General features: G+C 36.8%; 1 protein-coding gene across 1 annotated transcript; it reads right to left on the reverse strand.

The window, feature by feature from the left end:
- Window positions 1-5,375: 5,375 nt before the first annotated feature.
- Window positions 5,376-83,400, reverse strand: LOC150103027 (transmembrane protein 94-like). Its single transcript, XM_090398055.1, has 6 exons — window positions 83,274-83,400; window positions 65,260-65,373; window positions 59,605-59,759; window positions 43,631-43,767; window positions 9,931-10,127; window positions 5,376-5,408 (listed from the first exon to the last, which is right to left on the reverse strand). The coding sequence occupies exons 2-6, from the start codon at window positions 65,356-65,358 to the stop codon at window positions 5,376-5,378; spliced, it is 621 nt and encodes a 206-aa protein (XP_090254181.1). The 5' UTR covers window positions 65,359-65,373; window positions 83,274-83,400.
- Window positions 83,401-125,725: the final 42,325 nt, after the last annotated feature.

Genomic DNA, 125,725 nt, shown 5'->3' on the forward strand with positions numbered 1-125,725 from the left:
AGAAATGCTAATGCTCTGAAGCATTTAATTTTCATGTTGAATTCAGCATCTATCTGACAGCATAACTTCAAACCAATGGCAACAATTTTGCGATAAAGATTTTGTGCCATATGAAATAAACAACCTGTTATAGTTGTTGATGTAAATATGTTAGAAAAATCGTTGATAGTTACTTTTTTGAAGTCAACCATTAATGTTTCGGGATCTAATGATGAACATAAGCCCATTAAGGAACTGAATAATCTGCTGTAAGTTAATTCTGATTTGCTAGGAAGAAAATCAAAAAGCCGACATGGAATCCTTAGGAGTTTCATGCCAGTCCCAAGCCTGGATAAAGGAGGAGGGTCAGTCAGATAAGTGTTGATGCTCTAACCGTAAAGAAAAAACACGATTGTTATCTGATGCCTATATGATGCAATCGAGGGGGGGGAAGAAAGTGGGATACCGAAAGGAAACAGAGGCTGAAACAGAACTATTATCAGTAAGAACATGGGATGTACAGAAACTTTGAATGGCAGGAAAAACTAGAATTACTTCGTGAGGAAATGAAGAGATATCGGTATGAAGAGATATCGGTGTGATATACTAGGTCTGGCAGAGTTGCGATGAACATTAGCAGGAAAGATAAATAGATGCGAAGTCATATGTCATGGCATGACACCAAGCATGAAGCAGGAGTTGGTTTCCTTCTTAACAAAAAAGCTAGAAAGGCACTCTTAGGCTACAAACCAGTCAATGAATGAATCACAGCAGCAAGATTTCAAGCAAATCCATTTATATCAATAGTCCAGATATATGCATGGAATTCTTAGGAGTTTCATGCCAGTCCCAAGCCTGGATAAAGGAGGAGGGTCAGTCAGATAAGTGTTGATGCTCTAACCATAAAGAAAAAACACGATTGTTATCTGATGCCTATATGATGCAATCGAGGGGGGGGGGAAGAAAGTGGGATACCGAAAGGAAACAGAGGCTGAAACAGAACTATTATCAGTAAGAACATGGGATGTACAGAAACTTTGAATGGCAGGAAAAACTAGAATTACTTCATGAGGAAATGAAGAGATATCGGTGTGATATACTAGGTCTGGCGGAGTTGCGATGAACATTAGCAGGAAAGATAAATAGATGCGAAGTCATATGTCATGGCATGACACCAAGCATGAAGCAGGAGTTGGTTTCCTTCTTAACAAAAAAGCTAGAAAGGCACTCTTAGGCTACAAACCAGTCAATGAATGAATCACAGCAGCAAGATTTCAAGCAAATCCATTTAATATATCAATAGTCCAGATATATGCACCCACATCTGACAGCACAGATGAAGATATTGACTTATTTTACAAATATCTGACAGAGACAATAGAAACAATACCAAAGCAAGATGTACTAATTATTGAAGGAGATTGGAATGCCAAAGTCAGAATACATAATGATGGTTGGGAAAGAGTCATGGGAAAATATGGTTTCGGAGAAAGAAATGAACGGGGTGAAAAAATGCTAGAATTTGCTGTGGACCATGAGATGATGATCTGAAACACAAGATTCCAACAAAATGAGTGTAGAAAATTGACATGGTGATCAAATGATTGGAAAACCAAGAACATGATTGATATGATTATGATTAAAAGAGATGGATAACATCAGTAGAGCAGTGTCAAACTTTTCAAGGAGCGGATACAGACTCGAATCATAGTTTAGTGATTGCAAACATCAAGTTGAAACTAAAAAGAAAATATTAACCCCTTCATCAGAAACAAAGAGAGCAAGAATAAGTGACGAAGAAATAGGAAGAAGGTACAGAATAATGTTAGAGAAAAAAATTAAAAGTGTGGACAAAGAAAAAAAATTCGAATCTAAGAGTGAAAGGAGTAATGAAGGTGATAGAAGATGCAGTTGAAGAAACAGTACCAGAAGAAAAGAAGATCAAAACATAGATTAGACAAGAAATACTGAAGTTAGTACAGGAGAAAAGAATGTTGAAGATAAGAAGCGATACATCAGAACAAATAGAGGAGCAATATAGATGAAAGTGTAATGAGGTGAAAAAAGCAGTCAGCCGGATAAGATGAAATGGTTAGAAGTCCAATGCAATAATATAGAACAGTACTATGGAGAGTATAAAACTAGAGAAATGTACAAAATGATTAGAACCATTAATAGAAGGTGGCAACCAAAACAGACCATAGTTAAAAATGAAAAAGGCAAAGTATTGATGAATAAACATAAAATTGTACAGTGATGAATAAGATGCTGTAGTGAGTTATGTGGAAAAAAAAAACTACATTTAGATAGCATTCGGAAAATGACTGAAGAACTGAAGCAGATATCACCACCAAGTAATGAGTATGATATGGGATCGCTCAATTGGTATCGCAAACCTTGTTGATCCAGTCGATATGATTGTAGCTGTTGATCATATAGGCATGTTGTAGCTGTTGATCATATAGGCATCCGATAACAATTGTGTTTTTTTCAACACTCATCTGACCGACCCTCCTCCTTTATCCAAGCTTGGGACTGGCATGAAACCCCCTAAGGATTCCATGGCAGCTTTTTAATTTTCTTCCTGGCAAATCAGAATTAACTTACAGCAGATTATTCAGTGCCTGAAAGGGCTTATGTTCATCATTAGATCCCAAAACATTAATGGTTGACTTCAAGAAAGTAACTATCAACGATTTTTCTAACATATTTACATCAACAACTATAACAGGATGTTTATTTCATATGGCACAAAATCTTTATCGCAAAATTGTTGTCATTGGTTTGAAGTTACACTATCAAACAGATGCTGAATTCAACACGAAAATTAAATGCTTCAACAGTATTAGCATTTCTTCCAATAAGTAATGTTACTGATGGATTTGTTAAATTGACGATCTGCAGCAAAAAGCTAATTATTTATGCAGAATCTCTTTTAATTTGCACATTTAAATGATTTCATTATGTTATGTATCACTGACATTCACCTTAATAAAGATTTGCCTTTTTAATGATTTTATAATACCCTTTATCTTTCAATAATCAATCAATAATTGATTATTTACTTTTGTAAATAATCAATGGAAATTGATTATTTACAAAAATTAATGCAAAATGTCTTATGGCAAAAATGTTTAACGGCGAAAATGTCAACGCTGAATTTTCCTATGCCGAAAATGTTTACGGTGAGTTTTCCTAGAACCGTATGCAACATAGAGCTCAATGCTACTTCTACACTGGATGAAGAAACCCTGAGGTATGAGGAAGTAATAGAGCTGCAACATAAATTGAATAAGAATTTGGCAATATGGACTGATGGGATATCAGCACAGATGCTAAAACAACGTTCAGCTGAACTGGCTGTTTCTTTGATCAGGCTATATAATTTGAGCCTGTGAAGAGGAAAGAATGTATGATAATCCCATTGCAAAAGGATGGTGCAATAAGTGTCAAACTATCAATATATTAGTATCTCTGGACTGGTGGTGAAGATTTTGGAAAAGGAATAAGAGATCGCATATAAAAATGGGATGACAGAGAATTTATACTTTGCAATGAGCAGCAAGGGTTTACTAAGGGAAGATCATCTTTGAGTAACTTGCCCATATTTTAAAATAATGTCACAGCTGAGTTAACAAGGGATATACCATGATAATTTTGAATTTTGCTAAAGCTTTTGACAAAATATAGTATGAAAAGCTGTTGCATGAGGTGGAGACTAATAGAATGGATTATAAACTATTAGTTTGCCTAATAGGATGACTGAGTAACAGATATCAAAAAAAGTAGTGTATGGGGGTTTTTGAGTCTGCAAGATTTATGGTGACCAGTGGTGTATTCCAGGGATCAGTAATTGGTTCACTGTTATTCAATCTTTAGATGAATATCACTGTGAAAGTTTTAAAAAGGAAACATACAACTATTTGCTGGCAATGCAAAGATAACCAGGGTAATATGGAATGGAACTAGCATGCAGTGCTTGCAAAATGATTTAAATAAGCTGATTCCAGCTAATTCACATCAGTGTTCCCCACATCATTCCATAATCCATTGTGCAATTTAAGCAATATGCAATGTATATTTTAGATCCTTATCCACTATTGCCCATGTATTCCTTTTCTCCTTCACCCTCTCTAAGATATCCATCCAGATAACCAACTGTATACCCTACATCCCATTTTTCCTTCCCAAATTTTAAAACCTTACACTTTCAAAACTCACTTTCCCATTCCCACATTCTATTCAAGTACTCTTGCAAAGCCACAACATTTGCTCTATTCCTCGCAGTTCGATACAACTCTGCATCATTTGAAATAACTGCATATCCTAATTCAAACCATTGCCAATATTATAAAACAAGTTCAAAAGCAATGGTCCAAAAGTAGACCTTTTGGATTTTCTCTTCCCTCCACTAGGTTTCCTCATCTTGCATCAGTTCTGTCAAGTAATGCAAAAGCAATGTTTTAAGTAATGTAAAGTTATGCACTTTGGTGTAATGAGATAGCCAATGGTGTATTATATTGGCAGGTTATGCAAGAAGCAACTAACCAGGCTGGAGGTCTTGGATTTTTAGTAGATAGAAAGATGAAGTTCAGGGGCCATATAACAAAGATTGCAAATACAGCTCAAAAAGAATAAGGAAATCGTTTTGGCTCTTTACAAGGCTTTGATATGATCTCATCTGGACCATGTGCAAAAATCTGGTTCCTGGTTTGAGGTGATGCAGATACAGTTGAGAGAGTATGCAATGAGAAGTTTTAAAGATGATATCAAGACTGTGGAATGCAGATTATGAAGAGAAATTGAGGATTTGTGGACTAGCAGACACTGGAAAATAGGAGAAAGAAATGATATGATAGAGACCTACAAACTTCTGAAAATCATACAGGATAAAAAAAAGGTGGAATTTTTCATTTTATAGAGGGCACGGAAAAGAAGGCATCCATGGAAATTTAGAATGAATACATTCTTGAGTGAGAGCTAGATTTTTTTCTCATTAATGGAATGGCTTGCCTTTAGAGATGGTGAACACAGACAGTGTGAATGAATTCAAGAAAAGGTAAGACGTTGTGTGAGTGATATGTGGCAACTCTTGATGAGTCCCTGACTCACTGGAGGTCTCTTGTAATAATAATAATGAATGTTTTCTGCATGTAAATTTATCAGCATTTTATGTTGCAACACTGTGTCAATAATGATTAGTTCACATCCTCGGAAGAAATCTATCATATACTCATCATTGTCTTAGATTCATTTTCTACTCTACTATTTATGTCTCCAAAAACTAGTAGCATTTGGAGGCATCTGTGGATAGGAACATCTTATACATTTGCATCAGCTATTTAAACCATATAAAAACTGTTTGTTAGCAATTTAAATGTTAATCTTAACCAGTTCTATGTGCAATTATAGTGCACTTCTTCAGGAGGCTGAAATACAAAAAAAAAAATAATAATAACTGACATAAACAATAACAATGATACAGAATATTTGAAATAGACTAACAGTGTTGTGCACACACACACATACACACGTGCAATTCACTCTGTATTATGATGACTACTTGCATTTCGTAGAAGTCTGAGATTTATATTTGTGAGGTTTTTGATAATAGACAGCCAAACCTGATTCAGGGTCATTCCTTGTTTCTTCTTACATTCATTAGTGTTTTTATCATTTCCAATGACTCGTTGAATACTCTGACACAGAAACTGTAACCAATGTAAGTTATTTCTGTGCACTTTTATAACACTTTAGCGCTGTTATATGCTGCTTACTGATTTATATTTGATTTTTCTCTGCATCTCTGACATGCCACAGATACATCAGGGATGTCCATGAGCTACTAATCCTGATTTATGTTTTCTTTCTTCTGAATGTCTCGGATATATTCTGACATGTATTCATTCCAAAAGCAACAGATTCCACATGAAAAGATGACCTTGTATATCCCCAGTTTTTTTTTTTCAGTATGAATAGGAAGTTTTGGAGGAAGAAGGAGACCTTATTTATTAGAAAAAAAAATTATATTATTATTATTAGATCCTCCATGAAGTTAACCAATTCACTGCGGGAGATTCACTCAACTGACACCATATTTATTATAATGAATTGTAAAATCCTTAACACTCTCTGCATTCACAGCATATTCTGGTAATGTATTCCATTCATCCATAATTCTTCATGTAAAAAAATCTACTCCTCAAACTTCTTCACCACACCCTGACACAAATTCCAGGGATGGTCTCTGGTTCTTTCCCTCTCACCTTCTACTCTTTTAATCACCTCTGTGCTAATCTGATAAAATCGCCTCACTAACTTGAACTTTCTACAGTGAAAAAAAAAAAAAACATCATAATAGACCCTTCTGATCTACTAACCACCCTGGACATCTTCAACTTGTTCAACACCACAGCTTGAATAGAAACTACAGGACTATTACAAGAACTATTTCCACCAGAATTATTTGGTGGAGCAGATAACAGATGTTATTTTTATGTAGTCTGTAAATGGTTGTAAGGATGTATTTCCTTAAGATTTTTGCTAATTTTTCAGATGTGCCCCAGACATATGGAATGGTGATAGATTTGTGTAATATCTTCTATGAAGGAGAGGAGCAGGGATTGCAGTTATAAGGTTTTAATATTTTTTGAGGATTGTAGTAGCTATTGGCTAAGAAAGTGTTGAGAATATGGTCTGATAGCAATAGTTAGGGCACTGAAATCAGAACTGATTAATTTTGCCCTGTTATATAGGGCTTTTATAATACCATATTGTTGGGGGGGGGGGGATTGATTGCTAATGAATGTATCTACCAGTATATGTAGTTTTTGTAAATGGAGAATGCCAGAGATCCATCAGGCTGGCATGTAATCAGACTGTCTAGGAAAGGAGATTGTTGTTTTTCTTTTCTAAGGTAAACTAGATCCTGGGTGTTAACTATTTAGATCCATGATTTAGGTCTCCAGGAAGAAGCTGGGCAAGGGGGAGAATCATGGCCATCCCCTCCATTTGTTTGTAGAATTTTCCTTCCCAAATGAAATAGCCCAAGTTCATGGTGAACTGAAACATGACTGAAATATCAGGAGGAAATATAGTTTGGATGGGGGGGGGGGGGAGAAAAGAAAAAAAAATTGACATCCCTTATCCACTCCAATAAAGATCAACCACATTCCCTAGACCTACCAGGTGTTTATCATGTTACTTGTAGTTGCAAACTGTTCTACTACATACTGAAATATGTAGTAGAACAATAGGCAGCATACTGGAATGTCTAGTGCTGATTGAAATTTTTATGTCAGAGAATTCAAAGAGTCATCAGAAGTATTGAAAAAAAAAACCTAACAGCCAAACAGTCAGGATAGCCAATATCAGAATTTCTGAACACAAAAACTACATCCAGTTCCACCATTACATGCTGACCATGCTTTGGACAGCCACCACAAGATATGCTGAAAGAAGGCAACTCTATTACACTGCAGCAAATAGAAATATCAGAAGCTATTCCTCAAATGTGCCTCAGCCCTCAGTAACTTTCCTAACCTCAACAAACTTGGACGAATGAGACTTCCCCAAATTTGGGAAGCACTCTTTGGATCTTCAGCCCAACAGTCAAGACCATCCAATTTAGCCCACTAGGGGGAAGCCATTTAGAACTCTAGGTCCAACTTTGGTTGCCATTCTTCAGCCTTGTTTTCCCAGTGTTAGTGCCTGCATGCTTTTGTTTTTGTGATCCCTGATGACCGATGGCAATGCAATGTTGCCAAAAAGGAAAGTATTAATTAAAGTTATTATAATTAATATTTTAGTATACTAAACTTTGCTGCATAAATGAATTCATCATATGGCCCCACAAAGCAACACAATTACAAGACTTTTCCAATCATCTTAACAGCATGCATCTCAGCATAAAGTTCACTGACAAGTTAGAAAACAGATCCCTGCATTTTTAAGAAATTCTATTTTGTTCTGTTATTCTGTTCAAACAGAACTGAATTTATTTATTGTCTACAGAAAACCAATACACACAAAGGAAGATACCCTGATGCAAAATCTCACCACCATCTCATCATCATCACAAAAAATTATTAAAAAAGCCCTATAAGAGGAGCGTACAGCATTAGCAGTAGTACTGAGACAAGAAGCCACCCAAATATATCATTCTTATCCTTCCAGAAAATGTTACAATGAAAAAAAAATTGTAGAGAACATTCTAAAAGAGTTCCCCCCCCCAAGACAAACAGATGCACAGGAAAGAATAATATTGAGTAGTTGTGTTACCATAATGACAAGATTTGAATTATATTACAACAAGAGATTACAGTGGGCTTCCTCCCCAATAAACAAGATCTCAAGTCTCCTTCACCCTCCAAAACTTCCCCATTCATTACTCAAAAAACTGGGAGTATACAATATCACCTGTTCATGTGGAATCTGTTATGAAGAACAAATGGGTTGGTCAGGTGGGATACACATCAAAACACAGGGCTTGAAGAAAAAGAAGAAAACATAAATTAGGACTAGCAGCATATACAACAGACAATGCATCAAGTCATGGTAGCATACTGAAACGTCTAGTGCTTATTACAATTTTCATGTCAGAGAATTCAAAGAGTCATCAGAAGTGTTGAAAAAAAAAAACAAAGACTGATCCTACATCAGGTTTGGTAGTATTATCAAAAACCTGGTGCACACAGACATTCTACACATTGTATCACAAGTCATCACAATACAACATCAATTGTACATGAGTAATACTGTTAGTCTATTTTGAATCATTGTTATAGTAAGTGCAAAACCCAGTAAATGTCATGTTGGTTTCGTTTTTTGCATTTCAACTTCCTGAAGAAGTGTACTATAATTGCACACGAAACAGTCTCCATGTGGTTTAGTTACCAGACAAACATTTAACAAGAACTAGTTTTACCATTTTCTATGTATCAGTTCTTTTCTTCAATGACCAAAAAAAACCATTCCTCTACTTTTCTACTAGAACCTTTTGTGAAATTTTCAAAGTGCAATAAAACGTAAGCAAATTTCAACCTATGAAATTAACCATATGTTTAATTTCACAGGGTGATGTGAATATTTTTCAAATGTCCACATCACTCTACCTGAAATTAACTTCCATTCAAGAAGCTCATCATCATTTGATATTAGCCATTCCTTCTTTTTTCTGGTACCTGTTCTTAAAGAAATAATATTATACAGAAAGATCTTGCCTTTTCAGTCTTAGTAGCATTAATTCCCAAAACTGGATGGTCATACTGATAGCATTTGTTTTCTCAAACCCACAGGTTATGTATTCAAATCCCATGTTTTCAAATGTCCTTAGGTAGCAGATGAATTTCAATACCCAGTGTGAGACCACTAATCTGCCTATCGAATACCAAGTAGTTAGAAAAATTGTGTTTTTCTAGAGCAGGGCTCCTGCATTATATAAACAATAAGCTAATTGTGTATATAATAAATGTAATGAAAATTGTTAGCTTACTAACAATACTAATGTGCAGTATATTTTTAACCTTTAACAAATGGGGAGCTGTAATATTTATTAAAAAAAATTATGCTGACAGAGTCTAAGTTTTCTGATAGTGTCACTTCTTTTTCTGTAGGTAGTTCTTATCCTGATGGTGTCTTTGATTCAGGTGAGGTCTTCTGTGCACCCTGGTTGCCAGATAAAAATGTGTTTTACCATCAAAATGTATACAGACTCAGGAAGTCTAGAATATAATTTGATTGGCTGAGTCCCAAACTGCTAGCTTGACTTCATTCATTCAGCATCATATGGATGTCAAGTAATGAGAGTGTACTCAGGAATATGAGAACTGGTGATTGGGTCAAAAAGTTTAAATCAGGCCACCTTTCTTCTAAGCTGTATAGATGTCCTCCATTTATCTAGAAGTGCCAAATAATATATATATATATATATATATATACTTATACACCTACCTCTTCAACAGAACGGCATTTACCAGGGGCATGATGGCCAGGTCGAAGCATAATTATATCACCCTCAACCAAAAGGTGGCATGGCAAGTTTATTAAGTAACCATCTCGGTGGGTCCACTGGACAGAAATACATGGTGATTGTGGCATGTGTAGATGGGGATACAAGCCAACCTCCCACTCACTATGAGTAACACAGTCTAAAATAAGAAATAAAAATAATGAGGTTAAATGTTAAAAAACATTAAGCAAAAATAATATTTCCATTACTTAATATTAAAGCTCATAAATCAGGCAAATTATGAAGTTTCTAATTTCAATTTTCTTCAATTTTTTGGATGCTAATTCTGTTTAAACAAATAAATTTGATTCTGTTTACAAAGAATTAGAAAGGGAATATTTTGTTATTTTAAATTTAAAATTAAATAATCTATCAAACTTTTATAAAATTTTGTTATTAAACAGAAAGGGAAGCTGCAATTATCTGATCTAATATTTTCCACCATTGATAATGGTTTATCATCATCATCTAATGTATCATATACTGATGTAGTGACGATGATGATGATTAGCCTGTCTTTTCCACCCACTACAGGGTGAAGGCCTCTTCCAATGCAGAAGGATTGGGTCTACTTCTCCCATGGTGACCCAGTCCATCTTGGGAGAGTGTATATACACTTGGGTGAATGAATGTATGAAGGTGGAAGATAATTACAAACATCCATGCCTAGGCGGGATTCGAACCCACAGACTGGGAAGTAGATACGCTAACCACTCAGCCAACCAGGCCGGCATTGATATAGCATATTGTCATAAATTATTATTATTGTTATGTGACACCTCCAGGGAGTCCATAGACTCATTGAGGGAGGGCACCTACTCGACAGATATCTGTCTCCACCCTCAGTCCACCAACTACAACGAACCACAACTACCATCATAATCATCTACACCAACACCATCTACCACCCACCACCACTAGTATTTTCACAGATAATCACAAACATCCATGCCCACGGCGGGATTCGAACCTGCAGCCTTTTGGCTGGAGAGCAGATAACCACTTGGACAACCAGCCTGGCATTATATTTAGGAGCATAAATATAATTTATGATATGAAGACATTATTTGCACATGAAGCTCTTAATATAATGGTAAATAAAAGTGGAATCTCCTAGGGAGAGGGATACAACCAACGTAAGCATTTACAAAACAATACAACAGGCAATAGAAATTGTAGTAACAGAATTTTAATGAGTTACAAAAAAGGATAAATGCATAGATTATAAGTACTAACATTATAAGCATGCCTTCCTAATTTAAGAATATGCCAACTAGATCAATAGCAGGAGATGACTTTCATCACCTGGTGAAACATTGTCACCCTGCTTAATGGACGTGATTATTGCTATGATTTCTAGAGTGGGGACTTACCTCTAGAGTGTCTCCCCCCCCCCCCCCAGGATAACAGATAATACTTATCATCCTTCCAAAATAAGACTATTTTTTAGACAGCTCTCCTCCTAAATGTACTACAGATATCAATCAGGTCTCCTCTTGATACCCACAACTGTACTGTGGTCTACAATTCCTTTTCTAGAAACTGACCATCAACCCAACAAATCTCAGTCTTATGTACTGTGGCATTATGAAATGACACCAAATTAGATGGGAGATAATGTTCATCACCCAGTGTGAGACCACCTATTTATTGGAGGCCTAAAGTGGTTGAAAACAGTTCCAGGTTGTCTGTAGAGTAAGGTTTCCAACATATACAACACTGGGAAACATAAAAAAATAGGATAGTCTCTAATTTCTATGTATTTCCATGGTTCGATTACTGAACGTAATCAAACATAATCAGGAGATTGGAAACCAAAGCGCAAACAAAGACATGCAGAAAAGTTGGAAGGTCTTTCATTATACACAATTTTTCTCAGTCCACTATCTAAGTACTAATTCTTCTTCAATGTGCAGAGAAAAGCTAGATAAAAATTCAGCCTATGTCAAATGGATCAAATCAAAACACAAGCTTTGCACTCAGCCTACACAACAGCCTGCAGTACCAGTTCATATGATTAGCACATCTTATAAGACTTCACATAGAGGAATTGTACAAAACTTGCCTCTTCCTCAGTGGTCAAAATATACTCTCGTTAAAGTTATTCAGAACAACTTGTCAAGTTTTATATTTCCACCTCTCTAAAAGGATAAGGCTAACCTCTTAGCATCATTTCCCACTATAACATTAAGCACCAAATGCATGTCTTCTGATATTTTACCAGAAAGCCATCAGAAAAATCTTCCTTGGTCTGGACAACAAGCCTCTTGAAGAAAACGGGAGCGATGGACTGCATTTGAGTGGTTATGGTGTGAGTCGCTTGGAGAGACTGCTGCTGGAAAGTGGAGAAGTGAATAGAGAGAATGAATCAGATCGAGAGGGGAGTGATTTGGAAGAGCAGAAGAGTAAGACGGGAGAGATTGAAGAAGTGGAAATGAATGGGGAAGTGAGTGGTATGAGTATAGAAAATGAGAGAATGGGTGTGCAAGAGGAGCAGGGAAACGGGGAGGCTCAGGGTGGACAGGGACACACAGCGTGAGAAAGGTGGATGCTCCAAGAGGAGGTGAGAGCATGTGTAGGCAGAAAAATAATGGGATGACCTGGGATCAAGAGGAAACAGATGGAATTGCAAAGGGTTCTATAATGAAGAAGCAGAAAGGGAAATGGCCCCAGTCCAGCATGGAGAGATCACATCGAGTGAGTATCAGTGGAACTAGCTGTAGATCCAGAAATGAGTTGTTGTGTTTGTATACCAATGCTAGAAGTATAAGAAACAAGGCAGATGAAATGGTTGCACTAATTGCGTCTGTGCACCCAGAAATTGTCGGAATAAGTGAGACATGGTTAGATGAGAATGACATCCTGACAGGAATAGAGATGGAAAGGTATGATGTGTTTCGTGAGGATAGAAGGGGTAAAAAGGGAGGGGGAGTGCTATTGATGATAGAGAAAGAGTTATGTCCATACAAGGTAGAGATGCAAGAGGGAAATGGGGCCAGTGGTTTTGAGGCAGTATGGTGTGAGACAGAGGTGAATAGAATCAAATACTTGGTCGGATGTTGTTATAGACCTGGTAATGTGGATGGTGGTGATAGTGAAAATGTAGAGTCAAATAAGCCAAGCAAATAAGAAAAGGGTGATCATTATGGGTGATTTTAATTATGGCAATATAGACTGGAATGAAGAGATAGCAACTGGAAGTAAAGAAAATGAGTTTCTTGAGTTTTTGAGGGATAACTACCTCAGACAGTATGTAACAGAGGGCACATGAGGATTGAGGGTCTTGGATTTGGTCATCTCATCTCAGAGGGTGTAATTATAAATGAGGTGTCAAATCATCCACCAATTGGTGAAAGTGACCATGAGGTGATTACTTGGGTGGTTGCCAGCAGTGCAAGGACCCCTGTGAAAAAAGGGTATATGTGGAACTACAAGGGGGGGGGGGGGGTGATTATGAAGAGCTCAGGAGACAGCTTGCAGGTGTAGCATGGAATGAGGAGTTAGCTGGAAAAGAAATCAATGCAGCTTGGGGGATTTTCAAAAACTACTTAGTAGAGGCAATGTCTAAATGTATACCATGGGTGAGAAGGTTAAATAAGGTAGGTGTGAGATGGATGAATAAAGAGATTAAGCATGCAATACAGAGAAAAAGGGCATTGTGGAGGCAGCATAAGAGAAGTGGAAGTAACTAATTCCATGAGGTCTACAAAGACCAGGCAAGGAGGGTGACTTGGTTGGTGAGAGTAGCTAAAGAGAGGTATGAACAGCAGTTAGCTAATGAAGCCAAAAAGAATCCTAGGGAGTTCTTTCGATATGTAGCCAGCAAAAGAAAGAATGATTATGGAAGGATGACATTGATTGGAGGAAATGGTATAAAGACAGCTGTTGCAGAATGTGTGGTGGAGATACTTAATGAGCAGTTCATAAAGATCTTTCAATCTTGTGAATGTGACTTCATGGAGAGATTAAGAGCAGTTGATGATGGGGAGGAGAGACTGACTGTAAGTGAGCAAGAGGTGTTTGGGGAGTTGAGTAAACTAGATGTAAATAAGGCTGTGGGACTTGATAATATATCACCACGTATTCTGAAGGAATGTGCCTGAGAGTTGACACCTGCCTTGACATATTTTTTTAATATGAGTCTTGCAATTGGTCAAGTCCCTAAAGAGTGGAAGGAGGGCAAGATTGTGCCACTTCATAAAGGAGGTGATCGAACTCAAGCATCAAACTATAGGCCTATCTGTGTGTCAGGTGTTGTGGTTAAGTTGTTGGAGAAGCTTGTGAGAACTAGGATCCAGAGTTGGGTTGACAACAATGGTATAATCTTTGATGGACAGCATGGATTTGCTAAAGGGAGGTCATGTTTTAGTAATCTACTTACTTATTACAATAAAGTGACTGCTTCCTTGGACAGAGGAGAAGGATACACAGTAATATACTTGGATTTCGCAAAAGCTTTTGATAGAGTACCTCATGATAAGTTGACAGTCAAACTAGAGCAGATGGGGTTGGATATTAGATTAGTGTATTGGATTGGAGACTGGCTATCTGATAGGTATCAACAAGTTGTGTATGGGGGTGCAATATCCAGGAAAAGGAAAGTCACTAGTGGAGTGCCTCAGGGATCTGTTTTAGGGCCATTACTATTTAACTTGCATATTAATGATATTGGCGAAGATTTGGATGGAGATATTCAGTAATTTGCAGATGATGCAAAGTTGGGACGAACCATAAACAGTAGTGAAGATGTTGTGGCCTTGCAAGAAGACTTGAATAAATTGAGTGATTGGGCAAGCAAATAGGGATGTGAGTTCAATGTTACAAAATGTAAGGTTTTAAAATTTGGAAAACAAAGATGGGATGCAGAATTTGTGCTTGGTGAGAATATATTGTTGGAAGTAGAGGAAATAAGAGATCTGGGGGTGATAGTGAATAAGGATCTAAAATTTAGGGGACACATCGCCAAAATTGTGAAGACAACACAAAGACTTCTGGGAATGATGCGGAGGACACTGACGTGTAGAAGTAGGGAGATTCTTGTTCCATTGTATAAGGCTGTGATTAGGCCACACATGGACTATTGTGCCCAGATTTGGTCACCTGGTTTTCAGAAGGATGAAGAGATGTTGGAAAGGGTCCAAAGGCGACTGACTAAGGTAGTTTCTGACCTCTGGAATGTTGAGTATGAGGAAAGATTGAAAAGATGTAATTTGCAGAGTCTAGTGGAGAGAAGGAAGAGGGGAGATATGATAGAGACCTACAAGTTGGTAAGGGGTTGTTATAGGATCAATGGTGGAGAAGTTCTACAGAGAATAGTGGGAGATCAGGGGAGAACCAGAGGTCATCCCTGGAAACTGTATAAAGAAGGTGTGAGTAGGGTAGTGAGAGGCAGGTTTTTTTCGTGCAGAGTTGTGAGTGAGTGGAATGCCTTGCCTGAGAGTGTGGTGTCTGCAAGGAGTTTGAATGTGTTTAAGACGCGGTATGATGAGATGTGTGTGAGATAAAAGGAACTCCTAGATGAGTCTTTGACTCCATGAGGTCTTGTTTAATAATAATAATAATAAAACAATATAGAGAAAGTTTGTCCAAAAAATTGGGATAAATCTCTTCCAGCTAAAATTATGCTCAAAATCTATACTTCAAAAACCCTACTGGCCAAAGTGGATCAAATACACAGCCTAACTTTGAATTTTTCAATTTTTCAATCAAAACATAAGCAGATTTCTGCCTTTTATCATTGTAATCATACTACTCCACCATTAATTCCTTAATAGCAACTGTAGAACTGATAACAGATTAACTATAATGCAGCAACGTTTGAGTCCTGTTGACTGAAAATATACCATTTTACTTGCAATTTCCTTTATCAGAAAATGTCTTTCAATATTTTAACCTTATAATTCATTTTATTTGTTTACAAGATATATAAAAATAAATTTCAAATGTATAGAAATAAAATAAATACATTACGTAATACAAATACAATACGTTTTATGACAAACAATCTATAAAGAATAAATAAATATTATCTAAACACAATAATATTGAAGTACGTTATATATCTCTTTTGTTTTTATACTTCAAGTGATAATCAAAGATGCCAATCAAGGGGCATTATTTTATAGTTCTATTTAGTTATATACGATTACGAAAAGTGAATTCTTATTTGTAAAATGGTGGTAACAGTAACTGTAATATTTTATTTAATAAAATCACTTTGTTAGGTTACCGTATGAGATTGTTGCTTAATATATTTCAAAAAAGTATGTTTTTTTTAAAAAAAAATAAAAAAGTAAAGAAGAAGAACAAGGAGCTTGCAAATTTGAGAAAAATTTAACAAAGGGCTCTGGCGAGCCCCTGCGACCCCCTTATAGCTCACCACTGGTTAAGGGTTTCAATTAGTGGTACATTTGTGAATAGCGAGGTGATATCAAAGCTCACCATTAAGTCTAAACTTTTTAAGGTATGGTGTTCTAAAATACTTTTTAGGTAGGCAGAATTTTTGACAAAGGAGGGAGAATTGTTTGAGAGTGTCTAGTAGCTGAGCTGAATGTCTAGCCAGTTTGTATGTAGCACTATTTATACTATCTACAATAGGGCGTAAGGGTTCACCTTGTTTGTGAATTTTTGGTGCTCCATATATCCTTGGTGTTTTAACATGGAAGGGATTGAGTTTGTTTACTGTTTCTTTAGACCAGGAAGTGACTTTTTTCAGTAATTTCCACACCTTATTCTTTTGTGTGTGTGTTGGTGAGATTGCAATCCATAATTTTGTAGGACTGCGTTGTTGGGGAATTTTCCAATTTTTTCTAGTGCTGGTTTTTGACTTTGATGAATTCTTTTCTAGCCATTGCGCCGGTGATGTTGTCTAGGATCTCCCACAGTTCCGTGTTTAAAATATTAAATAGTAGTTCACGTAGTGCGTTGATGGCTGAATTTAATTTTGATAACTCAAGGCGAGTGCTGTTAATCTGTTCTCGTAATAGCGCTATGCTGTGCTCGCTCATTTATAAATACGTTGGGCTTTGGCCGAGTGGAACTTGTTTTTAATTTTCACATAGTTAGGTATTAAATTGATGTCTTGGCACCTCTTTATAAATAGTCCTCTTTATAGATAGTATAGATAGTCCCACACACAAACTGGCTAGACATTCAACTATTTAAATTCACAATACATACAGGATATTTCAAATGGAAAGGGAAAATATACAAACAATTAGATGGGACAGCTATGGGCTCTCCCTTTCTTCCTCCTTAGCCAACTTCTACATAGAACACCTGGAAAAAGCTAGCTATCAATACAGCCACTCTCAAACCAATGTTTTGGCTATGCTATGTTGACGATGTGCTTACTATTTGGCCACATGGCCTAGGCATATTGGATACATTCTTAGCACATTTAAATAGCCAACATCCAAAAATCCACTTTACAATGGAACTGGATGCTAATAACTTCCTGGATACACTAATCACACGTCTTCCAGATGGTTCCTTATCATTCTCAGTTTTTAGAAAACCCACACATACAGGGAGATCTTTGCACAAACAATCACACCATCACCCTTCTCAACAGTATGGTATCTTAAAAATGCTAACCACAGAGCGAGAGCAACTTTTCCAATGACAATGATCTTGCTGCTGAACTGGCTCACTTCCGCCACACCTTCTTGGCTAATGGCTATAATCCCCATAAGATAAACAAAATATTAAATGCTCCTAAGAAACCCCCTCCCACTATCCACCACGGAGAACTACAACAATAGTCACCATCCCATACATTAAAGGCACATCAGAAAAGATATCTAGAATTCTCAATAAACATCAACTATACACTGTCTTCAGACCATGTATCAAATTAGCAATTCTCATCCGTTCACCCAAGGACTTTTCAAAGGCCTTTTGATAGATTGTCACAAATTATTATCCAATCAAACCAAGAAAAATCCTAGTGAGTTCTTTTGATATGTGGAACTTATCAGGAATCCATCCTTGTGAAGACAACATCATGAAAAGCTTCAGCATAGAAAGTATGGTAGAGGAGGGACTAATGATGATTATGAGATTGAGCAGGAGATATGAGTTATTAGTAAACTTGTTATTAATATTAATTAGGCAATAGGACTTCAATATATCACCACACATTTGGAAGGAATACACTAAAGAATTAATGTCATCCTTGGCACATGTGTTCAAATGAGTCTTGCAACAGGGTAAGTGCCAAAGGAGTAGAAAGTAGTAAAAAACTGTTCCATTTCACAAGGAATGGGGGAGGAGGGGGGGGTCCAAAACTGGGGCTACAAATTATAGGCCACCCTTTATGTCTAGAGTTGTTAAGGTGCTAAAGAGGTTGGTATGGATTAGGATTTACAATTGGGTTGATAATAGCAGTAATCTCTGAGATGGTCAGCATGTGTTTCTTGTGGAGAGATCACATTTTAGCAATCTGCTTATGTATTGATGCTACAACACAGCAACAAATTCACTGGATAAGGGAGATGCATATGTAGTGGTATACTTGGATTTTCAAAGGCCTTTTGATAGATTGTCACACAACAGCTGATAACTAAACAGAAAAGGATGGGACTGGATAAGAGGCTAGTGAATTATAAAGGTAATTTTCCAAGTTAGGTAGACTAGTGGACTGTATACGTAATTGATTGTAAGATGGGTATCAGCTGTGGTTACAAAGGGTGATATAAAAAAGGAAGGTCACTAGTGAAATAATAAAGGGACCATTGTCTTGGTGCCATTATTTTTTTAGTTTTATCTTAATGATATTGGGACAAGTTTAACTGGAAATATACAGTTGCTTGCCAATGATGCAAAGCTGTAAAGAACGATGAGAAGCAGATGTAGCATTACAGGAGGATCTCAGTAAGGAGATCCTCCTCCTGTAATGTGAGTGCAGCTGTCAGTTTTATGTTACAAAGTGCAAGGTCTTGAAATTTGGTAGACAAGGTTGGGATGCAGAGTATACAATTAATGGAAAAATTGTGAAGGAAGTCAAAGATAAGAGATCCTGGAGTGATAGTGGACAGAGACTTGAGGTTTAGGGGTCACAACTGCTAAAACTAAGAATATTACAATGGATTATGGCTATGATGAGGAGGACCTTGACACTTAGAAGCAAAGAGGTCATGGTTCCTTGTATAAAGCACTTTAAGCCACATGTGGACTTTTGTGCACAGATTTAGTAGCCTGGTTTTCAAGGCTTTCAAAAAAAGATTCATTAAGTCAGTTTCAGATATATTAAAGTGTGGAATATGAGTGTTAATCCTGTCAACTGTGACATTTATAAGATTAGTATTACTTCAAGGCCTACAAGGAGTCTGAATACTCACAGACCACAATAACATCAGTGTGTGGTGAGTGTTCCAGCATTGCATGTCTTCAATGCAGGAGTATTCACCATCCACTCTGGCAATGCATTCCATTCATTAACCATCCACCAAGCAAAAAATCTCCTTTTCACTTCCTCACTCAAATGACCTTTGTACAGTTTCAAGGGATGACCTCTTGTTCTTGCATCACCCATTATCCTATGCAATAATTCCTCTGTGTCTATTTGATAAGATCCTCTCATCATGTGATTGAGATATAACACTGTTATATCTTAATCGCATCGCTCCCTCCTGCTATTTGGCAAACTCTGAATCCCAGAGTCTGAGACATTAGTATGCAAACTGTCCTGTAACAACATATCAGAACTTTCAAACATAGTTCTTCTTAATTTAGCTTAATATATCTTCAGCAAATGCGACTCATGTTTCATCTCCAGCAACTAAAGTCAGTCTTCCATTTTCACTCTTTCTTCTACTAGCAACATAACTGTAAAACTCTAGAGTTTTGCTTGACTGCTTCAGCCAATCTCTTTTCATATGTCAATTTCTCTTTCTTTACTATACCTGTCACCATCCCAGCTTAGACCTTATACTCCTCATGCTGCTGAGGGTATCCTTTCCTTTATATCTCTTCCATAACATCCTCATTCTCAGACGCTCCTGCATAATTTTAATTTCATGATTATTCATTTTATCCTACTTTATTTATCCTCTTAACTTTAGAAACACAATCCGACATTGCCATAAGTAACTGATTTCGAACCAAGTCCTAGTTGTTGCTGATTTCTCTCCCCTTTAACTGATTAAGCCACTGTACGTCACCAGTCTGTTTCCTTAAATTAAAAATGACAAGAAATTATATTCTTGCTTAATCCTTATCCAAGTATCATGCAAACCGTGTTTGCTTACACTTGGATAAAGGATTAAACAAGAATATAATATATAATTTTTAATTTAATTCATAACCTCATCTGTCTTATCTGTCTGAAAATTTCTGAATCATCTCGCTCTCCATTCCTTAGCCCATAGCACCATCTCACTAAATATCTAAAATTTGTGCTTACCTCACACCAAATGTTCTCAAAGCTATTTTCATTACTGCTTTCTTTGTGTTCCATGGAAGGACACCACTCTTCTGAAATCATCAGTAATACTCCATCTCTTCTTTACCTTTTTAAAAAAATGCTATAACCATTGCATTCTATTCACATGAGTACATCATCCTCTGCTAACCACATCTAATACCAATGATGTGCAGACTGACTGACTGTATCAAGGCCATAAACTCTGAACCCTTATTCCTAATACTCCTTGCATTACAGTAGTTTCCCGATGATTTGAGTTCAAGTGATTTGACTTCGTTAATCCCATTGACACCGTCCCTATCTTCCTTTGTCCCTTATCTCACACCCATTCTAGTATCTTACACTCACAATCTTACAATCTAGATTTCATTTCCCTCAATGGCTACACTATCTGCTCCTCTCATCAATAACCTACCCACGGTTCACACTATCACTCTCACTCAAATGAAGACCATCTGCAGCAAACAGCTCTCTCCAACCTTCAAATTTATCCCATATATATCCACATATTCGAGTCCAGTCCTCTCTTCCTGAAATCTACATATTCTATTTATGTTAAAATGTCGACTGCACCAGTTATGTTATTCCCCACCTTATCATTATCCAATCTTTTAAATTAAAGTCAGTAATGGAGAGTAAAATAACATTTATATATAATTATTTAAATTAAGGGAGATATTAAATCCCACATTGTTTTAAAACCGAATAAGAAACTCAAAGATTGGAATCAGAGAGTTTCATGCCGAATATAGTATAATAAACTATCAAAGTATCGGCGACTACTAGCGTGAGCAAATGCACGTAGTCCTAGTACGTAGTACAAACTCTGGCAGCTCGTAGCAAAGGTGGCAAAGTTCTGATCGCTATTCTTGGTATTTTCCATAATGTAAAAACACATTTCCTGGGAAATGTATGCTGTTATTACATTATGGTGGGAGGTCACTACCCAGACTGGTTTCAGCCTTTATTGAGGCTTCATTAGTGAGTAGCTAGACCAAATTAATACCAAAGGGTATAGCAAAAAGAACTTATATACTCTGCTATACGAGTTGTCAAAAAGGTGCACCCATTAAGTTACTTAAATATAAAGAGCCAATCGGCTTCATTTCGGCAATATAAACATTATTTAAATTAAGGGACTAGGACTACGTGCATTTGCTCACGCTGGTAGTCGCCGATACTATTATAGTTTATTATACTATATTCGGCATGAAACTCTCCGATTCCAATCTTTGAGTTTCTTATTCGGTTTTAAAACAATGTGGGATTTAATATCTCCTTAATTTAAATAATGTTTATATTGCCGAAATGAAGCTGATTGGCTCTTGATATTTAAGTAATTTATATATAATTTTAGTAATTTTTCGTTTAGTGGTGTTGGTTAGAATGTTTCAGATTCATACTAACAACTTCAAAATCAGCATTTTGTTTATTCAAAGAATGAAGCTCGAATATATATATATATAAATTACTGTAAACAAATATTTATTATTATTATCATTATTATTTATATGAGCACTCCATAGTCAAAAGACTGATCATGAAAGACTCACTCTATCCATTAACACAATACCTATCATACATCTCCTTTAACCTATTCACTGTTGGGATGCTCACAACAACCTTTTGCAATCCATTCCACTCATTCACCACTCCACGTGAAGAACCTAGTCTGCACACCCTTACTAACCACAGTCTTAGATGACTTCCAAGTGTGACCCCTTGTTTTCACACTACTCCCCATGTATTGAAAAATTTCTTCTGTGTCAACCTTATAGAATCCCTTTAGTAACTTATAAGTTTCTATGATTTCCTCTCTCCTCTGCCTGTCAGCTAAACTTTGTAATCCATACACTCTCAATCTATTCTCATAGGCAACATTCCACAGACTTGTCACCAGCTTGGTCACTCATCTCTGAATCCTCTCCACCAGAACCACCCCGATCCCCAAAAAAAGCAGGTGACCAAATCAGTGCACAATAGTCAACATGTGGTCGAATCATAGCCTTAAAAAGAAGGATAATTACCTCCCTATCTTTACTTGTCCATCATCCAAGTAATCATCTGAGCTATTTTGCCACCTCTAGCAATATGTCCTCTGAATTTCAGATCTCTATACACCATCACCCACAGATCCCTAGCCTCATCAATTTCCCATAAACTAGTACCATCAATATAATATGAATTATGTAATCTTTTCATCCTGAAGTGCATAACCCTTACATTTGATAACACTGAATTGACAACGATTGTCCTTTGCTCACATTGCCAATTTATTTAAATCATTCTGTTGGCATTTATATCACCTTCTATTGCCCTCCGTAAATTTGCATCATCTGCAAACAACTGAATATCTCCTTTCAAATCTTTTGCTAGATCATTAATGTTCAAATTAAAGAGTCATGGTCCACCAGCCTCATATCCATTCCCAATTGTTCTAACTTATGCAATAATTTTCCATGTGGTATTCTGTCATAAGCCTTTGCAAAGTACAGTAGTATCATGGTGTAGCCATTTCCTTTCTCCAATTCTACTGTCACCTTATTATAAATGTGAATAAATTACTGAGACAAGACCTAACTTTTACAAAGCCATGCTTTCCCCACTAACTAGACTATCATATTCTTATCCATCCATTCCTGAATTTTACTTTTAACCAACTTTTCTGATACTTTAACCACCGCTTCAGAGATACTAATTGGTCTGTAATTTGCTACAGTCTTGGAGCCACCTTTATGTAATGGAACTATCTTACCCTCTTTTCACTCCCTTGGAACCTTCCCAAAGCTGAGACTTAGATTAAACAGCTTCATCAATGGCATTGCCACACTTGCACATTTCCATAGCTCACGAGCTGACATACTATCCAAGCCCACTGCTGTATTCACATTGATATTTTTAAATATACTGAGTCCCTCCAGTTCATCTATCTCAATGGTTACATCAGTCTTTGTCACCTCAGGCCCCTAAGTAGTGGAGGAGTTGGCTATAACATTTTCCATTATTTGGGAGAACAGAAATGATAGCAAATGGTCGATAGTTTGACAGCAGATTTCTATCATCCTTTTTTTTTAGTATAGGATGGATATGAAATTGCTTCCATGCATCTGGATAAGTACCAGATATGTATAATAAATTATAGAGACAATGCAGAATGAGTGTCAGCTTAGCACAATGTTTAAGAACAATTGGAATGATGCCATCAAGACCATACAACATTTTAGTATCCAAGTTAATTAGTAGTTTTCTGATGTTTTTCTGTCGAAAACTATAGAAGGTATAAAGTGCTTGGATGCTGGTATGGTAGGAGGTGATTTCCCTTGGTCATTCATGCAGGAGTTTGAGGCAAACAGTGATGCCAGGAGGTGAACTTTATCTTTAGGTGGGGTAAGTGCCATTAGGATGAGAGAGACAGATCGACGTGCTAGAAAGAAGAAGTTGTATTCAACTGCCTTGGCAAGAGACCAGAAGGCATGCCTTTTCGTTTGGATAGGAGGCAAGTTTCTTGTTCTTGACATTTATGAAATCAGATTTGGATCTGCTGATGATTGATTTGCATATGTTATGTGCTTTGGTATAGGCAAAGTATGAAGCTGGAGTTTTTGATGCAAGCCACATGTGGTAAGCTGAATTTTTTTTCCTTCGACTGCTTTGATGCATTTTCAGCTGACCCAGGAATTGGAAAGCAGATTAGGATTAAGGGTTGAATGGGAAGATGAAGGCCTTCATACCAGTGAGAATAATTTCTATGACTTGTTCGCAGCAAGTGTTAGGATCAGGTGAGTGGAAGCAATAGTCAGACCAAGGAAAAGAATAGAAATTCCAGATGTCATCTCAATTGGTTCCTTTTTTAATGCCAGAGGATGCAAGGTAGAAAGTGGTTGGAGGAGGGACATTCTGTGGTAGAGGAGACTTGTACAAGATTGCAATCTGAGTTGCTGAGAAGAGAGTTGACCTCTATGGTGTATCTGGAATCAGAACTGGTCAAAAGGAAATCCAGAGTATTTGGAAAGCAAAGAGGGTTATCAGGAATTCAAGTGGGTAGATGAACGACTGGTGTTCAGTCACTCAGAGCAAACACTTCTGCTTCTCGTCCAGCTGGGTTGGTGGTGTTGGAGTAGAAAAGTCAGTTGGAACTGTGGATATTGGAGTCACCGAAAATGACATCACTATTTCGATAGCTGGATTGCAGGTGGTTGAGTTTCATGGAAAGGGATGTGAAGAGATCTGAGTAGTTATGAGTGTCTGGAACTTAAATTAAGGGGATAAAAATCACTTATTATTTTACACGCAGTATGCGAAACTCTGAGATCGAAAACTACGATCTAAGAGTTCTATGTAGAAGAATTATCGGCGAATCCAAGCGTAAGTGAACACCTGGTAGTACAACACCAAGGCAACTCGAAGCAAAGGTGGAGCAAGATCCCTCACTATCCTTGATATTTTCTTATAATGTAAAACACAGCTCCTAGGAGATGTAATACTGCCTTACATTATGAGGAGAGGTCACTACCCAGACTGGTTTCAACCTTTTATTTTTTGAGGACTCATCAGTGAGTAGATAGACCTGGATGATATCAAAGTTTAAGTGAAAAGAACTTACATACCTTCACTATACGAATGCCAGAAAGGTGTGCCCATATATTATAACTAAGATAAAAAGCCAAACGGCTATTTTTTCTGGCAAAGTTAATTAAATTAAGGGGATAAAAATCCCTTATTATTTTACAGCCAGTATGCAAAACTCTGAGATTTTCTGGCATTCGTATAGTGAAGGTATGCAAGCTCTTTTTACTTAAACTTTGATATCATCCAGGTCTACCTACTCACTGATGAGACCTCAAAAAAAAAAAGGTTGAAAACGGTCTGGGTAGTGACCTCTCCTCATAATGTAAGGCAGTATTACATCTCCTAGGTGCTGTGTTTTACATTATGAGAAAATATCAAGGATAGTGAGGGAACTTGCTCTACCTTTACTTCGAGTTGCCTTGGTGTTGTACTACCAGGTGTTCACTTACGCTTGGATTCGCCAATAGTTCTTTGGCATGACACTCTTAGATCGTAGTTTTCGATCTCAGAGTTTCGCATACTGGCTGTAAAATAATAAGGGATTTTTATCCCCTTATTTTAATTAACTTCGTCAGAAAAAATAGCCGTTTGGCTTTTTATCTTAGTGTTCGGAACTGGCAAATGCAACAAATGAATGTAACTGAATGGAACAAGGAAGACTTGAAGCAGAGGAGGTCAGAAGCAGGGAATTCTAAATTAGCTATTCTCTGGATAATGTCAGATTTCACAAAGGAATAGGTGCCACCCTTGTGGTGAAAAGAATCACAAAGCGTGTAGTTTGAGCACTGGGGGTGGACAATAGTAGATGTAGTTGCAATCTGGGTTTCTGTCAGAAATAAGATGTCTGGTCTGGAAGACTGCAAGTGATGCCAAATGTCATTTATGTTTGTGTTAATGCCACAGATGTTAATAAAGTGGATGTGAGAGTGAGTTTTTAGTGAAGAAATTCTGTCATAGTTTGTATGTTGTCACTGGCTGTATTGCAGCCTCTTTGATCAGAGGAGTTAATGAGGAAGATTCACTTTTGTCGCTGTGTCACTGAAATTGTTTGTGAGAGTCTTCATAAGTTTGATTAGCCAGAAAGAATATGATGGGGATATGCAGTGAGAGAAGATACTCTTGAATATGACATCCACACAGAGAGAAACCAGTCTCTGCACCATGACAAAACCTCGACATTGCCCCCCCCACACACACACACACCACAACTCAGACTCTTCTCCAGACACGACCTACCAGAGTATGTGGCAATGGCATTATTCACCAGTTGATTGGGAAACCTCCTGACAAATGTCTGGGCCTGTGGCACCAAGATTTTGATGTACCCTCGAAATGGAAGAGGTTATGGGTCTCCAAGTATGTCTGTCATGGCCTTGAAGGGCATCACTCGCAATGATGGAGAAGAGAGGGGAGGGGAAGGGGATAGAAACCAGACTCCCTCTGGATACCAAACCTGCCATTTGCCACTTCAGATCTCTAATAAGCCAGGTGATGAAGAACTATCTACCATGTTGTGTTGTTATATTTAGTTTGGTATGCACCATTGTTATATTATTATTATTATTACGGGCAACTCCAGGGAGTCATTGGACTCATCGAGGGAGGCCCCAAATCATATTCATCACAACTATTTGACATTCATACAGTATCTATCATACCTCGCCTTAAACTCATTCACTGTCACAGCATCCACCACAGACTCAGGGAGCGCATTCCACTCATTCACTACTCTAAAAGTAAAGAACCCAGCTCTAACACCTTTACTAACCACACTTTTGCCCAGTTTCCATGGATGTCCCCTAGTCCTCCCACAACCAGCCCTGTTCTCAAAAATATCTTCTGAATCAATTTTATAGAAACCCTTCAGTAATTTGAATGTCTCAATCATATCTCCCCTCCTCCGCCTATCAACCAATTTTTGCAACCCACAAATCCTCAACCTGTTCTCATACGGTTCATTCCACAGACCTGCTATCATCTTGGTCACTCGCCTCTGGATCCTCTCCACCTCCTCCCCATCAAGAAGAAACCTAGGTGACCAAATCTGAGCACAGTAGTCTAGATGGGATCTTATCAAGGCTCGATACAGAGGAACAATAACCTGCTTGTCTCTGCTTGTCATCGTATTCTTCAGCAACCAAGTGATTTGATGAGCTGTTTTGGTCACTTTTGCAATGTGTCCCCTAAATTTCAATTCCTTATCTACCAACACTCCTAAATCTCGTGCCTCATCAATTTCCTGGAGCACGGTTCCACCAATGCAGTAAACTGCCACCAATCTTTTCACCCCAAAATGCATAACTTTACATTTTGCCACATTAAACTGACATCCATTCTCCTTAGCCCAGACCTCCAATCTATCCAAATCATCCTGCAAAATTTTGACGTCATCTGCATTCACTATTGCCCTACCCAACTTCGCATCATCCGCAAACAAATGAACTGTTCCTCTCAGATCATTTCCTATATCATTTATGAACAAATTAAACAGCAGTGGTCCAAGAACAGATCCTTGTGGCACACCACTAGTCACAGGCCGTCTTGTGGACTCTACCCCCGAGTAAACCACTCTCTGATATCTCTCCGTCAACCACCCTCCTACCCATCTCACCAACCCTATGTCCATTCCCATATGCTGCAATTTACTGATTAGAATTCCATGTGGAATCCTGTCAAAAGCCTTGGCAAGGTCCAGCAGAATCACCGTAAACCCATTACCCTTATCCAGTTCAGCCGTCACTGTGTTATAATACGTGAGCAAGTTACTGAGGCATGACCTACCCTTCACAAAACCATGCTGTCCCCGATACAGTATCCCATTTTCTTCTATCCAATCTTGTATTTTCCTCTTGACTATTTTCTCTAAAACCTTGACAATGATTCCTGATATGCTAATCGGTCGGTAATCTACTACAGCAGTCTTGGAACCACCTTTATGCAGTGGAACTATTTTCCCCTCTTTCCACCCGCTCGGGACTAACCCAGACCCGAGACTCAAATTAAACAAAATGGTCAAGGGTACTGACAATTCTTTAGCTGCTTCTCGTACAACACGAGCTGGTATACCATCCAATCCCACAGATGTATTGACATTGAGGTTATGCAATAGACTACTCACCTCCACTTCATTAACCACAATTCCCGTATAATCTACTGGTTTATTCGTTTCTGCAATGTCACCACCTGGATGATATACTTTTGCAAAGTGCTCACTCAGTAACACAACTATCTCAAATGATTCAGTTACCTCCCTACCATCGGCATTCTTTAAAATCAATCTGCCATGTACATATTTCCTTTTACTTGCTACATATCTAAAAAACTGTTTAGGATTCTCTTTAGCCTGCATGGCCAATGTTCTTTCGTAATCCTTTTTTGCTTTTCTTACCACACTCGTCACCCTTCTGGCCTGTGCTTTATACCTTTCATGTGCCTGCCGGTCACCCTTCTCCTTAAATTCCCTCCATAGTTGTTTCTTTTTTTGCAACTCAAGCTTAATGGTGTTATTCATCCATTTAACCCCTACTTGATTTATTATTCGGACTCTAGGTATACAGTCAGCCATTGCTTCTTGCAAGCACTTCTTAACTACCTCCCATGCACTATCAACTTCTAGTCCTTGCAGTTGTACATGCCATGGCACTGAACCAATCAAACTCCTAAGCTTGTCATACTTTCCAGCCCGATAATTCCACATGTACCCTGTCTTAATTGAAAATTCTACACCTTTAGCCACCTCCCAAGTTAAGACCCTATGATCACTCTCACCGATTGGTGGCAATGTGGTCATATTTGTTACAGCCAAATCCTCAGATGTAATTACTAGGTCAAGTACTCTCTGACCCCTAGTATTTTCCATTACATGCTGTCGCAGATAGTTATCCCTTAATAACCGCATAAAATCCAGTTCCTTCCTCCCGTGTGTCCTCTCCTCACTCCAATCAATGCGACCATAGTTGAAATCTCCCATAATAATCACCCTCCTTCCACCCATTTCTTCTATTTGCTTGTGCATACTGTCACCTGGTCTATAGCAGCACCCAATTGTATATTTAGTTCTGCTAGCCACAATCTCACACCAAATGGCCTCAAATGTGCTCTTTTCTCTATCCTGCAATTCAACTTCTATTCTCCTTGGCTGGAGCTCATCAGCTATCATCAACAATACTCCTCCCCCCATTTTATTCTCTCTGTCATTCCTGAACACACTATACCCATCACATTCAATCCCACTAGTTATATCATCTACAGTCAGCCATGTTTCACTAATACCTATAACCTGTGGTCTGGAAGTGCCAACCATGGCCAAAAACTCTTCCTTCTTGTTCCTAATACTCCTAGTATTAGTGTACATGAATTTAAGACCCCCATTAGCCCCAACCCTACCTTGATGCCTTATATTAACTATCCCACTCAGATTTGTTGTCCTTATTTGCTCTGGCATATTATATTCATTCTTACATTCAACTGCCTCCATAAGGACTGTATCTCTACTCCCCCCCCCTAACAAATCTAGTTTCCCTGAATTTGCACATCCACTACATTCAGCAACACTTTCTCAAGTCTTCTTACACCGTAACCATTCAAATGCAAGCCATCCATCTTATATAGATCCTTTCGCCCATCAAACTCACTCCACACATCCACAAATTCCACACCACTCGTCATACATAACCCACGCATAAAGTCATTTGCAATTATAGCCCTCCTTTTAAACAATTCACTGTCATATCGTGGCAAAAGACTAATCATTCTAACTCTCTCACTCTTTTCTTTTGCTACCTCAAACAATTCATTCAGGTCTTCTATCATTTCCATTTTATCTCCTTTCAAATCATTCGTACCTGTCACAACAATCATTTCTTTCACCCTTTCCTTTTGCTCTCTAATAGACGCAGTTACGTCCTTTATGGTCGCACCAGGTTGGTATGATTTTGTCAAATCCTCTACTAACACACCTCGTACTAACGAGTCTCCATACAGCACTCTATCCTTCATTTTGTTCATGTTCACATTCATACGTCTATTTTTCCTGTCATACCTTTTATTATTGGTTGGTTCATTCAGTCTACTTTTGTTCATGCACTCTAGCTGCTGTTTTGCTCTTTCTATCGCACTATTCAACAATGCGATCTCACTCAATGCATCTATCTCATCTTTTTTGTTCTCTGAGAAACCATTTATACTATCATTCACACTTTCTACATTCACACTCTCACAATTTTCATGTACAACCTTGCCGTTTCTTGTCATATCCCTGTTTCCTTCATTCTGAAGGTTGACAAAAATATCACACTCACGATCCGAAATACACTTCAATTCCACATTCTCCCTGCATTTTCTACACACATTCAATCCTTTATTATCTTCTAACCACACTCTGACCGCACTCCGCAAAGCGTACATTTCACAGCTAGTACACTGACTCATTTCTTTTATGCTACCGTTCTTTGATAACGATGGCGAACCTTCATTACTGGCCGCCATTTTCCTTCGCACAGGTGCCATTCTTATCTGTGACGTGTTTTGTCAAATTATACCCTAATCTTTAATAATTATTCAATTAATAAATAAGAGGAAAAAAAGTACAAACATCAGAACATTTAAGTACTAAATATAATTAAATAAAATGAAATATAACTAAATACAGTAACTTAGCTTCGTCTTGTCTTCCACCGTTACGCGTTCGATTCCGACGGTACCAAAATATATTATATCGCGACAGCAACTAACTTCCAAAAAACAACCACTGAAGTACACTCGTATTCAGAGAAACAATTTAGCACTCAAAAACGTTGAACCATATTCTACCAGCTTTATATTTTTTCTTTTATATGTTTGTTCTTGGTCTGCTTATATCACTTACCTTATTTATCTTATTCACAGTTAAATCTATCCACACAATTTTGGCTGATTCTTAGAATGATTACGTATATTAAATAAACTGACAAAGGATTGACTTCTGAATAGAGTCCGATCCTCAGCAATAAAGGACTGGAGTTACCTCCTAATCGGGTTCTGGCAATATTTTTTTGTTAAAGCTGCACCCGCCAGATCCCTAGGTTAGAAATTCCTTTTAACCAAAGAAGTAATCCTCAGAAAATATACAAAGTAAATCGATCTATTAATTACTCCTTATATCAATTCTATCTATCTCTCTTAAAACACTTTAGATTGCAGTCGTGATCTCTTTCTTATATTTCTCTCCCGCTCAGATTCAAATATTAGCAAGCGGTGCATTGGATTCAAATCAAGGCACAAAACAGGTTAAGATAATCAAGATACATTTATTAGATTCAAAACATTACACATTTACAATAAAAACACTCAATGGGATAGAGTTATCCCATGTTATAAGATTAGACATAACAACTGTAATTCACATATCACATCTAAGAATAGGCTCATTACACCACACAAAATTCTAGCTAGCATCCCTTAAATATCTTTACTATCTTACACATATTCTTAAAACATTCACATCAATAATTCTATAGATCATTACTTATAGCAAATTATCTACTACTTTTTCAGACAAATATTAAAGAAACAGCTATTTGGTTCTAAACACTGGTATCTAAAATCTCAATATAGTCCATCATACAAGTTTAGAGTTATATAACCTAACATCTCGTTTCTTCCATGACACATTATTCCATTCTTTGTTAACAAAGGAATTATAAAGGGTTTTATATTACCACATTCCTGTAACTTATTCCGTCTATCCTTTCTTTATAATTTCCCTCCAAATGATCAATCTCGTCCTTGGTGATTATAACTCACGGCTAGGTTTGACCTTCTTTGTTCTGTCCTTTCATTGCATTTTCAACTGGAAACAGCATGGATTGAATCGATTCACGTGGACGCATGTGGCAGCCAGTTTCTTCAGGTTTACTCGGAAAGGTACCCAACATTTCTTCGTCTATTCCTTCCCTCCCGACATCGCGAAACGACAGCAGAGAATAGCTGCCCGCTATCGACTAGACCTCGAACTGGAACTCTTCCCGACTCCACCGGAACTTTCCAGCAACTCCCGATGAAAAAAACCTACAAAGCCCTGAACGGGGGGGGGGGTGACAAACCCGTTTTATACCTCATATCTCTAGTGCCCTCTTTCACTCAAAACTTTCTGCCCGACTCCTGATTCGTTCCTATCTTCCTGGAATCTTCCGTACAATTGCCGTGTCTTCCCAGAAAAAACATTGTGCGCATGCTGTTCGCACGTAAGCAAATTGCCATGGGCTACAATTTATCCGAGGTTGTCGTTAATGGACTTTGATCCTTCTTTATTATGCTCTAACATATATCTTATAGAGAAACTTCTTACATGATAATCCTCTTACAATAAAATGACCTTTTTTTCACTTTTAATTAATATTACAAAAAATTTGTATTAGTACAATTCTTTAAACAAAATTGGTATCTTCACTTATTTACAAGCATTTCCCTTTTTAGTTTTTTTCTTTTTCTTGTTAAATTCTGAATGAGATATTTCTTAGTAAAAATATTTTCATTCAAAATTCAACAGTGCCTAATTGGCATTTCCTCCAACTAGGAAGGTATCCTTTTGTAGATGTGGGTAGTTAGCTGAATGACTGGTCTGAAAGTAGCATTGAGATCATATTTACAGAAAACTTTAGTTATTTTTTCTGATGCACCCTTAATATATGTAATGGAAATAGTTTCGTTGTGATCTTGTGTGTCGGTTGCAGGAGAGATGGGATTGCATGCAGTATATCAATTTTATAGGGGTTGTAGCTACTGGCTAAAGGGTTCTGCAAAAGCACACAAACTGAGTTTCAAAGGATGTGTCATTTTAACAAACTCTGACTCAGTAAGTGTCCTGAGAATGACATACTGTTGGGATGGGTTGTGGTGTTATTGATTTGGCAAATACCTTTCTGTGGTTTTCTGTAAATGGAAAAGGACAGCTTAACTTCTCCAAATTAACTTGAACATAGCTAATGTAACATAGCTAATATATCTTTCTCTAAGAATCCCACATAAACAATATATCTCTTTCTACAGTTTCTACCAACAATGTATCTATTGCCAGTTTTACTCACACTGCACTTTTTTCAGAACTGATTTGTCAAGCCAACCCGGATCACTCAGATGGGCATACAGATCTAGTTTATTTGCAGAGTCTTATCCTCAATACAAATGATCTTCTCACACTGACCACAAATCCTATCTGAAGCTTTCCTGATGAGAATATCATATGACAAACCTTACATTGTGCAATCATCCCAGCAACAAGATCTTTGCTAAACAAACTCTGACTGTCTTTGCCATTCTTCAGTGATCTGATAGCCTTCTGAAGCTCAACACTGCTTTTTTTGTTCGTGTTTTCTTGCAAGAAAGACGTAAAGAAGAAGACACTTTAATCAAAAATAAAAATATATCATTATCCTCAAGGCTGACTAGGGAGATGCAACAGTTGCTATAGACATTTCTGATTACACTTCTAAAATATCTCTCATGCTTATACACACCCCACCTACTTGTCTCTTAATCATGATCCTAATTAGACTACAAATTACTATAAATTAATCCAGAACATTCTTTCATGTTGTACCATTATTTTATATTGTGGTTTAAGCCAATAAGAATACAATTTGGTCGGCTAAATCCCAAATTGCCAACCCATCCTCGTTCATTCAGTATCCATGTAGATACCTAACAGGGTGCACCACAAGAAGGTGAGGATTGAACATTAGGTCAGAAGCTTGTCGGTTTTCTGCATTCCTTTAAAGGCTATGTGGAGGTCTCCTCTCAGTTATACAGCATTGACTCCTAAGACAAGTAAAACATTTCAGATACTTAGACACAATTTTAGTGAAGATGGTAAATTAAATATGGAAATAGACAACAGAATCAACAAAGCTGGTATGGTAGGAAGTCAATTACTAATTTGACTAATTTCTCACTTATATGGAATAAGAGAGAAATTAGTCAAAACACTAAATTAGCTGTATACAAGACAGTGTTCAAACCAATTTTAACTTATGGATCTGAGAGCTAGGTCAGAAGTAAAATACTTCACCAAAGACTAGAGACTGCAGATAAGCATGTCCTGAGAAAGATTAGGGGCATTAACAGATGGCATCAATGGCAATATCATATTAAAAATGAGGATATTAGGAAAGAACTTGACATTGTTAGCATCCAGGAATGTGTTAGCAGAGCTAATCTCAGGTGGTATGGTCAGTCACCTAAACAGAATGGGAGAGGAAAGATTAGCAACACAAGTGTTCTCTGCCAGGTTGGCAGGAAAACGACTCAGAGGAAGACCAAGATATAGGTGGATTGATACAGTAAAAAGTGTCTTAGAAGATAGAAATAAAAAATCTGATAATGTTGGAGTCTTGACAGGTAACAGATTGATTTGGAGGAAAATTAGATAGGAAGTTAGTAATGATGTAAATTTTTCATGTAGTATTATCATATCCTGTACATGTCAGGAATTTGATGATGATAATGATAATCCAGAACATGCCTAACTAGCCACCTGAGGAAATGGAAACTTATCTCTTTACCCCATAATTCAAGGATATCCTAAAACCTGCAAGAATGACATTCCACTAAGACCAATGCTGGTATTGGTATAGTCACCGACATAGTTACAAACCAAACATCTTGCTGATCTATTGTTAAGTCACATTTGAAACTCTGACTCAATGTCAAGAATTGACCCATTTTATTCAGAAACTGTGTGGTGTTGACATCTCCATCAAACATCCTTGCTAGCCTAGATATAGTTTCTCTTATCATCATCATTCCAGTTGATGAAGTGCTAGACCTAATTAAAGATCTCTCCTGACCAGACATCACTAGTAGAACAATAGTTGTCTTTATAGACAACAGTTTGGATTGGCAATGGGCTGTTTATCTCCCTCTGTCATTCTTAGGCTAATGGTGCCTATCATCGAATCCATTAAATTCACGGTTGTTCTAATAGATGACTTTTCACTATGTTGCCATGGTTTTCTGATGAGAAGAAATAGTGAGGACATTGTTTAAGAAAGTGATGTGATGCCATACCTTAGCAAGCATGACAATTTATCATGTTATATCATCATATTGTTCAGGTCATAAGCCAAAACAGAATACAGTCTGGTCAGATTAGTATTAAAAGCTTACCGATCCTTATTTCTTCAGTACCTTGGTAGACACATAACAATGGTATGTACTACAAGAAGGTAAGGACCAGGCTTTGAATCAGAAGGTTCAGTCAAGGTTAGTTCACTACGCTCCTTATAAGCTGCAGGAAGGTTTCCTTCCACCTTCTAGTAACTAGTTTTGGCTATAGAATATAATTTAGGAAGTAGAATATAATTTCTACTTCCTAAAACTCCTAAGTGTTGAGGGTGCAGAGAAACAATGATTGCAAATGCTTCAGCATCTCTACTAGCATGCCCCATGTGATTAGAAAAGGAATGCAGGAATTGGAATAGCAGGACAAGTCCAACAATGAAAGAAAGAAAATCAAAAAATTCAGAAGGGCAATAAGACAGCAATACTAATAACTTGGACAGAATGAGAGAAAGCTTTAGACAATGATGGGGAAAAAGAGGCAATGCTAAGCTGAACACTCTGAGATGAGATATTATAATTAAAATTTGTACAAATTCCAAACTTCTGCATCTACACTGTCAGGACATCATCTTCTGTCAATCACATTTCAATGATTTCAATAATCTCCGAGGTTATCAACGCCACCAATTTATTCCCTTTATTCATTCCCCGATACTCATAACATTTCCATAGAGAAACATCAGTGTTCCTATACCTATTATTATTATTCTTTTTCTTACCGATTCCATTTGATTCTGATATACCATAAATTCTTCCATCCTCCAAAGAGACTATCTCTGCTATCATTTACCCCTAGCAACTCTAGTTTCCCTGTCCTAGCATTCTCAATGGCACAGAGAACAATCTCTTCAGATGCCTGCATCATTCCATGCTCAAATGCAGTCCACTTCTTGCATACAACTATCTTCTATCATCAGATATGCCTAAAGTATCCATCTGTCCTGACAAATTCTGTACTATCATGTCATTCATTATTGCTACTCTTCTTCTCAACTCAGCATTATTATATCTAAGTAATCTATTTTATCACTATCTTCCCTTTCACTTTTCTGCTGCACTCTAACATCAGTCTGCCTCCACCTGATTCACACACTAATTCTGAAGTTATTCTTACCAACTATGACCTCATCCACATTCTTACCTGCTTCACTGCCATAGTCACATTACTGTTCCTCCAGGAAAGCACTCCTCTAACATTCCATGTTATTATATGATAGATTCAAGAGAGGTGTAACAAGTTTTACTGCAGGAAATAAAATAATTTACACCTCACAAGAAAATGTATTCTTGGCTTCAATATTGTTTTACTCTAGACTGAGCAAACAAAAGTTTATACATAAAATAACTTCACTAATAGGTTACTTGTATATACGGAACTGACTTCACGTCAACTTGTCCTGCATTACATAAAGCACAGCATACTTCCTTCTCAGACATGTATAATGCCATGGATTATGGCAAAAAGTCACTACTCACACTGTTTTCAACCCTTACTGAAGTCTCATCAGCAGGAACTAACTTGTAGTGATACTCAGAGCTAAGTGAATGTTTTATTTAAAGTGAACAAGTGAATGTTATATTCAGAGCTGGTCAACTTCATATCAAGTTTTACATGAAGTTGACCTCATAGGTCAACCTCGTGTAAGGTCAATTATTTTCTCTATATAAGTAACTTAGTCAAGAAGATATTTCAAGTGCAAACATTTGTTTACTCATGTTTGGGTAAAATAAAAGTGAAAAGAAGAATATAATTTCTACTTCCATATCACACTACTCCTTTGGTCCCCACAAATTTACTATAGTGAGAGTCACAAAATAAGATTTCATAGAAAAGCTTAATTTGACTTTTTTTTTTCTTTTTAAAATTCCCAATGCTGATCATTTTCTTCCCATCAAAAACTAAGAGAATGTTTAATGATAATATGTTAGGAATGAATGGACCATCTGACAAACAAATTATAAATGTAATTATGAGTTTGTTTTATTAGGTGCAGGACAGGTCACTCTTCCATATGTGATCCATATCATTTCTGGAAAATTTATAATGCCAAGGTCACATGCAGATACAGCTGAAAAATTATTTAATCAAGCCTGCTTAAATGACAAGCCTCTGTAACTCTGGTTTAGAAAAGCCTTTTGGGCGGAAAGACCCAAAGTTCAAATTTTGTTAATTATCTGAAAAATCGTTATCATGTGTCTCCAATCAAATGGGGAGGTAGCCAGCCTTATGGGTTTCCCCCCCACACACACTTGAACACACACACACACACACGTATCTACAGGCATAAAATAATTGCCCTTAAAGGATGTAGCAGAGGGGGTGGCATGCTGGCTGTATTACTTTATCACGACTTTTAATCAGAGGACTACCTATCCTAGAGGATGGAATGGTCGAAGAACAAGAAACTATAGATATTTCAATTCACATATCTCATGAACAATCATCACAGTATTACAGTTGGAAATTAAATATTAACCAATAATGAAAGTATATGAGAATGGAAATTTTCCTTACATGTAGTTGTGTGACAGCCAGTAAAAAACAAATAATATTAGAATCATATAAAGTGTATGATGCTTTAGAAAAAGCATTTTTTTTAAAAAAAAGCTTTTTTTTTATGCTTTAGAAAAAGCGACTGACACAATGAAAAAGGAAAAGTTGGTCTTTGTTGGGGATCTAAATAGCAGAGTAGGAAATGATTGTCAGACATACAAAAATATTTTGGGAAAATTTGGAGAAAACAGCAAAGCTAATAATAATGGCAAATACTTGTTGGATTTCTGCTCAGGACATGGACTAGTTATTAATAACACCATATCCCAACATAAAAATGTGCATAAATTCACATGGGGAGAAGAGGCAAGGAATAAGAAAAGTCTCATTGACTATGTTATTGTTGATAATGATGTTTTCTCCCTGGTGCAGGACACCAGAGTGTACAGAGGATTTGAAATTGGAAGTGATCACTATTTAGTCTTGGGCAGGATAAAATTGAATTTCATATTGAAAAGAATAACATGTAAGAAAGTTTTAAAGCAAATAAAAGTTGAGCAGCTCTCAGATGTGAACTGTAGACTAAAATACATAAAGATTAATGAAGAAAAAATCAAAGAGTTTGAGAACAGGAACCAAAGCTAGGAGATTCAGAGGAAAGCCTTGAAGAAAACCCTGATTGATTCAGCCAGAGAGGCATGTGGTGAGGTTGTCTGCAAGGATAGAAAAATCAGAACTCACTGCATGGTGGACACATGAAGGAAATGAAGAAAGCATATCAAACGTTCCTGGCAAATAAGTCAGCTTTTGCACTTAGAGAATACAGAGACAAAAGTAAGAAAGTGAAACACTGGGTAAAACTAGCTAAACAAAAATCATTGGTGGACTTTGGCAAGAACATAGAAAATAAATATCAAGAAGGTGGTAAGATATTCTGGAGGTTGTTGAAGAAGCATAGAAATGGAGGAAAGAGTGCTGTAAAAGGAGTCAGAGATGATAAAGGGGACATGAAAACGGGAGAAAAAGATATCCTTGAAGTATGGAGTAATCATTTTGATAAATTGTTAAATGAAACAAGCAGTGATAGCACAGTGATAAAAAACACTCAACAGGCATACAGTCAGGAATACATATCCATGTTTAAAGTAGAAAAAGCCATCAAACGCTTGAAATGTGGAAAGGCAGCAGGAGTAGATGATATTCGACCAGAAATGCTGAAGTATGGTGGTATAAAAGTCTTACAGTGGCTGCACTGCATAGTTCAGAAAAACTGGACAGAGGGACGAATTCCCGATGATTGGAGTAGAGCTCTAATAGTACCCATATAAAAAAAGGGAAATAAAACTGAATGTGAGAATTACAGAGGTATTTCCCTACTGAGTGTTCCTGGCAAGATCTATGCAAGTATACTTGAGAAACGGTTCAGAAGAATTGTGGAAGAAAAGCTTGGTGAAGAACAAGCTGGATTCAGGCCAAATAGAGGCTGTCAGGATCAGATCTTCACTTTACGACAAATAGTCGAGAAAGCATGGGAATATAACAAAGATCTGTATTTAAGTTTTGTCGATTTGGAAAAGGCATATGACAAGGTGCCAAGAGAGAAGCTATTCAATACGCTACAGTTATATGGTGTCAATGGGGCATTATATCAAGCAATACTTAGTTTTTATTTGAGTTGTAAGTCAGCAGTTAGAATTGAAGGAAGTACAGGAAGATGGTTTAATGTTAAATCTGCTGTGAGACAAGGCTGTACATTATCCCCTCTGTTATTCATTATCTATATGGATCACATTATGAAGGAAAGTGGTATTAAACATGATATCAAAATTGGAGATGTTAATGTCAGCTCTTTGCTTTATGCGGATGATGTTATACTTCTAAATAAATCCGCTACAAGTCTGCAAGATTCTCTGACTAAATTGAATAGCTGTTGTAATAGATATGGTATGAAGGTCAGCAATAAAAAGACAAAGACAATGAAAATAGGCAGAATCATTGAAAATGTCAACTGTGTTGTGAATGGAGAACCTGTGGAACAAGTAAAACATTTCAGCTACTTAGGCACGATTTTTATTGAAGATGGTAAATTAAATATAGAAATAGACAACAGAATCAGCAAAGCTGGTATGGTGGGAAGTCAACTGAATAAATTCATATGGAATAAGAGAGAAATTAGTCGGAACACTAAATTAGCTGTATACAAGACAGTGTTCAAACCAGTTTTAACTTATGGATCTGAGAGCTGGGTCAGAAGTAAAACACTTGACCAAAGACTAGAGAACGCAGATATGAGAGTCTTGAGAAAGATTAGAGGCATGAACAGATGGCATCAATGGCAATATCATATTAAAAATGAGGATATTAGGAAAGAACTTGACATTGTCAGCATCCAGGAATGCGTTAGCAGAGCTAATCTCAGGTGGTATGGTCACTTAAATAGAATGAGAGAGGAAAGATTAGCAAAACAAGTGTTCTCTGCCAGGTTGGCAGGAAAACGACCCAGAGGAAGAGCAAGATATAGGTGGATTGATATGGTACAAAGTGCCTTAGATGATAGAAATATAAGATCTGATAATGTTGGAGTCTTGACAAGTAACAGACTGATTTGGAGGAAAATTGTAGATAGGAAGTTAGTAATGATGTAATTTTTTTCATGTAGTACTGTCATATCCTGTACACCCCTTGAGGGTACATGGCAGGAATTTGATGATGATGATGATGAGTAGGATTTCTGGATTATTTAAAAATAAAATAAAAAATTACAAAAAATATATACATAATTGATAAAAATGGCAAAAACAAAAATTCTTAGCCCACCCATGGTACAAAATGCACTATAGGGTTATAATAATCTTTCATGGATGGGAACAACACACAAAAAAAAAAATGTGCACTTGATTTAAAAAACTTATTTATTTCTTAATAATAATTTCCCAGATTTTAGGAATTGAAAGACAATCATTAAGGCTGAACTAGAACAGTGTTCATGAAAAAATGAATTGGGGAGGATAAAAAGAAATAAAGATTTTCCACATCAAAAATCTGGGAAATTATTATTAAAATCTATATAGTTTAATATGTTTTTTTTTTAATCATACATACAAATACACTTCATTCGATCCTAATATTTTTATTATTACGGGCTACTCCATGGAGTCCTTAGACTCATCAAGGGACACCCTGAACACCATGCCAAGCACTACCCAACCTGACTACTTTCATTTACTATTTTCCAAGCAAAAAATCTTGTCCGACAATTTACACGCTTGCTCAGTTCCCAATGATAGCCCCTAGTTCTCCCACCACCAGACCTGTTCTGAAAAATTTCCTCTGTACTAATCTTGTAAAAACCCTTAATTAATCTGTATATCTCAAAATATTACTTATGCCCAGAGATGCGAGACCCTTCGACACCTCTGTGCATATCAAAAGAAGGAGAATGTATTCTTTTGACATGCACAGAAGTGTCGATATTAGGCTAATCAATGCATTTTGTGGGATGAGTGTTTATAATTATACTTTTGAAAATTAGCTTTTCTTCTATGAAATTCTAGTTCTCAAAGCAGTAACTATTTTGTTTGTACAACAGTTGGAAAATTTACGTATAAAGCATGTGATTTCACGTGTTGGTGACCAATTTGTACATCCTTTATTTCTTTCTCCCCTTCAGCATGAATTGACTATTCTTGGGACATTGCCGGACTCGGTTCTATGAAGTGTGGGTGTACAATACCCCCTATTCTGCCTGTCAACCAATTCTGTAACCCACAAATCTTCAGCCTGTCCTCATAAGGTTCATTCTATAGACCTGCTACCATCATGGTCACTTGCCTCTGGATTCTCTCCACCACATCCCCAAGAAACACAGGTGACCAGATCTGTACACAGTAGTCAAGATGGGGTCTTACTAAGGTTGTATAAAAAAGTATAATAAAGTGCTTGTCTCTGCTTGTCAAGGGATTCTTCAGTAACCAAGTAATCCAATTAGCTGCTTTAGCCAATTTTGCAATATGCTCTCTAAACTTTAACTCCCTATCCACTAACATTGCCAGACAGATCCTTGGCTTCATCAATTTCCTGGAGTACAGTTTCATCAATGCGGTATGCAGCTGGTAATCTTTTCACCCTAAAATGCATAACCTTACACTTTGCCACATTAAACTGACATCCATTCTCCTTTTCCCAGACTGCCAGTCTAATAATTTTAATAGCTTCTGTATTAAATACAAGGGGGTGTTTATCAAACAAAAATGTTTGATAAACACCTAGAACAAAAATGACATTAAAGCAACTGACATAACCATAAGAAAGAACATATCTTAAAACCCTTTAACCCTCATGTTTCACCAAATTGTCATAATTTGTTCTTTTTCTTTCAGAATATATAAGAAGACATGTCAGAGGTTTTGAAGAAATTCAAAGACACAGAGGTGGGTTTTCATGCTGCAAGAAAAATCCAAACTGAGATTCACCATATTTTGTGTGAAACTTTAGGGGACTGTGCCCCAAGCATATCCAACAGTTGGCAGATGAGTAGCCAAGTTTAAAACTGGGCATCCTGAGACAACAGATGTTCCAAGGTCAGGAAGACCTTCCATAGTGATCACACCTGAAACATCGATGCAGTGCATGCCATGATCCTTGATGACAGACAAATACCAGCCAAAAACATCACATAGACTCTGGAGATATCCAGGAATTGATTCAAGCAATCGCCTAAGTTTGTCATACTTACCAGCCCTGTAATTGCACACATATAACCACTCTTAACTGAAATTTAAATAAGTTTATGAAATTCAAAGATATATTTCATATGTCATAAAGGAAAAAGTTCTCGCCTTGGAAACTAATAGTATTAGTTTTTACTTGGCTATCATGTGACTGCATACAAGGAAAAATTCCATTCTCATTTACCTTCATTTTTATACCTGTGATCTCAGTATTATAACGAATAACACACAGTTATCCCTTCATCAATGTATTTTTGGATAAGAGAATTAACAAGTGATTCACAGTAGCTTTATATCACATTTACAATAATTCCATTATGCTGTTACTTTTTATCCATCTTAACTTATAGAGCAGAGACATGGAGATTAACAAAAAAAAAAAAAAAAGAGAAATAGAATATGAGCAATGGAAATGAAAGTTTAAGGACAGTATAGGCAAAAACAAGGAAATCTAGAATGAGAAATATGGACATTAGGAATGGTCTGGGACTAGAAAGTGCTGAAGAAGTGCTCATGAACTATCACTTGAAGTGGTCTGGACATATGAGAATGAATTCAGAAAAAATCCCAAGACTGCATGAAATGAAATTTCATGGGAAATGAGAAAGATCACAGAAAAGAAGTCTTAGGTAATAAAAGATCTAGAGGAGGAAAGAAAAAAAGTAACTGAACTGAACTTGAACAGTGTTCATGAAGAAAGAATTTGGGAAGACAGAAAAAAATGGAGATCTCTGATCTGCCTTAAAGTAAAATGTTGAAAAATAAAACAAGAAAGATGATTAATCAAATGGACTATAAATTTTGAAAGATTAAGAATTAAAAATATGAGAACTAAAAATTTGAAAAAATAAAACTTAAAAAACTCAACGAACAAACTCAAAAAACAAAAGTTAACTTAAAGGAAAATAACTAGTGAAGTATATTCAAGACAAGTAACACTACCGATCCTGTATATTTTATTTATATTTCACTTTTGACTATTGAATATCAATCAAGTGGCTTTGAATATCTTTTCATCTCTACCTTCTAAAAATATACAATCAGGTATGTCTTTTGAATTACTCTTTTAATATAAATTAATATATCAGTAATTTAGCTCAGCTTCTGGTTGGAGAAGTGAGTTAGCTCCAGTTTTGCTATTTATTATTTTAAATCAGGAGAAACATAAAACCTAGTTTTAAAAAAAAAATTTGTATTACACATTTAAATTTTACTGAGCGAAGTTAAAAAAAAAAATGAATCATTTTGTCAATAAGATGCTCTTGTGCCATCTCCCAGAAAACTTGTTTTTCAATGACTTAAATAGAAAGGAAACATGATCTTACATTTAATGGCCTCAAGCAAATTTTCAGCTTTGGTGTGCATTTCTCTATGTCGTAACATATTGTCCCATCCTACAAGATATATATTCAATATGAGAAATAATAAGATGAAGAAAATTTCTGCTGCCAATGACCTGGACCTAAAATAACAAAAAATAAAATAAATAAATAAAAAATTCTAGTGACTAAAATACAGCAACTCAACTATTATGAAACTATTGATTGCTGAACTAGTTCATTTATCTAAGTTTGGTCAGACAAAAGTAATAATTTTTGGAATTAGTCAAAATACAATGATCCAAACTGTTTTTCATCACTGCTCTCCTTTGTTTAGTGTGGAATTACTGTACCACTAAAAATTCAAACCCATTCCTTCTTTTTGTTAGCTCATGATAATGCAAAACTCTATCACACCAATACAAAGAACACAAAAGTTATATATTAATCTTAAGTCAATCAGTTATGTCAGTTATATATAACACTAATTAAATATAAGATTAAATCATGGGCTATCATATACAAGAGAGATAAACAAAGGGGTCCGACAGGGATGTTCCCTCTCAGCAACTCTTTTTAATATTTACCTAAATAAAATAATAATAAAATGGAATAAAAATTTCCATCAAGGAATTAAACTTTCTCCTACTGTGAACTTAAGCACTCTCCTTTTTGCCGATGACCAAATAATAATTACAAATTCTGAAGATAACTTACAGAAAGCTATTTTAGAATTAAATGAGATAGTCAAAGATTATGGTATGACAATATCAACAGAAAAATCAAAAACTATGGCCTTTAAAGGAGACAAGATCCAGCAAGAACTAAGATAGCAATAGATAACAAGATCTTAGAACAGGTGAATTCATTTAACTACTTAGGATGTATGATACATATGAAAATGAAAAAGATATAAACCTAAAAATTCCAAAATATTTAAAAATAACAGGTGTAATTAACTCTATATTTAAACCAAACCTAGTTCAAAAACAAACCCAGACTAAAAGTATACAAAACATTAGCCCTACCAGTCTTATTGTATGAAAGTGAAATCTGGACAATAAAACAAAAAGACAAACAAAGATTAATAACAGCAGAAATGACATTTATGAGAAAAACTGCAAAGTATACTCTATTGGATCGCAAAAGAAATGAAGAAATTATGAAAGAATTAAACAAAGAATTAGTAATTGAAAAAATTAAAATATATAAACATAAATGGATGGAACACGTTCAAAGAATGAAAATAGAAAGATTACCAAAACAAGCCTTAAAGTACAAGCCATTAGAAAAAAGAAAACCAGGACGCCCTCTTAAACGATGACTTCTAAGGCCGGAACAGGCCACACTAGGCCTAAATCCTTGATATGTATGATGATGATATAACATTAATATATGAAATTATAAAATAATTTTTATAAAATAAATAAAAAACAATAAAATAATTATATAAGAATACATAAGTAAAAATTCCATCCCTCAGTTAGTACCAAAAATATCCTTCACTTTCTAAGTGAAGGATATTTTAGAAATTTAAGTTTAAGGAATTTAAGTGAAGGAAAATATCTATTTCTTTAAGTGTCTTAAACATCGATCTACATACTTTTCGTCAATGAGATGAGAACAATCATTCTTAGTAAGGGAATACCATGAGTAGACATATGAATACAAAATTAATGACGGAAAATCTCACATAAAAAGATTTTTTTTTAATAGCATAATTTTCACCTGTGTGTCACAGGCATCTTCAGTACATGTTAAGCTCAAATTAAACAATAACTGACAATTCCAAAAAGCACCACCTAAGTAGCTAGTGTAAGATAACTAAAAAGATCAATAAAATTCCTTAACAAAAAAAAAAAAAAAACTATATATAAATAAAAAGTTAGAAAAGATGCTGATTTGTAAAGTACTATCTCCCATAAAGGGGATAGACGTAAACCATCGGATCTGTTTAAGTTAGGAGAGTGGAGTAAAGTTTCACATGTTCTTTATAAAGCCGTTCTATGAGGAACCGACTTTTGTGAAGGACTCTTGTCTTTTTCCAATAAACTCTATGTCTGGTTAAGATGGCATGTTCTGCAAGTACAGACTGTTCAGGTTTAAGGTACTGAATATAAGACTGGTGTTCTTCTAGTCGAATAGAGGCAGATCCTCCTGTTTGTCCGAAATAAGATAATCCACAAGAGCAAGGAATCTGGTAGACACCTGGATAATTAAGATGTGGAAGCTTGTCCTTAGGAAAAGTGAGAAAGGTGGAGATTTTTCTGACCGGTCGAAAGGCAACAAAAATATTCAGTGGTGTTCACTAATGCCGTGTACATAAGGGATAGGAATGCACGTTATTTCTTCTGCATTTGAAGAGGAAGATATATTAAAACTACTCAAAGCTCTTTTGATGAAGGAATTCTTGTATCCATTAGATAGAAAGGAAGTAATATATTGCAGTTCTTTCTGTAAGAGATCGTTCTGAAGAAAAAAAGGAGTTGACCCGATGTTCTTCAGACAATCTTTTACAGAAAGAACTGCAATATATTACTTCTTCCTTTCTATCTAATGCATACAAGAATTCCTTCATCAAATGAGCTTTGAGTAGTTTTGATATGTCTTCCTCTTCAAATACAGAAGAAATAATGCGCATTCCTATCTCTTATGTACATGGCATTAGTGAACGTATAGCAAAAGTTTTAAAACCACTGACTATTTTGTTGCCTTTCGACCAGTCAGAAAAATCTCCACCTTTCTCACTTTTCCTAAGGACAAGCTTCCACATCTTAATTATCCAGGTGTCTACCAGATTCCTTGCTCTTGTGGATTATCTTATTCCGGACAAACAGGAAGATCTGCCTGTATTTGACTAGAAGAACACCAGTCTTATATTCAGTACCTTAAACCTGAAATGTGGAAAGGCAGCAGGAGTAGATGATATTCGACCAGAAATGCTGAAGTATGGTGGTATAAGAGTCTTACAGTGGCTGCACTGCATAGTTCAGAAAGCCTGGACAGAGGGACGAATTCTCGATGATTGGAGTAGAGCTCTCATAGTACCCATATATAAAAAGGGAAATAAAACTGAATGTGAGAATTACAGAGGTATTTCCCTACTGAGTGTTCCTGGCAAGATCTATGCAAGTATACTTGAGAAACGGTTGAGAAGAATTGTGGAAGAAAAGCTTGGTGAAGAACAAGCTGGATTCAGGCCAAATAGAGGCTGTCAGGATCAGATCTTCACTTTACGACAAATAGTCGAGAAAGCATGGGAATATAACAAAGATCTGTATTTAAGTTTTGTCGATTTGGAAAAGGCATATGACAAGGTGCCAAGAGAGAAGCTATTCAATACGCTGCAGTTATATGGTGTCAATGGGGCATTATATCAACAATACTTAGTCTTTATTTGAGTTGTGAGTCAGCAGTTAGAATTGAAGGAAGTACAGGAAGATGGTTTAATGTTAAATCTGGTGTGAGACAAGGATGTACATTATCCCCTCTGTTATTCATTATCTATATGGATCACATTATGAAGGAATGTGGTATTAAACCTGATATGAAAATTGGAGATGTTAATGTCAGCTCTTTGCTTTATGCAGATGATGTTATACTTCTAAATAAATCCGCTACAAGTCTGCAAGATTCTCTGACTAAATTGAATAGCTGTTGTAATAGATATGGTATGAAGGTCAGCAATAAAAAGACAAAGACAATGAAAATAGGCAGAATCATTGAAAATGTCAACTGTGTTGTGAATGGAGAACTGTGGAACAAGTAAAACATTTCAGCTACTTAGGCACAATTTTTACTGAAGATGGTAAACTAAATATAGAAATAGACAACAGAATCAGCAAAGCTGGTATCGTGGGAAGTCAATTGAATAAATTCATATGGAATAAGAAAGAAATTAGTCGGAACACTAAATTAGCTGTATACAAGACTGTGTTCAAACCAATTTTAACTTATGGATCTGAGAGCTGGGTCAGAAGTAAAACACTTGACCAAAGACTAGAGACCGCAGATATGAGAGTCCTGAGAAAGATTAGAGGCATGAACAGATGGCATCAATGGCAATATCATATTAAAAATGAGGATATTAGGAAAGAACTTGACATTGTCAGCATCCAGGAATGCGTTAGCAGAGCTAATCTCAGATGGTATGGTCACTTAAATAGAATGGGAGAGGAAAGATTAGCAAAACAAGTGTTCTCTGCCGGGTTGGCAGGAAAACGACCCAGAGGAAGACCAAGATATAGGTGGATCGATACGGTACAAAGTGCCTTAGACGATAGAAATATAAGATCTGATAATGTTGGAGTCTTGACAAGTAACAGCCTGATTTGGAGGAAAATTGTAGATAGGAAGTTAGTAATGATGTAATTTTTTCATGTAGTACTGTCATATCCTGTACACCCCTTGAGGGTACATGGCATGAATTTGATGATGATGATGATGATAAACCTGAACAGTCTGTACTTGCAGAACATGCCATCTTAACCAGACATAGAGTTCATTGGAAAAAGACAAGAGTCCTTTACAAAAGTCGGTTCCTCATAGAACGGCTTTATAAAGAAACATGTGAAACTTTACTCCACGGTCTTAACTTAAACAGATCCGATAGTTTACGTCTATCCCCTTTATGGAAGATAGTACTTTACAAATCAGCTAATCCTTCCTAACTTTTTATTGTATATATAGTTTTTTTTTTTTTTTTTTTTTTTTTGTTAGGAAATTTTATTGACCTTTTTAGTTATCTTACAATAGCTACTTAGGTGGCGCTTTTTGGAATTGTCAGTTATTATTTAATTTGAGCTTAACATGTACTGAAGATGCCTGTGACACACAGGCGAAAATTATACTATTAAAAAAAAAATCTTTTTAAGTGAGAGAACAATCATGTCATGTTCAACATCACCAAAACAAAGTCTTGCCTTTTCTCCTACAAAAAAGATCTCAGTTCACCTATCCTTACCTTCAATAATACACAAATCACCAGAAAAGAACAGATCTCTCTGCCTGGACTAATGTTTCCCTCCAGTCTCTCCTGGTATAAACTCATCACATCAATACCGTCCAAACTCCAACGGTATCCAAAAACCTAGGCATTCTCTTTCATTCAAGATGTTATTTTACTACTAACCAACTCTTAATTATATAATCATCAAATTCCTGACATGTACCGTCAAGGGGTTTACAGGATATTATAATAGTACTACATGAAGAACTTACATCATTACTAACTTCCTATTAACAATTTTCCTCCAAATCAATCTGTTATCTGTCAAGACCCCAACATTATCAGACCTTATATTTCTATCTTCTAAGGAACTTTTTACTGTATCAATCCACCAATAACTTGGTCTTCCTCTGGGTCTTTTTCCTGCCAACCTGACAGAGAACGCTTGTTTTGCTAATCTTTCCTTTCCCATTCTGTTTAAGTGACCAAATCATCTGAGATTAGCTCTGTTAACACATTCCTGGATCAATGTTAAGTTCTTTCCTAATATCTTCATTTTTAATATGACATTGCCACTGACCATCTCACGCCTCTGATCTTTCTCAGGACTCTCATATCTGTGGTCTCTAGTCTTTGGTCAAGTGTTTTATTTCTAACCCAGCTCTCAAATCCATAAGTTAAAATTGGTTTGAACACTGTTTTGTATACAGCTACTTTAGTATTTTGATTAATTTCTCTCTTATTCCATATAAATTTATTCAGTTGACTTCCTACCATACCAGCTTTGTTGATTCAGTTGTCTATTTCCATATTTAATTTACTATCTTCACTGAACATTGTGTCTAAGTAGCTGAAATGTTTTACTTGTTCTATAGGTTCTCCATTCACAATACATTTGATATTGTCAATGTTTCTGCCCATTTCCCCTGTCTTTGTCTCGTCATTGCTGATTTACATGACAAATTTATTGCAACAGTTGCTCAATTTAGTCAGAGAATCTTACAGACTTGTACTGGATTTATTTAAAAGTATAACATCATCTGCACAAAGTAAAGAGCTGAGATTAACATCTCCAATTTTGATATCAGTATTTTGGTATTGCTTGGCATAATGCCCCATTGAAAACCATATACCTGTAGCATTTTGAATAGCTTTCTCTTGGCACCTTGTCATATTTGCAGGTCTACAAAACTTAAATACAGATCTTTGTTATATTCACACGATTTCTCAATTATTTGTCATAAAGTGAAAATCTGATCCTGACAGCATCTAATTGGCCTGAATCCAGTTTGTTCTTCAATAAGCTTCCCTTCCACAATCCTTCTCAATCATTTCTGAAGTATATTTGCATTAATCTTTCCAGGAACACTCGTAGGGAAATACCTCTGTAATTCTCACATTCAGTTTTATTTTCCTTTTTGTATATGGGCACTATGAGATCTCTACTCCAATCATCTGGAATTTGTTCCTCTGTCTAGACTTTCTGAGTTATGTAGTGCAGTCACTGAAAGACTTTTATATCTATAGTTGGCCATTTCTGGTCAAATATCATCTGCTCCTGCTGCCTTTCAACATTTCAAGCCTTTGATGGCTTTTTCTACTTCAAGTACGGATATGTATTCCTGAATGCATGACTGTTCAGTGTTTTTTTTACCACTGTGCTGTCACTGCTTGTTTCATTTAGCAATTTTTCAAAATAATTACTCCATACATCAAGGATATCTTTTTTCTCCAGTTTTCAGGTCACCTTATCATCTCTAAACTTTTACAGCGCTCTTTCCTCCATTTCTAAGCTTCATCAACATCCTCCAGAATATCTTACCACCTTCTTGATATTTATTTTCTATGTTCTTGCCAAAGTCCTCCCATGATTTTTTTGTTTAGCTAGGTTTACACAGTGTTTCGCTTTCTATTTGTCTCTGTATTCTATAAGCTGATTTTTGCCAGGAACTTTCAATATGCTTTCTTCTTTTCCTTCACTACCTCCTTAACTTCCTGTGTCCACCATGGAGTTCTATGGTGGACGGACACAGGACATATCAATGTTTTGTTCAAGGCTTACCAGTGAATCTCCAAGGTTTGGTTTCTGTTCTCAAACTCTTTCATTTTTTTTCTGAAATAACGTTGTTGTATTTTAGTCTACAGTTCACATCTGAGAGCTGTTCAACTTTTATTTGATTTAAAAATTTCTTACATGTTCTTCTTTTCAATATGACATTCAATTTTATCCTGCTCAAGACTAAATGGTAATCACTTCCAATTTCAAATCCATTGTACACTTTAGTGTCCTGCATCAGTGAGAAAATAGCACTATCAACAATAATATAGTCAAAGAGACTTTTCTTATTCCTTGCCTCTTCTCCCCATGTGAATTTATGCATCTTTTTATGTTGGAACATTGTGTTAACCAAGTCCATGTCCTGAGCAGAAATCCAACAGGAATTTGCCATTATTATTAGCGTTGTTCTTTTGTCCAAATTTTCCGAAAAATATTTCTGTATATCTGACAATCATTTCCTATTCTGCTATGTAGATCCCTAACAAGGACCAACTTTTCCTTTTTCATTCTGTCAGTTGCTTTTTCTAAAGCCTCAAAAAATTCCTCCACTTCTATCTTAGTAAAACCTTCTGTGGGACCATATGCACAAATAAGTCTCATTGACAAGTTTCCCATTCTGATATTTGCCCACATTGCTCTACTTGATATTGTCCACCATTCAAGAAGATTAGCCTCATATTTTGTGTTCAATACAATAGCTACTCCTCCTTTTCTCTGACTGTTATTGCTTGAATATAACATTTTGTATTTATTGCTTAGAAAGATCTGACCAGTTTCTGTCTTTTTTTTTTTCAGTCATCCCTATTATGTCGATTTGGTACCTATCTAATTCCTCCATCAGCTTCATTTCTTGGTCATTTAGGCTTCTTATGCTGACAGTACCAATCTTGGAAATCTGGTGATGCTGAGTTAAGGTGTGTTTTAGGACTTGTTCCAATAGCTGACTTTTCAATGTTCACTCTGGTTCCATGGCAAAAACAATGGGGCCTTGTTTTTAACTGGGCAATGCCTCACACAGTATGAAATTCTGTCATGTTGTTCCATCATTTCATTTGTGGTTTAAGCCAACAGGAATACAATTTGGTGGGCTAAATCCCAAATTGCCAGCCCATCCTCATTCATTTAGTATCCAGATAGATACCTAATAGTGTGCACCACATGAAGGTGAGGATTGGACATTAGGTCAGAAGCCCTGGTTGGTTCTCTGCATTCCTTTAAAGGCTATGTGGAGGTCTCATCTCAGTTATACAGCTTTGACCCTTGAGCACCCCAAATCCACTCATGCTTAAAACACTGCTCACATGTTTGAGCTGTGTTCTAAGCATTTTCCTTAAAATCCTTCATGCTATCCAGAGGTGAGGAAATGGGCTCACAGATGATCCCTCTTAGAGAGATTCACTTCATCCTCTATCTCACTCTCACAGATGCTGCATTTCAGCACTGTCTATTTGACAGGTACCCTCACGGTTATAGCTCCAGTTAATTGGCAACCATCATTTCTCCATGTTGAAAGTGTTTCCACTTGGTTATATTAGAAATTAAAGATGCAAGAAATTATATTCTTGGTTTCATCCTTTATCGAAGTGTCAACAAACAAAGTTTGCTCATGAAGTAACTTCATGATAGGGCAACTCATACATGGAGGCTAATGACTTCACATCAATTGCCTTAGTATCCCATAATGTAAATATATACATATCCTTACAGACATATATAATACTATGCATTACGAGAAGGTCACTACCAAGCCTAAGGCAACTGATGTGAAGTCACAGTAGCCTCTATATACAAGTTGCTCTAACATAAAGTTACTTCATGTGCAAACTTTACACTTGGATAAAGGATGACACCAAGAATATAATTTCTTGGCATCTTTAATTTAGAATATGTATAACCAAGTGGAAAAACTTTCAACATCGATCTCTAATCTAAAGTATTTTAATAAGGTAAGATACCTTTTGGCTACTTGTATATGGAAATATGACTTCTGCATTACTTCGACTTTGGTATCACTTCTGGGTCTGGTTCCCACTGATGAGACCTCAATAAAGGTTGAAAACAGTCATAATTCCCACAATGCATAGCATTATACATTTCTATAAGGATATGTGCATTGCATTATGGGATACTAAGGCAATTGATGTGAAGTCATTAGCCTCTATATACGAGTTGTGCAGTCGCAATGTTACTTCATGTGCAAACTTTGTTTGCTTACACTTGAATAAAGGATGAAACCAAGAATATAATTTCTTGGTATCTTAATTTACATCATTTCTATACTTTCTGTTGTGCCTGTTAATGCCAGAACAGCAGCTGCCTAGAATCCCTTTACTCTGCAACTGCAAGCACATCATACCTAATTCTCTACTTTCTCTTTTATTCCATCCACCTCTGTCCTCTGGAACAGCCTTCCTCAATAAGTATTCCAAAACGACACCCTGCAGCTCTTAAAAAAAATTTTTATCTCAGTCCTCATCTGCACCCACACATGGGTGCTGATGTGTTTATAGGTCTTGCAACCTTTCATGTATGGGATCAATACACACACAAACACATAGACCATATTTTGATAGATAACATGCGTGTTATCTATATAAAAAAGTCTAAATTCGTTAAAAATGAACATGCGTGGTATAATTTGAAAGGTATGAGAGGTAAATCAAATGTAATAACAAAACTAAGGTAGAAGTATTACTTAATATTTATTGAACATTACACTATTCAAATCCAAAAAATTCTTAATATTGAAAGAATCAATTGCATTAATTGATTCTTTCATTTAATGCAATTCAGCTTCATAATCATTGTCATCAGACACCAATGCATTCCCTTGTGCTTTAATGAAACCATTTCTAACAATTTTTCACAATGGGTATGCCTTGAAATCCTTTATATTATTGTTTTACGCACTTCTTTTCGATTCCTGCAGCACACAGACAGTAGATATTCTCATACCTTTAAAGGCTCTTTCACTAACAACCCAATCAGTTTTTTTTTTCCCTATGGTTGGCCACAAGCACCTTCTAAACCTCATAGCACGTTTCCTCGTATGTAAACATTTCAGGACTGTTTCAGCCTTTCGCCATTCACGAACACTACTTTCTCCAACACTGAACAATCTACTAGCTTCATGATTCCCTTTTTCCTTTGCTACTTCTACCACTTGAAGCTTGAACTGCGCTGTGTAGGATTTTCTCTGAGAAGTACTTCTGTCTTCCATGGGTGATTCAGATCTAATAACAAAATATAAACAAATAATGATTTACTTTATGAAATATTTTAAAACAGGATGTATGGAATAATTGACCATTGCTAGTAGCAGTGGTCAATTATTCCGTACGTGCTTTTAAAGAATTCCTCCATCCTCTTTCTGTACTTCCTAATTCTACCACTAGTTGGCGCATGAGCATTATCTATACATCAAAAGGAGTGATGAAAATGTTGGGGGTGCACATTATCTATCGAAAAATACGGTATATATATATATATAAATCCAGTTGGCCAAAATTAAGAACCACACTGGCTTGGTTGGCTAAGTTGTTAGAATATCTGCTCTCCAACCAACAGGTCACAAGTTCGAATCCTACTGCTGCAGGCATGGATGTTTGTGATGATCTTTAGGTGGTAGATTTTATATTTCACTGCTCAGTGTGAGACCTCCATCCTGTTTATTTGAGGTCTGAAGTGGCTTAAAAAATATCCATGTTTAGTCTCTAAAGCAGGATTTCTAGATTATGTAGAAAGAAATTTAAAAAATACATTCTGGAAAAAAAAAACATAGAAAATTAAAATCCTTAGCCCAAGTACAGTACTAATATATTCGAGGTTTACAGAAAAACTTTTCATGAGTGGGAGTCACAAAAAAAACTAGCAGTAAAGATAGCGACAGTTTCAATAATTGAAAAATTGTCTGAAAAAATATGCCGTAAAGCTCAATCATGATGAAAATACATATGCTGTCACATCAGTAAATGAATATCATCCAAGAGGCCCAACAATGAATCTTGTAAACAACTGGGGTATACGTTCCCATTAAGACACTCATTAAACACACACACATAGGGTCCAATTATTAGGTTACCGATAATTCTGCACCATAATTTACCAAAAAATGGTATTGAAAATTCATTTCAACTTTACCTAAGGAGTGTCACCAATCCATGAACACTCAAAGTAAGGAATTTAATATAAACCACTAATATTTCATGAGTATCTCACCACATCATCAGACATGTAACCTTTGTTCAGCTAGCTGGAGCAGCTGAACAGAGGTAATAGATTGCTTCTGATCTGCTGCTCCAGTCAGCCATGTACTACTATGAGAAAAACAAGCACAAAGATTGTTTAATGACAGGTTTAACAAGAAAAATTACTAAATTAAAAATAAAAAACAAATTAAATTAAAGTATCTGCATATAGACATATACAATAAAGCAATTATTCATGTACAGTGAATACAAGTTGTAATAAGACATGCCAAATAAATCAACTTGAGAATATATATTTATGTGTGTGTTTTTATTTATATATATATATATATATATATATATTAGGATAACCAAGCAATTTTATATGCTTGGTTATTTTATATATATATATATATATATATATATCAACGATTTTGAAGAAAAAGCCATTAACTCCTTCCCCCTTAAACCAAAATTTTGGTATCGTTATATTGATGATATTTTCCTCATCTGGGATGATGGTGTCAACAACCTCAATTTATTTTTAGACCACCTAAACAAGTGTCATGAAAAAATCTCTTTTACTTTCGAACTGGAATCCGATGACTTCCTCCCCTTTCTAGACCTGAAACTTACCAGATGTGCTGAGAGTATTAAAATCTCAATTTTTAGAAAACCTACTCATACTGATAGATACCTTCATGCTTCCTCCCATCACTACCCCCCCCCCACAAAAATTTGGTATTATTTCCACCTTAGCTCACCAAGCCAAATCTTTACTTATAGAAGAAGCAGAAATTGAAAATGAACTCCTTTTTCTTAAAAAAACTTTTATTAATAATGGTTTCTCTCCTAAGAAAATTGACAAATTTCTATCCCCAGTCACTCAACTACTTCTGAAGATCCCTCTTCCCCCAGAGCCTTCATCTCTTTGCCTTACATCAGCTCTCTTTCACCAAAACTGGCAAAAATTCTCAGGTTTAACTTCAGAACTTGCTTCACTATGCTCCCAAAACTTCGTTCAATACTTAGTAAACCTAAAGAGAAACATCTTCCAACTCAGTTTCCAGGCATGTATAAGATTTTATGTGATTGTGGAAAGCCATACCATAGCCAGACTGCTAAATCCATCCTTCTACGTTTGGAAGAACACTGTAGAGATATCTCCTATAACAGGACTACAGCCAGCGCTCTCTCTAGCCACGTTCTCTTTTCATTTAACTCAAAAGAAGGCCGCCAACACATTTTGAACTGGACTCACACTTCTAACATCCATGTGTGCTATGATGAGCTCGAGAGAAAGATTGTCGAATCTAGAGAAATTTCTCTAGATTCTTCCCATATCAACAACAGCCTAAGTTTCAATCTCTCTGACGCACACGTTGCCTCTATTCACTATTGGCACATAGTCTACAGAGCGTAGTCTACATTTATTTGGAACTCAAGCTTGCATTTTGTTTTCAAAACACGCTACTGTTTTTTTGTACTTGTTCTGCTAATGCAATTTTAAGTCTCTGTAATTCTTTATATATTTCTTTGATTGTGATACCTGAAGATGCTGATCAATTCAATGAAACTAGTAAACTAGTAGTATCTTTTTCAAATATACCATGTCATCTTTTTATCTCTCGGTATCAGTCATTAAAACTTTTTAATAATATTTCCCACCGAGTAAAAATGAATTATGATAATATATATATACAGTCATACCTCGACTTACGCGAATCTGGAGTTACGCAGTTTCTTATATGTACGTATTCCCGTCCCACATCACTCCTCACCACTAGTTGTATCTTTCTGCTGCTGGCTGCATTCCCCAGTGTCGCACATGCTGTGAACAAGCACTGATGTGTTTCGTGTGGTCTCCATTCATACACGATTTTTATAGTCTACAAACCTTGCGATTGTTTAATGTTATGTTCTTGATAAAAATTTTATCACACAAAAAATAATAATGTCATCCAAAAGAAGCAATCCGATTCTTCTGCAGCTAGCAAGAAAAGAAAAATACTGACTTTGGAAGCAAAACTTAACATCATTAAGGATTTTGAAGGCGAAATGAAAATTTGTGAGCTAGCAAAGAAGTTTGATCTACAGGAATCCACAGTAAGAACAATCATAAGAGAAAGGTTTACAGATTTTAGAGGACATAGATTCTAACGAGGAATGAATTGTAGCCACAAGGCAAGGAATAAAAAAATCATTAGCTTGCTATGAAGAAATTTTGCGTGACAAGAAAAAGACATTATGCCGTCAGACGAATCTATTAGATTTTATGAAACCATCGACATCGAAATAACTTTCTTTTTTTTTTTTTTTTTTTTATGTACGAAAAACTACAATTATGATTATATTTCTTAAAAAATATAGGTGTTTTTGTAAACTTTTGGTCCCAATTGTATGTTTGTATATAAAAATTACATGCAAAATTATACCCTGAGTTACGCAAATTCAACTTAAGCGCTTTTTGTTGGTCCCACCTACCGTATAACTTCGGGGTATGACTGTATATATATATAAAATTATAATGTATAAATATATATGTAATTATATATATAGAAAGAAGAATCCATTGCATCAAATAAAAAAATAAAAAGGAAGAATATATATATCTACATACATAAAAATAAATCAACAAACAGATTTTAAGTAAAAGCATAAATGTACACACACACATAAAAAAATTGTCTGGGTAAGCATTGCCAATACATACTACAACTGAATATTGAATTATTGGTGAGAGTTCAAAATCTCTATTCCCCAGAATTTAGAAATTTTCAGATCATTCTAATTAAGATTGGTGATTGTAAAGAGCTTCGTAAAGGTCTCTCAAATATGAAAGGACTCGTGTGAAGAATTTTTGTACTGTGTCACATGATTCTTTGGCTATTAGAAATGTCATGTTCTGCAAAACCAGATTTCTCAGACTGGAGACAACAGATTAAATCCACACATTCTGATTGTCAAATGTCTAACTCATTCTGACAACATGATGAGATACTTACCATGAAATATTAGTGGTTAAAATGAAACTTCTTATTTTCCTTGTGTAATTTAAGTGAGTAGTCATTTAATCAGATCTATGAATTACTTGTATAATTTCTTGTTAAGTATAATGTACATTATAGCTAAGCAGAAAAACATTTCGCACTCTTCAACTATTATTATTCCCAATATGCAAACATTCCTTAAACAACAGTAAATTTAAATGTAGTAAACTGTATTTTTTTGTTAATAGCATTGTTACACTTTTTTTTGTATATATATATACAGGGTGTTCGGGATAAATTTGACATATTTATAATTAATTATATTTTTCCGTAAGTTACATGTATTAACACACACTTCTCTTCATTTAAAAGTTTGGACCCTTCTTCATTCATATACAAGATGTCAGAAAGGATGGATAGCTGGAACCCACCTGAATCATGGAAGAGAATAACTTGTATCATGATGATTCGTGCCCGCCATCAAAATAAGGATATTACGACTGCTGCCCAATGCTCCCTGAATACAGTAAAAACAATCAGGCATGAACTAGAGACTTGCAATGGTGACTACGAGGATGTAGCAAGAAGAAAGATCCCTAGCAGACGATCTGATTGCGTTCGTACAGCAGAATTCCTCGCAAATCTGCAGGAACAGGTGTTGAAGAACCCTGGCATTGGAATTCGGGCTTTGTTCGTGGAGTTGCTAACTGTAGTCAAGCCCTGGATAACAAGGGTAGCCAATGGTAGGCCGTATGTATGGCAGCAGGATTCAGCCCCTTGCCACACCTCTAGGAAAAGTCAAAAATGGTTGTCTGAAAATTTCTACGACTTCACCAGTCCAAATGTTTGGCCTCCAAACTCCCCAGACCTTAACCCCATGGATTATTTTGTATGGGGCGCAGTTGAAAAAGACACCAATCGCACTTCCAGTAATACAAAAGCCCAGTTAATGGATAAAATTAAAACAGTTTTTGCGGCCCTTCCCAGGGAGACTGTAGCATCAGCTTGTTCGAGGTTCCGAAGCAGAATTGAAGCTGTGATCGATGCTAATGGTGGTTATTTTGAGTAAATCTTGTTGATAGTATTGTAATTAACTCTGCCTGTAATGTTTTTTTGTCAATTCATTAAATTTAATAGATACAAAGAAGATTTTCTTTTTCCTTACGAAACTGTCAAATTTATCCCGAACACCCTGTATATCATCTATTGAGATATCACAGTAGGCGATATATATATATATATACACACACGCACTGTTAAAAAAAGCCATACAGTTAACATGTTCGCTGCCACGCTACTTTGGCATAGTCTGTTCCCGTATGCCGAGCAATTTCACTTCTTCAAGGTCAGTACGGTAATCTCGTTGACAGCAGTAAGCATCATACGAGTATACTCATAGTTGGCTTGTGCAGAGCATGTACCATCTATGAGAATACACAGCTTTGATGCTAGCTCCACAAGCCAAGCATTTTCACTTCTTCAAGGTCAGTACAGTAATCTCGTTGCCGGCGGTAAGCATCATACGAGTATACTCGTAGCTGGCTTGTGTAGCTGGTTTACCAACTACGAGTATACAAATAGTTAGCAGTGAACGTGTTAACTCATTGAAACAACCTTGTAGGGACTAAGGAATAATTTGTTATAGCTGACAGTTTGCTACAGTGAGAGTTAACTGTATTGTGGTATATTCCTAAATATGCAATCATAATTAAATATGAAATCAGAAATAATTATAAAGAATATTCAAAATTATTAAAAAAAAAAAAAATAAAAAAAAAAAACTTTATATACATTACCTATCTGTATTTCCCAATCCATAATAAAACATAAAAGCAATGCCCTCCAGTGCAGTTAGTAAAGCACTAATCCAACGAAATGTAGAATGAGAACTATTATGATGATATGCATCCCACATCCAAGAACGAACGTTTCCAGTACTATATATATTACACTATACATAAAAAATACAAATTTCTTCAATTTCCAGCAAAAAAAAATTTTTTTCTTTAATCTAAGAGAGGAAAATATACTAAAGAATAACTTTTTTTTTCAAAGAAAAAAAAAAATTCATAAAACAGGAAAAATGCTTTGATATATAGTCAGAATTATAAAAACAACTAAGACTATGAAGTCAGAATATTATGTATGTTAACCCATGTGTTCTCCATCTAGTTATCCTTTTTGTTTACAGCTCTAACACAATCATCTTGTAAGACATGGAAAGAATTTAGGAGAATCATTGAACATATCTCCTTGTTAGTGCACCAAATAGGTTTTAAGGATGCAGAGAAGAAAGTCAAAGCAGCAAATTATTCTGGCCAGTACTAACAACCTAGCAGGTAACAAGTGTTATATGAAATATTTGCTAGTACAAGTAAATGAAGAGAGCGAGAAAGTAAAAATTATGATTCGGTTGACACATTATGAGAGAGGCAAGCTGAGAAGAAGAGGTATGATTTGCAAATGACGTAGAGTTTGTGGATATGTGGAGCGAGTTTGATGGATAGGACTTATGTAAGAGATAGTTTGCATATGAATGGATTTGGAATCAGATTTCTTGAGAAAGTGTTCTTCGGTGCAAAGCCCGAAAGGTTATTTGTAAACCTATACTACATTTTGTACCATGGGTGGGTTAAGGATATATATATATACGAGGTGGTATCAAAAAGTTTCGAGACTAGCTCTGTTTACGAGAAATTACTTCATTTATCTATGTTTGCACACTATCACCTTCAAAATAGTCCCCTTGCATATCAATACAGCGCTCCCAGCATTCTTGCCACTTCTGGAATGTGTCCTGGAATTCTTTTCGAAGCATGTCAAGCACCTCCTGCGATTTGCGCTGGATCTCCACAATGGTGTCAAAACGGTGACCTTTGAGCTGGATCTTCATCTTCGGGAAGAGGGCAAAGTCTGCAGGAGTCAAATCTGGCCAGTAGGGTGGATGTGGAAGTGAGATCATGTTGTTTCTGGCAAGAAACTCATGTGTGAGGAGAGCTTGGTGACAGGGTGCATTGTCGTCGTGGAGCAACCAGTTTTTTGCACGCCACAGATCTGGTCGCTTTCATCGAATGTCCTCCCTCAGATGCCTTAAAACCTGGTAGTAGAACTCGCTATTGACGGTCTGGCCCCTGAGGACGAATTCTTGATGCACAATGCTGCGAATGTTGAAAAAGACGATGAGCATGCACTTGGTCGAGCTGCAGACCTGCCTCGCCTTTTTCGGTCGTGGAGATGATGGGCTCTTCCACTGTGAAGACTGTTGCTTCGTCTCAGGGTTGTACCCATACACCCAAGTTTCATCACCGGTAATGATCCTTGAATTTCACATTTTTTCAAACGTGAATTTCATGTTTACTCTTTGTTCTAACTTGCTGTCCATGATGAAATCGCACATGTGGTAACGCAGGTGGTCAGAATAGCATCAGTTGCACAGCTCCCGATTTACACAAGACGATGTCTTTTGGCACACTGACTTTGAAGGTAGGTGCTCCCTGTGACTGTACATGCAGCCTTGTGCTGCCATCTGTTGGCGTGTTACAAACCTAGTCTCGAAACATTTTGATACCACCTCGTATATACATATTTTTTTTAATCAATTTTATATGCTTCTTATTTTTAATTTATTTTTTTACAGTTTGGAAACCCTGCTCTAGAGACCAAGCATGAAACTTTTTCAAGCCATTTCAGGCCTCCAAATAAGCAAAGTCGTGGTCTCACACCAGGTGATGAAATTCATCTTCCACCTAAAGACAATCACAAGCATCCATGCCCACAGTAGGATTACAACCCACAACCTGTTGGTTGGAGAGTGGGTATGCTAACCTCAGGTGCAAACTTTGTTTGCCCACACTTGGATAAAGGATTAAACTAATTTTATTATATGCTAACCACTTGGTTGGCCAAGTGGTTAGCATACCATAGTGGTAGCATGATGTGGAATGATGTAGTTCCTCAAGGTTATTAGCATCTGTGGAGTAATCACCACAAGGTGTAAATGTAAGGAAGATTGTGAGATATAGGTGTGTGTATATGGAGGAGAGGGATGGAGAAAGAAATACTGCAATTTATGTACACTAATGAATAAGGGTGAAGAGTTTTTGGAATTGGTTCGTTCAACTTGGCCAAAAGTTATAGACATTAGCGAGGCTTGGTTGATGGTAACCAGGTGACCAAACTTGTCTATATTAGTCCATGTGAAGGCTGATTATGGCCTTATACAATGGAACCGTAATTTCTTCAAGATGAGATCCTCCACATCATTACCATAATACAATGCGATGAGATTTTCACAACTTATGCAATGTGATCCCTGAACTTCAGGTTCTTATCCACTACCACCACTCCCAAATCTTTTGTCTCCTCAACCTTATTCAAAAGTTCTTGCCAAAGTATATTTTGCAATCACAATAAAGGAAAATAAGAAGTAGCTATAGTATCCAACACTAAATATGAGGATAATCTTCTTGAATGGCAGCCAGTATGAAGGAGATAACGTGGGCAAACATCAGAATGATGAACTGGACGATAAGCAGTTGTCTTTATGGTCACAAAGGTTCTACTAAGGAAAAGTAAAAGAACTTTTTGAGGTATCAGAGAAGGCAGATGACACAACGAAAAAGGAAGAGTTGGTCCTTGTTGGAAATCTAACAGCAGAGTAGGAAATGATTACAAGACATGCAGAAATATTTAGGGAAAATTTGGGGTAGAGAAAAAAGCTAATAATAATAATAACTGTAAGTGCCTACTAGGATATGGACTAGTTATTACTAACAGCATGTTACATGCATAAAGATGTGCACAAATTCACTAGTAGAGAAGATGCAAGATATAAGAAAGTCTTATTGATTATGTTACTGTCAATAGCAATGTCTTCATACCTCTTTCAGGACTCGAGTACACAGAGGATATGAAACTGGAAATGATCACCACTTAGTCTTGAGCAAGATAAAATTGAACATAATACTGAAAAGAAGAGTGTATAAGAAAGCTTTAAAAGTAATCAAAGTTGAGCAGCTTTTAGAGGAGAAATGTATACTCAACACAAACATTATTCAGTAAAAAAATTAACAATTCTGAAAACAAGAACCAAACTTCAGAGATTCAGTAGCAAACACTAGAGGAAACATTGCATGATTCAGCCAGAGAGGCAAGAAGAAAGGTGTCATCAAGGATAGCAAAATCAGAAATCCATGGTAAACTCAGAAAGATAAGAAAGGTAGTCAAGGTAAAAAAAAAATGTATTGAAAATTCCTGGCATAAGTCAGCTTGTGTTCTTAGAAAATGAAGTAGCAAAACAAAAGCCAATGGAAATTTTTGATAAGAACATAGAAAATCAGTATCAGGAAGGTGGCAAAATATGATGGAGGCTTTTTAAAAAACCTCCAGAAATGGAGAAGAGTACTGTAAGACAAATCAAATAATAAAAATGACATGAAAACTGAAAATAAAGATATTCTTGAGGTCAGAAGTGATTACTTAAAAAGAGTGCTAAATGAAACATATAGTAACAGGACAGTGATAGAAAACAAATCAACAGGAATATACATCAATACTTGAAGAAAATACATGAAAAACCTGAAATATGGAATGGCAGCTGTGGTAGATGATATCAGACCAGAAATGCTCAAATATGGAGGTATAACAGTGTTACAGTGGCTACACTGCATAATTCAGAAGGCCTGGTCACACAGTTAAATTCCATATGATTGTCACAGCACCCTCTATAAAATGGGAACTGAAATTGAATTTGAGAAATACAGAGGAATTTCTCTACTTACTGAGTGTTCCTGATAAGATTTATATTAGCATACTTAAGAAGAAAAAATTGTAGAAGGGAAACTTGGAGAACAAGCTGGATTCAAGCCAAACAGAGGTTGTGAGGATCAGGTCTTCACTTTAACACAAACAGCTAAGAAATCATGGAATTTATTATCATTATTGTATGGGCACCTTCATGGAGTCTGAAGATTCATCAAGGAAGACCCAAACTACCCACACAATCTATCATACCTCTCCTTGAATCCATTAACAACAAACAAAGCACTCACAATTGACTCTGGCAACCCATTCCACTCATTCACAACTCTATAAGCAAAAAATCTAGTCTTCACACCCCTGCTAACTAAACCTTATTCAATTTCCAAAAATGACCTCTTGTTGTGGCCCTCTAGCCAAGTGCTGAAACATTTCCCCTGCATCAATCCTATAAAACCATAGGTAACTTAAATATTTCTATCATATCCCCTCTTTTTCTCCTATCAACCATCTTCTGCAATCCACACACACACACTCAACCTATCCTCATAGGAAACATTACACAGACCATTCACCACCTTGGTCACTCACCTCTGTCTTCTCCACCATTTCTACATCCCCCTAGAAACCCACAAGACCAGACTTGAGCACAATAATACAGATGCGGATGTAACAAGGTCTTATAAAGAGGAATAACAACTTCCTTATCTCTACTTGTGTGTTCTTCAACAGCCAAGTAATCTTATGAGCTACCTTAGCAACTTTAACAATATGTCCTCTAAACTTGAACTCTCTGTCTACCACGATCCTTAATGTATAGCTTCATCTATTTCATGGAGTACAGTTCCATCAATGTGGTACACAGCTTGTAATCTATTTATCTCAAGATGCATAACTTTACATTTCTGACATCAAACTGACACCCATTATCTTTTGCCCATACTGACAGCCTATTTAAATCATCCTGCAAGCTTTCCACATTGCCTTGATTAACTATTACTCTATCTAATTTCGCATCATCAGCAAACAACTGAATATTTCCTCTCGGGTTATTTCAGATTAATATCATTTATGTACAAATTAAACAGGAGTGGTCCTAACACTGAACTTTGTGGTACCACTAGTCACCTGCTTTCACATGGATGCTGCTCCTCCATATACCATTTTTTGATATCTGTCCAGCAGCCATTCTCTTATCTACATAACCAGTGTAATATCCATTCCCATTTGTTCTAATCCAGAACAGAGTTCCATGTGGTATTCTGTCAAATGCCTCTGCAAAATCCAGCATAATCATCGTATAGCCATTTCCTTCATTCAACTCAGCTGTTACTCTATTACAAAAAAAGTTAGTAAATTACTAAGGCATGACCTACCTTCACAAAGTCATGTTGCCTCTCATACAGTATCATATTTTTATTCACCCATTCTTGAATTCTCTTTTTGACCAATTTTTCCAGTACTTTTACCACCATTCCTGAGATACTGATTGGTCTATATTTTGCTGCTGTGGTCATAGAACCACCCTTAAATAAAACAAAGATATGTATTTAAATCTTGTAAATCTGTTAAATGCATATGACAAGGTGCCAAGAGAAAAACTGTTCAAAACACAGCAATTATATGGTGTAAATGGGACATAATATCAGGCAATACATAATCTATGTTTAAGTTGATATTCATTTTTAACATACCTCACATTTATTTAACTCCTTCTTCACAGAATCATAAAGGACTGATAAAGCTTCTGATGTTGATAAACCACTTGGCAAAACAAGTTTATGATGAGCCATTTAAATATTTCTATGCTATTAAAAACAATATTAGTTAATAAATAAATAATTAAATGTGTGCATGCAGACACACATTTATAGTAACATTTAGAGGTATATTTTAAACAAGTGTGTAAATAACACTTTCATAAATTAAAAAGATATACTTGGAAATTCATTCTTGCATCGTGACATAATTCATTAAAACAACTGAACCACTAGGTCTTTTTCTTTCCCCTCTCTTCATGTATTGTAAAAAATCTATTTATAATAATTCCTAAACATACAATTCTGAAATGTATCCTGTATAATCCTTAAAATGTATAATATTAATTTGGTAAGAATATAGAAGATACATATCAGGAGGGTGGCAAAATGTTCTGAAGGCTACTGAAAAAGTTTAGAAATAGAGTAAAGAATGTTATAAAAGGAAGCAGAGGACAAAGGTGACATGAAAACTGAAGATATAGATATTCCAGATGTCTCAAGTAATTACTTTGAAAGACTGCTAAATGAAACAAGGTGTGCTGCAATAGGGGTAGAAAACATTAAAGAGAAATGCAATCAGAATATGTATCAATACTAGTTGGAAAAGCCAACCTAAAATCTACATATACAGCTGGAATAGATGATATCTGGCCAGAATTATGGTAAAAAAAAGTTTCACAGATGGCCAGAAGGTCAAATTCCAAATGACTGGTAGAACCTTTAGTGCCAGTGTATAAAAAGGAAAATAAAAGTAAATATGAGAATTACAGAGGAATTTTTTTATTAAATGTTCCAAGTAAGAATTATGAATTATGCAACTAGGGTTGAGAAGAAAAATTGCAGAACAAGTAGGATTCAGGCCAAATTGAGGTTGTGAGGATCATATTTTCACTTTAAAACCAAACAGGTGAGGAATCATGGGAATATAAGGATCTGTATTTGAGTCTTGTAAATACTTCATAGCACAATTGGAAGAACAATGGTATATTGCACACTTCGATTGGAAAAGGCAAAGTTAAATTCTCATCATTACGAGAAGAATCTTTATATGGGCTTTTTCATTTGAAGGTGAGTTAGTCGATCTTATACAGAGGTAGCAGAGTTTTTCTACAGGAAACTCGGGTTTTTCATCCTGCATACAGGCAAATTGGCATTCAAAAAACATGCAATTTACAGATAAAAAATACTGTTGTTGGTAGTATGGGCAGCAGATGGCACTGATGATAGTCGTGTATAGTAGAATAGTATCCTTGGACCCCTTGGAGGTGTCAAGTATAATAATATCATCGATTTCCTGACATATATACCCCCACAGGGTGTTCAGGTTACTATGACAGCACTACATGATTAAATTTACATTATTATTAATCTCCTATCAACAATTTTCCTCCAAATCAATCTATTACTTGTGAGCACCCCACTATTGTCATATGTAACATTCCGTGCTTCTAAGGCACTTCTGACTGAATCAATCCACCTAGACCTTGTTCTTCTTCTTCTGTGTCTCTTTCCTGCCATCTTGGAATCAAAAACACCTGTATTGCTAACCTTTCTTCACCTATTCAATTTAAGTGGTCATACCATCTTGGATTATTTCTGCTGACACATTCTTGAATTCTAATAATGTCAAGTTCTTTTCTAATACCTTCATCTTTAATATGATTCTGCCATTGATATCATCGGTTCACTCCCCTAATTTTTCTCAGAACTCTCATATCTGTAGTCTCTAGCCTTTGATCAAGTGCTTTTGTTTGAAACCCAACTTTCAGATAAATAACTTAAAATTGGTTTCAAGTTATGGATCTAAGAGTTTGGCTAATTTCACTCATATTCCATATAAATATTCAGCTGGCTACCCACCATACCAGATTTGCTTATTCTGTTGTCTATTTCCAGATTAAACCTGCCATCTTCACTAAAAACTGTGCTAAACAGCTGAAATATTTTACTTGTTCTACAGGATCTCCATTCAGAATTCACCTGAAGTTTTCTATACTCCTGCCTGTTTTCATAGTTTTGGTCTTTTTATTGCTGATTTAATAATAATAATAAATCTGGAAAAGACATACGACAAGGAGTCAAAAGAAACACTGTTCAAAATGCTGCAATTATACGGTGTAAATGGGACATTATATTGTGCAATACATAGTCTATATTTGAACTGTAAGTCAGCAGTCAAAACTGAAGGTAGTAGAGGAAGATATCCTGTACCTCCACTATTATTCATCATCTATGTGGATCATGTTGGAAAGGAGAGTAGGATTATGCCTGATATCCATTATTCACAAAATACCTATCATAGCTCTCCTTAAACTCATTCACTGAAGAAGCACTCACAACCATCTGTAGCAACTCATTCCACCCATTCACCATCCTCTAAGCAACAAATCTAATCCTAACATCCTTGATAACCACACTCTTACATAATTTCCATTCATGACCACCTCATTCTCTCCCTTCATGCTATGTACTGTAAAAAATCTTCAGCGTCAATCCTGTAAAATCCCTATAATAACTTATCTGCTTCTATCATGCCACCAGTAACAACTAGTTTTTGAAGCCCATTGACCATCTAATCTGGTAGGGGAGAGCATTCCATAGCCCTGCCACAATCTTTGTCACTCGCCTCTGGTTCCTTCTCCACCACTCCTTCATCCCTATGGAATCCAGGAGTCCATATCTGAGCACAGTAGCCCAGATGTGGCATTATTAAAGTCATATATATATATAGGTTGTTTCAAAAGGAGGTATACAACTTTGAATGACAATAGAAAGTAAATAGCGATAGATGAACAATTTTTACTACCATACAAATGTAGCATAACACTTGAAGTTTCAACACAGAGTTCAATATGACTGCCTGCAGTAATTCTGCAGATGTCCTCTGTAATCAATTTCCTGCCACAAGCGGCAAGGTATATCTGGCATAACTTCAGCAATGGTGGCAGTAATTCTGAAATACAGCTCATAAAAATTGGCTGGTAGTAGTAGTACAGACACCCTATCTTTTGCAAAGCTCACAAGAAAATATGTAAGCAAGCGTGGGGGAACGTGGTGCCTCTCTACCAAACCATCTGCCTGGAAAATGGGTATCAAGGTACTACCTTACATCTGTCAGGTAATGAGGAGCTACTCAGTCTTGCTGGAAATGTGTCCATTGTAGTCATCGCCATCTAATTCTGGTATTAGGTATCCTTGTAGCATGTCCAGATACACACCACCGGTAACAGCAGACTCCAAAAAAAAAAAGAAGAAATCCTGTACAGGATTTCTGTACAGAAATCTTGATGATATCTTGATATCGTCTGTACAGAAATCCTGACAATATCTTCATATCTTCTTTCTTCAAATGTTGAATGAGGGTAAAGTTGTAAGGCCTTAAATGAAGATGCTATCGCAAAACACACCACACAGTCACATGTGGAATTCCAATTTCAGGAGATGCCCATATGATTGACTTTCCAGGACTTCTCTGGAAACTTTCCCGAATTCTTCCACAACAGCATCGACAGCACGCAGCCTTCCCACTAACCTTGGATGACACATAGAACAGCGCGTTTTCACTAAATTCTTGTACCATGTGTAGATCGTGAACCTACTAGGAGGTTCTTTGCCATATTGCATGCAGAAATTCCTCTGAACTTGTGTTGCAGACTTCATTTTCTCAAACCAAAACATACAATGTGCTTGCTTTGTACCATCAAAAGTCGCCATTTTAAAAAAGGTGTGAAATATCATGCCATCTAGGGTTGTCATTTGGTAATAAAGTTAAGTGACCAAAAATTTGTGTGTTTTGCTACATTATGACACTCACTCATTCAGCTTTTGTACATCTTCCGAGTTATTCTCTGTTCTCCTTCGAAGTTGTATACACCCTTTTGAAACTGTGTGTGTGTGTGTGTGTGTGTGTGTGAGAGAGAGAGAGAGAGAGAGAGAGAGAGAGAGAGAGAGAGAGAGAGAGAGAGAGAGAGAGAGAGAGAGAGAGAGAGGGGGGGGGGGGGGGGGCTTTAATAATGGCTTATATATATACAGGCGGTCCCAGGGTTACAGTCAACCTGACTAACGCCATTCCGTACTTATGAACGAGCTCCCCATAAGGATAATTAAATCAATTCGAGAACTAGTTTCATTCGTGCATGTAAACAAACCTACACTTTGCTGCATTATTAAAGCAGCTCTTCCCATCATTTGAAAGTCAAATTTAAGGGCCTGGGTTACACCTGCCGTGTTTGAAGATTGGATCTCGATCTGTTTTATTCCTGATGTGGAACGTTATTATTCGTAAAATAAAATTCCCTTTAAAATTGTGCTTGTGCTGGACAATGCTCCTGGACATCCAACATCTTTGGATGACCTTCACCCTTAATGTAAAGGTCGTATTTTTACCACCCAACACTAGATCATTACTATAGCCAATAGACCAGGGAGTTTCTGCATTTATGGCTATTACTTATAGTGTGCACTCCTGCAAGCAGTCAGGGTTATGAAAGATGGATGACCTTGAGAGAGTTCTGAAATAATTGGAACAAACTGTGCCCTCAATTCTGTGATGATTTTCATGGCTTCACAGAAGACATCACCAAAGCCAGAAAAGCTGTGGTGGATAGTGGCAACGTAATACAATTGGACATCACTGAAAATGATGTCATTGACTAGAGTCCCATTCACAAGAATTAACCAATGAAGAACTTATGGAGATAGAGAAGCAGCTGATAGAAACACAAAAACATGAAGAATCAGAAGATCCAGAGCCAAGAAAGTTTACGACAAAAGAATTAGCTAAAGCCTTTCAACTCACTGAAGCAGGATTTTCAAAGCTTGAGGAGCAAGATCCTAACATTCAGCAATTAACAAAGGTTTACCGTGCCATTAATGAGAACATCAGTTGCTACAAGGCCATTTATGATGAACAAAAGAAAAAGGCTGTGCAAACAACTCTAGAAACCTATTTCAAGAAACTGACTTCAGTGGTAAGCTGCCCTCCTCCAAAACAGAATCAAATCCTGATTCTCCAGCACCAGGTCCATTCTCTCTAGCACCATCTCCATCATTATTTTCCGATTAATGTTACCTTCTTGCCTCACAAATGCTCCTTCCAGTAAGCAAGACATTGATGCAACTTTTAATATTCTTTTTTGAAATTTCTATCTCCTATCTAAACTTTTTATATGAGCTTGTTTTTATGTTCTGTTTGTTTGAATTAAAAGAAAGAGCGCAATATTTTCTATGACTTAGTATTACAATGTATTATTATTTCCACATATGAGCCATTTTAGTATTGTTATTATTATTATTACTGCACATGCGCTGTTATCAGGGATCTGAGTTACATACAAATCCGACTTAAAAACATTCTCAGGAAAGTATCTCATTCGTAACCCGGGGACTGCCTGTATATATATTATGGAGAACCCATCCATGAGAGGTGGGTCAACCTATAATACACCAGCAACATGGATAGGAAGGAGAATAATATAGGGAGATAACTATATTTATATTATTATTATTATATTCCCTCAGGCATACGGCTGGTGGGGGGGGGCTATATGCTACCGTACTATGGAAATGATTAAGAGCAAGGTGGTTTCCTTGTTCATAATCTTTATCTGGAAAAACCAAAGATAAACTGGTGGAAAAAAACTCTGCTATCCATGACCAAGATCGGCTAACTTGGCTATGGCTGAGGAAGATCCTTAAGCTCCTCACGTCGTCGACGGGAATCGAACCTAGGACAGTCCTTCCCCAGGCATATGGTTGTGAAGCACATAGCCAAAAGGCTAACTGAGTGGATTATATATTTATATAGGGGAACATATAGGTGAACAATAACTTCTCTATCACAGCTTGTTAGTGTGTAATTCAATAAACGTGTAATCTGATGTGCTGTTTTGGCTACCTTCACAAAATGCCCTCTAACTTAACTCTCTGTTCAAAATCACCCCAAAATCCCTAGCCTAATCAGTTTCCTAGTTCAGTTCTATCAATATAGCACATCTTGTGATTTCTTCTTCCCAAAGTGTATCACCTTACATTTGACTACATTAAACTTGCAGCTATCCTTTACCCATATGACAGGTCTATTTAAGTCATTCTTCATGATCTCTACAGTTTAGCATCAACAAACGGAATATTTCCTGTATCATTGATATACTTTGTATATCAATGATATAAGGAAGGATCAAATACTGAGCCCTGTGGTACACCATTGGTCACCTGGCTCCCCCTAGACTCAATTCCTACATAAACCACTTTCATCTGTCAATTAGCCAATCTCTAATATAAATCATCAGATTCATATCCATTCCCATTTGCTCCAATTTAACAACAGAGTTCTAAGTGGAATCCTGTCAAATGCCTTTGCAAAGTGTCTAGCAATATCACTGAGAATCCATTTTCTTTATCCAAATCAGTAATCTGTTTACTAATATAATACCTTCTGCCCTAGTAATTTTCTTACTAAACCAAGACCCACCCTACAGAAAACCATGTTGTTCCTTATACAGTATCATATTCCTACCCACCCAATCCTGAATTCTGTCTTTCACAATATCTCCAATACCATAACAACCACTCATGAAATGTTATAAATTAAAGATAGCAGAAATTATACACTTGGTTTAATCCTTTATATAAGTGTAAGCAAACAAAGTTTGCATCTCAAGTATTTTCAGGACTGAGGCAACTAGTATATAGAAGCTAATGACTGGACTGCAGTATTGATGAGGATAAGGATTTGGGGAATGATGGTGAACTAGGAGTTGGAGTTCAGAGGGCATATTTCAAATGTACGTAAAATAAGCTCAAAAGATCACTTAAAAGTCAAAAATCATAAAATAAACAAAGGAAGGTTTTTTTTTTCTTATACAGCTGCATCTTAATTAGTGTGTACAGGTTTGGTCACTTGGGTTAGATTGAAAGTTTATGGCTTGAAAAAATTATTATGTATTGAAAATCTTTCAATATATGATAAGCAGGGAGAGAACAAGGAGGGATCATCTCTGGAGATTGTGTAAGAGTGTGAAAACTGAATTCTTTGCTTGGAAAACAAATGAGTGAAATGAGTTGCCTGAGGTGATTATGTGTGCTTTCTCAGTGGAGTTTATGGAAAGGTATGATGGGATTGTATCAATAAACAACTTGAACGTGGGCCTCCTAACATGAGTGAGATTACATGGAAATACTCTTGCAACAATAATGCCTTCAAGTGTGGATAGCAGTCTCCAGAACAGGTGTTTTGAATTATTATTATTTTATCCACAGCTTACTTAGTGTACTAATATATTATAGGTGTACTACACATTGGTATAACACAGAGATTTTTATTAATAAGGTCAAGCACCTTTTGGCTATTTGCATATGAGATGTATATGACTTTTGAATTACTTCAACCTTGGTATCTCTCCGGGGTCTGGCTGCCACTGATGAGACCTCAATAAAGGTCGCAACCAGTCTGGATGGCGACCCTTCCCATTATGCATTGCATTATACACATCCGAAAGGGGGTGTGCTTTGCATTATGGGATACATACTAAGGCAAGTGATATATTTCACGTGCAAAACTTTGTTTTGCTTCCTTGGGAAAAGGATTAAAACCAAGCATCCCCTAGGGGCAAATATTCATGACTGTAGATCTGTGTGTGTTTACGGGGCCAGTTTGCCTGTTCTGAGGGACAAAAAAAACAGAGTTTCTGGGTGAAAAAAACCTCCACCTACATATCAGACTGGCTAGCTCATCTTTAGTCAAAAGAGATCAGATAAAGTTTCCTCACATCATGGACAGGAGTCAAACCCAGGTCTTTCCAATCTAAGGACTTCGTCTATACCGAATGAGTTACGGAGGCTCATATATACACTTGAATTCCTTTAAAGTAAGATAAGGAAATGCTACCAAAGATGTCAGCCAGCCTAGATGAGATGAAATAATTAGCATATAACTAGTGTATAACATCACAGCGGTTTTAATACAGTAAGGTAGTTATCTAAAGAATTATGAGAATTCAAATTGACATATACTGAGACTCCCATGGAGTCACAGACTCACTGTGGGAGATCCCTCTGTCCCACACACACACACATTTCATCATAACACACCCTAAAAATACTTGCATTCTCTGTATTCACCACATTACATGCAAAAATCTTGCTTTTCACTCCCTTGTTGATACACACTCCTTATATAGGGATGGCGTCCCATCTCCCATCAATCTATAAAATACTTCCTCCGTGTTAATCTAAAAAAAAAATCTCCCTCCTCCTATCCACTTAGACTCTACAAATTTCAGGTCTTCATTCAATCTTTCACAATCATCTCTTCAATCTCTGTACCCTTTTCAACATCTCTTCATTTTGAAAACCAGGTTACCAAATATGTACACAGTAATCCATATGCAACCTAATGAAGGTCATCTACAATTAAACCATAATCTCCTAAATGTCAATGTCCTCCACATCACTGCCATAATCCATTGCGCTAAATTTTAGGCCTTTATCTGCCATCATGCCCAGATCCCTTACCTTCTCTAAGATATCCTAATCAGTTGTACAATCTGCATTCCATCTTTGTTTAATAAATTTTGAAATCTTACACTTTGCAACACTGAACTGTTAAACCAGCTCACCTGCCTGTTCTTCTGGTCTACTGCAGAACTCTTGCAAAGAAGCTACAGCATCAGCTCTACTATTCATTGTTCTTCACAGTGCATCACATGCAAACAACTACATTTCACCATTCGAACCTCTCTAAATATCATTAACATATAAGTTACACAGTAACTGCTCCAAAGCAAATTCTTGGGACACAACACTAGACTTTCCAGGATATAGAAATATACTGTTGTGTCAGAAAATGTGATGAGTCATCTCCTTTTTCCGACCCAACATAGAGTTAGCTCAGAAGGAATGGATAAGGACATACTTATGCCTCCAAACAGAAAATGTGCTCATTAATGACCCATAAACATGTGTATATCCAGATAAGTAAATTCTAAGCAATGTTAAAGTATCCCCGAAACTAAATAGAGAAGGTTTATTAAAACTATTAAGGCAGAAAATCATGTATAAATTCTAAAAAGATGTGTACAAGCTAATAATAGTTTTAGGCCATGTCAAAGATAGTTCGTGGCCACGGTATCCAATCAGCAGTTGCCGTACATATGACGACACCACCAAGTGAGGGCGCTGTTTTGGAGTATATAGGTTTCGGCAGGGATTTGAATCGCTCTCTTTTTCTTCTCGTTTCGTTGGTACCTGGTTTCCTGTGCGGAAGGCTGTATAGCTGTGAAAAGCTGCAGGCCATGCGTAGCAAGAATCTCCCCTTGCTATGTGTGCTACGTGGATCAAAGCTGCAGCTATAGTGCGTCCAGATTCCTAAGAAGAAAGGGCCACTGATGAGTTAACGTCAGTGTATAATTCAGTGTAAGAGTGTTTCGTTTCGTGTGGAACAAAGGAATAGTGAAGCCGCCATTAAAGAAATTACAGTAAAGAGATCCGAATATCCAGATAAAGCAAGAACGGTGAGCAGAAATCTCTTCATATTAATATCGGAGTAACCGTGGAGTAAGGAGAACTGGTCTTTAAGAACACAGCCCATTTCCGTGAAGTGTTACAAGAACTGTCTGCAGTTTGGACATTTTGTCTATATCTAAGGAAAAAGCATTTTAGGCTTGAGCCAAGTAGGAGACCGAGGCTACGAACTGTTTGTGTCTAAAGAATAATAATGTTATACTGTTAAAATCTAATTGAATGTTAACTAAAATTTTGGGGGAGGATTAAATCTAAAATATAAGAAGGAGCACTGCCTCAAGAAATCTATGTCAGAGTTACTGAATTGACTTGTATATATATGTAATTAGCATGTGTGATAGTAGATTGGTTATTTAGTATATGTTGTCAGAGTCTGAGGATAGTTATATATACATAAGTGAGGGAATTTGTGTCAGTATAGAGGATTACAGTGTAGAAATTTTGGATGTGTTAAATTAAGAAAAGGGAGGGAACCCAGACTCTTTTAATTTAAGGATTAACTAACTTGTATCATTATGTTTTGTGCTAAATAAACGTATTTCTTTATGTGTAATCAAATGAGTTTGTCATGCTTTCTCTGGATTGAATTACCGCTTGGAAAATTACGAACCGTGCATAAAAGGGGAATCCACTAATAATATAAGAAATGGGACCACGAATGCATACTTCATGATCCCTGCATTTTCTTTCTAAGTAATCTTGGTTAGTGTATCAGAATTTAGTTGCCGGCTGACACAGGTCATTAAATAATATAAATTTGTCAGCAAACGAATTAACTGATAATAAGTACAAAAATTTAATGATAACAAAAGATAAAGTTTAAGATAGGAAAAATAAGAGATAAGACGCCAATAAGACCAACGCCACCAAGATATAACAATACTAAACTAAACTTACTGATACCTATCAGACAGCCAGTTTCTAATCTAGCACGCCCACTAATATAAATATTTATTCAACTCCATCCATTCTGATTTAATAACCAATTACTGTGACAACCAATCGATGGCCTTTGTAGAATCTAAATATACCACTGTGTAAGCATCTCCTATGTCTAATGCATTCGTCTCATTATTGTAATAAGTAAGCAAATTAATAAAACATTATTTTCCTTTAACAAAATGCATGCTGTCCATCAAAGAGGAATTGCACTGTTTTCAATCCAATTCTGGATCTTGGTCTACTAACCACTTCAAACTTTAACCACAACACACACACACAAATGGGCCTACAACTTGAAGGTCACCTTCCTTCCACTCCTTTGGAACTTGGCCCACTGGAAGACTCATATTAAACAAGTATGTCAAAGCAGATGTCAACTCCCTGAGACATTCACTCAAAACAAGCATGATATATCATCACGTCCCACAACCTTATTAACATTAAATTTACCCAATCATGTACCTCCTCCTCCTCTCTCTTTCCAGTGCACTTATATCCTGATTGACATCACATTCACAAAGATGAAATACATTCATGAACTGCTCATTTAATATCTCAGCTATATCATGCACAGTGGTTATCATTCTACTATTTTCACCAATCAGTATCATCCTTCCATAATCATTTTCTTCTGCTGACCACAAATTGAAAGAATGCCACGGAATTTTTTTTTTCCCCTCAGTAGATGGTTGTTGCTCATAGTTCACTTTTTTGTACCATTACCAAATGAATCACTTTCAATGTCCACTCTTTATAGTCCTCATGCAACTAATTATTACCACACATCTTGTGCTGCCTCCATAATGCCTTCTTCCAGATTGCATGAATATCCCCTTCATTCATCTATTTCACACCTTTCTTATTTAACCTCCTTACCAGTACAATATATTCAAACATTGTCTCTGTATTCTTGAGCAGGACATAAAGATAGCACTGATCTATTTTCCATCCAAATACACATTCCATGATAAGATACAACCTACCTACTGAGCTCTTCATCACCACCAACCACAGAGCACTACATATATATCTCTTCCTTACAGGTCATCACATGGCTGACTAAACCAAGGTAATCACTTCGTGTTGACTCACCAAATCAAGGAAGAATTGGCACTCCATTTATCAAATAACATTGTCTAATTAAATGACCAAATCCAAGACCTCGGTTCCTCGTGTGCTCTCTGCTACAAACTGCCTATGACTGTTGTCCTTCAAAAACTCAAAAAATTCATTCTCTTCAGCCCTTAGTCACCATCTCTTTATTTCTATTTATATTACCATAATTAAAATCAACCATAACTTCACAACTAGGCCACCTTGTATAGAGAGGCTAGTGACTTCACATTAATTGCCTTAGTATCCCATAATTCAAACCACACAATCTTTCAGTGTGCATAGTGCAACGCATTATGAGTATGGCCGCTACACAAAACAGTTTTGACCTTTATTGCAGTGGCCATTCCCAAAATGCATAGCATGATACACATCTGAAAGAATGTGTGCATTGAATTATGGAATACTAAGACAATTAATATGAAGTCACTACCATCTATAGACAAGTAGCCTAGTCATGAAGATAATTTGTATACAAATTTTGTTAGCTTATACTTGGATAAAGGATTAAACAAGAATATAATTTCTTGGCATCGTTAATTTAATTTATAAGCAAGCAAAAAAAAACTTTAAACAACTAGCTATAATCCAAAGTATTTTAATAATAAGGTTTTAGACTTTTCCATTATTTGTATATGGGAAATATAAGACTTCTGCATTACTTCAACCTAATATCTCTTTTGGGTCTGGCTCCTTGCTTGCCACTCAGAGGTAGGTTTTTTGCCTGTTACTGAGTGAAGCCAAAGCAGAGTTCCTTGTCCTGGAGTGATTTAGATCAGCAGCAATGAGTGTTGATCTTTTATGGTCACTCAGTCACATTTGGAGTAGCCCTTCTCATAATGTACAGCATTACACACACTCAAAAGGATGTGGGTTTTGCATTATGGGATACTAAGGCAATTAATGTGTGGTCTCTATATACAAGTAGCCTAGTTGTGATGATACTTCACATGCAAACTTTCTTTGCTTACACTTGGATAAAGGATTAAACAAAATTATAATTTCTTGGCATCTTTAATTTAATGAACAACAATCTACTGTTGAAATACTTGAAGAGCCGAATAACTGAAGTGCAGTTACATGGTGCTATAGCAGACAGCTGATGCACAAGGGTCAGTTAAATGAAATGTTGTTGTCTGGAAGGTCAGATAAATGGTAGATTAAATGATATGTAGTCCTTATCATACAAACATTGTGTCATTGCTTAAATATAAATGTGGCACATATGCAACAAAAGCATGTGTGCCAAATTCATGAGAGCTTCAAAAATTCCTTGACACAGTGAGAACTCTAATGGATTGAATTTATATTATTATCGTATGGCTTCCATGGAGTCCGAAGACTCATCACAGGAGACCCGAACTGTCCACACAATCTATCATCCCTCTCCTTGAACCCATTAACAGACAAAGCACTCACAACTGACTCTGGCAACCCATTCCACTCATTCACAACTCTGCAAGCAAAAAATCAAGTCCTCACGCCCCTACTATCACACCTTTATTCAACTTTCGGGTATGACCCCTTGTTCTAGTCCCTCTAGCCAAGTGCTGAAACACTGTGCATTTCCCCTGCCTCAAGCTTATAAAATCCTTTAAACAACTTAAATGTTTCTATCATATCTCCTCTTTTCTCTTCTATCAACTAACTTATGCAATCCACATACCCTCAATCTATCCTCATAGGAAACATTCCACAGACCACTCACCATCTTGATTACTCACCTCTGAATCTTCTCCACTGCTTCCTCATATTAAAGTATGCTTTTCTGTAAAAATCATTTGAGTATCTTTAAACATGTGCAAAACATTCCTCCATTCAGTTTCAAATTACCACTGCATTCAGAACTACAAAAGGTCAGTTAAGTAAGAATAATTTATAATTTTACTATTATCGCTAACTAATCTTGATAAAATATTCTAAACACTTATGAAAACTGAACATATTTGTTGAAAAAAAAAAAAAAGTAATCTGGGTGAATCACCTGCATTAACTTTGGTTACAAAAAGCAACTTAATTTGCTGACTGGTGTTATTATTAAAATGTTACTATTGTACTTGAGTTGTAAAGACCTGGAGCAAATCCTATCTAGGATGCAAAAAATCTGTACAAAATGTTATTTTCAACTAAAGGTAAGCTGCTTGTAGTGTTAGATGTTTAATGAAGCGAACCAACTGAGAAAGGATTAAAAATAATATTTCTTCTCATGTCACTGAGACATCATCATCAGGGAGTACAATATGAGAAACACAAAACTAAGTGAAACACATATATGAAAGACTAGGTGGGGTGCACTCCATTGGCACCGGTTTTCCTATGATGCAAACTAGGATCTCGGAGTATTAATCTTTATCATATTTTGGGAAGTATAATGCAACCATATTTATTAAAATTAGGCTGATTTCTGAAAGCAGCTACAGATTCCAAAAATAATCTTCCTCTTCTAAATTTACTGCAATGGAATATGGTGGTCTTTTTCCAATTGATTCTATCAGCTGCATCCAAAGCATGGTCATCAAGGTTCAACTGACCATAGTCATGACTGCAGATGTATTTTTTGTGTGTGTGTGTGTTCTTCAATGCAGATGTTGGCTGATCTTCCTGTCTATCCATAGTAAGCCAACTTGCAGGAACAGGGCATTTTATATACTCCAGGCACAAAGAGAGGAGGGAGCTGATCTTTAATAGAACAGATAAGAGTAGTAAGCTTTTGTGGTACTTGAAAGTCATGCAGTTGAAGTGCCTTGGACATACAAGATGATGATAGCATTACTAAAATGTTTCTGGAGGGAAGGTTGAGGATTGGGGAAAAATTGGTTATTTTTATGATACTGTAGCAACTGTAGCCATTAGATAAGGTGTGGTGTGTATATGAATAAGTTCTGCTGTAAGAGAGGACTTGTTGCAACATATACTATAGATGATACTGCTTAGTGTTTCAATAATATCATATGGTTGAAAGTGGGGAAGGAGGGAGATATGGGAAAGTCTGAAGGTATCTATCTGCCTGTGTAGGTGGACTTCCAGTATTGTATACAGAAAAGAACAGGTTACCATTGGAGAGGCGTATTACCAAAGTATCTAGAAAGACTAAACTATTATTAGTTTATTTTTTCCATGGTAAACTGGATTCTAAGGTGAAGACTATTGTGTTGAAAGAGATCCCAGTTTCCATCTTAGGCCACCAAAGGTGCACACATAGTTTGACTTTTGATCGCCTTCATCTGTCAAACACATAGTTTGACAGATGAAAGTGACCCAGCAAGTCTTGTATTGAGGTAACAGTGTTTCCCACCAGTAACTCTAGTTTTTCATCACATGATGACAGACAAAATAGCCAGAGATACATGAAATGACACTCATGATACACTGGCCAGAGGCTATGACAGAGCAGTTAATACTGTCCTATCATACCATTAATTAGGCATCTACAAAGCATAGTTACTTGGTTTTGTCAGACCAATCAGCCTGACTTAACATAAGCAGAATATGTCATGAAATTAGATTTTTTTTTTTTTTTTTTAATTGTAAGCACTCTAGAGGGTTTCTCTGATAAAAAGGCAGCAATTCTCATCTAGAATTCCATCATCCTTGGAATTGCTTTTCCATGGTAGCTATATCCTGATGGAATCAATGGCCATTCTCATCTCATACTATGCTCCGAATGGTTGGAAAGAAATCTAGACTTGATTCAAGGAAATGCATCTTTAATGATATTAAAATCCATGGATTTTTAGTGCCTTTGTATCTCATTTTTAATATTACCATAATTGTCAGACTAGACACTAGTTATCTTAAACAACTAACCATGCTATATGCTTTTTTTTTTTTACTTCCTTTCAATGATAAAACTGGTGTTCTTCCTGACTGTTTATATATGGAGGCCAATAAAAATGCCTTCTTTTATTTCAGCTTAAATTTTTTATATATGGAGGCCAATAAAAATGCCTTCTTTTATTTCAGCTTAAATTTATCCTATGGAAATATGTTCTTCAACTAATCCAATGTTTCACTATGATTATTTAAAGAATATGCATAACATTTTTCATCCATCCAAGAAGTTATGAAGCCTTAGCTGAATTTGAAAAATGCCATAAATAACGAAAGATATGAAAATCATAATACAAATGTTAAATGTGCTTCATTCAGCTTCTGTGCATCATTTTTTAATTATAAATGCATGATATAGTGATTTTCTAGTCAAAACAATACATTACTTCTTGCAGCATCTATTCTGTACTACACATGTAATCCAGAACTGGTTGTGAGATCTTGGAGTGATTTCATAAATTAAAAGCATGCTTGCCACTTTCTAAATAAATGATTACCATGCTAATTTCACTGCACAATTATAGATGGGTCTGTATATCTGCAGTTACGATCAAGGTGTTAGAAAAATTGGTTAGAAATAGAATACAGAACAGGGTGGATTGACATAAGATGCTCTATGTTGGTCAGCATGGGTTACTAAAGGGCAAGTCACGTTTTAGCAATCTATTTATGTTTTATGATAAGTTAATGTGTGTGTTGGTTATGGGAGAATCATACACAGAATGATATTCTTGTACTATGCAAAGGCATATGATAGATTACCACATGAGATAGGTGTGCAAACTGCAGAAGATAGGATTGGATAGTGGATTGGTTAGATGGATTGAGGATTGGCTTTCTGAAAGATATCAGCAAGTTGTGTATGATGGAGCAAAAGGGCCCTACCATTTAACTTATCTGTTAATTATATTCCATGTGAATTGGCTTGGGATCTTGAAAAGTTTGAAGATGATGTAAAGTTTGGTAGAAGTGTCAGGAGTAGTGCTGATGTCAATTTCTCCAGGAAGATTTGAATAGACGGTTGGAAAATGAGTGGGTTTGCAGTTTTGATATTAAAAATTGCAAGGTGTTACACTTTGGGATACATACTGTATTGGTGGAGCTGTATTTCAGAAAGTGGATGAGATTCAGGATCCTGGAGTGATAGTAGACAGCAGACTGAAGTTCCAAAGGCACATCACAAATGTTGCAAAGACTGTACATCTATCGTTGCTATGATAAAAAATACATTGACACGTAGGGACAAGGAGGTTGTGGTGCCTCTATATAAGGCACTGGTCAGAACACATGGACTACTGTGCTCAGATTTGGTTACCTGGTTTTCGTTATGATGTGGAAACACTAGAGGTCCAAAGACAAATGACCAAAGTGATATCAGGACTCTGAAGTGTTGATTATTAAGGGCGTTTGAGGAAATATGGATTACAGAGGTTGGTGGATAGGAGGAAAAGGGGAGATATGATAGAACTTCTGTATTAATGTGATAGAATCCCCTAAGGGATTCTATCACATTAATACAGAAGAAATTATAAAAAGAGTGGATACGAAGATGGGAAGAATAAGAGGTCATCCCTGGAAGTTGTATAAAGATGTGGTAATGAAAGGTGTAAGAAGTAGAATTTTTAAGTGGAAAGTTGTTGGTATGTGGTGAGCATTGCCAGTGAAAGTAGGTAGTGTAAATATCTTCAAAGTTCATTATGCCAGACATGTTGCTAGTTGAGTGGGCCTCCCATGATGAGTCTCATGCCTCTGTGGAGGTTACCAAAATGATAATAATAATAATATACATTAAACCATGGTCATTATTAGACACAATGCTGAGCATCCTTTAGTTTATATAATAAATTAAATATATATTTATTTAAACCCCAGATACCACTAAAAGGTAAGAAATTACATGACATGCTAATTTCGGAATTTCGTGTCGATACATTATTTTTCAAGTTTTGTCGACATATGCATTTCATATATCAGTCAAACATAATATAACTACTTAAATGACATTGTAGAGATACGCGGGAGAGGGGTCTGGAATAAACACCTAGAACAAAAATTATATTAAAGCAACTGATAAAGCCACAAGAAAGAACATACGAGGATATAAGAATATAAAAACATAAGTTCCCTTCATAACTCTGCTACTAGGATGTTCTTTCTTTTGGTTATATCAGTTGCTTTAATATCATTTTCGTTCTAGTTGTTTATCGGGACTTTCCAGCCCCCCCCCCCACCTCGTAAGTTATGTTTTAGAGATAAATATCTCACATACGCACACAATCTTAAGTAAAGACTGACAAATAAAAATGAGAAAATAGAATTTAAAGTATGCAAAATTTAGTCAATAAATAAGTTCTACTCTTTAAAAAAATGAAATTAATATAGTAAAATTACTACCAAGCAACGTCGGTTAACAGAAACACTAGTAAATACGGAAATCGAAATCACAAAAACACAGGACACAATACAATTGCATTATAAAATATGCACGCAGAATAAAAGTATATTAAATGGAAAACCGCATATAAAAATTAGAAATGTACCATGTAAAAGTATAAAATCGAAACCCGCGGCTGATTTTATACTTCCACACAAAAGAGTAAACTGTGTCCTCTGCTACAGGCATAATAGAGGAAGGATAGCATATATATTATTGATCGCAAGACGCAAGACATAGCTGACTATAATGGTGAAGCAAAATGCTTTTATAATCCCTGCTATCTGATAAGATTACTGTGTGAGGAAAAGTTCATGAGCTAAGTGCTCTGCCTGAGTGGGTGCGATTTAAAGATCTTCATTTGGAAGTAGGATGGCCTTGGGTCTCCCATATTTGGAGAAGTCTGTTTCATCATAATTTGCTGCTTGTTGCACTAATTCATTTGGATGTGAAGTGGATGCTGAGAAGAATTTTACTGACGAAGACTGCAGGAAAGAGTATATGTAGGGGATATTTGTATCCCGGTGGAGTTGGACATTTCTGACATATCATGGTGCGTTTAAGATCATGCGGAGGCATTTGTTTTGCACTCTCTGTAGTTTGAGGATATTTATACTTAGGTGTGGCTCCAGGCTGGGGACACATAAGTAATAATGGGTCGAATCATCAACTGATAAAGGAGCAGTTTTATTTTGGTATCCAGCTTGCTATTCCTATTGATAAGAGGGTAAAGCTGTGCAATGACTCTTCATGCTTTTGTACATGAGGCTTTTATATGTGGACTTAAGGTTAGTTTTCTGTCCAGCAGTACACCCAGATATTTGGCTTCTGCTTTCCAAGGAATCTTGATATTAAATAGGAAGATGTCATCTTTGGGAGATATTGAGTTTTTAGTGAAGAGCATGGCGATACTCTTCTGAGGGTTTACTTGCAATCTCCATTCCGAGAACCAGTGCTCTAATCGCTGCAGGTTTTCTTGCAGTTTCTTGGTGACAAGGTGCGGTTTAATAGATCTGGTTGGTATTGCTATGTCGTCTGAGTATAGGGAAATGATGGATGACATTGGATTGTGCAGAATGTCCGCCATGTAAATCGTGAAAAGTATTGGTGCCAGTAGGAACCCTTGAGGCACTCCTGCCAGGATTCGTTGCTAGGTAGATAATATATCATTTAGTTTGACTTGCATTCGTCTGCCACTAAGAAATGATTTTATAATTTGGACTAGATCTAATGGAATGCCAGCTAAAATCAACTTGTATAGTAGTCCAAAGTGCCATAATTTGTCGAACGCCTTTTCTAAGCCAAGGAAAAACTGCTCCAGTGCACTGGTGCCAATTGTAACTTATAGTAATGAACTCTATTAATCTATGGATTTGTTGGGTGGTACTGTGAAACTGGCGAAAACCAAACTGTTCTGAAGGAAGGATGTTTAATTTTTTTACTGAAAGTTGAATTCTGGAAAGGATAGCTTTTTCTGCTATTTTGCCCAAATTAGAAATCAGACTTATGGGACAATAACTTTAAGGCTGCTGAGGATCCTTGCCAGGCTTGTATATAGGAACCACGTCTGCCAACTTCCATGCAGAGGGAAAGTGCTTAAACCTGAATATAGCATTTATTATTGTTGTAAGATGTACGATGGCCTTTCTGGGTAGCAGTTTAATAACTTTGTTGGATATGCCGTCAGGCTCTGGAGCTTTTTTATTCTTTAAGTTATTTATAAATTTCAATTCAATTGAAAACTATATATATATATATATATATATATATATATATATTTTTTTAAATAAGCTAACACCTTATACTCCCTTATATAGGAAGTAGGCGGTAATGCAATTAAGTATACTGTACTTAATAATTATTACACAGACTGGTTTCGATTTTTATTAAAGTCTCATCAGTGGGAGCTAGAACCAGAAGTGATACCGAGGATGAAGTAATGCATAAATAATATTTCCATATAAAGTAGCCAAAAGCTTTCACACACTTTTACTAAAATACTCTGGATTAGAGATAGATGTTTAAAGTTTTTTCACTTTGCAAAGTTACTTGTAAACTTTGCTTGCTTACACTTGGGTGAAGGATTAAACCAAGAATATAATTTCTTAGCATCTTTAATTTATAGTGTAACTAAGTGATAAAAAATTTTCAACACCTATCTCTAATCCCAGAGTATTTTAGTAATAACATGAGACATTAAACCATGACATTGTGGCTACTGGTATATGGAAATATGACTTCTGCATTACTTCTACCTAGATATCAGGGTCTTGCATCTTGCGTTTTACGAGAAAGAACGTGTTATTTTAGACTGAGCCTGATTACATTGCACACAAGGTTTCTCAGTAATCTCACATTGCACTGGTACTAACACAGTGTGATTCCTACTGTCTACCCCTCTGCACGAAATGTGCAAGAGGTCAAATGGCCGACAGGCTCCACCAGCAATGAGGACCAGTGGTGGAATTAAGGTTTTATAGGGAGGTAGGTTTCTAAACTGTGGCCAAGTGAGATATTGATACTCCTTTTCCCCAATTAGTAGGTTCTAACAAGACTTTGCTAGTAGACCAACTCAGTTTACAGGACACTTGCTGGCAGGCTTCAAGCCCTGTGGGATTATACACTGCTAGTAGTCTGTCTAGGTCTACAGGATACTTTTCTGGCAGGCCCCTGGCCCTGCAGGATTATTTATACTGCTATTATCCAATTTCTGCTGGCAGGAAATCGGCAATTTGACATGGAAATCATCAAAGAACAGATCCAGATCCTTAATAAGGAGCAGTCCCTAGAGGTACTCAAACTCATAATAGGCAAGTTAGAATCTGACTGGTCAGGATTTATAAAACAATATATTCACTCTAATGATCAGGATGGAGAGGAGGAGGCGAATGAGATCTCACAAGATGAACTCATCACTGCTGCTCTGTCACCAAAATCCCCCTGTCAAAATATCTCTGAAGGAGAGCACTCCAACAAAAGAAGAACTATAGAAGACCAGATGGATGAAGACATACCAACATTAGAAGTCCCGAGGAACACCGAAAAGGTTCCACCAGTAATACTAAGGGACAAGGATAAATGGACCACTGTCACATCAGCCCTTAGGGAACATAAAATTGCATATTCCTGGGCTAAAAATCAAGATGGCGTCAGAATCCAGCCAGCCTCATTCACTGACTACAGACAGCTGACAAGATTAATGGACAACAAAAGTCTTCCATATCACACATTTGCTTTACCCAGTGAGAAGAATCTCAAGTTAGTGCTTCGCGGAGTGGCTGAGGGTGTCACCTGTGCGGAAATCACTACTGATCTTATGAGTCGGAGCCTAATACCAGTGAAAGTGAGCAGGATGCTCAGGGCAGATAAACGACCAATGCCACTGGTACTCATAGATATTGATAAGACACAGAAAAAGATGTATGAACTGACAACGATATGTGGCCTCAGAATTTCTACTGCACCACAAGGAAGAAGTCGACAGCTGGGCAGTGCCAAAGGTATGGCCATGCCCAAAAACTTTGCAAGGCATATTACAGGTGTTTAAAATGTGGCGAGGGCCACCAGACCGTCATGTGTACAAAACTAAGATCCACTCCAGCTAAATGCTCCAATTGTGGAGGACCTCACCCCGCTAACTACAAGCGATGCCTTACACACCCAAATAACCAAGGGGAAGGGAAAACTACCCTTCCAACACATTTCAGCTCAAGACAGCCGTGCAAGTCACAACCCAGTCCATATCATCTCCAACTCGACCACTCAAGAAAGGTGACATATGCCTAAAACTTATGCAGAGGCTGCACGAACAAAGGCTACTCCATCTCATGACCATATAAGCTCAAATCTAACATCAGTTCTGACCGCCTCACTAGATAGCATGTTGCAAGACTTTAGTTTGACGAATCCTTCGCTGTCCTCCACGAAAAGATTCCTACAGGTACCCACTCAATTCTGACAACCCTGAATAACGAATAAAAGAAAATTCCATCCCAACTCTCTCATGATCACTGCATGGAATGCCAACGGACTCAGTAACAAAATTCTGGAGCTGCAAGAGTTCTCTCACAGACACAATCCTGATATAATACTGGTAAATGAAACTCATCTCAGGCCAGCTAATAATCCCAAATTTCGGAACTATATTATAAAAAAAAAACAGCTAACGCGTTTTTATTCCCGTATATGGGAGTAGGCGAGGCCATTTAGCCCTATCTAACTTTTGGAGACTGAGTGGGCAGTTCAATCTCCACTGGTACCCAATCAGAGACAGATGGCCCAAAGCTATCACTAATTAAGCAGTATGCAGTGAAGAGAGATGGCTCAAATGTGCCGCCATCTCGTGGTCCCTAACCCTAACACAATATTATGTACAAAACAAATAGGCTCACCAGCAGCGGAAGAGGAACAGCTATATACATTAAAAACTACCTAAGCCACAATGTTCTAACCAATCCCCAAACCAAGAACCTAGAGATAACAGGCATTGAAATTCATACCAACAATGCAGGTAATATCAAATTCTATGCTGTATATAATTCAACCAGCATTCCATTGCTGGTATCTGACTTCGAATCCATTCTCAGCTTCATAGACTCCATCATCATGGCTGGGGACTTTAACGCCAAACATACAGCCTGGCATAGCTCCACAATCAGCGACAAAGGTAGAATTCTAAACCACTACTCAACGCAACATTCTATTGTTGTAACAGGACCCACCCAACACAGCTCAACTGGAAGTTCAGAGGTACAGGACATAGACATCCTCAAAAACATCAGATACTAATATCAGCTGGAAACAATAAATGAACTTTCGTCCGATCACAACCCTATTCTGCTTCAACTTGGTACACAAGAACAATTCTCCTCTCCCCACTCTTTCATATCTTGGGACCAACTCTCCAGAATCCTACCTGATCACATTGGCCCAGTCGCTACTATTCACACTAAAGAGGAGATAGAATTGGCTGCAAACAACCTTACCAGTCAAATCAAAAATGCAATAAAGTCCATCACCCAAACTACAGTCTTTCATCCAAGTGGTCGGATCCCCAAGGAAATCATGTATTTAATTAGACTGAAAAACAAAACCAGAAAGAGGTATCATAACACAACAGCCCCTCAAGATAAAAGAAATTTGAATAAATTAAACAGACAAGCCCGAGAAACCCTCCAAAAACATCGAAACCAAGAGTGGGAATCTCAGCTAACGAAATTAAACCCAGAAAACAACTCTATTTGGAAGTTTCTGAGAGCCTTCCGTACTAAAAGACAACTTTTACCCCCAATTCAGACCACGAAAGGAATAGCTCATACTGACATGGAAAAGGAAGAGGCTCTGGCCGATTACTTGAAAACTCAATTTCTTGAAAACTACAAGATTCACCGCCGAGTTAGGCAGGCCATAACACAACAAAAAGATGACCTAGAACCTCCCACTTCTCCATCAGAAGTTATAAACATTATAACCCACCTGAATAACAATAAAGCCCCAGGTTCAGATAGAATTACAAACAAAATAATTAAACTACTCCCCAGAAAAGCCATTGTGCATCTAGTCAACATAATTAGTGCCATCCTCAGACTCAAGTATTTCCCTTTAAAGTGGAAAATAGCAGATGTCACACCAATCAAAAAGATCGGGAAAAATGCCCAACTCTCTATCAGTCTTCTGTCTAACCTTGGAAAGATGGCAGAAAAAGTAGTCCTTACTAGGCTTCAATCACAAATGGACCAATTACATATAATCCCAAATGAGCAATTTGGATTTAGAAAAAATCACTCCACCGTTCAGCAGATCCACAGGCTGATCGAATATATCTCCGAAGGCTTCAACCGGAACCTTCATATAGCTGCAGTCTTTATAGATGCTGCAAAGGCTTTTGATAAGGTGTGGCATCAGGGTCTCCTCTAAAAGCTCATCACATTCAATATGCCTACTAATCTAGTTAAAATAATTCACTCTTACCTCAGAGACAGATATATGCAAGTCAAAATAAATGAAACTGTATCAACCTGACACAAGGTTCTCTCGGGAGTGCCGCAGTGCTCACTCTTGGCCCCCTTGCTGTTTTTTATCTATATTGTTGATATCCCTCAAAACCCAAGCTCAACAATCACTGCATTATATGCTGATGATACTGCATTATTAGCAATATCTCTCAGCCCCAAACTAGCTGTGAAAAGACTCCAAAACAATATCCACACATTAGAGCAATGGTTGATGGACTGGAGAATCCAATCCAATCCACAAAAGAGTTCAGCCATACTGTTCACTAGAAAAATGCCTCAAATCAAGGACGGTATACATTTACTAGGTGTTAAAATCCCATGGCAAAATACAGTCGAATATCTCGGAGTAATTCTCGATAAAAAACTACAATTCACCAATCATAAAGAACACATAAGTTCAAAGACATCCAAAGTAATAGCGCAGCTCTACCCCATGATCTACCGAAAAAGTAAATTCGATACTCAGAACAAACTACTCATATACAAGATGGTAATACGCCCAGTCATCACTTACGCATATCCTGCATGGAGTCATACTTCGAAAACAAATATTCAAAAGCTGCAGAGAATACAGAACAAATGTTTGAGAATGAGTTTGGATGCTCCGTGGTTTATCAGAAACTCCCAAATTCACAGAGACGTCAACATTCCCTACATCACATCTCTCCTTCACGACATAGCTGAAAAGTTCTTCATCAAGACAATTAATCATCCGAACCCACTGATCAAGCAAGCTTCAGACTATAATGAAGCAGATTTCTGCATATACAAGAGACCCAAATCAATTCTATGCTCAGCTGAACACAGTTAATCTCAATGCCCTTTCAGGGCGAGCTTAAAGCTCAATAATTCTCCACCCAAAGAACTTTCCTTTTCAGATGGAGGGGAATATGAAAAGCATTTATGCTTCACCCATCAAAACAGTATCGTTCTGCGTTCTACGATCTACTTAGGTATCACTTCTGCATCTGGTTCTTACTGATGAGACTTCAATAAACGTCAAAACCATTCTGGGCAATCACCCTTCTCATAATGCATAGCAGTTTACATGTCTGTAAGGATATGTTCTTTATATTATGGGATACTAAGGCGAGTGATGTGAAGTTATTAGCCTCTATGTACGAATTGTCCAGTGGTGAAGTTACTTCCCGCGCAAACTTTGCTTGCTTACACTCGAATTTCATCGTCCGTTGTGAGATTACTTCTCTTCTTCTATTTGTGGCCTGATAAGTAGAACAGAATTTCGGGACTACATAAAAATCAATATAATTAAAAAATTATGAAATTAATTAAAAAAATCCTTAGCTTATTCCTGATATTAAGGGTTATACAGGCTTACAACCTTTCTTGGGTGGTAGTGACATTTAAAAAAAATTATAACAGTTACAGATATAAATTTGCTAAGATCTCAACCAGATATTTCGCATATTTCAATTACTGTTGTGACAAACCTGATAGCACTAAAAACACTAAAAGCATGAATATAGGAAAGGAAACACAAAGCATGAGTACACCGGTGAAATCGGTTATGCATTCCAGCTGCAGACAGAATTTTCCTTCTCCCAGTATAGCCTTATAGAAATGTCGTTACGTTAAATAGCGCAATTATACCGACAAAAGAAACACTATTATAATTGCCATTCATGACTCCAACTACAGGAACCTTTCCGGCACTCTTTTAATCATCTTGCTAAGTCAATAGCACTTAACCACACTCTATGAGGGTTTCACCTCCCTCTAACTAGGGCAGGCCTGTGTAGCTCAGTGGAAGTGGCGCTTGCGTTCTCTGCGCTTGGTCGCTCGAAGTTGGACTTAAGTTCAAGTCTAGTCGCCGATTGGAGGAACTTTTTCTAAGCCTTTCTTCGACCGGTTCTCGAGTTAGTTGATCGCTGGCACGTGCATGCGTGTTTTACATCCCGTAAACTCAAGAAATTCGACCGTAGTACCCACATTATTTCAGGCAGTAACATATCTTGTTAGGATTAGGTACCAAGAGATGGCAGTCTTGTTTACCAACATCTTCATCAGCGGTTGCTATAATTAGTAATAGACATGGGCAGCACTCTCTGATTGGCTATCGGTGGAGATTGAACTGCCCACTCAGTCTCCAAAAGCTAGATAGGGTATAAATCGTCGCTAGGTGTCGCACGGATTAGATCGTCGGCTTGTCGAGAGCTCCTGAAAAGATCAGTATTATTTTGTGTTAACATTAGATATTTTACCAGAATTTTAAGTAGTATTGTTTGCTTTTTGTTTCTTGGTGTGTCTGTGCAATTTTTGCGTGTTTTCTGTTATTTTAACTATTATTTTTAAGAAAAGATAGCGTACACATGGCACCGATAAAGAAAAAAATGGCGGCCAGGTCGCCATGCTTGCTTAAGAGTTTTGATGTAAAAGAATTTATGCAGTGTGCTGTCTGTGAGATGTATGCCTTGCGAAGAGCGGTAGGAGTCTGGTTAGAAAGTGATAGTGGAGTTAATATGTGTAGAAAGTGTAAAGAGAATGAGGACTTCAAGCGTGTTTCGTGTATCGAGACTGATATCGTTAACGGTAGTCAGAATGCAGAAAATGGCGGTGTACTAGAGAATTGCGTGGTAGTGCCAGATATGTGTGAGAGCGTCGCTGAAAGTGTAAATGAAGGTAGAAACACCGAAGGAATGGATGATTTGATCGATAACGAAAATGGTGTGATAAGTGCGAGTAGCGAAATTGCCCGTTTAAATGGCGCGATACACAGAGCCAAACGACAACTGGAGCGTATGCAAAAATGTGTGTTGAACGTACCGACAACTAACCGGCGGAAGTCTGTGACGGCAAATAATAGAATGTACGTAAACGTCAATAAAATGAAGGAGCGAGTGCTGTATGGGGATTCGCTATTAAGAGGCGTAATAATTGAGAGTTTAACGAAGTCGTACCAGCCGGGTGCGAACATAAAGGACGTCAGCGAATCTATTCGACTGCAAAAACAGAGGGTGAAAGAGATGATAATAGTGGCAGGAACGAATGATTTGAAAGAGGACAAAATGGAAATGATAGAGGATGTGAGGGAGTTGTTTGAGGTAGCAAAAGAGAAGAGTGAGAGAGTTAGGATGGTGAGTATCTTACCGCGGTATGACAGCGAAGTGTTTAGAAGGAGGGCCATAATTGCCAATGACTTTATGCGTGGGTTATGCATGGAGAGTGGTGTGGAATTTGTGGATGTGTGGAATGAGTTCGATGGGCGAAAGGACTTATATAAGATGGATGGGTTACATTTGAATGGAGTTGGTGTACGGAGACTTGAAAGAGTGTTGATGAATGATGTGGAAGTGGATGTACAGACTCAGGGAAACTAGATTTATTAAGAGGGGGGGGAGTAGATATGCAGACTTTAGGGGGGGAAGTTAAGTGTATGAATGAGTATATTATGCCCGGGCGAGTACGACGGACAACAAATCAGAATGGGATAATTAGTATAAGGAATCAAAGTAGGGATGGGACAAATGGGCTTCTGCGATTCATGTACACTAATGCCAGGAGTATTAGGAACAAGAAGGAAGAGTTTTTGGCCATGGTTGGCACTTCCAGGCCACAGGTTGTCGGTATTAGTGAAACATGGCTGACAGAAGATGATAAAGCTAGTGGGATTGAATGCGATGGGTATAGCGTGTTCAGGAGTGACAGGGTGAATAAAAAGGGGGGAGGAGTGTTATTGATGATAGCTGATGAGCTTCAGCCAAGGAGTATAGAAGTTGAACTGCAGGATGGGGAAAAAAGCACATTTGAGGCTGTTTGGTGTGAGATACAATCTAGCAGAACAAAATATACAATTGGGTGCTGCTATAGACCGGGTGATGGAGTGGATGGTGGGAATAGTATGCATAAGCAAATAGAAGAAATGAATGGAAGGAGGGTAATTATTATGGGTGATTTCAATTATGGTAATATTGACTGGAAAGAGGAGAAGGCACATGGGAGGAAGGAATTGGATTTTATGCAGTTATTAAGGGACAACTATCTACGGCAACATGTATTGGAAAATACCAGGGGGCAGAGAGTGCTGGACCTAGTAATTGCAACTGAGAATGTGGCTGTAACGAACATGACCTTGTTGCCACCAATTGGTGAGAGTGACCATAAGGTCATGACTTGGGAGGTGGCTAAAGGAGTCGAATTTACAATTAAGACAGGGTATATGTGGAATTACCGGGCTGGTAAGTATGACAAGCTTAGGTGTGTGCTTGGCTCAATGCCATGGCATGTAAAACTGCAAGGGCTGGATGTTGATGGTGCATGGGAGGTGGTCAAGAACTGTTTGCAGGAGGCAATGGTTGACTGTATACCAAGAGTCCGAATAATAAATCAGGTAGGGGTTAAATGGATGAATAACACTATTAAGCTTGAGCTGCAAAAAAAGAAACAATTGTGGAGGGAATTTAAGGAGAAGGGTGACCATCAGGTGCATGAACAGTATAAAGCTCAGGCCAGGATGGTAACAAGGGTGGTAAGAAAAGCAAAAGCAGATTACGAAAGGAAATTGGCCATGCAGGCTAAAGAGAATCCCAAACAGTTTTTTCAATATGTTGCAAGTAAAAGGAAAAATGCTCATGGTAGAATGATCTTAAAAAATGCTGAGGGTAGGGAGGTAACTGAATCAGTCGATGTTGTGGAATTACTGAGCGAACACTTTGCAAGAGTATATCATCCAGGTGGTGGCTTTGCGGAAATGGAGGAACCAACAGCTTATACTGGAATTGTGATGAATGAGGTAGAGGTAACTAGTCTATTACAGAACCTCAATGTCAATACATCTGTGGGATTGGATGGTATACCAGCTCGTGTCGTACGTGAAGCGGCCAAAGAATTGTCAGTGCCCTTGACCATTATGTTTAATTTGAGCCTCAGGACTGGGTCAGTCCCAAGGGGGTGGAAAGAGGGGAAAATAGTTCCACTGCACAAAGGTGGTTCCAAGGCTGCTGTTGAAAATTACCGGCCAATCAGCATAACAGGAATCATTATCAAGGTCTTAGAGAAAATAGTCAAGAGGAAAATACAAGATTGGATAGAAGAAAATGGGATACTGTATCGGGGACAGCATGGTTTTGTGAAGGGTAGGTCATGCCTCAGTAACTTGCTCACGTATTATAACACAGTGACGGCTGAACTGGATAAGGGTAATGGGTTTACAGTGATTCTGCTGGACCTTGCTAAGGCCTTTGACAGGATACCACATGGAATTCTAATCAGTAAATTGCAGCATATGGGAATGGACATAGGGTTGGTGAGATGGATAGGAGGGTGGTTGACGGAGAGATATCAGAGAGTGGTTTACTCAGGAGTAGAGTCCACAAGACGGCCTGTGACTAGTGGTGTACCACAAGGATCTGTTCTTGGACCACTGCTGTTTAATTTGTTCATAAATGATATAGGAAAGGATCTGAGAGGAACAGTTCATTTGTTTGCTGATGATGCGAAGTTGGGTAGGGCAATAGTGAATGCAGATGACGTCAAAATTTTGCAGGATGATTTGGATAGATTGGAGGTCTGGGCTAGGGAGAATGGATGTCAATTTAATGTGGCAAAATGTAAGGTTATGCATTTTGGGGTGAAAAGATGGGAGGCAGTTTACTGCATTGGTGGAACCGTGCTCCAGGAAATTGATGAGGCACGAGATTTAGGAGTGTTGGTGGATAAGGAATTGAAATTTAGGGGACACATTGCAAAAGTGGCCAAATCAGCTCATCAAATCACTTGGTTGCTGAAGAATACGTTGACAAGCAGAGACAAGCAGGTTATTGTTCCTCTGTATCGAGCCTTGATAAGACCTCATCTCGACTACTGTGCTCAGATTTGGTCACCTAGGTTTCTTCTGGATGGGGAGGAGGTGGAGAGGATCCAGAGGCGAGTGACCAAGATGATAGCAGGTCTGTGGAATGAACCGTATGAGAACAGGTTGAGGATTTGTGGGTTGCAAAAATTGGTTGATAGGCGGAGGAGGGGAGATATGATTGAGACATTCAAATTACTGAAGGGTTTCTATAAAATTAATTCAGAAGATATTTTTGAGAACAGGGCTGGTTGTGGGAGGACTAGGGGACATCCATGGAAACTGGGCAAAAGTGTGGTTAGTAAAGGTGTTAGAGGTGGGTTCTTTACTTTTAGAGTAGTGAATGAGTGGAATGCGCTCCCTGAGTCTGTGGTGGATGCTGTGACAGTGAATGAGTTTAAGGCGAGGTATGATAGATACTGTATGAATGTCGAATAGTTGTGATGAATATGATTTGGGGCCTCCCTCGATGAGTCTAATGACTCCCTGGAGTTGCCCGTAATAATAATAATAATAATAATAATAATAATAAAGGCCTCGCCTACATCCTATAAGGAAATAAAAGGCATTAGCTGATTTATTTATTTTGAAAGCAATAAACTGAAGAAAATCGACCACTGAACTCATGGCACTTACAAAAAATGTAAGATATAGTTTACTATTAAAGACAGCAATCTGATGGCAGTTGTGTGTGGGTTTCCTTTAATTTTAATTCATTTCATGAAATAAAACGATGTTGTAGATAACTGCAATAACAATAACTTCATTCCATGAAGTTCAGACATAATTCTCATTGTGCTTGTATAGCCTTGTAGAAATTTATCTCATTCTTAATATTACCATAATTGTCAGACATAGCACTAGTTATCTCAAACAACTAACCACAGTATATAAACTTTTTTTACTTCCTTTAACTGTTAAAATCGGTGTTCATCCTGACTGTTTATATATGCAGACCAATAAAAATGCCTTATTTTATTTCAGCTTAAATTTACCCATAGAAATTTTTATTCTTCAAATAATCAAATGCTTCACTACGATTATTTAAAGAATATGCATAATATTTTTCACTCAACCAAGGAATTATGAAACCTTCGTTGCAAATGAAAAACGCCATAAATAATAAAAAATAAAAATCATAAAACAAAATGTTAAATGCGCTTTATACAACCCCTCTTCATCATTTTTTAATAATAAATACATGATATAGTGATTTTCTAGTCAAAACCATAAACAGGAGCCTGCGTAGCTCAGTAGAAGTGGCGGTTGCACTCTACAGCAGTTGACCGCACGACGAAAAGCGTTCGAATCCAGTCGGCGACTAGAGGAACTTTTACTAAAGCCTTTTCTCGACCGGTTCCAGAGTTAGTCGATCTCTGGCACAGGTTAGCGGGTTTTTCCTCCAGGAAACAGGAAACTCAAGTAAATCGGCGGGCGAACCCACACTATTTTCAGACATTAAAAATATTGTGTTAGGGTTAGGGAACACCAGATGGCGGCACTTACTAGCCGCCTTCTAAACTGAGTGCCGATTAATCAGTGATAGCCTTGGGCCAGCTATCTCTGATTGGCTACCAGTGGAGATTGAACTGCCCACTCAGTCTCCAAAAGTTAGATAGGACTATAAAACGGCCTCGCCTACTCCCTACACGGGAACAAAAAGGCGTTAGCTGATTTTTTTAACAATAAATTACTTCTATCAGTATTTATTATGAGAAGTTAGAAGAGCAGGTGAAAGGAAATCTGAAAGAGTTTTTTTCGTTTTATGGCAACTATGAGGAAGAATTACTATGGAAGGATAACTTTAATGATTGCAGATTGTAAAGAGGTAACAGAGGCAGAAGAAATTGTTGAGCTACTGAGTGAACATTTTATAATGGCATACCCTCCATGTAAAGATAATATCGTGACAGTGACTGATGTGAGAACACAGATTGATGAATTGGAGGGACTTAGTATATTACAAGATCTGAATGTAAATGCAGCGTGCGTTTGGATAGGATATCGGCTCGTGTTTTACGAGAATGTTCAGGGAAACTGGCGATGCCTTTTAACAGGTTATTTAATTTAAGTCTCAACTTTAGAAAAGTTCTAAGACAGCGGAAGGACTACGAAATACTTTCTCTGCATTAAGGAACATTTAAGTCCATACATGCCTCATGACAGCTGAATAAATAATGGAATTATCGAAAGAAATCGATATACAATAGATTATACGAATATTTATATTATGCTTCAAAATAATAAGAAATTTTGACACTCTCAGGAGAATACTCTTTTTCGTCCAATTATATCAGTTACTGGATGCAAGGATAACAGCAAAGCATGGGAAATTTTAAAGAACTTCTTAAATGAGACAATGTCACTAGAAACCACAGAACAAACAAAATGAGAGTGGAATGAATGTGCAACTTTATTAAGAGAGAGAAGAAGTTGATATTTTCGGAATGTCACCAGATTATTATCAAAACTATTATTGTATGGAAAGCTAAATCGTGATAGAGCAAAATAATTGGCTGTGCATGCCAACCGTAATCGAAAAGAATTTTAGCACTATGCTGCAAGTAATAGAGAATGAATGCTGAAGAATACATTTTCTGAATAAAGACGGTGCCGTTGTGTGAGAAGTGAATTCAATTGTTCAAATAAGGATGCTCACTTTCCTTAAAATCTGTGAAGCAGGTGTATGTGACCTGTCGCACAATGCTGCCGCTGCGTTGGATGAAGAGATAGCAGATAATCAGAAGGAAATTCAAGAATTACTCAATGATATAGATAAGAATTCGACAATACAGATGCATGTAATATCAGCAATTACACAAAAAGAATTTTCAGCCGAATTAACTACATCCTTACCATGTTTTAATAGGTTGAATATCAGCTCAGAAAATATGTCACAGACATGAAAACAAAGCATTATAATTCACTGTGCAAGAATAATGTAAAACCAGATTTTTCTAAAAACCTATCTATCAGTATCTCGAGTGTGGTACTGAAAAATTTAGAGAGGTTACTAAAAACTTGCAGCAAGTAATGGGTTAAAAAACAAACACAGTTTTGAAAGAACATCATAGATTTACTAAAGGGAGATCATGATTTAGTAACATGCTCATATTTTATAAGCATGCCACAGTTGTTGTTATAAATGGAATGAACAAAATATGATACTCTTCGGCAGCATTTGATAGGTATTTGTTAGGATAAGGTGGATAAATAAAATGATTGAAATATTAAAAACCACTTAGCAGGCAGCTTGAAGTAGTACCATCATATAAAGATCTGGAAGGAAAGGATGTTCGCAGTACATGATGGAAAGTCAAGGGGCAGAGCCGGCGCTTTGATCATTGCCGCCCGCATGTAATTTCTATCTAAGCGACCCTGTAACGGGCATGTGTGGTTCTTTTATGATAATAAAAATTTAAATTATTTGAAATTTCTTAAATAAATTTTGACATAACAGCCACACGTTGGTTCGCGAAATGTAATGAACGGGGGGTATTGACTAGGCAGGATAATCGTTAAAAACCCGAATATTCAAAAAATTCTCAAAAGTTAAAGCAAATATTGATAAAGCCACTTCACTTTAATCTTTGAATATAATGACACAGGAATTGTAGCCTTCTCACTGACCCGAATCGCTAACAAAATTAAAATGAATTTTAATTAAAGTTAAAATTTATTTGAACTAAAAAATTCTTGCATTTTACAAGTTACTAAATTCTTAGCAACTTGTAAAAATGTTTTAATAATTTTTATAAGTGGAACTATCTTTTAGGAAAATAAAAGAAACTCAAGATAAATGAGAAAATAAGGAAAATAATTCAGAATTAATTAGAACATTTAATTAGTATTCAAAAAATGACATCTTTACAGAATAACAGAAAATAAAATTAAATTACTTAAATATACTTGAAATTTTTTTATTTAAATTTTAGGGGTTTTGATTTCATATTCACAAAATTAGAAATAATGGTCTTAACGTCTAATTCCGCACATATATCATTTTCAATACAAACTAACAAGCTTGTTTTTGGCATACTTGTTCTTAAGTAAGTTTTACTGAATTTCAACTTGGAAAAGGAACGTTCACCGCTCGCTACACACGAACAGCTAAGATTAATAGTATTCTTAAAGCAATTAAAAAGTTAGGGAAAGATAAATTATTGGACACAATAAAATTAAGAATATCAAAAGAGTTTTGAATATTTAAATTATCCTTCCGAAAATATCCCGGAAAGCACATATAACTATATAACTTGTCATGTAGTTCTATTGCATTTATGTCTTTATTGTCACCGTCCTTCAAGAGAATCTTTAAATCGTCACAATTTTTTCGTAAATCTACGTTATTAATTTGTAGTAATCTATACAAGAAATTGAAATTATCATAATATGTTTTTAGTTGTTCAAAACGTTCTATTAACGAACACATTGCAACATCTATAACTGTAAAAAACACATTGATTCTAAATTTATTCTTCTGGAGATTGTGGCGTTTCGTCATGATGCTCTTAGTCAAATTGTCGTGTCTTCTTTCGTCATCTAACTTAATACCAGTTTTAAATTCTTATTCTCCATCCACCTCTTCACTCAGTTCTTTTGCCGTTTTTAGAACTTCTTTAAAATTTGTATCTGATCGATATTCTTGTAAGAATATTTTTAAATTTTCGATAGATTCTAAAGCAAGTATAATGTTTATATTTTTGTGTTAAAGCATTTTACTCACAGGGTTTATGCTGTTAAGTAAATCATGCCAAGTTATAAGAGAGCAAATAAATTTATAGTCCTTTATTTTAGCACATAATGTTTGTGCTTCATGTTGAGTTTCTTTATTAAAATGTTCATTATTTAAAATTTCAAAAAGTGGATCGTAAATTTCTCCTAATTGATATCATATAGGGCGGAGTGCATTAATTTTACTTTCCCATCGCGTTTCTGATGGCTGTTTCAATCTTAAGTTTTTTTACGAACTTTTAAAGGATTGCCCAACGTTTGTAAGAGAATGAAAAGAAATTTTATATTTTTATAATTTTATATTTCTTCAATAATTGCAAAGAAACTAATTGTATCTGCATTCACTTTGGCTGCATCGTTAATAATTAAATTTAGAGTATGAGCAGCACATGGCACGTAAATCCTCGAGCGATTTTTGTTCAAAAGCAAATTTTGGAGCCCATATTTTTTCCCTTTCATATTTGCCCAATTATCATACTCTTGACTTCGCATGTCTTCAATGGGAATGTTCCATTTTTCCAGTTGTTCCATTATTGTTGCACATAATCCACATCCTCTGGAATCTGATATATATCTGCAAAACCTAAAACGTTTTCCCTGATCTTTACAATTCCATTGTCACAGGAAAACAAAACGAATAATAATGGCCATTTGTTCTGTTTTATTTGTATACAGTGTGCAGTCTAAAATTATGGAATAATATTTAGATTTTAGAATTGATAATAAAATTGTATCCCCGATTGTATTACTTAAAGTTTCCAATATTTCATTTTGACTGTCTTTGCTCAAATAGTGTACTCAATTGTTTCTTTGTAGCCTTGGGCCATCTATCTCTGATTGGTACCAGTGGAGATTGAACTGCCCACTCAGTCTCCAAAAGTTAGATAGGGCTAAATGGCCTCGCCTACTCCCCGTTTATGGGAATAAAAAGGCGTTAGCTGATTTTTTTTTTATAAAAATTTTCTTTCTTAAAAATTAACTTACGAACTGTGTCCCGGCAGTGGCGCCCCTTTCGTAGCGGCGCCTGCATGCTCTGCACGCCCGCTTCCGTCGACCCTGTCAAGGGGTATCTGAAGGAAGCAATATCAGCTTGTGTAATCAAGGTCACTATAGTAAATCGGATAGCAGTTAGATAGGTGAGTAGTATCCTTAATAATGAGCTGCAAGCAAAGTAAATGTTGTGGATGGTATATAAGGAGAAAGCTGGCTAGCTAGCTCATAAACAGGCAAGAAAGTTGAGCAGCATGTAAGGAAAGCACAATTATATTACGAGAAGTGAGCAGAGCAGGGTAAAGGAGATTTCCTTTACACTGCTCTCCTCACTTCTCGTAATCTAATCCCAAAGAATTTTTTGTCTTATGTGGGAAGAATGACTTTAGAAGGATAACTTTAATGATTACAGATGGCAGAGAGGTAATAGAAACTGACGAAATTGTTGAGCTACTGGGCGATCACTTTGCAAGGGTATATCATCTAAGTGAACAGAGTGTTATGACAGAGCTGATGTAAGAAAATAAGTTGATGAATTGAAAGTACTTAGGATATTGCAGAATCTGAATGCAAATATAGCTGTGAGATTAGATAAGATATTGGCTCACATTTTAAGAGAACGTACTAGGGACTGGCAATGGCTTTGACTATGCTGTTCAATTTACATCTCAGCTCTGGCAAAGTCCCAAGAGAGAAGAAGAAGAAGTGCGAAATAATTCCTTTGCATAAAGGAGGATTTAAGTCTGTGGCAGCAAATTATAGGCCAGTCAGTATCTCAGGAGTGGTGGTGAAAGTACTGGAGAAGTTGGTCAAGCGATAAATCACGGATGACTCGATAAGAACAGTATTATTATTTGTCACCTCCAGGGAGTCCAAAGATTCATTGAGAGAGGGCATCTACTCTACAGCTCTGTCTCCACAACTCACAATCCACCAACTCACCGCAACTACACCAACGCCATCTATCGCCGACCACCACCACTGGTATTTCCACAGACAATCACAAACATCCATGCCCACAGCCTTTTAACTGGGGAGCGGATACGATAACCACTCGGCCAGCCAGGCTGTCTAAAAGAAAGATTCCATCAAGGCGGATTTCAAAAAGCGGGCTTCTCAAAAGCAGCTTTGCTCTTCTTATGTGACTTGTTTAGGTTCCAAGCATCACATCCATAAGTTAGTTGCTCTGTATATGTTGCTCTATAAAGGGAATCATGGCTTTGTAAAGTGTCTGTCATGCCTTAGTAATCTGCTAACTTTTTAAATTAGGGTGACAGCTTAGTTGGATAATGGACATGGCTACACAATAATACTGTGTAGCCATGTCCAAATGTTTGGATTTTGCAAAGGCATTTGGCATATGACATCATCATCCATTTCATTTGACATCAAGAGATGCTGTGTGGACACTCAGATGGTCGGCTTTGTTACACCAGTCATTGCCACTTGGTCCTGTTGTTTATTTTTCTGGAGGCGTCAACTCTCTAAAGATCAGTCACTTTAGAAACCCATGCATCCATTTCACTGCATGTCTACCCTTTCCTCTTTTTCCCAGAATATTACCTAATATTATTGTTCTGAGAAGTCCTACTTCTATCCTTTCAATGTATCCAAAATATTTCAACTTTCTTCTATCAATACCCATACGGGACCTTAAGGTTATGCTGATCCTTTCTTGCACCCATCTATTTATCTGTGTTTCAGTATATAATATCCTCAATAGTTCTGTAACACGACTTCTCAAAAGCAGCTTTGCTCTTCTTATCTGACTTATTTAGGTTCCAATTCTTACATCCATAAGTTAGTTGCTGATGGACAAACAGTTGTATCCAAAATCCTCAGCTTTGTTCCAGTGGAGATATATCCATCCTTCTAAATTTTAGATGTCTCTAACTGTTGTTTTAGCCATCCCTAATCTTCTTCTCACGTCTTCTGAACAGCAATACTTCACATTAATAATGGATCCCAGGTACTCGAACTCTCTCACTTCCTCAATTCTTTCTCCATTAAGGTAAACTTGTTTCTCAGGAGCTTCCCTGTCTGTTTTTACCTTTAAGAACCATAATCTTTGTCTGACTAGGAAGGAGTTGAATTCCTCTGGTCTTTCTGATCTCGTTAACTTTGTGAATAATACATCCTAGTTCTTCTTTGCCATTATGGAAGATTACTGTACCATCAGCATATCTCAGATTGAGGACCAAGCTATCAGCTATCTTAATTCCGGTTTTGAGCTCATCCATTGCTACAGGCATCATGTCCTCAGCATAAATACCAAACAAGTGAAAAGAAAGCAGACATCCTTATTTAAAGTAATTTGAACGGAGATATTCAGTTCTTAGCTGGTGATGCAAAGTTGCATCGGATAAAAGTGATCAATGTGATGTAAGATCTTGCATGATGATTTAAATAGGCTGACCGTATGGGCAGAACATAATGGATGTCAAATTAATATGGAAAAGTGTAAAGCTATGCATTTTGGGATAGAAAATATGTCCCAGATTGCGGAATTGTATTCCAGGAAACTGATGAATCCAAGATTTGGAGGTAGTAGTAGTAGATAGAGAGTTAAAGTTTTCAGGCTATTTTGCTAAAGTAGCCAGGGTAGCTGACAAAAAATTACATGCTGTGTGATACACTGAAAATAGCGAATTGTTAGGAATTGATGATTATAGAATGATGCTGACAGGAAGTTGATTTGATATGTCAGTATAAAAAGTGGTCAAAGTAATATTTCACACCCTTTTGTAGAATAATGAAAAATACAATTCCAATTGGAGATACGTTTTAGAATGCTGGCTCTGAAATACTTTTGAAGTTTAGTGACCTGAATTTCTTGCAGATGTGTAAGGGTGTCTGGGCAAGATCCAGGGCTGAGTGAAAAGAGGGCATATGACTTTTCTATGGAATGCTCTTGAATTTATATTCCAGACTTCCATCTTTATAGCTGAAAAAAGAGGCATTTAACTCCTTACTAAGGATGTTAAATAAGATTGATTTAAATTTTTATGCATGCCACTGAGGGATAAACAAATGTGATACACTTAGAAGCTGTGGAAGATGGCAAATTGTAGAGATGTGAGATTGTTTTGAGGGAAAAAAGGGTAGTGCTCGGATACTCGTGAATGAGTGCAAAGTTATTGCCAAATTAACCAGTAAATGCTCTGTCAGTGAACGAGTTTAAAAAGATGTAGAAATGTCTTGTGTGAATAATGTTTGGGATGGGCCTGTGTGTCAGGCTACATAGAGATATTCATTTAATAATAATCATGGTTGTTCTAATTGTTAATCTAGGCTGCCATAAAAGTGGCACGGTTTCAAATCTAGATACTTTTCCCAGCCGTTTCCCCATTTTCTAATCTTTGATGTCACTAAGTAAGTTGTTTTTCCTCCAGAGCTTCACGGTTTCTAAAGGAGTTACATTACTAGTTTCCCCAGTCAATGAAAATCCATCGTAAAATTGAAAATGTTTTGTAAACATATTGACTATGTATGGTTCAGAATAAGAATAAGACACTTTTCTGTGGCACTGTACATTTAAGTCTTAAAAATAATCAGTTTTCAAAGACGAAACCGCTCTTCGTTATCAATAACTACTCCAACTGAAATTGTCGTCAGGAAGATCACAGCCTTTCATTTCTTTCCACGAATCGTATTCTATTATTATGACTACTCTTCCACCTTAAGTTTTTTTTTCTAGATCTTCTCTTATGTGAGGGAATGCTTCTCTACAGCATTCCCTCAATTCTGCTCCATTAAAACCCTAGATTTCCGAAAGAGAAGGGGCATGGCCATTTAACGTTACCTAACTTTCTGAGAACAGTGAGTAAAATATCACTTGGCACCTATATAGGAGAGTACAGCAGTAAACTGCTGCTATCTCTTGGAGTAGAGCTGAATTTGAAATTGCCGCCAAGTCGTATCCTCCTATCCTAACACTATATATTGTCTGAAAAAAATATGTGCTCTACGGTCGATATTCTTCAGTTTGTGGAATGAAAAACCTAATTGCCCGCACCAGAGATCGAGGTCGAAGAAAGGTTTTGAAACATTCCTCTAGTCAGTGAACGGCATGTTCTCAAGGCTAAACAGGCTGTTCCTCAATTTCATTTAATGAATTCTCAGTATATGTTTATAAAGTATACTGAGTTTAACATACATGTGGAGATGTACACGTACCTCCACATGTATGGTAAACCTTTAAAACTCATGATCATTAATGTCAAAACCTAACACCTTTTATTCACAAAGGATAAGGTTAGCTTACTTAGTTCTTAATGGCTTAAAAAGAAGGGTCAGCAATTTACACCCTTAGCCATTCACTGACATCTGTCTCAAGACTGTCAATGATATTTAATTGGCATGCTGGGAAGAAAGTATGCAAACAATTGCTGCTATCTCATGAGTCCAAACCCTAACATTATCTATTATTGTCCAGAGATCAGATAATTACTTGAATAACTTGGTGGAAGAAAATTATAAAACCATCCTCTATTCTTCGACTAGAATCGAATTTTCAACAGTCTTTATTAGGTGAGCATAGTCATTTAGATGTAAAACGACATTTCCAAAGGGTTATACGCGCTACGTTTGTGTTCAGAAAATAATATGATTTATACTTAAAAAAACTGGATGGATTAGTTGTCTATCATATTACTGTCAGTCTGATGCCTAAGATATTGTTAATAATCATGGAGCCAAGTTTGAGTGACAACTAAGTGGAGAATCAAGTTACTTATTGATTTACAAAAATCAACTTTTGTAAATTGGTGTGTGTTAGATCTTTTGGCATTTAATTTAAAAGGGAGCATTAGCGGCTCGGGCTTTCTATATATTATTGGAGTAATAGATTCGTGGAGGGTTACCCAACACATTCAGAACAACAAAGAAGAACTGGTAAATTTCAATTATGTAACACCAAATCATCTTTATCTCGCGAAGGATTAGGCAACAACCTTCCAAAATCACTGGTCTTCCAATTTTTCAAGTAGTCTCACTCTCTAGAGAGAGAGAGAGAGAGAGAGAGAGAGAGAGAGACTACTTGACCACTTCTTAGTTAGCAGATATCTTTCTATCCTATAAAAAAATATCATTTCCATTCTTCTATATTTCATAAACTTTTCTCTATTGGTATTTAAACTATTAATACCAATCGATCTTCTTCATTCAATCGATATCTTCATTTTTTTTATAAAAAATTACACCCCTAATGCCATTCATTTCCATAGCGAGTGCTCTGACTATTTTAGCTTTAGCACTTATTTTAGCACTGGTCTTCCAATTTTTCAAGTAGTCTCACTCTCTAGAGAGAGAGAGAGAGAGAGAGAGAGACTACTTGACCACTTCTTAGTTAGCAGATATCTTTCTATCCTATAAAAAAATATCATTTCCATTCTTCTATATTTCATAAACTTTTCTCTATTGGTATTTAAACTATTAATACCAATCGATCTTCTTCATTCAATCGATATCTTCATTTTTTTTATAAAAAATTACACCCCTAATGCCATTCATTTCCATAGCGAGTGCTCTGACTATTTTAGCTTTATTTAACTTTTTATTACTTTTTATACGGTCTTATTCTGCACAGTCTTTAATTGTACAAAGTAATCAAAATTAAATTATCCCTGCTCAAGGCCTTGTGGAGAGCTATTCAATGAACCAAATGCTGCGAAATACATTGTGTGTCATGTCAAAGCGATATCTGCGAAAAAAAAGCAGAAAAAACAAGTTGTTCTAGATATTACAGCAGAGATTGCAAACACAAAATGCATTATATATGAATGATCTTTGTGTGTGTGTGTGTGTGTGTGTGTGTGTGTGTGTGTGTGTGTGTGTGTGTGTGTGTGTGTGTGGAAAACACAATATATATATTGCAAACAAGCCTTTTTTATCGACCGGGTCCCGAGTTAGTCGATCTCTGGTAAGAGTAAGTGGTTTTACTCCCGTAAACTCGGGTTCCGTAAAAACCTAGAAAAATCGACCGTAGTACCAACACTATTTCAGACATTAAATATATTATGTTAGGGTCAGGGACCACGAAATGGTAGCACTTGACCACAATATGGCAGCACTTGTTGCGCCATCAAAGAGTTATCTGAAACATCCGGGTAAAATTTCCGTAATATAGTTCTAGTGTGTAGTGCATTGTGCCACATTCTCCAGACAAATGGTAGGTCCCAGTGAAATAGTCTTTGGTGGGATGATAATGGAATGTCCAAAGAAGTGCTTTGGTTGGCCTGTTGTATTAGATTGCTACAGATTTTGTTTATATTGCAGGGTGTAAGTCTATACCACGTATCGTTGATTTGTATCAAAAACATAGGCTCCGGATTTTTTGCATCATGAGGACGGAGTCCCTCTTCTATCATGATAATATGCTTAGCAGCTTGAAAAGTCGATTTCACAGTGTGTATCTGTTCAGCCTGATTCCGGTATTCCAAGTTTGTGAGTGATTTTGTAAAGTACCAGGTAAGGCTCAGAGCTAGAATATCACCCAAGACTCTCAGTCCCTCCAACTCAATATTGGAAAGAAAATATCTCTCTGAATGTTGTGGTTCCTTACCATCGTGTTATTAAAGATGGGTTCGATGAGGATTCAGGAAGGGATGCAGTCTTCACGTTGTGCTGGAGGTTTATCTTCTTCCATCTTCGAAGGGCATCTTTCTAGAAATTTGTTAGACTCACTGTTACGAATGCTCTTGTAATTTTTAAGGTTATGGGGAAAAAAGAGATATCTCTAGTTGCGGATTTGAAACTATATTCGCTGGTGCGTTTGTGTGCCATTTCCTGTTGTAGAATTTTAAGGAAGAAGCGAGTGCGAAACGTTATTCTATGGTCCATTGAGGTCAGGTTTTTTTTTTTTTTTTTTTTTTTTTAAGAGAAGTACTTAGCTTCGAGTAGGAAAGCCAGTTTGCTTGGTTCCACATGAATCAATAGACTGGTGACTGTATTTGTTTGATAAATTGCATTGGTGGCGTGAGAATTTTTAGTGTATGTTGAAGGACACAGGTAGCTATTTCGTTAAAAATTATTGCTCTCCCTCTTGTGGAGGCAGACATTTGCATTGCTGCCCACTTTCCTAGTACTTGCTTAAAACGTTTAATGTGCATCCCATTTCTGATCCACATAAGAGTGCATGTATCCTAGATAAATTCCCAAGTATTTGTTTCCTTCCCATTGTCATGACGACTCCTTTCTGTGTCGTGTTCTAAATCTATCTAGTTTCAAGTCACTTTTATGAATAATACAACTAATTACGAAATGATCACCGATCCAAAAGTAGGGAAATTTATATTTATACTGCGCCACCCTATTCTTAGATTAGTCTATATAAATAGTAGGATCAGTTCTAAATTGAGTTAACAGTCATCTCATTAGGCCGAATCATCTATTATCATTTTTACTTGGGGTTCCCGCAAGATTCGAATATTTATGAACGGTGCAATAATAAGGAATTCAGGCAAACACAATATTTAGATCAACAAAATAAAACATTTAATATATGATATGGTTAACAAATACAAGAACTCTATTTTAAAATGGAACTATACAATTAACTTAACACTTCTTCTTAGGTCACTGATGCTAATTCAATGTTCTAACTTTAATATACTATTCACAGTCCCAAAAACACAAATCTTCTTCTCTCAAGTTAATATAACAATTTCACATTTTATTCAGTCTTCACAAATCTATCAGCTCAATGTTTATATTCACAGCAGGCAATGAACTACGTAAGCTAAATTCCAAGCAACAATATTCCCGGACCTTGAGCATCGGAAATATATTACAGTTAATGCTAGAATAGAAAAACTTATACAACTACTCTTACCAGACAAATTCTTCAATACATCAAATTATTGAGAGAGCACTTATGAATTAACTTAATTAACATTAGCGGAACACACATAACAAATATTCTCCATAGTTTAAACTGTATTACTGTAAGTCGCACTTCACTATTCCAAATAACAGTAATTAGGTACTAATATCTTTTCCAGTTCACTTTTCTCCAAGTAATCAATATAACCTTTTCCTAGGGCAACATAGAATTTAATCGTAATCCAGATTAACTGGCACTAATCAGAATTTTCGCATTGACTGTCCAGTTTCCTTTTATCTGATTACGGCATCAACCTTTCTTCATAACAACAGCAGATTTCGCTTATAACATTAAACTTTATGTTTCACTACTTATAGGTTCACTTCCGAACACTTTACTCATAAATTTCTGCCCTGAGGATTTTATAATCTTGGTTCCGCAAAACTCTCTCCTCACTCGCTTAATAATAATTCTTCTCTCCTCTCTATCTTATCTATGACCTTCCTTCTTCTTTACCCTTTTTCTCTATATTCTATATGACCTTCACTCCCCCCTTACGTTCGAACGCCACGTTCAACTCCACTCGTGGTTGTTTACGCGTGCGTTTCCATGACAATAGACTAAGCGTAAACATTTCGCCAATGTAATGTATGCTATATTACTGCTACATGAGTGATTACATAACATTAAATATTTCACAAATAAGAACAATATAATATTTAAGCTATTTCTTCAACTTTTTGATTACGTATACATTTAAATATAAAATAACACTTTACGTTACACCATATATATTTAGTTATACAAGATTCTATACATTTTATTATTTTATAAGTTAATAATAGGTCAGGTTTTGAGTAAATATTTAATTAGTAATTCTTAATTAAGGAATAATAATTAATTTTACATAAGCCATGATTAATATTTAATAAGCAATGTTAAATGTGAATGAAAAAAAATAAATTACATAACATAGCTTCATTCACAATTTAACACCATGACGTGTTACCAGACATCAAGGAATCGGTTCGATTTTTCCATTTGCCATCACATATTCCAGTGATTTTATATGCATTAAGTTTGATATTGTTGGTATGGTTGAATATTACAGAAATCCTCCTCTTTGCGAACTGCACCATCATTAGCATATGCTGTCTGGATTATGGCTTGGTAGGAATTTTAGGACAGCATGCCCTGAGCAACATGTTTACTCTACACAAAAATCGCTCTATGGCGTGAAACGAGGTCTGGAAAGTGGGCATCCATGTTTAATACCTTTAGTGTATAGTACAGATAAGGTAAGCCTGTTATCTATATTCATACAAAAGTTTACTTTAACATATGCCATCTTAACGGATTGAGTTATACCGAGCCAAAGCCGAAGGCTTTCAAGCAGCTGAAAAGGTAGGGACACACACACACACACAGAGAGAGAGAGAGAGAGAGAGAGAGAGAGAGAGAGAGAGAGCGCTTAGAAGACTACTGGTATTTATTCCATACAGAAAAGAACGGACATTGGATATGCAACTACCTCTTCATCTGCGCTAAGGCCGTTATATGAGGCTTCTGCCTTAAGCACGCAAGAAATAACCAGCGCCCATCATTAGCGAATTGGAACAAACCTTCATGTGGAACCTACAAAGCAGGCTTTTGCTGGAATATTATTATGAGAAATAAAAAAAAACTGTTGCCAAATTCATTGAGGAGTGGAATCCAACTGTTACCCTGATCTGGATTGCCGACATATCAACTGAAAAAAAAAAACTAAGAGTGATACTGAACTGTAACATTGACTCTTTTATCAAAAAAACAAATTCTCTCTACTACTCGTGTATCATTTGCCTCCTGTCTATTGCACAACTAAAAAGAAAATAATTTTTTCCACTGTAATATATATTCTTATAACATGTAAATAGTCTTTTCGTTGCCTATCCTCCAATGTATATTTTATCAAAATAAATAAAAAAAATCTATCTAGATAGATAGTTGTTATAGGTGTAGCTGCTATAGGTTAGTAGCGGAGGGAAACGGAGGTGTACAAGGTCATTCCTGTTTTAATTTGGTATTGTGCAGTTTTATAATTCAATTAACTTCAATTTATATACTGGAGTAATAGTAAACACTGGATCTCTCTAGCTATAAAATTAGGTTTTTTTTTTTGAAATGTGAAAGGTTAGACAAAGTTAACTTGAATTTTTAAAAAGTTTACATTGTTCTTTTTGTTATCGCTACAACGAATTCGTCTTCGAGTGCCGCGAAATAAATATAGCTTACTCGTTCCGTGAATTAGCCCGAAGCAACAGCCAGCAAAAGTTCAAACAGCACCAATAATTCATCATTACCCACTGTCCCTAGCTCAGTAAGAATGCAGTGAAAGCTCATGACGGCTGCGAACAAAGGAAGCACATCGGTCTGAGCCCTGCCGAAAACAAAGGACAAACGTCAGTAATCGTCTCAGTAATTCGCGCAGAGGTAGCTAATACCTCTGCGCGAATTCCTACTAAGGGCACGACTAACGCGGTACAAATGCACTATTAACCAACCTCGTTTCCAGAGACAACGGAAAAGTCAACTTCGCAAGCGAGAATACCACATTAGAGAAATACATAGAAGCAGTAGCGTAGCATGTAAAACAGAAAAATATAACCCACATTTCCATAGTTTCGTGCATATGTATTTTAATACTGTGCATATTTTATGAAGAAAGGGGGAACTCCACAAATAAAATAGGACCCAGCTAGAATAGGCTGACCATATTTCCTTGAGACAAAAACGGAACATTGGGATGGCAAAAACGAGACGGGGGTTATGTAATATTCTGTATTCATGAAAAAGTAAGAGGATAAAAAAAGTTTCATTACATAAACATATTGAGCTTACCATTATTCTTCAGAATCCATACAAATATTTAGGTAGACATAGAGGGGGACTGTATTTCACCACGATCGTACCATGAATATTTCTCCGATGAAGTGCTCTTACACAGCAAATTTCGGCCTTTCAACATCTTATCATAAAACTTCTCATACTCCATGACACAATTTTATCTTACAACTGACATAGCCCTCATTGTCTCAACACTTAATCTAGATTTCTCCTTTGATCACATATTGTTCATTATAGAAAATATTCTTTCAACAGGTGCTGTACTTCCTGGAAGACAAAGAATAAACTCTGCAATATTACAAAAGTCTTGAAAGTCCAGGCGTTTTCACTCATTTCTGAAAAATTCTGTTCTTTTGTTCCATCACTTGTACAGAGCTTGTCCAGTTAAATAAATTTGAATTCTTTCTGGAGATCGTAATTAAAACTGCAGTTTTGCCTCTTTGACATTACAAGGATAGACTTAAAGCTTAAAAAATAAGACTTAAAACTTTAAAAATTATTATTATTAGTAGTAGTAGTAGTAGTACTGGCATCTCCAAAGAGTCCATAGACTCATCGAGGGTTGCCCTAACATCATGTGAAGAAGAACTATTCAACATTCACATAGTATCTTTCATACTTAGCATTGAACTCGTTTACAGTCATGGCAAACACAACAGACTCAGTAAAACAGATTTCAGTAAAAGTCATAACTATTCTGCCTCCGATTGGTGACAGTGATCATGAGGTACTCACTTTGTAAGTGGTTAAGTTTATGAAGGTTCCATTCAGATATGGTTACATACTGGACAACAATGCAGTAAATTATGACAACCTGAGGGATATGATGGGTTCTGGGCCATTGTGTAAGCTATTGGATAGGAAGGATACCACAGTGAGTGGGAACTGTTCAAAAATACTTAAATGATGAGATATTAGAATTTCTCCCGTGAATTCGAAAAATAAATAGGACGAGAGTGAAATGGTTGGGTAATCTTATCAAGCAAGAGATTCATAAGAGACTGCTGATGTGGAAGGAATATTGTTTGAATAAGGATGATATCCGCAATGAAAATTAAAAGCAGCAAGCAGGAAGAATCACAACAGTTGTATGGAAAGCTAAGACTGTGTATGAAAACAAATCGGCTCTGGAAGCTAAAGGCAACCCCAAAGCATTTTGTCAATATGTTGCAAGTAAACGAAATAATGAATTGGAGGGAATAACTCTGCTGAATGCTGTTGGTATGTGGGTGACTGATTTAAAACCGATTGTTGAACTAATCAGCAGTCATTGAGCTAAAAACTATCAAACTGGTATATGCAACGTGGAACTCAGCGCTACGTCTTCATCGTATGAGGAAACTCATCTAGATGCGAATGAAGTACTAGATCTGTTACGCAAACTGAATAAGAATATTGTCATTTGAACTGATGGGATATCACCATGGATGCTAATATCCATGCTCGGTTCAGATGAATTGCAATTTCCTTGAATTTTCTTGACCAGGCTGTACAATATGAATCTCAGAACGGGAAGGATTCCACAGGAGTGGAAAGGATGTATGGTAATCCCATTGCACAAGGGTGGAGCAAACACCGATGTATCCAACTATCAACTAGTCAATAGCTCAGGAGTGGTGGTCAAGATTTTGGAAAAGTTGGTTAGGTCTTGCATTCAGAAATGGGTTGAGAGAGAATCTCTATTTTGCAATGAATAGCGTAGGTTCACTAAGGGATGGTAATGTTTTAGCAACTTACATTCTATAATGATATTACTATTGAGTTAGACAAGATGAATGAATACACCATGATACGGTTGGATTTTATTAAGACTTTTGATAGAATACAGCATTGAATACGTTTGCATAAATTGAATAATATGGGATTGGATTATAAACTATTGGCATGAATAAGAGGAAAGTGGACTGACAGATATCAAAATGTCCTATATGGGGGAGTGTCAATCTGTAAGATTTAAGGTAACCAGTAATGTCCCTCCAGGATCAGTCCTTAGTTTATAGTTATTCAATCTATACATTAATCATATTTGGAAGAATGTGACTTGCGAGATTCATCTATTTGCTGATGATACAAAGATAGGTAGGGTAATCAGGAGTGATGCTGATATGCATTATTTGCAGAATCATTTGATTGGAATATGCTGGGATTGTGGGCATATGAAAATGGCCATCAATTCAATGCTAATAAATTAAAATCATACACTCTGGTGTGATGAGATATCCAATGTCGTATTATATTGGTAAGATTATAATTGAAGAAACTGACGGGGCTAGCGATTCTGGAGTTTTAGTAGACAGGAATTTGGAATTCAAGGGTCTTATAGCAAAAATTTAAATAAAACTTAGAGAATAATGGCAATTCTGAAACGAACCTTGCCATGTACAGATAAGGAAGTCATTTTGTTTCTTTACAAGGCCCTCATTCTGATTCAATGGAGTGAGTGCTGTCAAAAATGATATCAGTATAGTGTAATACAGATTATGAAGACCGATTGAGAATTTGTAGGCTGCAGACATTAACAAACAGCAGAAGAGGGATGATATGATTGATACTTACCATCTTCAGAAAGGGTTTTCAGTATTTGAGTAGATGGATTTTTTACTTTTATGGAGGATAGGAAAAGGACGCGAGGACATCTACTGAAGTTAAGAATGAATGCCGTCAAGAATGTGGTTAGGCCTAGATTTTTCTCACATAAAAAAATGTATAATAATTTTTTTTAAATACTTTATTATGTCTTGCATACATATAATAATTACATAATAAATTTATAGAAATTACTAAATTTAAAAATTACAAACATATAATAATAATGTTTTTTTATATAGTTTATTATCTCTCAAATAATTACATGAATATACTAATATTTAGGCAACAATGCATCTTTTTCTTGCAAAATGGTTCAGTAAGAATTATAATTACTCTTAATATCTTTATCATTTGCAGAATTTTTCATTGACACAAGAGTAAAAAGTGTGTATTATTACCATTAATAATAATCATAGTAATCGTGTTTATTATTAATGACTCACAAGTTAAACAATATTACTTATGTTGCAGTTTACATAACAATAATTTTTTTAAATTTAAATTTTAAATTAAATATATAATTTTAAACTTAAATATATAACTGAAGTATTACTATCACATTTTCTGTTTACTACTAGAATTCATTACAGAATGTTAAGTGAATAATGTTAGATAAATACTACTACTGGGATGTAACTCAACTGCACCCTCGAAGCTTTGTAATTAGCTTAACTGAGGGTGATACTGGTTATATATACATATATTTGTTATTGATTTGGTTGCTGTGTTGGAATTAGGCAGATCTTTGGGAGGTCAAATGAATGATCTGAAAGGTCGGATCAAAGTGAAATTGCCGATATATCCTGTGTTATTGCATCTGTCTTGATGGTTCACGTTCTTTTTTTATTGTGGGCTTCTTTTTGAACTATTTAGGAGGCTTTTTTCTTCACAGTGGCAGCCTTTCTATGTCTTCTGTGCTTTTAATTTGTATCGGCTTTGAAGTTTGTGACTTCTTTATGAATATCTTGGCATCTTTGGTCCACAAAAATTGGTAATTTTTTTCCATTTTTGCTTTCCTTGTTTGGTACAACAGATTCTGGTTGAATGGTGTTAAGTATTCGGATAGGAAAATTGGTGTATTGTCTTGCTGTGCGTTCAAGTCCTTGGCATCTGGTTTTTTCTGCCTGCTGGCTTTTATGAGATTGTCTCTTGTGGACTTACTCTTAAGACGAATTATGAATGGTGCAGGTCTTGGGAAGCCTTGGTTTTTTGCTCTTCCTAGGAATCCGATTTACGGTCTGAATGTCGTTAAGCTGTAGGGGGATATCAATTACATGGCCTAATTTTAAAACCACGTCTCTGAGGTTTTCTGTAGGTGCAGTTTCAGGAAGACCGTTTATGACAAAATATTTTTTATGTTGTTGCTGATTTAAACGTTCGTATTGTAGTTTTAGAGAATGAAGTTCTTGACGGAGTTCGGATATCTCTTTCATCAAATTGTGTTGCCTGTCTTTTAGTGCGTTAATGCTCATTTTAATGTCTTTTACCGTTTGCAACACTTCTATAACTGCTAAATTATTATGTTTTACCAAATCTTCATATTCGCTAGATTTTTTTGTTATTTGTTCGTTCTGTTTCTTAAAGAGTTCTTGCACAAGATCTACCAAGCTGGCTTTTATAGTCACTATTAGTATACTTAAAGAGTTTAAATTATAGGACTCACCTGCGTTTTTTTGTCTGTTCAGTTCGTCATTTGATTTTCCCTCCGGTATAATCGGCTGCTTCGTAGGTGGCTGCCTTACGTGCGTTTCTTTGTTCCTCATGCAGATTACACACTTCCATTCCTCACGTGTTACATCGGGTTCATATTCATGTTGCCCGGTTGTTTCTGAAAAGCTGGCACATTTTAAGTGTAGAATCCTACTGCATTTCGTACAAGTTATATTATTTCCGTTGGACGATAATTCCTCCAGGCATTTGATACACTTCATGACTCACCTTTCTTCCCTTAGGCAGAGAGGCGTGATTATAAAGATGGCGACGTCCTTTGTTCTTCGCTGGTTGTTGACCACGGTCCTCTCTGTTCCCTTTTCAACACTTCAAAATTTGATTTCTTCTTAGCCGATCTTGTTGAATTTTATATCACTGTCTTCGGCGTGATAAGTAGGGTTACTTGGGAGTACTTTCAACTTAAAACAGGAGTTGGAACCACTTTAAAACTATAAAAAACTGGAGCAGCGATATCACCGTGCAACGGTTCGTATGTCTACACAGCGTCAAGAATGTGGTTAGGCCTAGATTTTTCTAACATAAAAAAATGTATAATAATAATAATAATAATTTTGCACCCTCGTCTTGACCTTACTGCTAGAGATCCCCTGTTTTCAAATCGTATAATCGTTTTTCTAAAATTTGTTATCATTGGTCCTTTTACTCCTGTCCTTCAAAGCCTGAATTTTCGTAGAGAGGGATTGGCGTTACCGCGTTGTTGATAGTAAAAAAAAAAAAAAAAAGTAAAGTTTGAATAATCCCTCAATTGGCCCTCGGAATTCCCTGGAGGAGTCAAATAATAATAATATTAAAAAAAAAAAAAACGCACGTTCCCGTAAAGTGAGATGCATAACACTTCGGTCTTATCTGAATGACGCGAATTCGTTTTGGTCCTTCTTATATTCAACGGCTGGTCTGTGATTATGCAAATATCACGGGATACTAGCGCCACTTGTCAGCTTGTGGCAGAGATTTGTGCTTTTCCTTTTTGTTTTTTTTCCTGTAAATCAAAACCTCATGTTCCAGAATGTACCTACACTAAGTTGGTTGAATTTCGTACAATACGTTTTTCGCTATGGGGCTCTGAACAGTTCCTCTTTAATTATGGCCATTTTGTATATTTTGTTCTAATTTATTAAGAATTCCATTCCAGGAATCCCATTGATCATAACGGACGTTTCTTCACATGCTTTGAAGCATTTTTAGTGTCCCTCTATTACACTTAAACTAGAATAAATATTTCCTATGTGTAAGGAAGTGTAACATTATTACCAAAATCGAGGTGTAGCACTTGGTTCATAATGACATCGGTTAAAACCAGTGGAGTAATTTCACTTGAAACTCCCTCCCAGTTTATCATATTTCAGTCTCCATTATTAACTTTAACTGAAGTCTTTCCCATAGCGTGCACTGGACCGTCGAGAGATCAGGTTTTGTCTCAAAATGTTGCGATATTCATCACTTTAAAATCATGAAGATTTTAAAGGGATGAATCTCTAAAATACTTCAAATATGATGATGACATTTGTTGCTCAGCACTCATCTTCCCTAAGCATGATCTCTTATCATCTCGTTTGAATTCAATTTTCTCTGCTGCTTTACGTGCAGTTTGAATTAATTCACAGTGAACTTGGTGTTTACTGATCTTTCCCTTTATACAATGTGTTCTTGGAACCCCCCCCGTAGACATCTTATGAATAGCTAGTTAATGCCTGCTATTTTCAAAAATGAGCTTACTTTTTTGCATCATTTTGCATTTGCTGGTTATTATATTATATACTGCTTCTTTTCTTCCATTTTTTTGTCACTGTTACCAGCGAAATATTGTGCTGAATAAAAAAAAAATGCCGGAACTGCAATTATTTTGAAATGTTTAATGTCAAAAGTCTATTGGGCTTTAAAAATTCGAATGCCGCAGTAAACAGAAAAAAAAAATAATAATAACCGGATATTCGATTAGTTGGGCTCCACCCCACTGCACCGGTGGCGTTTATTGGTTTCCTAGCAATCAAACCCTGTTGTAAAACAGATGTGCGTGTTTGAATTGGAGGGGGAGAATGCTGGTCTTGAAATTCACCCTTGCTCTTGTTATCATTCAGGGAGTGAGAGGTGTGATTGAAGTCTGATTAGCGGAATTAGGAATTACTGACCATTTAAAACTATATATTTAGAAATTTATGTACTTTATAGAGCCTGTGTAGCTCAGTGGATGTGGCGTTTGACACCACCGCGCTTGGCCGCACGAAGGAAGACTTCGTTTCGAGTCTAGTCGGCGACTAGAGGAAATTTTACTAAGCCTTTTTTCGACCGGTTCCCGAGTTAGTCGATCTCTGGCACGGGCAAGCAGGTTTTTCCTCCCGAAACTCGGGTTTTTCGTCCTGTAAACTCAAGAAAATCGACCGTAGAACCCACATTATTTCAAACATTAAATATATTGTGTTAGGGTTAGGAAGCACGAGATGGCGGCACATTTGAGCCGTCTCTCTTCACTGCTCACCGCTTAATTAGTGATAGCTTTGGGCCATCTGTCTCTGATTGGGTACCAGTGGAGATTGAACTGCCCAATCAGTCTCCAAAAGTTAGATAGGGCTAAATGGCCTCGCCTACTCCCGTATACGGGAATAAAAAGGCGTTTGCTGATTTTTTAATTATACAAATACAACATTTATTTTACAAATGATATTCTGTCTTTTTCAATTTAGCTATTTGAATACAAATTCTACCCTACGGTTCTTTTTATGAACAAGTCAGTAACTTCGTCATAAAAAGTTGGTGGTAACTTAATTTTTCCAAGCAACACGCACACTTGTGAAAGCTGGCTGAAGCTCACTAGCTAGAGCTACTTTCACTGCGTATGGCCTGTGTTTAAGACGACGTGGAAGGGAGCGGAAATGTCTATGCGCGCGTATGAAATCATAGTGCTGCAGCGAGGACCTGGAAGCTCCGACAAGCGAGCAAGCCAAGGTAGCTTTGACTAGACGAGCAAGCATCGGTCTTCGATACACAACACAAAGCTCAATTATTGCCGCGCAAGCTTAAGATGTCTTCTGTCTACAAAAATAAAAGCCTAAATCGAATGCTTATAAAGGCATGCATTTATTAACAAATAAATATAATTTCTTTCTCAATTAATGAGGTTGCGCAACAAGCATGGAGAATTCGCTCCTTGTGAATTGCATCTGGCAGTCATCGTCGTGTTTAATTCTGCCATTGATTGGTAGATGTGTTCATTAACCGATTGATCGATGATTGTGATCGTCTGATTGATTCGGAATTAATTGATTGAGTGAATTAGATGATTGATTGTTAGATTATGATTTAGATTGTGATTAGGTAGATGAGTTTGGAGTTTAGTGACTAGTCAAAAGTGAACAAGTATGAACAGTGATTACTTCAGGGAGCAAGCCAAGGATCTCCAAAGAGCAGAGAACTCGAAGAAACATATATTGGTACCCTGACCGGATCAACCTTGTAATCGGAACAACAACGGGCCTCCGTGATCAAGGAATAAATGTGTAATGAAAGCACCTACCAAGGCTTAATCAATTTCTCCAGGCTCTATAGAAAGTACGGAAATTTGCACCAACATCACAGCAGCAAAAATATACACGCGCTAGAAATGGATAACTTCAAAAACCTTATACAGCATCTAAACAGAGATCAAGCACTAGAACTATTTAAATTAATACTTAAAAAATTCGACACGGAATGGCCAGGTTTCCTAAACCTGTACACACAAATATATGAACCCGAAGACATCGAAGGCGAAGATGAAGAAATCACAGACAGAAACAACACGACCCTCCTCCCCCACCCGAGACCCCCCCCAGACAGACTGACCCCACAGAAGAACACAAAAGCAAAAGATGCAGCTCGCGGACGACCACATGGAAAACAACGCACCCTCACAAACAGTCCCTGGAAAAGAGGAAAAAGCCCCTCGGGTAAACCTCCGTGAAAAAAGAAAAATGGATCACATTTGCACGAAACCTGACTACCTCCTTGGCCAGAAACACTGGTGAAGGGGTAAAAATCTAACCAACAACAGTCACTGACTACAGAGAAACGAAAATCATGGACAACAACAAACTATAGTATGACACCTTTACACTAAGCAGCGAAAGAAATCTTAAGGTACTCTGATGTGTCACTGAAGGCATCGCCTCCGAGGAGATCGCTGCAGACCTCACCCAGTAGAGGTCTGCAGCGATCTCCAGACCTCACCCAGTAGAGTGTAACACCAATCAAGGTCAGCAGAATGACCTGATTCGACAAGTTACTAATGCCACTAGTTCTAGTGGAAGTCCTTACCACACAGAAACAGATCTATGAGTAACCGCCGTCTGCTGTCTCAGAATAGCCCCAGAACTATTCAGAAAGAGAGCATCAGCAGGGCAATTCCACTGCTGCCAAAAGTTTGGCCATGCCCAAAAACTGTGGAAAGCTGTGTACAGATGCCTTAAATGTGGTGAAAAACACCAAACCATCACCTGCTCCAACCCAAGAACCACACCATACAGATGTGCCAACTGCAGTGGACCCATCCCACCAACTACGAAGGATGCATCCATCATCCTGAAAACCGCTGGGCAATAAGACCCCCCCCCCAGTCAGCTGCTCCCATTACCACCCGAAGATCATAGATTGAGATGGATCAAATTACAAATCAAAGAAATCGAAACCGAACAAGTCAGGAAACACCACAATCCCCCCACCACCACCAAAACCTACGCAGAAGCAGCTAGCCCCAAGAATTTAGCACATACCACCCAAAAGATCTCCAACATAATGACAATTATGTTGGAGATCTTTTGGGTGGTATGTGCCTCATTTGCCACTATGCTGCAAGGATTTAAACAAATTAACCCATCGCCATCCTCGACGAAGAGATTCCTGCAAGGGACCCACTCCATACTAGCAGCCTTCAACAATGAGCAAAACTAAAACACAACCAAACTCGCTCCTGATAACCGCCTGGAACGCCAATGGCCTTACCACCAAGACACTAGATTTACCAGATTTCGCACTCAGACGAAACCCCGACATAATGCTGATCAGCAAGACCCACTTGAGACCTGCTAATAATCCTAAAGTAAAGCGGTACACCATGTACCAAACAGACAGACTGGTCACCAGATGGTGAGGCACAGCCATCTATATCAAGCCCTACCTCAACCACAATACTATACCTAACCCCCAAAACCACCAACCTGGAGATTAGAGGAGTAGAAGTGCACACCAAGAATGCAGGAAGTATTAGGATATATATGCAGCTTACAACCCACCCAGCAAACCCCTATTAATATCAAATCTGGACTCTATCCTTGGCACTACAAACTCCATTATTATGGCAGGCGATCTGAATACTAACCACACTGCTTGGTTCAGCTCCACAGTTAATACAAGTGACCCCACTCTTCACAACTACACGGCAGGCAATTCGGCCATAGTTGCGGGACATGTCGAGCCTACCCATCACAGCCCTGTTGGCAGATCGGACGTACTAGATATCGTTGTTTTAAAATATATCAAATATCATTACCAGCTGGAAACAGTAAATGAATTGTCTTCAGACCATAATCCTATAGTACTCAAACTAGGCACACTAGATCAATTCTTCCCCCTGCATTCATCCATAGCATGGGACAGACTAGCCAAAGTCATCCCAGAGTACATCGGCCCAGTGTCTATCATACACAAAAAGGAGGAGTTAGACATTGCAGTAAAAAGCCTAACAGACCAAATCAAGAAAGCAATTGCATCAATCACCAGATTACACACATCCATTTAACCAGCAAAATCCCAGAGGAGATAAGAAATTTAATCAGGACAAAAAATAAAGCCAGGAAGAGGTATCATGATAATATGGCCCCACAAGACAAAACGATCCTAAACAACCTAAACAGAAAAGTAAGAGATGCAATACAAAAACATAGAAACCAGGAGTGAGAAAAGAAGCTATCATCTCTAAACCGAGCTGATCATACCATATGGAAATTCTTGAAGATCCTCCATAGAAAAAATCACCCATACCCCCTCCCCCCATGCAGACCAAGCATGGAATATCACACTTGGGTAGAGAAAAAGCTGGCTGACAGCCTGGAGGAGCAGTGCAGACCTGCATATGTAAGTCTCAATATTAGTTACATATACAATATTCATAGGTAAGTCAGGCATACTTTAAGGAAAACAGAGAACTGCCCAGACCACATCACCCCTATCACCCCAACAGAATTATAACATCATCAAGGACTTAAATTCAAAAAAAGCTCCAGGAGCAGATGGAATCACCAATAAAATCATAAAGATTCTTCCCAGAAAGCCCATAACTCATATAGTCAACATAACAAATGCAATAATCTGACTACAACATTTTCCCATAGCTTGGAAAATAGCTGATATAACACCTGTAAAAAAGCCTGGAAATAATCCAAAACTCCCCCAAAGTTACCGGTCCATCAGTCTACTATCCAGCCGCGGCAAAATCGCAGAGAAAGTAATCCTCACTAGACTACAAGATGCAACAGAGAACCTAAGAATCACTCGTAATGAACAATTTGGTTTCTAAAGGTGCACAGTACCACTAAACAAATACACCTCCTGGTAGAACACATCACACTCGGTTTTAATTGGAACCAGCGCACTGCAGCCGTATTTTGGGATCTAGCAAAGGCATTCGCCAAAGCCTGGCACAAGGGCCTAATGTACAAGCTTATAAACATCGTAAGGCTGATCAAATCTTATCTCTCAGATAGATACATGCAGATAAAAATCAATGGAATTGTATCTATCATCCAGAAGAAAAATTCTGGCAGGTGTACCCGTGTATTCCAGGGCTCACTTCTGCCCTTTCCCTACTCTCCGAATCTACGTAGCTGATATCCTGCAAAACCCAAGAACAACCATCGCTGCCCTATATGCCGATGATACGGCTATATTGACCAGATCTTTCAGCCCTAAGCTGGCAGTCAAAACACTCCAGGATAGCATCTCCTCTCTTGCAAAGTGATTCTCAAATTGGAGTATTCAGGTCAATCCACAGAAAAGCTCAGCTATGCTTTTTAAAAAAAGAAAAGTGCTCATTAATGAAGACATCCAACTCTATGAGAAAAAGATTCCATGGCAAACAGAAACCTGGGAGTTCATCTGGACAAAAGACTTAGATTCAACAGTCACATCAAACTCATCTGCTGCAAGACATCCAGAGCCATAGCACAGCTTTACCCCATGATCAACCACAGAAGTAAGCTTCAAGTACAAAATAAACTGCTAATATACAAAATGGTAATACGTCCTGTAATCAGGTATGCATCCCCAGTGTGGAGCCACACCTAACAGTCTAATATCCTAAAACTACAGAGGATTCAAAATAAGTGCCTGTGGATGATTTTGGACGCACCATGGTATGTCAGAAACATCCAGATCCCCCGGGAGACCAAAATCCCATACATCGCCACCCCCCCCAATACATGATCTAGCAGAGAAGTTTTTCACCAGAGCAATCACTCATCCTAATCCACTGATCAAACAAGCCTCAGAATACGATGAGACAGTCTACAACAAGTACAAAAGACCAAATGCAATCCTGCTCCCAGCTGAAATCAACTAACTACACTGCCCACAAAGGGAGAGCATAAAGCTCAAAGCTAACCCATTCATCAATTCACCTACCCAGATAATGGGGAATATAAAAGCATATTTGCTTCGCCCATCCAGTGAGTAATGTTGAACGAATTGCATCTGCTGTGTACAGGGCTGCCACTCCTTGGGATTTTTCCCAAGATCTAGGGAATTTAGCCGCTACCTAGGGCTCTAGGGATTTTTAATAAAAAAACTCCGAAAATCTTGGGAAATTTGAACGAAATTTGAATTTTGATATTTTTGTCATATTTTTCTATTATATTCACGATTTTTTTTTTTTTTTTTTTCGTTTTGATAAATCTGATAAACTGTTTTTGCTATGTTCTGGTTTCGTTTTCCCTTTCTTATAACACACGTTTTACATCGTTACATACATATAGCCGCAACCTCTTACAGTGTTATCGTAGAGATCCATATGCTTGTACAGTGTTTGACAAATTGTTTAAATTATCAATATTTTTACTTATTTTCATATTTATGATACTTCCAATCCAACCATATGGAGCCATGAAATTAAAAACAGAAGTGGTATTCTCAAGCATTTAAAGAAGATTGGTTAAAATATCCTGAATTAAAAGATTGGCTGCAGCAAGACAGATCAGCAAAAATACCAGTTACTGTAAGTGTTGTAATATTACATTTAAAAACGCAAACAAATCTGCGCTAATAAAGCATAAAGATTCAACCAAACATAAAATAATTATCAGTCTGTAAGTCAACAGCTGTTATTACTCAATTTCATAATAAGAAAGTGTCAACAGAGGATAAACAATTAGCTAGGAATGAGTTAATAATTGCTAGCTTCTTTTATGAGCATAACGTCCCATTTTCTCATGTTGATCATTTTGTAACGATATGCCATCTAACCCAATGGCAGTGGCTATCCGCATTTCCGGATAGCCAAATTGCTGGAAAGTTGGCAATAACATCCTGAATAACATAAGAAAATTAAATTTTCTTATGTTATTCAGGATGAAATATCATTCCATGAAAAGTCTCAACTTACCGAAATATGCAAGAATCAAAAAAATTCAATTATAATAGATGAGAGTACAGATATCTCCCTCACTCAAATCTTGGCTGTTGTTGTACGGTATTTGGATACAGATAAAAAAGGTGTAGCTGATGATTACTAGACGTAGTATGTGTAGAGAACGGAAGTGCTGAAAGTCTTTACAGTGCTGTCAAAACTCTTCTGCTGGATCATGGCATTCCCCTTAGCAATATCATCGGGTTTGGTAGTGATAACTCTTCCTCCATGATGGGCGTTAACAGTGGATTTCAGAAACTGTTGAAAGATGACATTGTATCTGTTTTTGAGATGGGTTGCGTTTGTCATTCATTTACTCTATGCGCTAGTCATGCAGTCAGTGTTTTACCCTCATACTTAGAAACTTCTCTAAAGGATTTAACCTCTCCCGCAGTGCTAAGAGATTTTGTACTCATTCAAGAAGCTGCTGATATAGCTACGCATAAAATTCCCAAACTTGCTCAAACTAGGTGGCTGTCGAGGGAAAAAGTGGTATCAACTATTTTAGAACAGTATGATGCATTAGTTCTATACTTTTAAAATGAATCAAGGCCAGACAAAATTTACAATACCAAAAAAAAATGTATGATACACTTACTGACCTTGGAACCAGACCAGCTTTTTTTTCTGTCAGTATATTCTTGTAAAAGTAAATACACTTAATATAGATTTTCAATCAGACCATTTCAGATTACACCAGCTATTCCTAAATGTATCAACAGAATATCTAAATTTACTTAGTTGCTTCATTAAAGATGAGATTTTAAGAACAGCTAAATTATTATTATTATTATTATTATTATTATTATTATTATTATTATTATTATTATTATTATTATTATTTTAACGGTGTCTCCATGGAGTCAAAAGACTCATCGCGGGAGACCCGACATTGACACACTAACCATTATTTACACAATACCTGTCATACCTCTCCTTAAATTTATTCACAGTTGAAGCATTCACAACCAGTTCTGGCAAAGCATTCCACCCATTCACAACCCTCCAAGTAAAAAATCTAGTCCTAACACCCTTGTTAACCACACTCTTACACAATCTCCAGGGATGACCCCTCGTTCTCTCACATCCTGCATTGGTCTTAAGAATATCATCAGTATCAATCCTGTAAAATCCCTTTAACAATTTAAATACCTCTATCATATCTCCTCTCCTACGTCTATCAGCTAGTTTTTGGAGCCCACAGATCATCAATCTATCCTCATAGGGAACATCCCACAGACCTGCAACAATCTTCGTAACTCGCCTCTGAATCCTCTCCAGTACTTCCGCATCACCAAGAAATCCTGGCGACCAGATCTGTGCACAATAGTCC

The sequence above is a fragment of the Typopeltis vanoorti genome, chromosome 9 (genome assembly GCF_054136105.1).
Source record: "Typopeltis vanoorti isolate ZY-2024b chromosome 9, IOZ_Tvanoo_1.0, whole genome shotgun sequence".
Lineage (NCBI taxonomy): Eukaryota > Metazoa > Arthropoda > Arachnida > Uropygi > Thelyphonidae > Typopeltis > Typopeltis vanoorti.

Coding starts and splice junctions, on each gene's coding strand:
- LOC150103027 (XM_090398055.1), bottom strand. CDS start 65,358: ATGGCTCATCATAAACTTGTTTTGCCAAGTGGTTTATCAACATCAGAA. Junction 59,760..65,259: donor AGGAGTTAAATAAATGTGAG/GTATGTTAAAAA, acceptor TTTTATGTATAG/TGTAATATATATAGTACTGG. Junction 5,409..9,930: donor AATGCCGTTCTGTTGAAGAG/GTAGGTGTATAA, acceptor TTTGTATTTCAG/CCTCCTGAAGAAGTGCACTA.